The sequence below is a fragment of the Semicossyphus pulcher genome, unplaced genomic scaffold (assembly GCF_022749685.1).
Source record: "Semicossyphus pulcher isolate SPU_LCO1_2020_fin unplaced genomic scaffold, fSemPul1.0.p SCAF_5, whole genome shotgun sequence".
Classification (NCBI taxonomy): Eukaryota; Metazoa; Chordata; class Actinopteri; order Labriformes; family Labridae; genus Semicossyphus; species Semicossyphus pulcher.
The window spans coordinates 31,774,848-31,891,837 of NW_027211726.1; the positions used below are offsets into that span (position 1 = coordinate 31,774,848).

Here is a 116,990-nt window from a genome sequence, read left to right on the forward strand (position 1 = left end):
GTTGACTCAGAAAACAAATCAAATCTGCAGTTATTCACTGCATTTTATATATTTTACGACAAGTTATGATCAATATTTCATTCTAAACGATCACAGCTTGTCAAATACCGACTCATTATACCGACGTTGTTTATGGTCGGTTTCAAGGCGCCCTGTGAAGTCTGTTTTAAGGTCCTCTTCTTCCTCTCTGCGGCCTGAAACTCCGGCGACGTTGTGAAGTTTCACATAAGTCCGATCTGCTGCAGCGTCCAATCAATAACTGATCTCTAATAAGGGGGCATGTCGGCCAGTGAAAGACTTCCGTGGAGGCTGCTCTCGTGTATCCTCGCTTATCGCTCCTCGGAACTCCCTCCTCCCTCCTCTCTCCTCGCTCCTCCGAGCAGCGATAAGAGCTTTGAGACGATCCTCAATATGGCGGCTCCGGAACTACTTCGGTTCGAGCGAGGAGCGAGGAGATATCAAATAAGAGACTTTGGAAGCAGCCTGAGATTCCTGAAGAAAATCTGCTCCCGACCAGGTTAGGTTCACAGACACAGTTACCATAGTAACCAACTCAGAGTTAAAGTTACCTCTCTTTCTGAAACGGCAAACCCGAGGTTTCCCTCATTTAAGGATTAACAAACCCGGGGTTTTCATTAAACCCACTTTCTGAAACGGACCCCAGCTGCTGAACAGGTGAACAACAGCTCATTGTAACTAATCATGTTGTTTGTTTGTATCAGGATGCAGCAGCAGAGACCAGACTCTCCTGGACCCAGCTGTGTGTCCATGAAGAGTGACCGGTCTATGGGTCGACCTATTGACTTTAAAGTTGGACATCCTGCTGATGGAAGGTAAGAATCAAAAAAGTTAATGTTCTGACTCTGCTGAGAAAAGACTCATGTCCTGGTCCAGAGCTTCATAGTGTGTTGTATGACTCAAAAAGGTTGAGGACCCAGATGCAGACTCAGAAAAGAGTTGAATTAACTGAGGCAAATGCAAAAACAAAATCTTAAATCCAACTAAAGACAAAAAAGGAAAACCACTAGGCAGAGCAAAAACTTACTTCAAACAAATCCAGGTAACAGATAATCCACAGGAAAAATACAACAGTAACAAGAGGAGCCACGAGGACACTAGGAGCAGGTATTATGATGGTAGATGTACACAAAGACAAAGACAATAAACCAGCACCGAGACAGGGGAGCACAAAGACTAAATAAACTAGGAGGTGAGGCCGATCAGACGCAGGTGAGACAATCAAGGGGCAGGTGAAAACAATAAGGGCGGGGCACATAATCAAACAAGCGGGGAACACACAAAGGCAGGAAGTGGACCAACACGAGAGACAAGAGGCTCTTCTCATGACTCAGTTTGTACCTCCTCGAGTTTTTAAACTGTCTTTTGCACATTAAGAAAGATCTTCTCTTTAGTGTGAAAGTCTGATCGTCGTACAGAACTTTGAGTTATTCAGCCTCATTGCTGGCCTGCAGAACGGTATCCCTCTTTGTTTCTGGCCTCCAGGTTGACCTCAGCAACTGCTCTACCTTGACTACCTTGTTATCATCCTTCCCGAAATCTACAGCGGCTAAGCTTGGGGGTTAACCTCCTATCCATTCACCTCAAGGCCTTTGCTTAGCCCCTGCCCAGCCCCCAGGTGCTCCGATTGAGGGCTCCTGTTCTGCCCTTGTCCATCCTCCAGGCTGTTCATTAAGATCCACAGCTTTATTTCTCCAAGACCACTTGCTCCTCTTGACTCCACACCCTCTCCACCTGACCTAATTTGTCTAGCCTATCAGCACGTCTGAAATCCATCCCTTGAGGGGTGGGTTTCTGTACTCCCAACCCTGACAGTTCTTGGTTGCCTTCATTCTGTCCTCTGCATCACTGGCAAAACGTGTCTTGGCAGTTTCGGGATATAACCATTAGTGATCATAATCAGTGGTTTGTTCTTGAGCCATCTTTCCATCTTTCAACATTGGACACCCTCCTCCCACTGACCCAGCCCTCATGATCAGACCCCACAGCTCACTCCCTCTATCAGTCAGCTGTGTCATTAATTGTCCTTAAACTTGATGTTTTCTCCACAGAGTTCAGCAGAGCTCAGAGGTTCACAGTGATCAGTCAGCCCAGCAGCATCAGACAGACCTGGACTCCACATTTAAGGTGTGTACAACACACTGTTTACAATGAACTACATTAACTACAGGCTAAATGCCAAACCATCATTCAGTCTCCATGCTGTTCTGTTTGAGCAGCAGGCCTTCAGACTGACTGATGGATCACATGTTGTGTTCTACCAGTTTATATTCATGTTCAGAGTCTGATTCTGTTCCAGCTGCTGGAGGAGAACATCGTCACATTTGTGAAGAACGAGCTGAAGAGAGTCCAGAGGGTTCTGAGTTCAGATTACCCAGCATGCTTAGAGAGTCAGAGGGAGGAGGAGGAGGTGTTGGATGGTGATGATGAAGATCAGAGGAGCAGCAGAGATGCATTTGTGAAGATCACTCTGCACTTCCTGAGGAGAATAAATCAGGAGGAGCTGGCTGACTGTCTGCAGAGCAGTAAGAGGATTTAATCAGGTTTAACATGATGGAAAGAGGAAATGCAGGTTTACATTTCTAAACTTAGTAAATATGATACACACATCTATATCAGATCAGAGCTTGTTTGTCATCCACTAAATGCTTTAATAAAACTGATGCAGAAGGAAAAACTCTAAAGCCACACTTGAATGTTGAGATTTTCTTCAGGATCCACTCTTTGATATCATTTGTTGTTTGTTTATTCAGGAACTGCTGCTGCAGAGTGCCGACAGAAACTGAAGTCTAACCTGAAGGAGAAGTTCCAGTGTGTGTTTGAGGGGATCGCTAAAGCAGGAAACCCAACCCTTCTGAATCAGATCTACACAGAGCTCTACATCACAGAGGGAGGGACTGGAGAGGTCAATGATGAACATGAGGTCAGACAGATCGAATCAGCATCCAGGAAACCAGACAGACCAGAAACAACCATCAGACAAGAAGACATCTTTAAAGCCTCACCTGGAAGAGATGGACCAATCAGAACAGTGATGACAAAGGGAGTGGCTGGCATTGGGAAAACAGTCTTAACACAGAAGTTCACTCTGGACTGGGCTGAAGACAAAGCCAACCAGGACATACAGTTCATGTTTCCCTTCACCTTCAGAGAGCTGAATGTGCTGAAAGAGAAGAAGTTCAGCTTGGTGGAACTTGTTCATCACTTCTTCACTGAAACCAAAGAAGCAGGAATCTGCAGGTTTGAAGAGTTCCAGGTCGTGTTCATCTTTGACGGTCTGGATGAGTGTCGACTTCCTCTGGACTTCCACAACAATGAGATCCTGACTGATGTCACAGAGTCCAGCTCAGTGGATGTGCTGCTGACAAACCTCATCAGAGGGAAACTCCTTCCCTCTGCTCGCCTCTGGATAACCACACGACCTGCAGCAGCCAATCAGATCCCTCCTGAGTGTGTTGACATGGTGACAGAGGTCAGAGGGTTCACTGACCCTCGGAAGGAGGAGTACTTCAGGAAGAGATTCAGAGATGAGGAGCAGGCCAGCAGAATCATCGCCCACATCAAGACATCCCGAAGCCTCCACATCATGTGCCACATCCCAGTCTTCTGCTGGATCACTGCTACAGTTCTGGAGGACGTGTTGAAGACCAGAGAGGGAGGAGAGCTGCCCAAGACCCTGACTGAGATGTACATCCACTTCCTGGTGGTTCAGACCAAACTGAAGAACATCAAGTATGATGGAGGAGCTGAGACAGATCAACACTGGAGTCCAGAGAGCAGGAAGATGATTGAGTCTCTGGGAAAACTGTCTTTTGAGCAGCTGCAGAAAGGAAACCTGATCTTCTATGAGTCAGACCTGACAGAGTGTGGCATCGATATCAGAGCAGCCTCAGTGTACTCAGGAGTGTTCACACAGGTCTTTAAAGAGGAGAGAGGACTGTACCAGGACACGGTGTTCTGCTTCATCCATCTGAGCGTTCAGGAGTTTCTGGCTGCTCTTCATGTCCATCTGAAGTTCATCAACTCTGGTGTCAATCTGCTGTCAGGAGAACAAACAACCTGGCGGCCTAAAGTGTTCAGAGAAACAAAACGTTTCTATCAGAGTGCTGTGGACCAGGCCTTACAGAGTCCAAACGGACACTTGGACTTGTTCCTCCGCTTCCTCCTCGGTCTTTCACTAGAAACCAATCAGAGTCTCCTTAGAGGTCTGCTGACACAGACAGGAAGTGGTTCACACAACAAAAAGAAAACAGTCGAGTACATTGGGACAAAGATCAGTGAGAATCTGTCTGCAGAGAAAAGCATCAATCTGTTCCACTGTCTGAATGAACTGAATGATAGTTCTCTAGTGGAGCAGATCCAACAGTCCCTGAGATCAGGACGTCTCTCCACAGAGGAACTGTCTCCTGCTCAGTGGTCAGCTCTGGTCTTCATCTTACTGTCATCAGAAAAAGATCTGGACGTGTTTGACCTGAAGAAGTACTCTGCTTCAGAGGAGGCTCTTCTGAGGCTGCTGCCAGTGGTCAAAGCCTCCAACAAAGCTCTGTACGTGAACACATCATTCTCCATGTTAAATGTAGTTTTACTTGATTCAGAAAAAACAACTATCTCTTGTAATTGTTTCCTTTTATGTACTGTTGATTCCTCTTCAGGCTGAGTGGCTGTAACCTGTCAGAGAGAAGCTGTGAGGCTCTGTCCTCAGTCCTCAGCTCCCAGTCCTCTTCTCTGAGAGAGCTGGACCTGAGTAACAACAACCTGCAGGATTCAGGAGTGACTCTTCTGTCTGCCGGTCTAAAAACTCCACACTGCAGACTGGAAACTCTCAGGTTAGTGTGCAGCTGTGTGAAAATGATAACCCTCTGAGCTCACATGTTCTGTATATTTGCTCAGTTCTCAGCTCTCAGTCCTGTGAGTCTGAATAACCCTGTAATTAAAATGGCTTTAATATCACACTGAAGGGGTCAGCTGACAAAGGATCTTATCACCAGTATTGTGTTCATGTTCACGGCTCAGTAACTTGACTTTGATATATATGTGACGGGCGGCAGACACGCCCTCACTCAAGGGTGAGGTTGGTTACAATTTATTAATTTTATTTAACTACGGGAAAGCCTGACAACGCCACCCTGGGAATTTCGCCCAGGGAGATATTTAAATCACAAGTTAATAAGGCACTCAGGTTCGTTTTACAAATGGAGCATGAGACGTGGTTCAGGTACAAAAAAATACAAATATACTTTATTTTCAAAAAGGGGTAAAATTGACTTATTTTAAAATAACACCATATACACAAGGATGTGAGGGAAGGGACCCTAGCAGGGCTGGAGCTTACCAGTGGGAGGAAGTGGGACCATGAGGGGGAGAGGAATCCCAGGAGAGGAGCACCCGAGGGTTTGTGACACTCGCGCACACACACGCACACACAATGGTGAAAAAGCAAAACCACGGGTTACGCAGCACACAGGAGGGGGATACCACCACCAGGACACCAGGACCACCACCGTAAGCTTCCAGTCCTGAAAGGAGAAGGGAAATTAGTGAGGCTGGACACCGTACATCAAAACACAACTTCTCAAAGAACAATTTACCAAAATTAAGCTTCCAAGAACAACAACAAAGAAAGAGAATTTACCAAAATTAAGCAGTTGAAAATAACAACTCAAAGAAACAATCTACCAAAAGCAAATGTACGCAAAATTCTAATGTATGACACAACAAAAGAACTTCAGCTGTAGTACTTTCCAAAGTTGGTTTCACACAAACAAGCAAAATTAAACAAACACATACAAGACATTTAAATCGGTGGTTAAACCAAATTCAGAAAATAACTAAAATTAAGTGAGCCAACCCGCCACTATCACTCATTAAAATAAATATAGGCCCGATACAGTCAGGACACACATATGCCAGGAGCAAAGCAACGCAAGGCGAAGCAAGGCAGCTGTGAAGCGTGCTACAATAAAGCCAGCAAAGAGAAGCAAAACAGCGGCAGGCAAAGAGAAGCAAAACAGCAGCAGGCAAAGAGAAGAAAAACAGCGGCAGGCAAAGAGAAGCAAAACAGCGCCAGGCAAAGAGAAGCAAAACAGCGTCAGGCAAAGAGAAGCAAAACAGCGGCAGGCAAAGAGAAGCAAAACAGCGCCTGGCAAAGAGAAGCAGAACAGCGGCAGGCAAAGAGAAGCAGAACAGCGGCAGGCAAAGACAAGCAAAACAGCGGCAGGCAAAGAGAAGCAAAACAGCGGCAGGCAAAGAGAAGCAAAACAGCGCCCGGCAAAGACAAGCAAAACAGCGGCAGGCAAAGAGAAGCAAAACAGCGCCAGGCAAAGAGAAGCAGAACAGCGGCAGGCAAAGAGAAGCAGAACAGCGGCAGGCAAAGAGAAGCAAAACAGCGCCCGGCAAAGAGAAGCAAAACAGCGCCAGGCAAAGAGAAGCAAAACAGCGCCCGGCAAAGAGAAGCAAAACAGCGCCAGGCAAAGAGAAGCAAAACAGCGCCAGGCAAAGAGAAGCAGAACAGCGCCAGGCAAAGAGAAGCAAAACAGCGCCAGGCAAAGAGAAGCAAAACAGCGCCAGGCAAAGCAGCAGTGTTTCTCTGTCGCGTCACACGACCCAGTCAATCTCGATCAGCGCACAAGATCACACACATGGGAGAGAGGAGGAGGGGCGAGCTTCATGCTTGCCTGGCTGCAGTGGCAAACCACGGCCGGCACAGAGCGTCAGGACGGGGATTCCCCGCGAGCTGCTGAGGCGGACAACGCCAAACTGCACCGGTGCTGCAGTGGAGACTGGAAGTGGGGCAACCAGGGAGGGGGCGGAACCTCGGAGCCAAAGAGCAAGAGGGCGAGAAGATGCACAGTGCTTGCCTATATAGAGTGGCCTCATGAGCTGATTGGCTAACAAGAGAGCGCTGGGCAGCACAGTTACATTCAGAGCAGGGATGATGCATCTCATCCTGCTACATATAAATGCTGGTCTAAGACAGTCTGAGTTATGTTCATCTGGACTCCATCATGTGTGGTCCAAAGAGAAGAATCCCAACGACGACTGTAATAAAGCAGAGATGATGATTGGAACATTTATAAACTTATAAAGAGCCTTTCCTTCAGACTGAACAGTCCAGTACAGTAGCTGCATCACTGCTGATGACAAAGCAATCTGTGTTGGTCTCTGGCTCCTTCTTACCTTCACTCCTCCCCGAGTACTTTGCCCACAGACTTGAAGGTGCTGACCCTCTATCCCACAGCTTCATACTCTGCAAACTGCCCCAATGTTCTCTGGAGGTCACAGAGAAACTAAGTCAGCAGAACGTTATCCACAGCAGAGGCCATCATGACGGACCCTCTCTACCCATGCTTTGTCTTCATATCCTGTTAATGAAAGTCAGAAAATAATCTTTTACAAGGTGACAACCGTATGTGGCGCAGGTGTAGCTTAGCCATTAAGACGTGGCCCATGTATAGAGGCACACTACTCGACGCAGAGGCCCTGGGTTCGACTCCGACCTTCGGCCCTTTGCTGCATGTCCTCCTCGGTCTCTCTTCCATCATTCCCGACTCTATCCACTGTCCTGTCCAATGAAGGCAACAAAAGGTTAAGATTTTTTGACCTGAGCGAGTTGACAGGTAAGGGTGACTTAGTTTCCTCACCGTGATCCAGTAAATACTCTGGACATAAGTGAACTTACTTTGAATGTGTGTAGCTACATTTGGTTCTGTGAAGAGTCTTGTATTCCCACACGTCAGGTGAAACTTTATCCAAACAATAAGCCATGGATCACTAAGTCCTTGAAAGAAATAACAATGAAGAAACATAACCTCTTTAAAAATAGCAGTGTTGAAGAGAACAGGGAGGTAAAAAGACTGGTTAGGGCAGAGATTCAAAAAGCTCAATTCAGTTATATGGATAAAATTGAGGACAAATTTAAAGGTAATGATCTAAAAAGTTTCTGGAATGGCATGTCAGTCATGACAGGCACAAAAAAAGGTAATATGAATATTAAAATGGATGGTTTTAAATCAGACAAGGGGCTAGCTGCTCATTTTAATCGTTTTTATCTCAGGTTTGATACAAAAGATTTTAAAGAACAAGCTGATCAGGTAGAATTAGAAACCTCCTCCACTCCACAGCTTGAATTGGGTGTACAAGATGTCAGGAACATACTCCGTAAAACCAAGACCAACAAGAGCCCCGGCCCTGACAATATATCTGGTCATCTTCTCAAACACTGCGCAGATCAATTACCCCCTATTTTTCAGCACATATTAAAGTGTTGCTTAGAGCAACAAAAGGTTCCTACTCTGTGGAAGAAGTCCACAATAGTACCAGTGGCTAAGAAAAAGTTCCCTAAGGGCGTTAGTGATTTTAGACCTGTGGCCCTGACTTCACTAGTTATGAAGGTTTTTGAAAAGCTCATCAAGAGAGAGCTAGTTGGAGTTGTGGAGGACTCATTGGATCCTCTACAGTTTGCCTGTAGGAGTAAAAAAGGGGTTGATGATGCTGTTCTTACCCTTCTTCATTTACTTTTTAAACACCTTGAAGGTCCAGGGACACATGCACACCTGTTATTTTTAGATTTATCTTCTGCTTTTAACACAAGTCAGCCCCACATTTTAGCCAACAAACTGCTAAATGATTTGAATCTGTGTCCTGGCATTGTTGGATGGATTTTAGACTTTCTTGTGGACAGATCCCAGTGTGTCAGGATTAATGGCTCTTTGTCGGACACATTGTTCTCCTCCACTGGTTCGTCACAGGGCTGTGTCCTTTCACCAATCTGGTACATTTTTTACACTGACAGCTGCAGAAGTTCCCAGCCAGGAAGACGCATTCTGAAGTTTGCAGATGATACAGTCATAGTGAGCCTGTTACAAGGAAGGGAAATAGCACGTGGCCCAGTGGTGGACGATTTTATAGAGTGACGTGATAACTCTTTTTTAAAATTAAATGTACGTAAAACTAAAGACGTGCATTGATTTGAGAAGGCAGCCTAATACACCAATTAAAACAGCAATTAAGGGTGAGATGGTTGACCAAGTCCAGTGTTACAAGTCCCTGGGTGTTGTTATCGACAACAAGCTAACATTTAAAGAAAACACAGACGCAGTCTGCAAAAAGCCACAGCAGAGACTGCACTTTCTCCGTCAACTTAACTGGTTTGGGGTGTGCAGCAGACTGATGAATCTGTTCTACTCCTCCATGGTAGAGTCTGTCCTCACCTTTGCCATAATCTCCTGGTTTGGTAACCTGTCATTAGGGGACAGAAACAGGTTACAATGGATCATAAGAGTTGCCAGTAAGATCATTGGCATAAGATTACCTGATCTGTCTTACACCTTCTCCAAGAGAGCAACATCTCAGGCTGGAGACATCTTACAGTGTCCTCGACATCCTCTCCATGGTGAATTTGAGTTCCTGCCCTCCAGCAGGAGATTTGGACTACCAGTGGCAAAGTCCAACAGGATGAGAAATTCTTTTATCACTCAGGCCAAGAAATACTCAATTCAAAAGTGGAACCTGTAGATGAAGTATTTTCCTGTTCACTTCCAGGAACTATTGATGGTCTTCTAATTTTTGTTTTAATGTTGGTGTTAGTGATGGTTTGGAGTTTTACATGTTTCATTTTCACTTGATGTATTCTTAATGAACTCTTATGCGTTTTAATGTTCTTTGTAACCGAGTCTATGTGTTTGTGTTTTCTAAATGTTTTTGTCTCACTTGGCTGCAAAACAAATTTCCCCTCGGGGACAATAAAGTAAAAGTTGAAGTTGAAGCCAGTGAAGAGATCTGAGGATGGGGGTAATGTGAGACCTGGTGAGGAGTCTTGCAGCAGCATTCTGTGTTGACTGCAGGCGATTAAGCGCAGACTTGCTGAGTGACGAGAGGAGTGTGTGGCAGTCGCCGAGGTGAAACTACAGTTGAAACTAAAGTTCTCAGTTTACTTATATTTCTTAGGTGGACATAACATGATCTGGTTACCTGCTTAACATGGCTGTCAAAAGATGATGATTTATCAACTATTACTCCTAAATGACGTGGGCTAAAGCCAACAGCAGAGGAAAGGGGCCCAATGTTGTGATCCTGTGAGCTGATTGGATGGAAAGAGCTCAAGACGGTAGGAATAAGAGAGGAGCTAGCATGAAGTGGATGAGAGTTATGATGCATATTGGACCTAATAGTCATTACTTTATCAACACAGAAGGAAAGGAAGGTATTGCAGTCATCAACAGTGAAACATGGTAATGTGGAGAGCGCTGGTGAAACAATGTTTTAAATAGTTATGAAACGTTGGGATTTCTTTTTGATGAAGAAATCAGGTCAGCAAAATAAGCCGTCCAGGCTTCCTGTACTGCTTCTTTAAAAGAACGCCGGAGATCTTTAAGATGTAGGCGATGCACTTCCACAGACGTTCAGACCTGTGACAGTGTGGTCTCAGGCAGCAGACAGCCTCTGTTATCCACTGACAACTGTTGCAGGTAGCCCGAGTCCTAACCTTTAAAGGTGCCTCTTTGTCCAGTAACGTGGAGCAATGACCATTAAAAGACTGCGTTAAAAACTCAACATTGTGAGGATTTATATTAAAATCACAGCAGGAGTGTGCTGAGAACTGGTCGGCTGTATTTCCTGTAATGAGGAGGCTCTTCTGAGGCTGCTGCCAGTGGTCAAAGCCTCCAACAAAGCTCTGTACGTGAACACATCATTCTCCATGTTAAATGTAGTTTTACTTTATTGAGAAAAAACAACTATTTCTTGTAATTGTTTCCTTTTATGTACTGTTGATTCCTCTTCAGGCTGAGTGGCTGTAAACTGTCAGAGAGAAGCTGTGAGGCTCTGTCCTCAGTCCTCAGCTCCCAGTCCTCTTCTCTGAGAGAGCTGGACCTGAGTAACAACAACCTGCAGGATTCAGGAGTGACTCTTCTGTCTGCCGGTCTAAAAACTCCACACTGCAGACTGGAAACTCTCAGGTTAGTGTGCAGCTGTGTGAAAATGATAACCCTCTGAGCTCACATGTTCTGTATATTTGCTCAGTTCTCAGCTCTCAGTCCTGTGAGTCTGAATAACCCTGTAATTAAAATGGCTTTAATATCACACTGAAGGGGTCAGCTGACAAAGGATCTTGTCACCAGTATTGTGTTCATGTTCACGGCTCAGTAACTTGACTTGGATATATAAATGCTGGTCTAAGACAGTCTGAGTTATGTTCATCTGGACTCCATCATGTGTGGTCCAAAGAGAAGAATCCCAACGACGACTGTAATAAAGCAGAGATGATGATTGGAACATTTATAAACTTCTAAAGAGCCTTTCCTTCAGACTGAACAGTCCAGTACAGTAGCTGCATCACTGCTGATGACAAAGCAATCTGTGTTGATCTCTGGCTCCTTCTTACCTTCACTCCTCCCCGAGTACTTTGCCCACAGACTTGAAGGTGCTGACCCTCTATCCCACAGCTTCATACTCTGCAAACTGCCCCAATGTTCTCTGGAGGTCACAGAGAAACTAAGTCAGCAGAACGTTATCCACAGCAGAGGCCATCATGACGGACCCTCTCTACCCATGCTTTGTCTTCATATCCTGTTAATGAAAGTCAGAAAATAATCTTTCACAAGGTGACAACCGTATGTGGCGCCGGTGTAGCTTAGCCATTAAGACACGGCCCCATGTATAGAGGCACACTACTCGACGCAGAGGCCCTGGGTTCGACTCCGACGTTCGGCCCTTTGCTGCATGTCCTCCCCGGTCTCTCTTCCATCATTCCCGACTCTATCCACTGTCCTGTCCAATGAAGGCAACTAAAGGTTTAGATTTTTTGACCTGAGCGAGTTGACAGGTAAGGGTGAGAGTTATGATGCATATTGGACCTAATAGTCATTACTTTATCAACACAGAAGGAAAGGAAGGTATTGCAGTCATCAACAGTGAAACATGGTAATGTGGAGAGCGCTGGTGAAACAATGTTTTAAATAGTTATGAAACGTTGGGATTTCTTTTTGATGAAGAAATCAGGTCAGCAAAATAAGCCGTCCAGGCTTCCTGTACTGCTTCTTTAAAAGAACGCCGGAGATCTTTAAGATGTAGGCGATGCACTTCCACAGACGTTCAGACCTGTGACAGTGTGGTCTCAGGCAGCAGACAGCCTCTGTTATCCACTGACAACTGTTGCAGGTAGCCCGAGTCCTAACCTTTAAAGGTGCCTCTTTGTCCAGTAACGTGGAGCAATGACCATTAAAAGACTGCATTAAAAACTCAACATTGTGAGGATTTATATTAAAATCACAGCAGGAGTGTGCTGAGAACTGGTCGGCTGTATTTCCTGTAATGAGGAGGCTCTTCTGAGGCTGCTGCCAGTGGTCAAAGCCTCCAACAAAGCTCTGTACGTGAACACGTCATTCTCCATGTTAAATGTAGTTTTACTTTATAGAGAAAAAACAACTATTTCTTGTAATTGTTTCCTTTTATGTGCTGTTGATTCCTCTTCAGGCTGAGTGGCTGTAACCTGTCAGAGAGAAGCTGTGAGGCTCTGTCCTCAGTCCTCAGCTCCCAGTCCTCTTCTCTGAGAGAGCTGGACCTGAGTAACAACAACCTGCAGGATCCAGGAGTGACTCTTCTGTCTGCCGGTCTAAAAACTCCACACTGCAGACTGGAAACTCTCAGGTTAGTGTGCAGCTGTGTGAAAATGATAACCCTCTGAGCTCACATGTTCTGTATATTTGCTCAGTTCTCAGCTCTCAGTCCTGTGAGTCTGAATAACCCTGCACAGCAAATTCGGCCCTTTGGAATAAACTCTCTGAGTTAAAATCAACTCAATTTGAGTGTACATGTGAGACCATCGAATAAACTCTAGGGCATAGTTAAAGTTCCTCTTTTCCGGGAGTTGATCTTTCAACTCTTTTTAGGAGTTAAAACTGAACTCCTCTGGGAGTTAAAACACTACTCCCATTAAGAGGAAAAAGCACTCTCATTGAGAGTTCATTTTAGGTGAACTCTTTCACAGTGTTAACAGTGAAATTGTTTTATTGAACACTTACAGAGTTAATATATAAAATCACAAAAAATGTTTGTTAGATGAAAATTAATACAAAAAACACATAAATTACTTCAATGCCTTTATTTGAACACATCCAGAAAGTGTGTTCACAACTCCTTGCTTCATGAATATTAACTTTTGTAACAAGTTACATTTGGAGTAAAAGCTTTCTTCAGTAACAGTGTAAACATGTAACAGCATACACATTTAAAATAAACAGCTACAACGGCAGCTTAACAGTTAGGAAATTGTGTGGTCAAATGGAAATCACAAATAAAAAATATGTAGTAAAAAAATAAATTTGCATATTTCAGCAAAACTGTAAAAAAATATACCATACCACATCCCTCTGTGCTGCATAAACTTTTCTGAGGAAAGTGCAAGTGTGATCATTTTTAAAACAACCTTAAATGTAAATGTACAGCAGTCTGTTAGGATTCTGAAAGCAAACTTCTCTGTAATGCAGGATTATGTTAACATGAAATAGAATGTTAAACGTGCTGTTAAAGCACGAAAACATGTACAAGAACGTAAAACATGAATTCAATACATTCAGTTTGGCCAACATTTTAGGCATTTTAGGCCAACAGATTAAATAATACAGCCCTCTGACACAACATCAAAATAAAAATCACACCCATAGGACATTTGAGAATCCAAACTTTTGAAATGTCTTAATTTCTCCCTTTCTAGAACCAGTATCTTCCTGGGGATGTTTTCACTAACTTGGAAAGCATGGAAATGGTCATGGAAACAAGTTTCATGTTCATTTAGAACTAAAACACTTTACCATTGTGCACAATGATAGAAGTTATTTTGCTGAAGACTGGTGTGTTTTCTTGTGTCAGTACAAACAAAGAGGCCAACGCGATATTCACACTTTACCCAGTTTGTCAGGTTGACAGTGGCTTGTGAATCAATGTGAAGATATGTAGACACATGCTCTGTACACTCTAGTGTTTCAAGTAAACACATTTTGACTGGACCAGACTCAATTGCTTTTGAAGTCAGGCATTCCCAATGATAGGCTACTGCAAACTGGTGTTTCCTTGCAAGTGATACTGTTAAAAAGTTTTTCACACCATCCTTAAAAAAATGGTGTTTAGCCATAGTCCAGCCATAGCCATAGCCTTAGTCATAGTCCAGATATGAATGAGGGGTGCAATTTTTCGAATGCACCTCGGATAGTGGACCATGAAATGATGTTTTGGAATCAAGTTCTTTGATGGGTACAGTTCTTTGAAGAGCTGGTGATGTTCAATGATAAGGTGCTTTAAATACACGGTCATCCCTTCAGTGATTGAGTATGAGAACACAATGTTTATTATGTTCAGCAACAAGAGCATCAAGCGCCAGTGCAAATCATCCTCTGATACCAGGTCACCAAATATCAAAGGTGATCAAACACAGTGTTTGTGATGCGTTTAACCCTATTCCATGTCCGACACAGTCAAGCTTTACATTTGTTGGCTTGTTTTTCTTTTCCACATAGCCATAATTAAAAGCATAAATCCTATTCAAGAGGCTTTCTTTGGAGATGAAATGTTCAATCAAATATTCAAATAGAAGTTTGACCTCATATTGACCAACCCCTTCCAAAATGTCATGCATGATGTCAACTGCATCATTTTCTGCATTATGGAAATACTGCAAAGTGTTCAGTATGCTCTTTCTGTTGATGCCAAATGAAGAAGTTGGATCATCTACCAAAGAAGAATAATGTTGATCATTGAGAACTGGTGATCTTATGGTCAAACGTGGGTCATCTTCTGAGAAAACTGACGGAGCTGAAGATTTATCAATTAGGCAAAGTCTACAGAAGTCATTTGCACTAAATGGCTCCAAGAATCCAAGAATGCTGTGCATACCCAAATTATCACCAGTAATTTGTGCAAGAGTGCCACGTACAGGAAATTCAGCAAATGGAAGAGCAACCCCAGTTGTCTCTAATATTTTCAAGTCTCTTACTAAGGGTTTCAGAATTTCATCAATGCCGTATTTCTTAGCATCTTGTGCATGAAACAATGATACTAGATGAATATTCATTAAGGCAGAATTCACCTTGGGTGGAAGATTCCTGAGGATGAAGTAAAGACAGCCAACTTTATGAATACCTTTTTTTGACCCTAGTGGGTTTGCACACTCAACATCGTCATAGTACAACTGGATTTGGAAGGCAAACTTGTCACTTGAAAACAAGGGATGACTTTTGAAGTAGCTTCCATCACAGAAGTTCTCGTATTTGTCACTCTGAGTAGATGTTTGCATCATCTCAGAAATAGTTTCATTCTTGAAGATGAACTGGAGTGTTTTGAGTATGGGAATATATATGAATTTGTCAATGATTGGAACTTGCTCATAGGTTCCACTTTTGCTATTTCGTCTGGTATCAAACCTTATACCTAGACGCTTTTCAACTGGTACAATATCCCATTTTTCTGTGAAATATTTCTTCCATTTACTGTCAGAATTCAAGTGGCTAAAAGGGTTGTCAATACCTTTAAATAACTCTTCTATGGCTGATCTTGCAGGACTGCCGGCAGGTAGTAAGTTTAGTACATGGTCCTGAATATTAGACTGTAAGTCTCCCACAAATTCCTCTAAATTCTCGATGGTAGAAAGCACTACAGTATTTGGTACACCGCTTCCTAAAAGCTTGGCAATAATTGATGCACACATATCTTTGCTGCCCGTTGACACTGAAGGGCCTGCTTCAATATTTTGGTGCTGAGATGAAGTGGAAGGTGTTTCATCATTTAGGCACAGAGGATTATTGTGCTCTTGAATGGCATGGTTGGAATGGGTCTCCTCTGTTGCACATGTGTTGACAATATGCGCATGTATCTTTATGAGATGTCTTCTAAACCCAGAATAACTAGAGAATTGCAAGCAACATCCTATTTGACCACATTTTAGCCTCAGATTTTTCCCAGGATAGATTCCATGCATTAGTTTGAGGTGCCTGAATAAAAGTAAGGCTGTACCAAAGGATGACGCACAGAGGAAACATCTCAACATTTTTGCTGCTTGAACTTTTTACGGCTTGTTCAACAACTTTGCTCTCAACTCCTTGACTTTTGGAGTTTCTTCCATTGTGCCAATATCTATGCTGTACAGAGTAGTCTGCAAAAATGTGTACAGGCTGGACAGAGCATCATCATATTTCACACTGAAAACAAAGTGGGACTTGAACAGCTCATCAAATGCGCCCAAGGATGTACCTGACTGACATGGAAGAAGCTTTCTATCCACGACTATGTAGAAGCTGAAAACCTGAGCTTTTGAAGTCCCTGTGGCCAGAAGATATGGCTGGGGGTTTCCTTCTGTGGTGATGAGGTGATCCTCCAGGCTCTGGCAGGACTGAAACACAGTGAAAAGCACTTCCATATAACACATTTCTTTAAAACACACGATACCACAATATTTGGAATTGGATTTGTTGACAAACCTTGTGAAATTTCAGCAGGTGATCTGTTGCCTCTCCGACACTGATCTTCTTGGCCCGTTTCCTTCCAGCTGGTTGCGGAGTGAGAAGATGCAGCAAGACAAGAAGAGAGGCCATGTCGCTGTGCCACTCTGCAATCAGTGAAGAAAACCATTACTTCATGTGTTTCACACCTTGTCAATGTTGAGGTCACCTTTGTTGTCCCCTCTTCATCTAACGTCTTATGACCATGCTGCTCAGGCGTGCTTGTGTGAAACTAGCTTAACACCTCACTGCTCAGACTGGACAAGTTACTACAAACTTTTGATGTGCATCGGTCAACCCAAGATTTTTATCTTAAAAGGACAGGCTCCGGTTTGATCAAGTCTGGAGTAGTTCATCCAGAATATCTAAAAAGATTTTGGAGCAAACATGTCTGTTTTTGGCAACTTATTGCAATACAAATTAATTAAGTCTATTGTAATACTACCTGGATCATCTGCAGTGTCAGATTCTTCATTCATGGCAGATTTGAGCTGTTTTTCAGGAGAGGTGTCTCTCTGAGGGCCCTGGCTTCGTGGATGACCTTGTCTTTAAAACAGGGGGCCCATTTTTCCAAGAACCTGGAGGAAGTCTCTGCTCCAAACATCATCGAGAAGTCCTGCAAAATCTCATATAAAAAGGAGCGGAACTAGTATTACCATCACCTTGTCTACATGTATGTATTTTGACAAACATTTTTTAAATTCGTATTAGTTACCTACCAGTCCCTTTGTGTCTAAGAAACGAGGGAACAGTTGAAGTATGTCCACTGACTGCTGTGGGTCATGGAGCATCTCTTGACGATAGTGGAATGTTTCTCTCATCTTCTGGAAGACTAAATCCCGGTCTGTAGTGTGGTGAAGAAGGGACACTGCCTCCATACGATCATCTCCCGATCGCTTGTCATCTATGGAACCAAATGATCTTGGCGATGTGGGGCCTCCTTTCAGCAGCACTCTGTTAGTGGATGTTGATGTGGTTTTGGATTGAGGTTGGACAGTCTTGACCCTCCACTCAAGAAAGCCAGTATTGCTCTGTATGTCATAGCAATACTGTCATAATGTATCTGTGGATCCTGTATACAACTGAAATCATGTGTATCATTGTTAGTGTGTCAGAGGTACTACATGTTGTTGTTACATTATTACTTTTTATTTTTTGCAGCATTCCTCTCTTGCCTTATTTGCAGCAGCAGTGTTGCTTTTCACCGTAATAACTTTTTACATATTTATCTTCCCTTTAAACAATTTGACGCCGAGCCGGACAGAGTAATCATAAAGAACCGCTAGCTGCACGGCTAACAGAAGCTACAATTAGCAGCGGTTACTTTAGCAAAACTATCAGTTGATCAGGAGCCGTGTCTCAACAAAAGTTGTGAATTCTTTGCTCATGTTTTAAAGTTGTCAGTAGTACATGACCAACAGAGACGCTCCGCTCCAGCAGCGTCTAACATTAGAAAGTCTGAGAAGTAATAAATTCACTGTCTCGTCTCCCCCTCTCTCCCGTTAACAACCGAGCGCCCCCTACAGGCCTGGAGCACTTCCGTTGTGAGGGCTGTATTTGCAGCGTTTTTCTTTTGCATGTGTTTTCTGGGTTTGTGTGTTTTTGACTTTGCATCGTTTCTGTATTTGCAGCGCGTTTGATGTTAATGTATTTGTTTTGGCTTTTGGAGCAGTTTTTTTTATTTGCAGCGCGTTTCTGTCGTTGAATATGTTTTGGACTTTTGCTTGTGTTTTTGAATTTACATCGTTTCTAAATTTGCAGCTCGTTTCTTCTAATCGAAATCGTTTGGGCTGTTGCAGCACGTTTGACCTTGTCGGCCACCGTACTTTTTTGAGTATGGATCCTTCAAAGATGGGAAGAGAGCCACAATCCCAAGGGCATGGAACTCCTTTGTGGCTTTAGTTACAGCTCTCCTGCAAATGCAAAATAATTCATTGTCATATGATTCTTTCCTCCTCACAAAAGTACATTTCATGTTATAAACAAAAAGCCACTTACCCTTCCTTTTCACGTGTGTGAGCTACTATGATGTTCACCATTAATCGCCGAGTAGAATCTTTCAAACTATCCTCATACTCATTGACGACTGTCCTCCCTGCTGGCTTAGTAGTGAGAATCTGCTCCACTATCTGAAGACAGAAGATAACAAGACAGCAAAGATAAGATGTGATTTTTAAACAAAATAACTATCTCCATATATTTATTATACAAATGATAAATTAAGATCATTTTTCATTTCCGTAACCCCAATTTTCTTAATCTTGTTTTAAGAGTCAGGCAAACAAAAAGTGTAAAAGTAAATAATTAAAATACATTTCTTGCATGGGTGCTGTCCATGACAGGTTGAATAATTGGACATCCAGCATCACATGTGTCACTAGCTGGACTGCTTAAGCTTGAGATGGACAATGTATCTGTTAGACTTGGAGATGAAGGCCCTTCACCATCTTGCTGCAGGATTGAAATATCTGAGGATACAGGGCACAAACAATCAAAAATTAAGAACCACAATGCTACCATTTACCATATAATCGGGGCCTGGTCACCACCATCTGAGATGAATACAGACAACAGTCGGAAATTGTCTTTGACAAAGCATCAGGAAGTCTATGATAAATATGTACAGGATGCCATGACAATCTCATGGAGTAAGTTGTGATCACTTAAATAGAAAACCAATTTAAATTGTGGAAGTGGAAACAAATTGTCCTTCAGTCTGTGGCCTCCTAAAGTTCATTATACTGTGACTGAGAAATAGACACCATTTGAACAATTAGCTAAAATAAAAGATTTTGTGTGCTAGCTTAACCCAAAATCCCAACTTGCCCCAACTTCCAGATGACTATTTTGTAAGTCCTATAAACAAATACCAAAATAGTTCCTACCACAAGTGTCACGTATTCTGTCGAGTCTGTACTTTCAGCCATATGCTTGGATGATTCTGCTCGTGGGAGGTCTGAAATATACATGGTACATAGAATGTTGTTTTGGTATCTAATCAATGTTTGTTCAAATATATATATACTAATATATATATTTACTTTATCTTCAAACTGAAAATGAAACTGAAATTTGAAATCACTTTACCATCATCAGTGTAGATGACAAAGCACACTTCTTTGATTGTTGCAAGCTCTGGAAAGACATCCTCATCCACCTCTATGCCCTGCTCATCCGTGACTTTCAGTGGCTTATTTTCTGGTAGGAGAAACTTCTGCTGCACTGAAGCACAACAGTCATGATGCCATCAACAAAGTTATTATTACTTTCCCTTAAATGCCTTCAGACAAACCAAAAAAAACTTAGCTGCAGTGATAAATTCCATGAAGCTGACGTCTTCCAGTTTGACATATTTCTTTGTCCCTCCATGTTTCACCTTTATCAACATCTTGAACACAAGATAGAACTTTATTATTCCCAAAGAAAATTCTCGTGCCAGATTTCTCCAAAAAAATGGCAAAAAAACCCTGAAATAAGTAACAAGTAAAGATTGTTACTGTAACATGAGTCTCTGTTGGGGCTGATGTGATTGTATGTTCAACACAAAGTTAATCCATTAACATGTTCGAGTAAAGCAAACCAGGCATTGTTCTGATATGTATGGTTTTAACAGCGCTACTTTGTCTAAGTAGTTTATACAGTGACATTTGTAGAAGATATACAAGGGTATTTTATCACAGGTTTTAGGTGCTCTTACAAACATTCAGCAAGTTAAAGATGCTGGGCTCACCTGGGCTCCCCAGAGGTGTTAGCCTACCGTACCTTACATCATTGCACTCTACTGTTAGCTTGTTAGCTAGCGCAACTTTAGGTTTAACAACTGATCCGGCTGTGTCTCCCTGCTCTTAATTAAGATAATACAATCTCTAACAGTGGAGACAGGCTCGCGCTGCTGTCTGGGCTGTTGATTCAACATAAATAGGAGGCAAATGTGTAAACGTTCCCTTCTCAGCATTCCCTCAAAGCATGTCCCGTGTCCGTGTCGGATACCCTCCTCAAAGAGGCCGCTGGTTCCGCACACGTAAATCTAACGGAAACAACACATGTTCGTGAATATTTCGATAGAACTAGAAATGCTGTAACGTAACGCTAACTATCTTACAATTGATCAAAAACAGAAGTAACGAGAAGAACGTTAAAACGTTAATTACATGCAGGAAGACGTGGCTAACTTCAGGTTCACAGTGTATTCTGCGCGTTTAACAGGCGCGGTGAAATTAAGTTACTGTCAGCAGCTAACTAGCAAGTTCGTCGTAGCAAATATAAGCAATAACGTTATATTACACTAACAGAAAATCCGTCACACGTTAACATTTAGTTTGAGACGTAAAATTGCACTTTTACCTGTCTCTCGAGGAAGTCAAAGTGATCACTGCTTGACGCGGTAAGAGAGCCGTTAGGAATGAACTCAGGAGAAGTGTTTATTCACTACCCACAACACCCTGTGAATTAACTTCGATATTTCACACCACCGCAGAGTTTCCCTCAACACAAGCTGGGGTCTACATGAGAGAATAAACTCCAAAAATCTAACTCCTTCACTATTTTTTGTCTAACTCCTTATTTTGCAACTCTAAGAATTTGCTGTGTGTAATTAAAGTGGCTTTAATATCACACTGAAGGGGTCAGCTGACAAAGGATCTTGTCACCAGTATTGTGTTCATGTTCACGGCTCAGTAACTTGACTTGGATATATAAATGCTGGTCTAAGACAGTCTGAGTTATGTTCATCTGGACTCCATCATGTGTGGTCCAAAGAGAAGAATCCCAACGACGACTGTAATAAAGCAGAGATGATGATTGGAACATTTATAAACTTATAAAGAGCCTTTCCTTCAGACTGAACAGTCCAGTACAGTAGCTGCATCACTGCTGATGACAAAGCAATCTGTGTTGATCTCTGGCTCCTTCTTACCTTCACTCCTCCCCGAGTACTTTGCCCACAGACTTGAAGGTGCTGACCCTCTATCCCACAGCTTCATACTCTGCAAACTGCCCCAATGTTCTCTGGAGGTCACAGAGAAACTAAGTCAGCAGAACGTTATCCACAGCAGAGGCCATCATGACGGACCCTCTCTACCCATGCTTTGTCTTCATATCCTGTTTATGAAAGTCAGAAAATAATCTTTTACAAGGTGACAACCGTATGTGGCGCCGGTGTAGCTCAGCCATTAAGACGCGCCCCATGTATAGAGGCACACTACTCGACGCAGAGGCCCTGGGTTCGACTCTGACCTTCGGCCCTTTGCTGCATGTCCTCCCCGGTCTCTCTTCCATCATTCCCGACTCTATCCACTGTCCTGTCCAATGAAGGCAACAAAAAAAAGGGCAGCAAGTTCAGATTGTTTGACCTGAGCGAGTTGACAGGTAAGGGTGAGAGTTATGACGCATATTGGACCTAATAGTCATTACTTTATCAACACAGAAGGAAAGGAAGGTATTGCAGTCATCAACAGTGAAACATGGTAATGTGGAGAGCGCTGGTGAAACAATGTTTTAAATAGTTATGAAACGTTGGGATTTCTTTTTGATGAAGAAATCAGGTCAGCAAAATAAGCCGTCCAGGCTTCCTGTACTGCTTCTTTAAAAGAACGCCGGAGATCTTTAAGATGTAGGCGATGCACTTCCACAGACGTTCAGACCTGTGACAGTGTGGTCTCAGGCAGCAGACAGCCTCTGTTATCCACTGACAACTGTTGCAGGTAGCCCGAGTCCTAACCTTTAAAGGTGCCTCTTTGTCCAGTAACGTGGAGCAATGACCATTAAAAGACTGCGTTAAAAACTCAACATTGTGAGGATTTATATTAAAATCACAGCAGGAGTGTGCTGAGAACTGGTCGGCTGTATTTCCTGTAATGAGGAGGCTCTTCTGAGGCTGCTGCCAGTGGTCAAAGCCTCCAACAAAGCTCTGTACGTGAACACATCATTCTCCATGTTAAATGTAGTTTTACTTTATTGAGAAAAAACAACTATCTCTTGTAATTGTTTCCTTTTATGTACTGTTGATTCCTCTTCAGGCTGAGTGGCTGTAACCTGTCAGAGAGAAGCTGTGAGGCTCTGTCCTCAGTCCTCAGCTCCCAGTCCTCTTCTCTGAGAGAGCTGGACCTGAGTAACAACAACCTGCAGGATCCAGGAGTGACTCTTCTGTCTGCCGGTCTAAAAACTCCACACTGCAGACTGGAAACTCTCAGGTTAGTGTGCAGCTGTGTGAAAATGATAACCCTCTGAGCTCACATGTTCTGTATATTTGCTCAGTTCTCAGCTCTCAGTCCTGTGAGTCTGAATAACCCTGCACAGCAAATTCGGCCCTTTGGAATAAACTCTCTGAGTTAAAATCAACTCAATTTGAGTGTACATGTGAGACCATCGAATAAACTCTAGGGCATAGTTAAAGTTCCTCTTTTCCGGGAGTTGATCTTTCAACTCTTTTTAGGAGTTAAAACTGAACTCCTCTGGGAGTTAAAACACTACTCCCATTAAGAGGAAAAAGCACTCTCATTGAGAGTTCATTTTAGGTGAACTCTTTCACAGTGTTAACAGTGAAATTGTTTTATTGAACACTTACAGAGTTAATATATAAAATCACAAAAAATGTTTTTTAGATGAAAATTAATACAAAAAACACATAAATTACTTCAATGCCTTTATTTGAACACATCCAGAAAGTGTGTTCACAACTCCTTGCTTCATGAATATTAACTTTTGTAACAAGTTACATTTGGAGTAAAAGCTTTCTTCAGTAACAGTGTAAACATGTAACAGCATACACATTTAAAATAAACAGCTACAATGGCAGCTTAACAGTTAGGAAATTGTGTGGTCAAATGGAAATCACAAATAAAAAATATGTAGTAAAAAAATAAATTTGCATATTTCAGCAAAACTGGAAAAAAATATACCATACCACATCCCTCTGTGCTGCATAAACTTTTCTGAGGAAAGTGCAAGTGTGATCATTTTTAAAACAACCTTAAATGTAAATGTACAGCAGTCTGTTAGGATTCTGAAAGCAAACTTCTCTGTAATGCAGGATTATGTTAACATGAAATAGAATGTTAAACGTGCTGTTAAAGCACGAAAACATGTACAAGAACGTAAAACATGAATTCAATACATTCAGTTTGGCCAACATTTTAGGCATTTTAGGCCAACAGATTAAATAATACAGCCCTCTGACACAACATCAAAATAAAAATCACACACATAGGACATTTGAGAATCCAAACTTTTGAAATGTCTTAATTTCTCCCTTTCTAGAACCAGTATCTTCCTGGGGATGTTTTCACTAACTTGGAAAGCATGGAAATGGTCATGGAAACAAGTTTCATGTTCATTTAGAACTAAAACACTTTACCATTGTGCAAAATGATAGAAGTTATTTTGCTGAAGACTGGTGTGTTTTCTTGTGTCAGTACAAACAAAGAGGCCAACGCGATATTCACACTTTACCCAGTTTGTCAGGTTGACAGTGGCTTGTGAATCAATGTGAAGATATGTAGACACATGCTCTGTACACTCTAGTGTTTCAAGCGAGTTGACAGGTAAGGGTGACTTAGTTTCCTCACCGTGTCGGGCTCTGTAAGTGAGGGTGAGAATTTTGAACTTGATCCTTTACACAACGGGGAGCCAGTGAAGAGATCTGAGGATGGGGGTAATGTGAGACCTGGTGAGGAGTCTTGCAGCAGCATTCTGTGTTGACTGCAGGCGATTAATCGCAGACTTGCTGAGTGACGAGAGGAGTGTGTGGCAGTCGTCGAGGTGAAACTACAGTTGAAACTAAAGTTCTCAGTTTACTTATATTTCTTAGGTGGACATAACATGATCTGGTTACCTGCTTAACATGGCTGTCAAAAGATGATGATTTATCAACTATTACTCCTAAATGACGTGGGCTAAAGCCAACAGCAGAGGAAAGGGGCCCAATGTTGTGATCCTGTGAGCTGATTGGATGGAAAGAGCTCAAGACGGTAGGAATAAGAGAGGAGCTAGCATGAAGTGGATGAGAGTTATGATGCATATTGGACCTAATAGTCATTACTTTATCAACACAGAAGGAAAGGAAGGTATTGCAGTCATCAACAGTGAAACATGGTAATGTGGAGAGCGCTGGTGAAACAATGTTTTAAATAGTTATGAAACGTTGGGATTTCTTTTTGATGAAGAAATCAGGTCAGCAAAATAAGCCGTCCAGGCTTCCTGTACTGCTTCTTTAAAAGAACGCCGGAGATCTTTAAGATGTAGGCGATGCACTTCCACAGACGTTCAGACCTGTGACAGTGTGGTCTCAGGCAGCAGACAGCCTCTGTTATCCACTGACAACTGTTGCAGGTAGCCCGAGTCCTAACCTTTAAAGGTGCCTCTTTGTCCAGTAACGTGGAGCAATGACCATTAAAAGACTGCGTTAAAAACTCAACATTGTGAGGATTTATATTAAAGTCACAGCAGGAGTGTGCTGAGAACTGGTCGGCTGTATTTCCTGTCATGATGCCGGCATGCAATGTTCTTTTAGGACAGGAAAGGTCATCAATTACACAGAGATCAAAGGAAATACATGAATGATCACTGATCAGTTGGTCTTCACAGCAGATATCATTAATATCTAGTCCCAGAGATGAAGGTCCCAGGTGTGACCCCTCCTGTGAGTGGGGCTTTAAACATGTTGCTTGAAGTTCAAAGATTCAGTGATATTAAGAAATTCAGTGGCTACACAGTTTGTGACATCATCAATGTGCAGGTTAAAATCAGCAGCTAAAAGTGCTCTGTCCAGCTTCATGAGAGAAGTCAGAAAGTGAACTCAGGTAAAAAGTGAGCAGCTGGACCAGGAGGTCGATCAATGAGAACACCACAGTGAGACCTCCACCGCGGCCTGAGCGACGTGGAGTCCCAATAACTGAACAGTCCATGGGGCACAGTTCATTTAAATGAACACATTCTTTTTGTCAGGTTTCAGTGTAGAAGAGAAGAGACAGACTGTCCCTTAAAATAAGTCATTTAATATGTGAGCCTTGTTACCCACAGATCTGCATTAATCAGACACATTTTAATAGAGGAACGGGGCCTTCGGGGGGCATGCAGGTTAAAGGATCACTCGCCCAGCAGGGTGATGCTGACTATGACGAGGGCGTGAGTGCTGGTTAGTGATCCTGACTGGGATGAGCATGATTACAGGAGTGAAGGCAGAGATACAAGTTACAGAGTTAGTAGTGACCCCTCCTAGCCAAGAGTGGTAACTGATGGTGTGTGTGTGTGTGTGTGCGTGTGCGTGCGTGCGTGTGTGTGTGTGTGTGTGTGTGTGTGGGTGTAGTCTGTCAGGCTGTCTGATCACACAGGAAGGCTGTGCTTCTCTGGCCTTGGCTCTGAGCTCCTCCCACCTGAGAGAGCTGGACCTGAGCTACAATCATCCAGGAGAACCAGGAGAGAAGCTGCTGTCTGCTGGACTGGAGGATCCACACTGCAGACTGGAGACACTGAGGTACAGACAGAGAGACAGACAGACAGACAGACAGACAGACAGACAGACAGACAGACAGACAGACATGTTTTGTCCCTCAGCTTGTTTTCCATCTGTATAAATGATTTGGATCTTAAAAGAAGAAATCTAATGTAGGTGTACATTTGAAGAATTGAATTGTGGGTATTTTGTTGTCTGCAGACGATGTTGCTCTACTGGCTGAATCAGAAGATGATTGACAACATTTGTTAAAGACCTGCTGTTACAGGTGGAGGTTGTTGATTCATCAGAGTAAAACACAGATAATTCACTTCAGAACAAAGGGTGTTCCAAGCAGGAGGAAAATGTCGACTCTTGGGACGGTTACATTGGAATACACACCTGAATATAAATATCTGGGATCTTCTCTTGATGAGTTTATGACTCATGAAGCTGGAGTTAAATGATTGGCTGGTTGGGCTGGCAGAGCACTGGGGTCTGTTGTTACCAAGCTGCAGATATGTAAAGATGTTGGGTGTTCCACTTCCTCTCAGCTCTATGATGCATGTGTTTCCCCCACACTGAATGATGCCTCAGGGATATGGGGATTCAAAGACAGTAAAACTTCAGACGTTATACTAAACAGAGCTGAACGCTGTTTTTGAGGCGTTCATAAATGAGCTCCTACTTTGGCTGCTCAGGGCGACGTGTTGGTTTCCTGGATCTATACAGAGAAAATGTGAAATGATACGACTGTGGAATCGTTTACTGAACATGTCAGAACATCGGATCAATAGGAAGGTTTTTCTGTGGACTCAAATGTACAAGTCTCCATGGGCTGCAGAGCTTCATGCTGTTTGTGAGGAAGCTGGCTTACAGTATATATACAGGAATCATTTATCATGCAGCCTGAACACAAGTAGAAAAAGTGATTTGCTAGATTAGAATAAAAATGGTTCAATGATATCTTGTTAAAACCTAAATTAGGAACATATATCCAAATCAAGCACAGTTATGGTGCTGAAGCTTACGTTACAGCAAACTGAACCAGGAGTCAGAGGTGTTTAGGTGCACAGGTGAGAACAGGAATCCTTCCTCTGGCTCTTGAAGTGGGCACATTTAAACACATCCAGGAGGAACACAGGCTGTGTGAGCTTTGTGAGAATGAATCACATTTTCTTTTGTATTGTCCTTTTTATGATGAGATCAGAGCATCTTTGATGAATGAAATGTATGCTGAAAATCCTCAAATGTTTTGGTGCTCTGACGACGACAGGATGGAACGTTTGTTTGGCTTTAATGTTTATAAGTCGGCCATTTTTGTTTGTAGATCCTGGAAGAAACGTCAGGATGGTTTATTTCTTTAATATTATTTCTGTTACGTGTCGACTTCTGGTTTCTGCTGTCTCTCTGCCTTTTTATGGGCCGGACATGTTGTTTATGTCTGACAGTAATAACACAATCAATCGCACACAGACAGACAGACAGAAGCTGTCTCTCTGTCTCTAACTGGTGACCTTGCTGTCTGATGGAGGATGTGAGTGAAGCTGTATGAAGTCGATTCTGATCTGGTTTCTTCCTCCAGGTTGGACCATGGTGGACGGCACAGACTGAAACCTGGTCTGAGGAAATGTGAGTGTGTTTGAACTTTGATTCATGAGAACACAGCTGCTCATGTTGGGCTCCACTTTTTGTAATTGTCTTGACTGAAGATGAATTTCAATCAGGATTGACTTTCTGTTTTTGTCAGTGTGGCTGTAAAGATGTACGAAGTGAACAAAGTGAACAGCAGGATCCAATCAAAAGAATCAATACATTTGATGATCAGTGAAGAGAAGATTCACTGTGTTTCTTCCAGCTCTGATCTTTCTGCTTCATGTGACCTCTGACCTAATAACAGTTTGAGACAGCAGATGGTTCACAGCTTCTTTGTGCTGCACTTTTATTACTGACACTTGATTGTGCTCTTATCCTGGGCTCCACACATCCTGACTGCCATGTTCACTAACTGTTCATTTCATTACAGCTGCAGTGTTGAGTTTCAGTGCTGCCAAATATTCACAGTTAAACATGAAATCTAAGTTTGACTGACTTTCAGAAACTGTCAGTAAAGTTGTTTTTGAATGAACAGATGATAACCTGCAGCTGTGTTGTGTCTCCTTCTCTCCATCAGACGCCTGTGAGCTGGAAGTGGACACAAACACAGTGAACAGAAAACTCAAACTGTCTGACAACAACAGGAAGGTGACACATGTGTGGGAGGATCAGTCATATCCTGATCATCCAGACAGATTTGATTATTGGCTTCAGCTGCTGTGTAGGACTGGTCTGACTGGTCGCTGTTACTGGGAGGTCGAGTGGAGAGGATGGGTTGATGTATCAGTGAGTTACAGAGGAATCAGGAGGAAAGGAGGCAGTGAAGAATGTGTGTTTGGATGTAATGATCAGTCCTGGAGTCTGAGCTGCTCTGATGAAGGTTACTCTGTCTGGCACAATAAGAGAAGCACAAAGACCTCCTCCTCCTCCTCCTCCTCCTCCTCCTCCTCCTCCTCCTCCTCCTCTGGTAGAGTAGCAGTGTATGTGGACTGTCCTGCTGGCACTCTGTCCTTCTACAGAGTCTCCTCTGACACACTGATCCACCTCCACACCTTCAGCACCACCTTCACTGAACCTCTTTATCCTGGGTTCTGCTTCAGGCCAGTAGTTTCCTGGTTGTCTCTGTGTTCTCTGTAGGTCAGAGAAACTCTGCTGACTGAACATCACTGACTCTGTTCACTGACTCAAACTCTTTCATGAGTCTGATTTCATCACTTTGATTTGAATCATTTTATCAGGTTAAAAACTCAAAGATATTTACTTGTAAAAAAGAACTCATGATTTTGATTCATTTGTGTTTCTGTTCTATTTTGAACGACGTCGTCGTTTATTTGAATAAAATCTTGACCTTTGATCCTGAAGGAAATCATTTCATCTCGTCTGTCATCACTTTGAACACATGTGACGTTTGTCTTGTAACAGGTGACCCTTTGTGTGAGACCACATGGACAGAGATGTTGGAACACTTTCATAAAGCTCACATTCACCATATTAACACAGCGGCCATTTTCTTCTGACGTGAAGTTCAGGGTGAGAGGCTCAGATACTGTTAGCATGTTGTGCTGCTGCACATGCATGTAGCCTGGTCCAGTTCATAAGAAACATTAGTAGCTCAAGAAAACCTGCAGACCTCTACTCACAGCTGACACACACTAATAACAGACATGATTATGACAGCAGACGTGCCTTTATGGGGCGCTTCACGTTACCTCTGCCTGAATCTAATGCTTCAAAGAGGACTGTCACGTATAGGGCCATGTTGACCTGAATAAACACTCATAAGATCAGTTTTAAAAAGAGATTAAGAAACACAATTATTCTAAAAGAAATCAGTTCAGCCTCAATGTGACATTTTGTATGTGAACGTGGATAAAACTCAGACTAATTTACATCAACTGAAGCTAAAATAACCATCTACTGTTGTGGTGACACGATGAACGTGAAAGAGTTTTTCTTCTGTTTTACTTGTGTTTTATTTCTGGTGCTTTGTTTCTCATGTCGAAGGTCGTCTGTTGTGTCATCTTGAATGTTTTGTCTTGTTTTCTTTTGTATGGACCGCAGGGAGAACTGTTGTTACTGCGCGTCCATGTTTGCTCGTGACAGCAACAGGCGTTGTTCACCGCCAATCAGACCGTGAAGAGGAGCTGCGTGAAGATACATGTTGGATAGAATGAGACCGGAAGACTCATCAGCACAACTTCAAAATAAAAGTGTTCAACAAGTCAGGAAGCCACAGAGTGCATTTAGGTCAGGACTAAATAGATTAGGCTGTATATGGAATTAAACTGTGACTAACAACTGGATTAAAGAGTTTAGAAAGAGTCCTTAAGTAGAATATCTGACACCAGAGAAGATCAAAGGTGGGAATATGCTCACCTAAATGTTTTGCGCCCACTTGAGCTCCTTCTAGAAATATAGTTTTCAAACCCTGAGCACAAAAACCAGAATAAATTGACCCACAACAACTTGTTTTTAATCTCAGGGGATACCTCTGATCATAAAGCCTTTAGTGACAATGAAGAAGATTTTTAAAGCACAGCTCAAAAATAGCAGCAGACAGATATTATATTGGAAAGGTAGATATAACTTAGAACAAATGACATTTTATTTGTGCATCAATTTAGTTTTGATGAGTTTTTATAAAGAGGTCTAATTTAAGGATCATATAGTTTCACTTTTTAACAGTCATATTGAAACGCTCTTTACCACAGAGGGAGTTATAGAGATAGAGCTTGCAGTGTGTTCCTCATGATGGATCACATGATGGGCTACATGCAATTTAGCATTCAGCTCCTTTAATCAGGTATGAATCCTAGTATGAAGTCCCATTTAGAGCACAGGTAATCCTTACAAGTCAGTATCTGGATCAGGTTGATCCAAACCAGTTTTCTTTGAACAACCGGGATAAAAGTAAGATGGATTACCTGATCCATGATGATGAAAAGAGGATTTCCAAATGAAATGAAACCTTTTGAACAACCTGGGAGCGGATTGGAGGAGAAGAGTCGCAGTTATGTGACACTCAATCAAACTTTTGCCTCAACTTTGTGTCTCTTTAGATTTGACATGAGATTTTTATATTTCTGCTGTTTGCCAGAAAATTTAATGTCAGAATCAACACAATTATAATGTAAGGTGCAGCTCTGTTTCCACTGAACTCTTGTGTAGCTGCACAGGTCCACCTGAGTGTGTGTGTGTGTGTGTGTGTGTGTGTGTGGCAGCTGACTTGTGGGCAGCGTTAGGCGGGAGGACAGAGTACCAGACCTCAGAGAGACTGGAGAGTCAGACCCTGACTCACCCTCCTCGTCTGTTTGGATGCTCCAACAAGACGGGCAGGTTCATCGTAAGTATCTGGTCCAGATGATTAAAACCTCCTCAGTAACAAGAATCATTTTAAACACATTCCTTCAAACACTTCAGTAAGCTGTTATCTTCCTCATGAGGCTGAATGAGTCCTCTTCAGTGTGTTGTTTCTCAGACATCGATGATGCGCAGATGAAGAAAAGAACTTCCGTTGACACCGACTTGTTTGTATATAAGCACAGATTCATTACAAAGAATCAGCATCAGTCAGGCTTCATGAATACCTGGGAGATCACCTCGGCCAAATAGTGTCTCCCCGAAACACAGTCCAACATGCACTTATATATGTTCCAGGTGTGTTTATGTGTCTCTTACCATGTGTTTCACATGAGGACGAAACCCCTTTTCTTTCCCCCAAAAGGCTCCTATTTCATCAACATTAGACGGGGTCCTCTTCTCAGTGACATGTTTTCATAGTATCCTATACCTCGTTTTAGACAGGGCATATGGCATTAGTTTGACTACTCCTGCACAACAACTTTCCAGAGTCACTTGTAAGCAACTCACATCTCAGGTCAGGTACTACATATTTCCCCCCTTCGAGACGACGCAGTCTCGAAAAAGAGAAAATGACGCACTCAGAATGTTTATGACATTCCTCCCGTCCATGCTTGCTACAGCATAACTTTAGCAATAACTTTGAAGTGTGAGAGCGTAAAACCTATCTGGCAGCCATCTCTTCTGTCATATCCATCAAACAATCCAGACAGGAAGATTCTCCCACGGTCCCTCTGCCCCAGGCAACCACATATAGTACTTCAAGTCACTTGAAACGGAGAGTTCTAAAACTTTGTATATTAACAAATTGTATGCAAATGTTTGTGGGAACCTCAGAAATAAAAATGAGAAACTGTCCAGAGTGAGGCTGGTCGACCCATCGCACCTTCCTGTGGACCTTTCCCTACCTAACACCTCTATCCCTAAACACTGGAGAACAAAAAGAGAACACCTGAGGTCCCAATGTATTTGCATTATAATAGAAAACATGATTCTCAAAGCAATCAAAGTAAAGAAACCCCATACCTTTCACTCCTCATACGCCCCTGTTATAAACCCTTAAATGTTACTCATGCAGTTATAGCCAACTCAAAAACTAAACCCAAGCATTATATGTTACTCGGATTGTCACTAACATAAATGTCCGATTTTCATTTCGCGTGCACTAGTGTATAATAAAAAGTACAAAGTATCCATCAATATCACAGATTACAATATAATAAAACATCCAATACTGTAAAAATGTGGAGAAAAACATGTTAACATATCAGACTGTTGCTCCTCAGCAACATCAGCTTCTCGTGTAATGTACTCTCAATGTCATATTTAAATCAGGGTGTGTTGTTGTTGTAGTCCTTGTTCAGGGTCCTCTGTCCATTTTCACTGTCCATGTTTGAATGTTTGAGTCCATTCAGGCTGTGAGGATCTCTGGACAAGCAGTCACCCTCACATTGATCTCCCACATGTTGTCCTGGGAAGAAAGAAAATACCAGCCAGTATCTTGCAAAAACATCAAATGCAGTATATTGTAATTCATTTTCACATGATTCCATTTCCCCCCTTTACCCACACTGATCCCAAAAATAAATGTCGAGATTATAATAAAGTCAGATATTCAAAATGGATATTTCTCAACCATCTCGCCTTCTATCGCCGCTTCCTCCTCATCTTCACTCGGCTCATCCCTACGTAGTAGCGGCATCTGAGCGTTATCTCCTGGCATCACAACACAACCTCATCAGTATCACAGCCTTTGCAAAAGTCAACATCAGCGTACAAAAACAAAACATCACACACAGTGATAGAATTACTGCCACCATAATCTGAACCAATATAGCTCCCATTGGTCCTAATTTGTCTTGCAACCAAGCATTAGCGGACCATCCAGCTCCTTCCGATGGGCCAAACGCATCCCTAATGAGGCGCAACGCATCGATGACGCTAGTTATGTTGTCAGAGCGATCAGGAATCAAAGTGTAACAGGCATCTCCAGTCAGGTTTAAAGCTACACATAGGCCACCTTGTTTGGCCAAAATATAATCAAGAGCCATGTCATGTTTCAGCAACGTCAATCTGTGACTCTTCTGTGTATTTGACAAATATTCAAAACCTCTTATAGTCTCATTTGCAAAACCCTGTAGGGTGTAAGTAATATTATCAATATGATCCGCCAAGAATGTTACACCATACCACGGAAACAATCCTATACCCCATTTAGACCTGTGTGTTGGCAGATTTTAACAATGCGGTTTTTCAACACACCATTCATGTTTTCACAAACACCTTGGCTTAGCGGATGGTAAACGGCTCCTAGTCGCTGTTTAATTCCCAATTTTTGTAAAATCAGTTTTACCGTTTTATCCAAACTCTTTTCCATTATCTGAGGATCTACGATCTGGGAGTCCCCATCTGCTTATAACCTCACAGCACAAAAACTTGGCAACAGACTGAGCGTCTTTCCTCCTGGTTGGACATGCTTCAGGCCATCGTGAAAATCTGTCCACTACAACTAGCATGTATCTTTTGCCTCCATCTGGTTTTATCATGTCAACAAAATCCATGACCAATTCACGCACGGGACCTGTCGGAGTTGGAATGTAACCAGGAGGAACTGTCACACCCCTCCGAACATTATTTTTTAGACAGATTGTACACCTGCCTATGACATGATCAATTTGTTCAAGCAAGTACGGTGCCCAAAAACCAAACTCCTTCGTGATCTTTCTCCTAACTTCCCCCCTCGCAACATGAGCTAACCCATGTGCTTCTTGAACCATCAGACCTAGCAGGTCTGGGGGTGCCACCATCAGTCCCTCATGATTCCGCCACAGACCAGTAGAATCTTGACAGAAGCAGCTTCTTGCACTGAGACCACATCTCTGAATGTAATTTTATCTTCCAAGTCCACCTCATGGGTGACCAGAAGAACCTTGCCCACTCTGTCTGCTCCTGTAACTGCTTTTGCAGCCTTGTCAGCCGCTTTGTTACCTTGTGTGACCCTTGACGTGTCCATTTTGTGTGCGCACTTAGCTATTGCTATTTCTTTAGGTTTCATCATTGCATGCAACAATTTCAGTCTCTGAGCATGATGCTGTATAGTAGAACCATCCGTTTTCTTAAACGCTTGATTTTTCCACCAACTGTATTTGATTAAGTTTTCTAAGTGTCTCCTGGTCCTGCTCTCTCTGAACCTGCTCCTTTTTCCGATATAGCTCAGCTTGATGAGCTATATGGTCTGTGTAAACACCTTTTGTCATGTTTGCCAGGCCAACCACCTCTGCCAGTTTACTCCTCACTGGCAGGGGCAGCCCTTTCTGTAACTTAACTCGCAAAATGGATTGTTCCATTCAGTTTAGATCTGGGTCATTTCCTGTGACATTTCTCCACACCTGATGAACCCTCCACACATAAGCCCTTGGATTTTCCTGTAGTCCCAATGGCTCAATGACAATATTATCAGGGTGTACATTTGTTGGGAATGTATCTTTAAGTGCTCCCCACATCCGACCTCTACTTACAGAAAACAACTCTGGATCATTTACTGCCGTCGCCACGTATCGATTTAGTCCTGCTTTCTGCAGGATTTCGTGCATAGCTGGGACCCCAAGGAGATCAGCCAAAAGTCTCTTGATATCTCCCATGGCAGGCTGCGTCCCACCAAAACCTCTTCCAACTTTGCAATCCAAGGATGTGCTCCATCTTGAAGAATAGGTAACTTTTCAAGGATGTTTGACATATCTGTATTCTGCCATGGCTTGTACTCCAGATTCTTTTGCTTTCTCAATCTCCCTTAAGCTCCGCCTTTCCTCTTCTCCCCGGGCACTAGATGCTGATGGAAAAGAACTTGAAAGACACTCGAGCTCCAAATCTCCATCACTATCTCCGTTTTCACTATCATCAGTGCTGTCTCTTTCTGGACTCAATTTCCTCAATGATTTCTCTCCTCTCCTCTCCGCTTTAGCTAACATCCGTCTGACTACTGGGTCATATCCACCAGCGGCCCCTTCTGAGTCACTCTGACTGTCGCCTCCCACTTGCATCCGTCTATCTCTCTGACCGCCCGAGCTGCCCAAACTTCTCTTTTCCCTCTTACTTTTGGAGCTAGGGTACATTTTTATGGTTGTTTTTCCCGTCTCTATTATTCGCTCCTCATCATCTTGGATGTAATAATTGCCCTTATGGCTAATCACTGGGAGCTGGGGATAAACATCAGTAAACTTCACCTCCTCCTCATAAGGTGGAGGCTTCTTTTCTGGGGCTGTATGTGAGAAGGGTGCATTAACCTTCGCCATCAGCTTTTCTGTTTCCTTTACACTCTTTTCTATTTCTTTTGCACTTCTTTCCCTCCTTTCTTTTGCAGCTTCTAACATTTTCTGTCCCTCATTTTCAAACAACTTCAGAATGCCAAGCTCCATCCGTCTCTTTTCCTTCCGTCTCTGTCCCTTTTTACCTTTCTTTTGTCCTGCGTTATATGTGGACACAAGCACCTGCATTGTTTTAATTACATCTGGGTTAAGAGTCCCTTCCACTGGCCAAGGTTGATCGACGTCAGGCCAACGCTTCTTCCATTTTTCCGACATCTCTGCGATACCTTTAACAAGGGGATTATTCTTCTGCACCACATCAACGGGGGTAATTGCTTTAGAAGCTTTAATGTCCATCTCTGACATTGTAGCGACTCCCTTATATCCTCTTATTGTAAATCAAACAAATCAGTTAAAAGGCTATTTATGAAGCACCGAATTTTCACAATCAATCACAAAATGCAAATTAAATCAAAATAAATTTGTAAACCTCAAAGAAGACCAAAGACTTATTGATCACTTGTTTATCACCCAATGCTCTAATCGCACTCATTCATCTCAAAATGATCAAATCATTTCAATGTTCAAACTCGAAATAGCTCAGGTCAAACTAAATCATGCTCAGACAATGAAACCAACATCCGCAACTCTCAACAGTATTTAGACCAAATCCGCCTTTCCACAAATAATCAATTAAATCAATGAAACTTCCTTTAATTAATTCATGTTGTAGTTGATCAGTTCGTTGCCAAGTTTCCCCTCTAGATAATTGCAATGTGTAATATTCCCATGTGTGACCTCAGGCTGAGAAATGATCTTTTCTGCATTAACATCAAATTAAAAAGAAAACACAATGGGCCTATATGCAAACACACGCTAAATATGTATCAACTATATTGACTATAAATGAGTATATACGCATATAGATAACTGCAGACTCTTGTTAAAAGAGCTTGTGGATAAAATCGCACTAGCCTTGATCAAGCTGGATGCAGGATCCGCGCGCGCTATCATCCACAAGCTCGATCAGCTGTGCTCTCGTCTGCCCTTTGGAGGATCCAAATTCAGACACGTTCCATCCTCAGCTCTCATTCGTCATAATTAAACAGAGGAAGAACAAGAGAAAACAAAACAAGAGTTTAGTGTTTATGATCCATCTAGATTCTTAAAAACAATGCAATCATGGATTCAGTGTAGTTTACACACATTTTCTGCCAACATTTAAGTTGGTCAAATTTATCACAACGGGTGTCCTCCCACAAGAGTTACTCTTTAAACAGCAACTTCTAACAGGCATACATTTATCTTACTTTTCTCAAAACCAAATTCCTTACTTTTCACTTGCATGTCTTCTAAATCTATCATACTTATTTTATTATACAAAGGATTGCCAATTTATGAATCCACTAAATATTTTAGTCGTTTTCAAATCTAATAACGCCTTAAATCTTATTCCTGTTCCTCCTTTTCGCTCTCTCCCAAAGAGAGAAGGGGAGGGGGAGCTCACACTCTCCGTCTCAGAAAAAGCACGCTTATTGGTGTTTTAAATGACGTATCACCCCTTGCTCCGCCTCTCAAAATGTTAGCAAGGACTTCCAGTTTATACTGACCATCGGAGGGTGAACATCCAGCCCAGACTCCCCTCAGAGTCAAATCAAACAGAGTCAAAGATAAAGCACGCACACAAAGGCCCACGCAGTATCCTCTCAAATCAACAAGCAAAACAAGTTTATCCTCTTGTAAACTAAACCTGTCTTCTCCTTCATTTTGAATAAGGCTCTATGCTCATCAAACAGACACATTCTTCTCAAAATGCAGTCACACACACACACACACACACACACACAGGCAGAAAGAAAGAGAGAGAGAGAGAGAGAGAGAGAGAGAGAGAGAGAGAGAGAGAGTGACCAATCAATCAATCTGCTAATCCTATCAGGATTTGTTTCCCAGCTCTGATGGACTTTATCAGGAGATTTTCTTTTCCCTTTTTCTTTGTCTTTTCACTTTTTACACATGCTTGTGTGAACAGAATGTCCTCGCTGGTCCTCCACTCCTCCTTCGACTCAGCAAAGGCTCATATATTTTATCAGATGTATAAACGTCCTCTATTAGGCTCAAAGGTTTTTATCACTGAAGAGGCAAAAAATGTCTCTCCTTATTAGTTACTTCATCTCCTTTAACCCATCAATAACTTATATATGACTACTTGATATGAGAAGCAATCTATTCTATTTATCAATTACACATAAGCAAATACATTACACAGCCTTCTTCTCCCAACTTAAACAATGACATGCCACAGCTCACACACACACATAGGCAGCATACACAGACTAAAAACACTGTGAAGCACACACACACACACACACACACACACACACACACACACACACACACACACACACACACACACACACACACACACACACACACATAGACTCAAGACAGCCGGCAAAACAAAAAACCCTCAAACTGTCTTCCAAAAACACCAAAAGCACTTAATCCTAAAATGTATAGTCGACTCTTTCACAAATTTCCTCTAGACGTCATTTAACTCATTACTTCACAATGTGTGCTCACTGCACGCTCGGCCCGCTCAGCCTTTCCTTTCTTCTCTTGTCTCAACTTTTTTAGGCCTTTCTCTTCTCTTTATTTATCTCTTTCTCTTCTCTTTATTTCTCTTCTCTTTATTTTATCTCTTTCTCTTCTCTTTATTCTTTATCTTCTCTTTATTTATCTCTTTATCTTCTCTTTATTTATCTCTTTCTCTTCTCTTTTTTCTTTATCTTCTCTTTATGTATCTCTTTCTCTTCTCTTTTTTCTTTATCTTCTCTTTATTTATCTCTTTATCTCCTCTTTTTTCTTTATCTTCTCTTTATTCTTTATCTTCTCTTTATTTATCTCTTTCTCTTCTCTTTATTTATCTCTTTCTCTTCTCTTTATTCTCTTATCTTAACCCAGGGCCCTTCTTTCCCTGTTTTTTTTCTCTCTTAAAGCCAACTTTCACTCAGTGCCTAATTTACACGTCTTATCGTTAAGAAGATGTGGGCCCTGGCTTCATTAATCTTGCCTGGTTATTCAGCTCACTTACTGTTACTGGTTCTGCTATTCTACACTTTATCTCGACACTAATTCTTCAATTCTTCAACTTCTTCAACTTCAACTTTTATTTCTTTAACTTCAACTTTTATTTCTGTAACTTCAACTTTTATTTCTTTAACTTTTATTTCTTTAACTTTTGTTTCTGTAACTTCAACTTTTATTTCTTTGCACTTCCCTATTTTGCGTCCTTAACAACGCAATAAACCCCAATTTAGACGGAATATCACTTCAAACATCAACGCATCGCAGCATGTCCGCATCAATGATTCTTTTTACAGTGCATCTAACCAGCTAAAAGCCAACAGCCTCATCAAACCAACGCCCCAATATAAGTGAGAAAATACTCACCTAACCGGTTTATATATTGTGGGAATAGGTGAGTCAAGGCCGTCGGCAGCTGGAGAAGCCTACATCTGGATCCTGTTCGTGACGCCAAATTTCTTGTTTCTCAAACATCGATGATGCGCAGATGAAGAAAGGAGCTTCCGTTGACACCGACTTGTTTGTATAAGCATAGGTACAAAGAATCAGCATCAGTCAGGCTTCATGAATACCTGGGAGAACACCTCAGCCAAATAGTGTCTCCCCGAAACACAGTCCAACATGCACTTATATATGATGGAAGTGAGAGCATGTTTCTCTCATCCTATTGTTTAGACTAGGCGGGGACACCTTGTCCTTCAGGTTAAAAAGCGCTGATACATCTTTAAAAACAGGACATATACCATTGTTTTACTTCTGCCTACTTAACACATTCCAAAGACACGTGCGTAAGCAACTCACATCTCAAGTCAGATACTACAGGATCATTTGGATACAAACATTTCTGATCTTTTTCAATGTTCTTGAATTATTTTGCCAACTAATATAAGTCAATGAAATGCCTGAAAAACTCTCTTCATCTATAGCTAAATCCTTGCTGTTTTAATGTCTCTTATCTTGCCCTCTTTGCGACCTAACACGCCTGATTTCACAGTAGCTTTTTAAAAAAGTTGCAATGCAAGTTGCCGTGTTTCAAGGCCTTTTTTTCCTGCGTCACACATCACACATCCACTGTGAGCAACTGGGACGAATGCTTCAATAAAGCCATCTATTGGCTGAGTGAGCTGTTCGCCCTCTGACATCACTTCCTGTGGATTTCCGTGCCAAGATGTCAAATAAAATGTGTAAAAACTGAATGAAGCTTCAGTAAATAACCATTAAATGCTCATTTCACACTGTGAATGCACATTCAATGCTGTCCTCATGTGCAAAGGGGAACCTACCAGTTATTTGGGCTGCTGCAGCAGTATAAAAGAAATGATAAGAGAACACGACTTGAACTCAGCGCTGACACAAACATCAGTAACAGAGCCTCTGGTTGGTGGAAAGTTAGCAGCACAGCCTCTGATTGGTTAATTGACTCAACACAAGTTTAGAAGTTGCTAAGTGGACGGCTAACAGTTTTGAGCACAGAAACATGGATAAATAAGATTCATTGTTATGGATTCACTTTATAGAGTCTCTTTAAAGACTCTGTAGTTAGAGGCAAGATGAGGTCGCTCATGTAGGAGAGATGATCACACCGGAGCCTCGTTAGAACGCTGCAGCTTTCCTGCTTCACAGCTAAACATAAAGTCAGCTGTAGCGTGCAGCGTTCCAGAGATATAAAAGTACAGTACAAGCTTCCCTCCTATATTTATACAACACTGAAGACCTCAGGGGATCAATATTTGAATATTAAAGAAGTGCTTTGGTGACATAAATGACTTCACGCACGCAGGGAAACAGGAGGTTGTTTGAATTGGCGTGAATTCGCAGGAACGAGACATCACAACTTCCTGGAGGGACTGATTAATATTATATAAATGGGTTTGGAAGCACAGACTGTATGTTTAGAGGGGAACAGGGCAACACTGACAACCATTGCACTAGCATGCTTTCTGCTGTTTGTGTTACACCTGACAATTTCCTTTAATTTATTTTCTCCTTCAATTGTCAAATAAAATGAATCAATCAATCAATCAATCAATCAATCAATCAATCAATCAGCTGACAGTCACATTGGTTTGTATGAGTCCTGGTCTGTACAGATGTCTGCAGTCCTTTTATCTTCTTACAGCTTAAATAACTATTGTTTGATCTTCTCCTCTCTCGTCTATTTTCTCCCTTTATTTGAACATCACAAAACATCAGCAAACAAGTTCTCTGCCTTAAATTTCACATGTATTTCCTCTTTTCACCACAAGAGGTCACTACAGACATTTGAAACCACACAGACTTACCAGTGTGTTGTAACTGTGACTCCTTTGTTTCGCTTGCAGCCAAACAGTACGTGGAGTCTGACCCGAGCGGGCGGGACAAGCAGACCCCTCTGGTGGTGGTGAAACAAGGCCATGAGCCCCCCACCTTCACCGGCTGGTTCCTGGGCTGGGACCCCTCCCACTGGGACTCTGTCACCAGGAGCATGCAGGCCATGCGTCTGTAGACTCAGATCACACAGGACAACTGGAATAAAGCTCTTTATATGATCAGTTAATCCATTCAGTGTCTTTGATAAATGTCTGCGTGTGCTTTTCTTTACCGCACTGTGGCACTCACACTTCCTCTGACGTCTTTCACAGAGGTTCTCAAACTGTCAGGATGTGATGCTGAATGGGGGCACACAAGGAAACGTTGAAGAACCACTGGTCTTTGATTTGCTCTCTCAGATATTTTGTCTCCTTTGCAATCCTTCTTGTAAAATTACTTGTCTGTTGTTTGCATGCAAAATAAATAAAGATTGATATTTCCTGAGATGCTGAGATATTCTTCCAAACAGCTGGTTCTCTCTGGAGAAAATATTTAATATAATTTCATAATGTTAACTCATTAAAAGCAAGTGAAAGACTGCTTTATGTTCCTGTTAGGGTAACACATCCCCTTATATAACTAGTTAGCATTTCAGAGCACTTAACTGACCATATTCACACAGTCGCCATTTTACTGTGACATCATGCTCAGGGTGGGAAGCTCGAGTGTTGTTATAATGTTGTACTAAGGTATTTTATGTTGCAAAACATATAAACAGTGAATCTGACAAATCGTTTCACTGGTTCCCAATGAATCAGCGACTGGATAGACAATGTGAAGTGAAAATCAGGAGGGACATCCTGCTGAAACACAGCCCACAGTCCAAAGACATGCTCGTTAGGTTCAGTGGTGACTCTAAATTGTCCGTAGGTGTGAATGTGAGCGTGAAAGGTTTCCTGTCTCTGTGTGTCAGCCCTGTGATTGACAGGTGACAGGAGTATTTATTACGTCATAAAAACATCTCCACATCATGTAACTTTTATGCAAAAGGGTTTCCTGCTACATCTCGTCTCATTTTCTCACGCCAGCAGGCTTTTTATTTGGCCGAAGGAGACATCATCTGTTGAGCTCAGGAAATGGCTCGTTGTACCTTGAAGGCAACACTTGCACCACAAACTCTAACTAATGAATGAGCACTGGGGTCAAAGTTCAAGGTGTATGTCCCAATTGTATTCATACTTCCTGAGAAACGTAAGTACTTTGTAAACGCAGCTGCTGTACTTACTGTGGGGACATAAAGTTTAATCAAATCTGTCGATACAGTAACTGTAATCTGTCCATGTTCAGACACTCAGCCCTTTGACTGATGTCAGATTATTTAACTGTCATTACCACTCGCTGCCACAGGGGGTCGCTGTTTGACACGTGAAATGTTTCATGGGAACAACACAAACATGTGGATGTTATTTGCTGCGTAATAACTGTAATTACTTTTTCTTTGTTAGCAGAAAAACATGGTGTTTATTAAAGAGAAAATACTCTGTTTTTAAAAATGTCTATTTAAAATTTAGATTAGAGTCATCTTTAGAGTCATCCTTTGTTCATATCTTTTGATTCATTCAGCAGTTTATATTTCTAAAAAGAATAATTAAATAATCACAAAGAAACGACCAAAACCTGTATTTGTAAATAGATTAAGGCCTGTTTGTGTTCATAATGTGGAACAATGTTTGCAGGATGTGTATTCTGATAACAGCGGTCTGTCTGACAGTCGTCTCTGGGGTTAGCTTGTGGCTAAACATGCTAAAAATACAGCAACACTTTAACAACATACTTCGGCTTTGGCAGAAAACACATCAGTATGTTGGTAAAATCTCAGGTTAATGTATTGAACACGGGGAGGCCAGTGGCAGAGGGAATCCCTGGGGGGAGCTCATCTGAGCCTGTCACCCCCCAGGACACAAGTGCCTTCATAAGATGTAAAAAATAAAGAGCACGGTCTAAACCTGCGCTGCATGTTAAGTGTTATGACATTATTTTCGTTGTGATTTGTCACTATGCAAATAAAAATGAATTGATTGATGTAAAAGCCATGGCCATTTGTCCTAACAGATTGTGATGGGGCTCTCTGCCTTGTCGAGCCCCATCCAAGGACAGAACACCTTGCAGCTGTAAGTAGGCTACTCAATACTCCAGAGATGATACCAAATAATAGTGTAAAGTGTTCTAAAACCTAATGCTCATCTAAACAGGAAGAACCTCAGGAAGAAGATGAAGAGACCCTCTGCTGACACAGAGAGGCCTACAGAGGTAACATGTTAAAATGATGTGTTACTGATATCTGGCGTTATCTTCCCATTCACTGCTCTTTAACTTCTTGTGTGGAATATTGTGGCATGTAGCCTACACTGAAGTATGAACAGACATTCTTATCCTTTTAAACAGAGCATGGCTGGGCAGCAGGAGGAGAGGCCATCAGAGTCAACAGCACAGGTGAACACAGTGAGTCACTAAATGAGGTTCATTCTGTATGATTTAATGTCATCCTTATGTATTCCCAGTTACCTGTAAAGGAACTGTACAGGAGACATCTTTAAAAAAAATAAAATAAAAAGACAGTGCTGGAGATCGAAATATTGCAACACAAGTTAGAGGTGGGTGCATAGTCACAGGTGAATTGTGTTATTTTATTTTTTAAATATTGTTCCAGTAATTAACGTCTGCTTTTGTATTTGTAGGAAATAAAGAGGACCAAATAAAATGTGACTCGTTTGTCTTATTTGAGTGCTCTCGGCAGTGGTGGTGGAAAATCTACAAAACATGACTTTGACACAGATTTATCTTTTGATTATTTCATTATAACTTTAAAAGACGTTTGCAAAGGGTCAGAGCATAACAGAGAGGCAACCAAAGAGAGCCTCATGAGAATGACAACGAAAGGAGTGAATACACAGGCATTTTATAGAGATAGGAGTACTCAGTGTCCTTGGGCTTCAGAAAGTAGAAAACTACCCAGGCCTCATCTGAGAAGCACTGTGTAAAGGGGTCAAAGGTCAAACATATGAACAATGGCTAAGCGGTTGGAAGTTAAGAAGTATAACTAAGACTTTAAAGTAAGTATGATCTAAATAAGGTAAGACTGTGTTTATGACGCATGTTCACAGCCGTACTGACTGATCACCTGATCCACTTCACACCAGGTAAGAGGCAGAATTCATCGTCACTCTCTCATAAACAACACTCAGTATACAGGGGAACACAGGTGTTTCTTCAGTGCTCAGGTTAAACAGTGAGAACAAATAGCAAAAAGAAAAGACATCAAACAAGTTGAGACAGTAAAGAGAAGCAGTCTGAAGCTGAGTAAAGACGTCTCTGCTTTCATTCATGTGAGTAAAATGATGTTAATAGAACAAAGAGTTGGGTCTACATCATCACCATCCCTGCTTTGGTCTGAACTGTTCATGTAAACAATGAAGCACTTTCACTTCAATGTACCAGTGGTGAAAGTAACTCAGTACATTTACTCACTTTCAGGACTTCAGTGCAGTTCAGAGGTCAATATTCAGGAGCAGACTGAGCTGCATGGAGGCGTGTCTTTGTGTTCATTGGTCTATTGGCTGCTGTAGCGTCATGTGACTGCTCTCATTTCCTCTGACAGACAGGTTTGTGTGTGAAACCTGAGCTGCTCAGCACTCTGACACATAAAGACAGACTGCTCTCACCTGTCAAAGTCTTTATTCTCATCACATGAACACTTTATTCTCCACATCTCTGACTGTTTTCCTCACACAGGAAGTGAGATTCAAAAAGCTGGATGTTCCACAATAAAAGTGCTTTTGTCTTCATGTTTAATGTCTGAATGTCTTCTGTTGATTGACAGCTGAGGTGTCGACATAACGACGATCTCTGCTGCTTCTGCTGACACAAACACTTTTATTTCTCCTCAGAAATCATAAAACATCAAACTTCCTTCAGTCAAATGGAGGCTGTGACCTTTGAATCCTTGTTGCTATGCAGGTTAAAAGAATGTAGTTTTTCCAGTTTTGAGTTTTTACTTTGACTTCCTCGTTGTGACGCAGATCTGTTCTCCGTGTTGAAGCTTTGGTAAGTGACACTTGTCACTGTTTTAAAGACTCTCAGTTTAATTTAAGTGTAAACAGAGCTGTAAGCTAACGGTTAGCCACCAGGTGTGTTAGCTGCTCTGATTACAGTAGAAGTGCAGACAGCACAATGACTCTCAGTTACCAGGTAGGCTATGCTAACCATGCTAACAATTCTAACAGGACAGTTAAATTACAGATTCACCCCTGGAAAAAAACACTGTCAGTCAAAGCTGGTGTTCTCTGCAATCAACAGAAGCAATAATATTTTAACTTTGCCTTAGCTGTGGAGAAAGTTGTACAAACAGCTTGTGGTTTCACCCGTTCTAAATTCCTACAACACCCAGCATGCATTGCGTCGCTCTCTCTGAAAGGAACGGCCCAGCAAGAGCGTGGTTATATAGGGAAGTTACAGCAGGTCTGCGAAAGAATTCTGCCTGTTTATTATGTTCGTTCCTTCGACCAGAACAGTTGGTAAACATAGGGGGTAATTAACTGGTCTCAGGGTCCGATTCACTAAGCACATCGCCCTGATGATATTCAAGCGCAAACTCGCCCATGAAGTTTCACAGATCTGTGCAGTTTGCTCTTGTTTTGTGTCTGATTGTGGAGAGAAGCTGTCTGCAGCTCCACTCTCTGCTGGGCGGTGCTGCGCTCTCAGCTGCGCACACACTGACGGACCTCGACTGCATGAGGAGACGGGAGAGGAGGGGCAGCTCTTTGAACAGCTTACTGTAAAGCCCAGACTCGACAGGTGTTTACTTACTCTCTGTAACGCAGCTTTATGTTTTTAAAATGAGCGCGCAGCAGCAGCGTATAGTCCATCCATATAATAATCCCCTTCCTGCGTAAAGGCTCCGGACATGTGGACAAAGTGTGCCCGTGTGCCGTGGTTGAGACTCGCACAGCCCCAGACTGATTGGTCCCCCGATTATAATAATAATGACACAATATTATTAACTTGTATTTAGAGACAAGTACAATTTTTGATCACACAAAAGGTGGAATTGTCGCCATGATCAGTGTAAACTCTGAGCCTGACAGCCCTTATGATACTGCACCACAGCTCCCACCACCTGCTCAGCGCTGGCGTCTGTGAACTAGGTGCTTTTTGCCACGAGGGATAGAAAAAGGGACAAATTTGCCCCCAATGTTTGCATAACATGACTCATTGAAATACACGCAAATGGCTCCGAAGCACAGAGACGCTGTTTGCTCTGCAGCGCACTTTGACGTGCATTGGAGTATGAGGCAGAGTCTTTATGTCATTTGCACAGGTTTAGTGGGCACAAAAGCCGTGCAATCCTTTAGTGAATTCCCTCCTTAGAGTCCTCCCAAATATATCGACAAACAAGACAAAAACAGAGCATCATGGTGCTCACCTGCGTTGTACTGTAGTGTAAGGAGAGCAAGAGGAAGAGACGCTGGAGTGAAACAGTCCTTATTTCCAGTCAAGGACATTGATTGCTGCAGGCGATCAAAGGAGGCGGCGTCCTGGATTGAGGAAGTGAAGTTTAGCAGGATCCCTGGAGTCTGCTAGATGACACGTTTTACGTAGTCTGGCGGAGGTTTTCCAGAGAAGCGGTTAACGTCCTCCAAAGGCACAGAGCGAAATTGTATTTTTGTTGTACCATAATGGCATTAACTCCCCATAATAGCATGATAGGACTGAGGTTGAAAATCGGCAAAGTTACACCTTAAAAGACAGCAGTGAGTGAAACTGAGGGAACGTCATCGATTATTATTAACGTGTCAAACATACAAATCATGACAGAATCAGTGTGATGTTCAGGAAGTCTTCACAGTCTGTGCTGCAGTAAAAGCTCAAAGTATTATCAGCTACATGGACTTAAAGTATGAGCAGTAAAAGTACACAGTGTGAGTGTGCTGTAACATGTGATATGATGACATCATTGTCAGTGATGCGTTCAGGTGTACCACGTGTTTTACTGTGAAGCTCATTGTGAACAGTTTCATATGAAGCTGTAATCATTCTTTATTGATCAATGTGCTGCTTCTGCTCAGAGTGCAGCTCTGCCAGCAGGGGGCGCTCTGCTATGGATCAGTGTGAGGACACAGAGGAGGGAGCCCCTCCCTCTAAAAGCTCTCTGCGTGGGGAACATGAAGCTCTGAGGTGAGATGAGGATCTCTAACTGTCCATGACTCTCCTCCATGTCACAGCTCAGCACTCACATCACTGCACCATCATCACTCACACTCACTGTCACACCTGCTGCTGAACAGGTGAACAACAGCTCACTGTAACTAATCATGTTGTTTGTTTGTAACAGGAAGCGAAAGAAGAGACCAGACTCTCCTGGACCCAGCTGTGTGTCCATGAAGAGTGACCGGTCTATGGGTCGACCTATTGACTTTAAAGTTGGACATCCTGCTGATGGAAGGTAAGAATTTATCAAATCAATATGAATATAAAATATTATTCTTTAGATTATTTTATGACCATGTTGCCATTATTTATAGAACAGCTTTAGAGAGACGGGAAATATTGTGAAGAGAGAGTGGGGATGACATGCAGCAAAGGGCTGAGGTGGAGTTGAACCCTGGGCCGCTGCAGTGAGGACTGTAGCCTCTGCACATGGAGCACACACTCCAGCACCTGAGCTACACCACCGCCCTGCTCACACTCCTCTGAATTCTTGCTCCAGAGTTTTTTTAGTTCAGAATTTTCCCTAAAGTCACATATATGGTAACCAGTTAGGCAAAGCAAGCCTGTTTTTAAACTGTCTTTTGTACATTCAGAAAGATCTTCTTTTTGTGTGATTGTCGTAAAGAACTTTGAGTTATTCAGCCTCATAGCTGGCCTGCAGAACGGTATCCCTCTTTGTTTCTTGCCTCCAGGTTGACCTCAACAACTGCTCTGCCTACCTTGGTCACACCTGCTGCTGAACAGGTGAACAACAGCTCACTGTAACTAATCATGTTGTTTGTTTGTATCAGGATGCAGCAGCAGAGACCAGACTCTCCTGGACCCAGCTGTGTGTCCATGAAGAGTGACCGGTCTTACGGTCGCCTTATTGCCTTTAAAGTTGGACATCCTGCTGATGGAAGGTAAGAATCAAAAAATTAATGTTCTGACTCTGCTGAGAAAAGACTCATGTCCTGGTCCAGAGCTTCAAAGTGTGTTCTGTTACTCATCAGTATATTGTTTCAGCGGTGACATCACAGCGTTCACCTGTACAACAGTCACCTGCAGAGTTGGAAAGAGAACTGAAATATTCTCCTCAAGTAAAAATACTCTTACTTTGATGAAATCCTACTTAAGTACAAGTACAAAATTACCAGTCTAAAAATGTACTCAAGTCAAAGTAAAAAGTAGCTTGTTTAAAATGTACTTAAAGTAAAAGTTACTTAGTTACATTTTTTAACAACAACGTACCGGGGGAGCATATGCTTAGTAGTTACACATTGTGACCTATAAGTATATTCATACACAAACATACATACTGTAGGTACACATGCACACCTACACCCCTACAGAGATACATGTAATTATACATATGCACACACACGTACATAAATTGACACATACATACCTACCTATATAGATCTACTGAAATTCACATTGAAATAATAAACCAGAAGAGTCCAAACTGAAGTAGTTAGTAACTGCTGTCCGTCTCCTTTTAAAGGTAGGCAGCGTCACTTGTAGCAGGACGGTCATGTGCTCCATTGTGTCGACATGTTTGACTTTTTGTAACCATTGGTCAAGTGAGGGAGGATTAGGCTTCATACGATTAATAGTAATAGTTTTTCTTGCGATCATCAACAGAATGTGCAGAATATAACGTTGGTCCATAGTTAACAAGTGTTTTAACTGAACAGCCGGTCCAGGGGGGTGTCTGTTTCCAAGATTTACTCAATCTCTTCTTCGACACTTCTCCAAATGTCTTTATTGTCAGGCAGTCCCACAGTATATGGGTATGGTCACCCACCATATCTCAGTTTCTCCAGCATTTATTGGTAGAATTGTTTTTAAAAACACAAGCTATTAGTGGGGTCCTAAAGAACCTCATTTTCACCTTCCAATCAAGTTCTTTCCATAACTGGCTTCCAACCCCTCTGTGACATCCAGGACACTTGTATTCCCAGGCGTCATCTTCCGTTGTTCTTTAATATGTAGTTTTATCTGATGTGTCTGAACATTAGCCTTTTGGGATATTTGTTTTTTCTTTGTTGCTGCGCCGTGTTCAGACAGATACTCTACATCTCCTAGTATGGGCATGGCCCATGACAGAGCCACAGCCCCCTTCAACTGCTTTAAAATGAGATCCAGACTTTCAATGTATCCAGATTATTTTTCTGAGACTGTTCACTGAGAACTGGCAGGGTAGATAGTGATATTCCTGGTAAGGAATTGTGTTCAATAGAAACTCATCCAGTCTCTAGAGCTTTGACTACCCGTGCCACCGCTGCATGAAGCTGCCCAGTAGTAGAGTTCTAGGTTGGGTAGACCCAAACCTCCTTTCTGTTTTGTTGACATCAAGATTTTCAAACGGATTCTTGGTCTCTTGTTTACCAAATAAATGGTCTGAAATAGTAATGGGTTCTATATTGCCTTCACTAGTCCTGTGTGTCTGTTCCACCAAGAACCTGTCCAGCCTACAATAGCTGCTATGAACTTGTGACACGAAAGTAAACTTTTTTCTCTGGGGTGGAAGTGACGCCAGACATCCACCAAGCGTAATACATCCATCATTACCAAAAGAGTAGTACATTTCTTAGACATGGGGCCACTGCCTTTCTGTGTCCTCGATCATTGCTGTAGACCACTGCATCTTTTTAAGTTGACTTTCTTAATTGGGCTGCTTATGTCCTTAACAGTTTAACTAAAGCAGTTTAGGCTATCCATGTATCTGTTGTTTGAAACATTTTAGTGTACTCCCTTCTCAGTTTCTTTCTAGGAAGGCACATAAAGTCAGGTAAAACTAAAGTATGAAGAAATAACAGTGGCCCAGAGTTAATCTCGAGGTGAAATAAACTAGAGGTCGACCGATAGTAGATTTTTTAAAGGTCGATATAATAACGATAGTTTGTACAAGGAAAAGTCTATAGCCGATTAATCGGCCGATATCTCCCTACCCCACGAAAAAAAAAAAAAACTATTTTAAATGAACAATCTTTATCTTTATTACACATCCTTACACATAACTGTTGAACTGAAAGTCTGTGTCAAATAAATAACAAAATAAAAACATAAATCTGGAACACAACATGAATCTCAAAGAGTAATGAATACCTACATAAATAAAATAAGTAGTAAAGAAAATATAATCTGCAGATGAACATCTAACTCAATTTGTTGTGCCCACATCCTTTCCTCAGCAAAACAGTCCCATAGAGGGACTGTGTTTCCTCCAGCTGCCGTCTAATGTAAGAAACAAGAAACATGTCAATCAATTCAATACAGCTATTTACTAAATAGGCTATCAAATAGATAATGTATATATATAGATAGATAGATAGATAGATAGATAGATAACTAATATATATTTCAATCTACATGAATGATTAAAGTTGCACTTTATTAATCCTTTTTAAATTGAAATGATGCTGCAGTTGTTTTCTTAAAGTTGCTGGTTTAATAAAAATCTTTCTGATAAAGTAAAGTTTCACTAAAGTTACAAATGAATGGTTATTATCATCACGGAAGCTTTCTGGCATATTTGGGAGAAAAAAATAGAAACACTAATTCAGCAGAAACAACTCAAGTAGCATCAAAGAAGTTACCATCAGAATCTTATATAGAAAGCGAATGTATCGCCCCTGTGTCAGTCTCTGGCTCTTTCCCTTTAACTTTACCTACACATTGTTGTTCACAACAGTTTGTGTTGACGTCGTGACGTGCTTTACTCCTACAGCAGCCTTATGCAAACGCAGGTTTTTAATAAACCCGTTTTTGCCACTTGGACTTTGATAATAAGTACGGAGAGTTTCCTGAAGTGTGATCTGTTGGATTACATCGTTGGAAACATGTTGGATCTGTGTACATGTCGATGCGCTCCGTGGCGTATATCAGGCCAGATGCTGCGCGTCCCGTTACATTTTTAAATACCACTCTTACAAACTATTAGTGTTTGTGCACATTACCGGAGTGAGGAGGATCATAAAAAGTGTGATTTCATGTCATGAATGGACAGTTGACGTTACGTGGTTGGATTATTTAGAAGAGAGAACGCCACATTGGTAAGTAATCTAAGTAACAGTTAAATGATTTATTTTCCTCCCTGCCTGCCTGTCTTGTATCGTGGAGAGCTGATATTGTTACGTTATATTCCAGAGATAACTTTTGAGGGGAGAAATGAACTGAAACGAGTCAGATATAATATGAATCACGTACCACTTGTCAGCTGTTCCCCGGTACAGCAAAGGTTTAGCCCCCACCCACCCCTCTCACGGTCTCCACGTACGAGTGGCATTTCATGGTTTCCTAACAGTTGTTAACAGTACCCTCGGGAGTTGCTCACGCAAACTTATATTTTCAGCAAAAGTGCCCCTCAAATGATCACATATGATCCCATTAGTTTTTCTCCCCCCAATATGTTTATTGCCATTTTCTTATTATATCATTACAACAAAGCAACGTTCAATAACAATTCGACCGTTGAATACCAAAAATGCCAACATTGCACACTCCTGCATACACACACATATATATATATATAATAACAACAATAATAATAATAACAATAATATAGAAGATAAAATAAATAATAAATACATTTAGATGCTACATTTTACAATTTCTTTTCAGGTGAAGCTTACATTCCAGGTTTCTATTATGTTCATGTGTGGTTCCCAGAGCTGCACAAGGTCTCTCCGCTTGCCTTTAAGTAAGTTAGTCTTTCCAGACCGATAGAGTTCGTAAGTTCCTTTATCCACATTTTCAGTGATGGAGCGTCCATACTCTTCCAACACAGAGCAATAGCTCTCCTGGCATGTAGAAGTCCAAAGTCCAGAAGTTTAGTCCGCTTCTGTGTTTGTATAAAGTCCTCTGGATATATTCCAAGCACACAGAGTTTGACATTTAAGGGGATTCTGGTGTTAAACATCTCTGATAAACATTTTGTACCATCCTTCCAGAAAATTTGAATCTTTGGACATTCCCATAGACAGTGAAAAAGAGTGCCTTTCTCATTTGAACATTTAGTACAGACATCTGGAATAGTATCAGACATGTGGTGGAGTTTGACAGGGGTTATGTACGTTCTCATCGACCATTTATATTGAAGTAATTTAAACCATGTATTTATTGTCTGCTTTTGCACTTTTAAACAAGCCTCATTCCAGTCCGCCTCATCGATATCTTCCTGTATATCAGTTTTCCAAGCATTTAGTTTATCAAGTGTTGAATCTTTTGTGTATGCCACCAATATGCTGTAATATTTAGATAGGTGGCTCTTCCCTCCCAAATTTCCAAGTGTTATCTCCTCAAGTTTTGATAAAGGTGGAATATACATAATCTGTTCATATTTAGATGAAATGAAGCTTTTTAACTGTAAATATTTGAAGAAATGTTTTTGGGGGATTTGATATCTCTCACATAATTGATTAAAAGAAAGTAAAACACCATCTACATAAAGGTCCTTCATTTTCTGAATACCTTTTAAAAACCATGACCCAAATCCTCCATGCTTTCTGCCAGGTGTAAACTGCTTATTACCCCAAATAGGAGTAAATTGCGACAGTACAGGCATATCACCTACATGTCTGTGTGCAGCATGCCAAACTGAAATTGTATTTTTAAGAAAGGGATTTTTTGTTACTTTTTTCAATGTCTTGATATCTGAAGAGTATAGATATACATTTAGTGGAAGATCTGGAATGGACTTTTGCTCAGTGCTTACCCAAGCTGGAGATGCCGTGGTGCAAAAGTAATATGATGCTGAAGTCAGCTGGGCAGCCATGTAGTACCATCTAAGATTGGGGAGTTGAAGCCCTCCCCTCTCATAAGGAAGGTATAATAGTTTAAGGCGGAGTCTAGCCTGTCTGTCATTCCAAATGAATTGACTGAATATTTTGTTAAGTTTATCGTAGAACATGTTTGGTAGTGGCAATGGGAGTGTTTGGAATAATATAAAAATGTAGGTAAAATAGTCATTTTTAATATATTAATTCGTCCGATCATGGAGATAGGCAAGCTGGACCATCGGTTCAATGTTCCTGTCACCTTGTCTACCAGGGGGTCATAATTTGCTGGGATTATTCCATCTCGTTCAGGAGTGATTTTAACACCTGGGTATTTAAAACCTTCAGTAGTTGTCATAAAAGGAGTATTTACTACGGGATTATGTCTTTCCTCTTTATTAAGAAACATTAATACTGATTTTGAATTATTAATTTTATATCCAGAGAACCCTCCAAATGTTTCAATTAATGTCATTAGATTAGGGATGCTATTTTTTAAATTTGTCAGGAAAAATATTATATCATCTGCAAATAAAGAAATGCGATGGTCTATCCCCCCAATTGTAATGCCTGATAGTCCTACGTGTGCTCTTACAGCCATGGCTAGAGGCTCAATTGCTAGTGTGAATAACAGTGGACACAGAGGGCAGCCCTGTCTGGTTGATCGCTGTAAACTAAAGGGCTTTGAGATGTTACTGTTAGTCAGGATTTGTGCAGTTGGGTTTGTGTATCTTAATCGAATCCAGTTGAGATAAAGTTCACCTTGCCCATATCTTGGAAGGACTTCAAAAAGGTAACCCCATTCTATTCTATCAAATGCTTGACATGCATCTACTGATAGCATTGCTGTATCTTTTGCATTCTGTCGCTCATGCAATATATTTAACACCCGTCTGATATTGTGATATCCCTGTCGTTTTTGTATGAAACCTTGTTGATCATCAATTATCATTTAGGGAGATATTTATCTCATCTTTTAGAAAGTGCCTTGCAGAGTATCTTTGTGTCACATCCCATTAAACTAATTCCCCTGTAGGATGAGCATTCCGTTGGGGGCTTGTTTGGTTTTAATATTAGGGTTATTGTTGCTAATCTTAGTGAATGTGGGAGCGTTCCTAAAATAAACGATTCTTCATACATGTCAAGAAGTGGCCTTGAAAGTTGTTTTTTAATGTTTTATAAAACTCTATAGGTAATCCATCCGGTCCGGGTGCTTTACCGATATTTATATCCCCTATAGCTTCACAAAGGTCTGCTGCTGTTGTTAATGGACTATCCAATGTTATTTTTTCATCATCTGATAGAGTCTGAAATTGCAACTGGTCAAGGAAGGTTTTTTGAGCCTCTATATTTCCTGTATATTCAGAGTTGTATAGTAATTTATAATAGTTTTAAAATGGTCATTTATCTCTGATGGTTCTACAGTTAAATTGCCGGATGTTGACTTTATACTATTAATTGTTCTTTCAGCTTGCGTTTTCTTTATTCTCCAGGCCAACAATTTCCCTGCTTCTTCCCCTTGGTCGTAATATGTTTGTTTCATCCACATTAGACTTTTAGCTACTCTGTCAGTTGTTAATTTATCGTAATGAGCTCTCATGATAGACAGATTATGTAACTTTTCAGGGTCATTGTTATTATAAATTTCAGTCTCCGCGTTTTTAATGTGGTTTTCTAGTGCTTGTAATTCTTGGTTGTGTTGTTTGGTTTTAGAACTTGTGTAACTAATAATTTCACCTCTTATGTAAGCTTTAAATGCTCCCATCTAATGCTGGCCGTGGTTTCACCTTTATTTAGTTCTAAATATTTATCAATGCAACTTTCCACAAATTGAACAAAGGTTGGATCTTGTAATAAAAAAACTTGTAACCTCCACCTTCTCGGGCATTGCTCAATCCTACCTAATTGGATCTCCATAGAAACTGCTGCATGATCACTAATTACAATACTATTGTACCAGCATTTTTTGACATTAGACATGAATTCCACAGAGACTAAAAAATAATCAATGCGTGAATGACTTTTATACGAGCTTGAGTAACAGGAGTATTCCCTTCTGTTTGGGTTTTGTGTCCTCCACACTTCAATCATTCCTAGGTCTTTTATATAATTAATCAGAGTTTTCCTGGTTTGTACATGAGTTGTATCTATTTGGGTGGATCTATCTAACACTGGATCTAGGGCACAATTAAAATCTCCTCCCATAATGTAAAGTCCTTCCAAAGCTGACACAGTTAAAAATAGTCTTTCAAAAAACAATGGGTTGTCGTCGTTAGGGCCATAGACATTTATAAGATTTAATTTTAGTGTCAGGATATTACCTTGAACAATAATATATCTTCCGGATGGGTCTTGAATGGTTTTTGAAAGTTGAAATGGTATTGAATTGTGTATGAGAATGACAACTCCCCTTGCATGACTACTAAAACAAGCATGAAATACTTGACCTGGCCATCTTTTAATCAAATAATGTCTGAGGAAACTAAATGTGATTCCTGTAGGAATATTATTTTAGATTTAAGATATTTTACCCTATTTAATACTTGTTTCATTTTGGCTAGTTTTCTCATTCCTCGGACATTCCAGCTTGAAATATTAATGTTCAAACTACTTTTCTGTTTTGTTTTCTCCATAAATCACTATCTCAGCATGGGGTGAAGTTATGGAATTGTAAAAAAAGTAAAAATAATATGATAATGATGAATAAAATGCAAGTACACGCACACACACACACACACACACACACACACACACACACACACAATAGTCTGAACAATCCCTCCCTCAATCTTAGCATTTCCCAAACTGAAATGCACATCTTTCCCCTTAAGTAACTTTGGGGGACGCTGATCCACAATTTGAGGAGCAACTAGTCAGCGTAGCCCAACCCAAGCCCTCAATATCAACCAGTGTCCGTCAACCGTACACTTTCAAAATGGCTTAGTAATTTCTCCCTTTTGAATGATAAAATATCGGTAATACAGTACAACCATATTAACAAAATGTATACCGGACCAAACATCGGCTACAAAATATGTAAATATTAGCAACCCATTATATGCACTACACAGAGTTGTGTTTAAATAAGCACACTTGAAAACAGCAAAAGGTATGTATATACTTACGAAAGAACCTGGTATATATATGTGTGTGTTCGAAACTCAACTCAAAACAGCTCACTTTGAAGTACTTGGACTCCCATCTACACCTCCTGATAGTCACAGCTAATTAGCTGTTTCTCAGTTGGAGTCCTAATATTATGTTGTGGTCTTCAGTACCGCATCATTTTGAGTTCACGGGTCACGTGTAGCTGCTGTTGCTTGTGGAATGTTTTTGGAGAACTTTTCAGCCTCCTGTGGCGTTGAGAAGAGAGGGATCTTACCTCCGTGCAGTACTCTCAGCCTGCATGGGTTATGCTGGAATCCACGGAAGGCGTTTATGTCAACAAACAGCTTCGTTACCGGGTTAAATCCCGTCGGATGCAAACAGTCTCTGCAGAGAGATCCTCTGCAAATGATAACTTGACCCCGTCATGTTTAATATCTTCGCTTTGCCTCTCGATAGACGAACTCCTTCTCCTGGAACTTTAAAAAGCGAACCAGGACCGCTCTGTTTTGGTTGGGCTTCCCCGATGCTAGTGTACGGTGCACCCTCTCCAATGTAAACGATCTGTTAGGGTTCAGCCTTAGCCATCGCGGTAACATGTCGTTAATGAAGTCGAGCAGTGTTTGTTGGCCCTCAGCTCCTTCTCTCATACCAAAAAGCCGGAGGTATGCGTGTATGCGGCTTTTTGACAGCTCCTCCATTGGGGACATAGACAGTGTCAGCGCTGCTGTCGCCTGGGTCTCAGAGCGGTCCCTACTCAGCGGCTCATATTTAAGTCCCGTCCATTATAATGAAACCTGGGATTCTCATCGTAACATTGAAAGTTTTGAACTCCAAGAAGTTAAACTGGGCCTGCAGTGGGGTCACTCAGCCCCGCAGAAGAAAGACTTAGCATCCGTCCTCGATAGCACTGCCGGGTCTCTCCTTCATGTCTCGCCTACGCTGCTTCACCTGCAGCTCAGCTCCCTCTCCGTCTTCTCCCTCTGGTCCACTCAGACCTGAATATCAAGTTCCTGGAGGGGCAACTGAGAGCTTCGGGTAGGTTATTTCCCCAGACTCAGTGGACGTTCTTTAATTGTGCCGGGTAGATGCATTTGGCATTAATGTTTTTCTGCTTTAATTGTTTAATTACACCCCTCACCTGCGTTCTCTTCTTTTGTAACTCTGGGGAATAATCATGGTCAAAGTATGTCTGCCCTGCTCCGTAGAGGATTTGTATTTGGGTCCATCCATCCATCCGTTGTGTGCAGTAGTGGGTAGTAACGTGTTACACTGAATCTGTTTCATGTACTTGAGTAATTTTTTCAAATAATTGTACTTCTAAGAGTACTTGTTTTTCGTAGAATACTTTTTACTGTTACTCTGGTAAATTTGCGATAAAAAATATGTACTTCTACTCTGTTACATTGGGCTACACACGTCTCGCTACTTTTATTGACACCAGGGTTGGAAATGAAGCCCCCGCCAGTCCGAAGTATAACTGTTAAGGATCGGTTAATGACATACGCGGACGTGTCTGTGAAGCGGACAGCGGTACTTCCATCTGACAATGACACCACTGTCTAATCCCTTAGCAGATGCCTGCGACGTCTCTGCTACTGGTTTCTAGTGAATACGCTAACGCAACCAACCTCTACTAAGTTAACCATCATCAGTGTCGTCTGCAAGCACCAATTAGCAACTTATCAAGAGCTAACCACAGAACATAGAGGAGAAGAGGGGCACGGTGAGCCGCCTCATGTTTCTGGTGCACACTGTTTGTCATTGAAGCAAACATTCATGAGACACCATCATTTCTTTCTGGCAGTGATGGAGACAAACACACAGGAGAAGGGCTGAGTAATATTCAGGCCTGCACGTGTTTTTTTTTGGTTTGCAAAGAAACATTTTAGTCGGCTATATCAGTTTAATGACAAGTATGTCAAAGCAAACTATCTGGGTCAAATGACCGCCGACCAAATGACCAAAAACAAATCATATCAGCGATGTTGAAAAACATTTATGGAATATTGTTACGGTTAGAAAAGATGTTTTAAAAATAAGTGAACGTTAGCCAGTTACTGACAGAAGAGTTTGGACAATGCATGGTAAGATTTCATTTAATCTGAATATGATTTAACTTCTGAATGTGCACATCGTCTTATCTTGTGTTACAACATATTGATGTAATGAATTGTATCTAATGAAGTTACTCACTGACTGAGTAGTTTGTTTATGTGATACTTTCTTACTCTTACTTAAGTAGTTATTTCTAAAGCTACTTTTACTCCTACTTGAGTAAATATAATTATAAAGTAAGAGTACTTTTACTTGAGTACCGTTTCTGGTTACTCTACCTACCTCTACCCCAGCCCTCATGGTCAGACCCCACAGCTCACTCCCTCTATCAGTCAGCTGTGTCATTAATTGTCCTTAAACTTGATGTTTTCTCCACAGAGTTCAGCAGAGCTCAGAGGTTCACAGTGATCAGTCAGCCCAGCAGCATCAGACAGACCTGGACTCCACATTTAAGGTGTGTACAACACACTGTTTACAATGAACTACATTAACTACAGGCTAAATGCCAAACCATCATTCAGTCTCCATGCTGTTCTGTTTGAGCAGCAGGCCTTCAGACTGACTGATGGATCACATGTTGTGTTCTACCAGTTTATATTCATGTTCAGAGTCTGATTCTGTTCCAGCTGCTGGAGGAGAACATCGTCACATTTGTGAAGAACGAGCTGAAGAGAGTCCAGAGGGTTCTGAGTTCAGATTACCCAGCATGCTTAGAGAGTCAGAGGGAGGAGGAGGAGGTGTTGGATGGTGATGATGAAGATCAGAGGAGCAGCAGAGATGCATTTGTGAAGATCACTCTGCACTTCCTGAGGAGAATAAATCAGGAGGAGCTGGCTGACTGTCTGCAGAGCAGTAAGAGGATTTAATCAGGTTTAACATGATGGAAAGAGGAAATGCAGGTTTACATTTCTAAACTTAGTAAATATGATACACACATCTATATCAGATCAGAGCTTGTTTGTCATCCACTAAATGCTTTAATAAAACTGATGCCACACTTGAATGTTGAGATTTTCTTCAGGATCCACTCTTTGATATCATTTGTTGTTTGTTTATTCAGGAGCTGCTGCTGCAGAGTGCCGACAGAAACTGAAGTCTAACCTGAAGGAGAAGTTCCAGTGTGTGTTTGAGGGGATCGCTAAAGCAGGAAACCCAACCCTTCTGAATCAGATCTACACAGAGCTCTACATCACAGAGGGAGGGACTGGAGAGGTCAATGATGAACATGAGGTCAGACAGATCGAATCAGCATCCAGGAAACCAGACAGACCAGAAACAACCATCAGACAAGAAGACATCTTTAAAGCCTCACCTGGAAGAGATGGACCAATCAGAACAGTGATGACAAAGGGAGTGGCTGGCATTGGGAAAACAGTCTTAACACAGAAGTTCACTCTGGACTGGGCTGAAGACAAAGCCAACCAGGACATACAGTTCATGTTTCCCTTCACCTTCAGAGAGCTGAATGTGCTGAAAGAGAAGAAGTTCAGCTTGGTGGAACTTGTTCATCACTTCTTCACTGAAACCAAAGAAGCAGGAATCTGCAGGTTTGAAGAGTTCCAGGTTGTGTTCATCTTTGACGGTCTGGATGAGTGTCGACTTCCTCTGGACTTCCACAACAATGAGATCCTGACTGATGTCACAGAGTCCAGCTCAGTGGATGTGCTGCTGACAAACCTCATCAGAGGGAAACTCCTTCCCTCTGCTCGCCTCTGGATAACCACACGACCTGCAGCAGCCAATCAGATCCCTCCTGAGTGTGTTGACATGGTGACAGAGGTCAGAGGGTTCACTGACCCTCAGAAGGAGGAGTACTTCAGGAAGAGATTCAGAGATGAGGAGCAGGCCAGCAGAATCATCTCCCACATCAAGACATCCCGAAGCCTCCACATCATGTGCCACATCCCAGTCTTCTGCTGGATCACTGCTACAGTTCTGGAGGACGTGTTGAAGACCAGAGAGGGAGGAGAGCTGCCCAAGACCCTGACTGAGATGTACATCCACTTCCTGGTGGTTCAGACCAAACTGAAGAACATCAAGTATGATGGAGGAGCTGAGACAGATCAACACTGGAGTCCAGAGAGCAGGAAGATGATTGAGTCTCTGGGAAAACTGTCTTTTGAGCAGCTGCAGAAAGGAAACCTGATCTTCTATGAGTCAGACCTGACAGAGTGTGGCATCGATATCAGAGCAGCCTCAGTGTACTCAGGAGTGTTCACACAGGTCTTTAAAGAGGAGAGAGGACTGTACCAGGACACGGTGTTCTGCTTCGTCCATCTGAGTGTTCAGGAGTTTCTGGCTGCTCTTCATGTCCATCTGACGTTCATCAACTCTGGTGTCAATCTGCTGTCAGGAGAACAAACAACCTGGCGGTCTAAAGTGTTTAGAGAAACAACAGGTTTCTATCAGAGTGCTGTGGACCAGGCCTTACAGAGTCCAAATGGGCACTTGGACTTGTTCCTCCGCTTCCTCCTCGGTCTTTCACTAGAAACCAATCAGAGTCTCCTGAGAGGTCTGCTGACACAGACAGGAAGTGGTTCACAGACCAAAAAGAAAACAGTCAAGTACATTGGGACAAAGATCAGTGAGAATCTGTCTGCAGAGAAAAGCATCAATCTGTTCCACTGTCTGAATGAACTGAATGATAGTTCTCTAGTGGAGCAGATCCAACAGTCCCTGAGATCAGGACGTCTCTCCACAGAGAAACTGTCTCCTGCTCAGTGGTCAGCTCTGGGCTTCATCTTACTGTCATCAGAAAAAGATCTGGACGTGTTTGACCTGAAGAAGTACTCTGCTTCAGAGGAGGCTCTTCTGAGGCTGCTGCCAGTGGTCAAAGCCTCCAACAAAGCTCTGTACGTGAACACATCATTCTCCATGTTAAATGTAGTTTTACTTTATTCAGAAAAAACAACTATCTCTTGTAATTGTTTCCTTTTATATACTGTTGATTCATCTTCAGGCTGAGTGGCTGTAACCTGTCAGAGAGAAGCTGTGAGGCTCTGTCCTCAGTCCTCTGCTCCCAGTCCTCTTCTCTGAGAGAGCTGGACCTGAGTAACAACAACCTGCAGGATCCAGGAGTGACTCTTCTGTCTGCCGGTCTAAAAACTCCACACTGCAGACTGGAAACTCTCAGGTTAGTGTGCAGCTGTGTGAAAATGATAACCCTCTGAGCTCACATGTTCTGTATATTTGCTCAGTTCTCAGCTCTCAGTCCTGTGAGTCTGAATAACCCTGCACAGCAAATTCGGCCCTTTGGAATAAACTCTCTGAGTTAAAATCAACTCAGTTTGAGTGTACATGTGAGACCATCGAATAAACTCTAGGGCATAGTTAAAGTTACTCTTTTCCGGGAGTTGATCTTTGAACTCTTTTTAGGAGTTAAAACTGAACTCCTCTGGGAGTTAAAACACTACTCCCATTAAGAGGAAAAAGCACTCTCATTGAGAGTTCATTTTAGGTGAACTCTTTCACAGTGTTAACAGTGAAATTGTTTTATTGAACACTTACAGAGTTAATATATAAAATCACAAAAAATGTTTTCAGATGAAAATTAATACAAAAAACACATAAATTACTTCAATGCCTTTATTTGAACACATCCAGAAAGTGTTCAGGGGGAAAAAGGAACTTGAACCCAAGAAGCAGAACACAGACACTGAGGCTGGTTTCAAAGCAAAAGAGTGTATTACAAACTCAAAAAAGGTACGAAGGTGAAGGCAGGGCTGAGGTATAAGGGGAGCCAAGGTTCTTTTCCTGAGGGAGTGGGTCAAAAAGGATTCCAGGAGTAGGCTGGTGGTGGGAGCAGGTCCAAGGCACTGTAGGCAGAAGAAACGAGGGTAAGTGACACAGGAATGCAAAATCTGGAGAGCAAAAGGCCGAAGCGTACTGACTGTCAAACTGAGTCTACGATCTGGCAGTGTGGTGGTGAAGAAGCCGGGTATTTGTTGATTAGATGATTAGCAGCTGCCCACTGGCTCCCACACACCTGAACCCACTCCTGTAATTAAGCAGAGACAGACACACAGAAACAGGGAGGGAGAGAGACCTGCTAGGAGGCAGCAGTGGGCGTGACAGAAAGTGTGTTCACAACTCCTTGCTTCATGAATATTAACTTTTGTAACAAGTTACATTTCGAGTAAAAGCTTTCTTCAGTAACAGTGTAAACATGTAACAGCATACACATTTAAAATAAACAGCTACAATGGCAGCTTAACAGTTAGGAAATTGTGTGGTCAAATGGAAATCACAAAATCATAAAGAACCGCTAGCTGCACGGCTAACAGAAGCTACAATTAGCAGCGGTTACTTTAGCAAAGCTATCAGTTGATCAGGAGCCGTGTCTCAACAAAAGTTGTGAATTCTTTGCTCATGTTTTAAAGTTGTCAGTAGTACATGACCAACAGAGACGCTCCGCTCCAGCAGCGTCTAACATTAGAAAGTCTGAGAAGTAATAAATTCACTGTCTCGTCTCCCCCTCTCTCCCGTTAATAACCGAGCGCCCCCTACAGGCCTGGAGCACTTCCGTTGTGAGGGCTGTATTTGCAGCGTTTTTCTTTTGCATGTGTTTTCTGGGTTTGTGTGTTTTTGACTTTGCATCGTTTCTGTATTTGCAGCGCGTTTGATGTTAATGTATTTGTTTTGGCTTTTGGAGCAGTTTTTTTTATTTGCAGCGCGTTTCTGTCGTTGAATTTGTTTTGGACTTTTGCTTGTGTTTTTGAATTTACATCGTTTCTGTATTTGCAGCTCGTTTCTTCTAATCGAAATCGTTTGGGCTGTTGCAGCACGTTTGACCTTGTCGGCCACCGTACTTTTTTGAGCATGGATCCTTCAAAGATGGGAAGAGAGCCACAATCCCAAGGGCATGGAACTCCTTTGTGGCTTTAGTTACAGCTCTCCTGCAAATGCAAAATAATTCATTGTCATATGATTCTTTCCTCCTCACAAAAGTAAATTTCATGTTATAAACAAAAAGCCACTTACCCTTCCTTTTCACGCATGTGAGCTACTATGATGTTCACCATTAATCGCCGAGTAGAATCTTTCAAACTATCCTCATACTCATTGACGACTGTCCTCCCTGCTGGCTTAGTAGTGAGAATCTGCTCCACTATCTGAAGACAGAAGATAACAAGACAGCAAAGATAAGATGTGATTTTTAAACAAAATAACTATCTCCATATATTTATTATACAAATGATAAATTAAGATCATTTTTCATTTCCGTAACCCCAATTTTCTTAATCTTGTTTTAAGAGTCAGGCAAACAAAAAGTGTAAAAGTAAATAATTAAAATACATTTCTTGCATGGGTGCTGTCCATGACAGGTTGAATAATTGGACATCCAGCATCACATGTGTCACTAGCTGGACTGCTTAAGCTTGAGATGGACAATGTATCTGTTAGACTTGGAGATGAAGGCCCTTCACCATCTTGCTGCAGGATTGAAATATCTGAGGATACAGGGCACAAACAATCAAAAATTAAGAACCACAATGCTACCATTTACCATATAATCGGGGCCTGGTCACCACCATCTGAGATGAATACAGACAACAGTCGGAAATTGTCTTTGACAAAGCATCAGGAAGTCTATGATAAATATGTACAGGATGCCATGACAATCTCATGGAGTAAGTTGAGATCACTTAAATAGAAAACCAATTTAAATTGTGGAAGTGGAAACAAATTGTCCTTCAGTCTGTGGCCTCCTAAAGTTCATTATACTGTGACTGAGAAATAGACACCATTTGAACAATTAGCTAGAATAAAAGATTTTGTGTGCTAGCTTAACCCAAAATCCCAACTTGCCCAACTTCCAGATGACTATTTTGTAAGTCCTATAAACAAATACCAAAATAGTTCCTACCACAAGTGTCACGTATTCTGTCGAGTCTGTACTTTCAGCCATATGCTTGGATGATTCTGCTCGTGGGAGGTCTGAAATATACATGGTACATAGAATGTTGTTTTGGTATCTAATCAATGTTTGTTCAAATATATATATACTAATATATATATTTACGTTATCTTCAAAGTGAAAATGAAACTGAAATTTGAAATCACTTTACCATCATCAGTGTAGATGACAAAGCACACTTCTTTGATTGTTGCAAGCTCTGGAAAGACATCCTCATCCACCTCTATGCCCTGCTCATCCGTGACTTTCAGTGGCTTATTTTCTGGTAGGAGAAACTTCTGCTGCACTGAAGCACAACAGTCATGATGCCATCAACAAAGTTATTATTACTTTCCCTTAAATGCCTTCAGACAAACAAAAAAAAACTTACCTGCAGTGATAAATTCCATGAAGCTGACGTCTTCCAGTTTGACATATTTCTTTGTCCCTCCATGTTTCACCTTTATCAACATCTTGAACACAAGATAGAACTTTATTATTCCCAAAGAAAATTCTCGTGCCAGATTTCTCCAAAAAAATGGCAAAAAAACCCTGAAATAAGTAACAAGTAAAGATTGTTACTGTAACATGAGTCTCTGTTGGGGCTGATGTGATTGTATGTTCAACACAAAGTTAATCCATAAACATGTTCGAGTAAAGCAAACCAGGCATTGTTCTGATATGTATGGTTTTAACAGCGCTACTTTGTCTAAGTAGTTTATACAGTGACATTTGTAGAAGATATACAAGGGTATTTTATCACAGGTTTTAGGTGCTCTTACAAACATTCAGCAAGTTAAAGATGCTGGGCTCACCTGGGCTCCCCAGAGGTGTTAGCCTACCGTACCTTACATCATTGCACTCTACTGTTAGCTTGTTAGCTAGCGCAACTTTAGGTTTAACAACTGATCCGGCTGTGTCTCCCTGCTCTTAATTAAGATAATACAATCTCTAACAGTGGAGACAGGCTCGCGCTGCTGTCTGGGCTGTTGATTCAACATAAATAGGAGGCAAATGTGTAAACGCTCCCTTCTCAGCATTCCCTCAAAGCATGTCCCGTGTCCGTGTCGGATACCTTCCTCAAAGAGGCCGCTGGTTCCGCACACGTAAATCTAACGGAAACAACACGTGTTCGTGAATATTTCGATAGAACTAGAAATGCTGTAACGTAACGCTAACTATCTTACAATTGATCAAAAACAGAAGTAACGAGAAGAACGTTAAAACGTTAATTACATGCAGGAAGACGTGGCTAACTTCAGGTTCACAGTGTATTCTGCGCGTTTAACAGGGGCGGTGCAATTAAGTTACTGTCAGCAGCTAACTAGCAAGTTCGTCGTAGCAAATATAAGCAATAACGTTATATTACACTAACAGAAAATCCGTCACACATTAACATTTAGTTTGAGACGTAAAATTGCACTTTTACCTGTCTCTCGAGGAAGTCAAAGTGATCACTGCTTGACGCGGAAAGAGAGCCGTTAGGAATGAACTCAGGAGAAGTGTTTATTCACTACCCACAACACCCTGTGAATTAACTTCGATATTTCACACCACCGAAGAGTTTCCCTCAACACAAGCTGGGGTCTACATGAGAGAATAAACTCCAAAAATCTAACTCCTTCACTATTTTTTGTCTAACTCCTGATTTTGCAACTCTAAGAATTTGCTGTGTGTAATTAAAATGGCTTTAATATCACACTGAAGGGGTCAGCTGACAAAGGATCTTGTCACCAGTATTGTGTTCATGTTCACGGCTCAGTAACTTGACTTGGATATATAAATGCTGGTCTAAGACAGTCTGAGTTATGTTCATCTGGACTCCATCATGTGTGGTCCAAAGAGAAGAATCCCAACGACGACTGTAATAAAGCAGAGATGATGATTGGAACATTTATAAACTTCTAAAGAGCCTTTCCTTCAGACTGAACAGTCCAGTACAGTAGCTGCATCACTGCTGATGACAAAGCAATCTGTGTTGATCTCTGGCTCCTTCTTACCTTCACTCCTCCCCGAGTACTTTGCCCACAGACTTGAAGGTGCTGACCCTCTATCCCACAGCTTCATACTCTGCAAACTGCCCCAATGTTCTCTGGAGGTCACAGAGAAACTAAGTCAGCAGAACGTTATCCACAGCAGAGGCCATCATGACGGACCCTCTCTACCCATGCTTTGTCTTCATATCCTGTTTATGAAAGTCAGAAAATAATCTTTTACAAGGTGACAACCGTATGTGGCGCCGGTGTAGCTCAGCCATTAAGACGCGCCCCATGTATAGAGGCACACTACTCGACGCAGAGGCCCTGGGTTCGACCCCGACCTTCGGCCCTTTGCTTCATGTCCTCCCCGGTCTCTCTTCCATCATTCCCAACTCTATCCAATGTCTTGTCCAATAAAGGCGGGGAAAAAAATGGGCAGCAAGTTCAGATTGTTTGACCTGAGCGAGTTGACAGGTAAGGGTGACCTTAGTTTCCTCACCGTGTCGGGCTCTGTAAGTGAGGGTGAGAATTTTGAACTTGATCCTTTACACAACGGGGAGTCAGTGAAGAGATCTGAGGATGGGGGTAATGTGAGACCTGGTGAGGAGTCTTGGTCTTGGAGTGTGGTCTCAGGCAGCAGACAGCCTCTGTTATCCACTGACAACTGTTGCAGGTAGCCCGAGTCCTAACCTTTAAAGGTGCCTCTTTGTCCAGTAACGTGGAGCAATGACCATTAAAAGACTGCGTTAAAAACTCAACATTGTGAGGATTTATATTAAAATCACAGCAGGAGTGTGCTGAGAACTGGTCGGCTGTATTTCCTGTAATGAGGAGGCTCTTCTGAGGCTGCTGCCAGTGGTCAAAGCCTCCAACAAAGCTCTGTACGTGAACACGTCATTCTCCATGTTAAATGTAGTTTTACTTTATTCAGAAAAAAACAACTATCTCTTGTAATTGTTTCCTTTTATGTACTGTTGATTCCTCTTCAGGCTGAGCGGCTGTAACCTGTCAGAGAGAAGCTGTGAGGCTCTGTCCTCAGTCCTCAGCTCCCAGTCCTCTTCTCTGAGAGAGCTGGACCTGAGTAACAACAACCTGCAGGATTCAGGAGTGACTCTTCTGTCTGCCGGTCTAAAAACTCCACACTGCAGACTGGAAACTCTCAGGTTAGTGTGCAGCTGTGTGAAAATGATAACCCTCTGAGCTCACATGTTCTGTATATTTGCTCAGTTCTCAGCTCTCAGTCCTGTGAGTCTGAATAACCCTGCACAGCAAATTCGGCCCTTTGGAATAAACTCTCTGAGTTAAAATCAACTCAATTTGAGTGTACATGTGAGACCATCAAATAAACTCTAGGGCATAGTTAAAGTTCCTCTTTTCCGGGAGTTGATCTTTCAACTCTTTTTAGGAGTTAAAACTGAACTCCTCTGGGAGTTAAAACACTACTCCCATTAAGAGGAAAAAGCACTCTCATTGAGAGTTCATTTTAGGTGAACTCTTTCACAGTGTTAACAGTGAAATTGTTTTATTGAACACTTACAGAGTTAATATATAAAATCACAAAAAATGTTTGTTAGATGAAAATTAATACAAAAAACACATAAATTACTTCAATGCCTTTATTTGAACACATCCAGAAAGTGTGTTCACAACTCCTTGCTTCATGAATATTAACTTTTGTAACAAGTTACATTTCGAGTAAAAGCTTTCTTCAGTAACAGTGTAAACATGTAACAGCATACACATTTAAAATAAACAGCTACAATGGCAGCTTAACAGTTAGGAAATTGTGTGGTCAAATGGAAATCACAAATAAAAAATATGTAGTAAAAAAATAAATTTGCATATTTCAGCAAAACTGTAAAAAAATATACCATACCACATCCCTCTGTGCTGCATAAACTTTTCTGAGGAAAGTGCAAGTGTGATCATTTTTAAAACAACCTTAAATGTAAATGTACAGCAGTCTGTTAGGATTCTGAAAGCAAACTTCTCTGTAATGCAGGATTATGTTAACATGAAATAGAATGTTAAACGTGCTGTTAAAGCACGAAAACATGTACAAGAACGTAAAACATGAATTCAATACATTCAGTTTGGCCAACATTTTAGGCATTTTAGGCCAACAGATTAAATAATACAGCCCTCTGACACAACATAAAAATAAAAATCACACCCATAGGACATTTGAGAATCCAAACTTTTGAAATGTCTTAATTTCTCCCTTTCTAGAACCAGTATCTTCCTGGGGATGTTTTCACTAACTTGGAAAGCATGGAAATGGTCATGGAAACAAGTTTCATGTTCATTTAGAACTAAAACACTTTACCATTGTGCCAAATGATAGAAGTTATTTTGCTGAAGACTGGTGTGTTTTCTTGTGTCAGTACAAACAAAGAGGCCAACGCGATATTCACACTTTACCCAGTTTGTCAGGTTGACAGTGGCTTGTGAATCAATGTGAAGATATGTAGACACATGCTCTGTACACTCTAGTGTTTCAAGCGAGTTGACAGGTAAGGGTGACTTAGTTTCCTCACCGTGTCGGGCTCTGTAAGTGAGGGTGAGAATTTTGAACTTGATCCTTTACACAACGGGGAGCCAGTGAAGAGATCTGAGGATGGGGGTAATGTGAGACCTGGTGAGGAGTCTTGCAGCACCATTCTGTGTTGACTGCAGGCGATTAATCGCAGACTTGCTGAGTGACGAGAGGAGTGTGTGGCAGTCGTCGAGGTGAAACTACAGTTGAAACTAAAGTTCTCAGTTTACTTATATTTCTTAGGTGGACATAACATGATCTGGTTACCTGCTTAACATGGCTGTCAAAAGATGATGATTTATCAACTATTACTCCTAAATGACGTGGGCTAAAGCCAACAGCAGAGGAAAGGGGCCCAATGTTGTGATCCTGTCAGCTGATTGGATGGAAAGAGCTCAAGACGGTAGGATTAAGAGAGGAGCTAGCATGAAGTGGATGAGAGTTATGATGCATATTGGACCTAATAGTCATTACTTTATCAACACAGAAGGAAAGGAAGGTATTGCAGTCATCAACAGTGAAACATGGTAATGTGGAGAGCGCTGGTGAAACAATGTTTTAAATAGTTATGAAACGTTGGGATTTCTTTTTGATGAAGAAATCAGGTCAGCAAAATAAGCCGTCCAGGCTTCCTGTACTGCTTCTTTAAAAGAACGCCGGAGATCTTTCAGATGTAGGCGATGCACTTCCACAGACGTTCAGACCTGTGACAGTGTGGTCTCAGGCAGCAGACAGCCTCTGTTATCCACTGACAACTGTTGCAGGTAGCCCGAGTCCTAACCTTTAAAGGTGCCTCTTTGTCCAGTAACGTGGAGCAATGACCATTAAAAGACTGCGTTAAAAACTCAACATTGTGAGGATTTATATTAAAATCACAGCAGGAGTGTGCTGAGAACTGGTCGGCTGTATTTCCTGTAATGATGCCGGCATGCAATGTTCTTTTAGGACAGGAAAGGTCATCAATTACACAGAGATCAAAGGAAATACATGAATGATCACTGATCAGTTGGTCTTCACAGCAGATATCATTAATATCTAGTCCCAGAGATGAAGGTCCCAGGTGTGACCCCTCCTGTGAGTGGGGCTTTAAACATGTTGCTTGAAGATCAAAGATTCAGTGATATTAAGAAATTCAGTGGCTACACAGTTTGTGACATCATCAATGTGCAGGTTAAAGTCAGCAGCTAAAAGTGCTCTGTCCAGCTTCATAAAAGAAGTCAGAAAGTGAACTCAGGTAAAAAGTGAGCAGCTGGACCAGGAGGTCGATCAATGAGAACACCACAGTGAGACCTCCACCGCGGCCTGAGCGACGTGGAGTCCCAATAACTGAACAGTCCATGGGGCACAGTTCATTTAAATGAACACATTCTTTTTGTCAGGTTTCAGTGTAGAAGAGAAGAGACAGACTGTCCCTTAAAATAAGTCATTTAATATGTGAGCCTTGTTACCCACAGATCTGCATTAATCAGACACATTTTAATAGAGGAACGGGGCCTTCGGGGGGGCATGCAGGTTAAAGGATCACTCGCCCACCAGGGTGATGCTGACTATGACGAGGGCGTGAGTGCTGGTTAGTGATCCTGACTGGGATGAGCATGATTACAGGAGTGAAGGCAGAGACACAAGTTACAGAGTTAGTAGTGACCCCTCCTAGCCAAGAGGGGGAGCTGATGGTATGTGTGTGTGTGTGTGTGTATGGGTGTAGTCTGTCAGGCTGTCTGATCACACAGGAAGGCTGTGCTTCTCTGGCCTGGGCTCTGAGCTCCTCCCACCTGAGAGAGCTGGACCTGAGCTACAATCATCCAGGAGAACCAGGAGAGAAGCTGCTGTCTGCTGGACTGGAGGATCCACACTGCAGACTGGAGACACTGAGGTACAGACAGACAGACAGACATGTTTTGTCCCACAGCTTGTTTTCCATCTGTATAAATGATTTGGATCTTAAAGAAGAAATCTAATGTAGGTGTACATTTGAAGAATTGAATTGTGGGTATTTTGTTGTCTGCAGACGATGTTGCTCTACTGGCTGAATCAGAAGATGATTGACAACATTTGTTAAAGACCTGCTGTTACAGGTGGAGGTTGTTGATTCATCAGAGTAAAACACAGATAATTCACTTCAGAACAAAGGGTGTTCCAAGCAGGAGGAAAATGTTGACTCTTGGGACGGTTACATTGGAATACACACCTGAATATAAATATCTGGGATCTTCTCTTGATGAGTTTATGACTCATGAAGCTGGAGTTAAATGATTGGCTGGTTGGGCTGGCAGAGCACTGGGGTCTGTTGTTACCAAGCTGCAGATATGTAAAGATGTTGGGTGTTCTACTTCCTCTCAGCTCTATGATGCATGTGTTTCCCCCACACTGAATGATGCCTCAGGGATATGGGGATTCAAAGACAGTAAAACTTCAGACGTTATACTAAACAGAGCTGAACGCTGTTTTTGAGGCGTTCATAAATGTGCTCCTACTTTGGCTGCTCAGGGCGACGTGTTGGTTTCCTGGATCTATACAGAGAAAATGTGAAATGATACGACTGTGGAATCGTTTACTGAACATGTCAGAACATCGGATCAATAGGAAGGTTTTCCTGTGGACTAAATGTACAAGTCTCCATGGGCTGCAGAGCTTCATGCTGTTTGTGAGGAAGCTGGCTTACAGTATATATACAGGAATCATTTATCATGCAGCCTGAACACAAGTAGAAAAAGTGATTTGCTAGATTAGAATAAAAATGGTTCAATGATATCTTGTTAAAACCTAAATTAGGAACATATATCCAAATCAAGCACAGTTATGGTGCTGAAGCTTACGTTACAGCAAACTGAACCAGGAGTCAGAGGTGTTTAGGTGCACAGGTGAGAACAGGAATCCTTCCTCTGGCTCTTGAAGTGGGCACATTTAAACACATCCAGGAGGAACACAGGCTGTGTGAGCTTTGTGAGAATGAATCACATTTTCTTTTGTATTGTCCTTTTTATGATGAGATCAGAGCATCCTTGATGAATGAAATGTATGCTGAAAATCCTCAAATGTGCTCTGACGACGACAGGATGGAACGTTTGTTTGGCTTTAATGTTTATAAGTCGGCCATTTTTGTTTGTAGATCCTGGAAGAAACGTCAGGATGATTTATTTCTTTAATATTATTTCTGTTACGTGTCGACTTCTGGTTTCTGCTGTCTCTCTGCCTTTTTATGGGCCGGACATGTTGTTTATGTCTGACAGTAATAACACAATCAATCACACACAGACAGACAGACAGAAGCTGTCTCTCTGTCTCTAACTGGTGACCTTGCTGTCTGATGGAGGATGTGAGTGAAGCTGTATGAAGTCGATTCTGATCTGGTTTCTTCCTCCAGGTTGGACCATGGTGGACGGCACAGACTGAAACCTGATGAGAGGAAGTGTGAGTGTGTTTGAACTTTGATTCATGAGAACACAGCTGCTCATGTTGGGCTCCACTTTTTGTAATTGTCTTGACTGAAGATGAATTTCAATCAGGATTGACTTTCTGTTTTTGTCAGTGTGGCTGTAAAGATGTACGAAGTGAACAAAGTGAACAGCAGGATCCAATCAAAAGAATCAATACATTTGATGATCAGTGAAGAGAAGATTCACTGTGTTTCTTCCAGCTCTGATCTTTCTGCTTCATGTGACCTCTGACCTAATAACAGTTTGAGACAGCAGATGGTTCACAGCTTCTTGTGCTGCACTTTTATTACTGACACTTGATTGTGCTCTTATCCTGGGCTCCACACATCCTGACTGCCATGTTCACTAACTGTTCATTTCATTACAGCTGCAGTGTTGAGTTTCAGTGCTGCCAAATATTCACAGTTAAACATGAAATCTAAGTTTGACTGACTTTCAGAAACTGTCAGTAAAGTTGTTTTTGAATGAACAGATGATAACCTGCAGCTGTGTTGTGTCTCCTTCTCTCCATCAGACGCCTGTGAGCTGGAAGTGGACACAAACACAGTGAGCAGAAGACTCAAACTGTCTGACAACAACAGGAGGGTGACATTTGTGTTGGAGGAGGATCAGTCATATCCTGATCATCCAGACAGATTTGACTGTCCTCAGCTGCTGTGTAGGACTGGTCTGACTGGTCGCTGTTACTGGGAGGTCGAGTGGAGAGGAAGTGTTAATGTATCAGTGAGTTACAGAGGAATCAGGAGGAAAGGAGGCAGTGATGAATGTGTGTTTGGATGGAATGATCAGTCCTGGAGTCTGAGCTGCTCTGATGAAGGTTACTATGTCTGGCACAATAACAGAAGAACAAAGACCTCCTCCTCCTCCTCCTCCTCCTCCTCCTCCTCCTCCTCCTCCTCCTCCTCCTCCTCCTCTGGTAGAGTAGCAGTGTATGTGGACTGTCCTGCTGGCACTCTGTCCTTCTACAGAGTCTCCTCTGACACACTGATCCACCTCCACACCTTCAGCACCACCTTCACTGAACCTCTTTATCCTGGGTTCAGGTTCTGGTTCAGGTCAGGAGGTTCCTGGTTGTCTCTGTGTTCTCTGTAGGTCAGAGAAACTCTGCTGACTGAACATCACTGACTCTGTTCACTGACTCAAACTCTTTCATGAGTCTGATTTCATCACTTTGATTTGAATCATTTTATCAGGTTAAAAACTCAAAGATATTTACTTGTAAAAAAGAACTCATGATTTTGATTCATTTGTGTTTCTGTTCTATTTTGAACGATGTCGTCGTTTATTTGAATAAAATCTTGACCTTTGATCCTGAAGGAAATCGTTTCATCTCGTCTGTCATCACTTTGAACACATGTGACGTTTGTCTTGTAACAGGTGACCCTTTGTGTGAGACCACATGGACAGAGATGTTGGAACACTTTCATAAAGCTCACATTCACCATATTAACACAGCGGCCATTTTCTTCTGACGTGAAGTTCAGGGTGAGAGGCTCAGATACTGTTAGCATGTTGTGCTGCTGCGTTCAGGTGCTCATTTGTATAAACATAGTGAAGGTGACAGTCTTTGTTATTTCACGGCTTCATTGATCAGCAACTGAAAAGACAACAGACAGTGAAAATCCAAAGGAGCATCAGGACATATATCAAGGTAAAACTCTGTGTGTTATTAAATATGTTGTTTAACCTGAAATGTGTTCAGATGTTCCTCCAACAAGAGAGGTATGGTGAGCGCAGACACAGATAGCTGCTAATTGGATGGGCAGTTACTTATCCAGCAGCCATCTCTTCTGTCATATCCATCAAACAATCCAGACAGGAAGATTCTCCCACGGTCCCTCTGCCCCAGGCAACCACATATAGTACTTCAAGTCACTTGAAACGGAGAGTTCTAAAACTTTGTATATTAACAAATTGTATGCAAATGTTTGTGGGAACCTCAGAAATAAAAATGAGAAACTGTCCAGAGTGAGGCTGGTCGACCCATCGCACCTTCCTGTGGACCTTTCCCTACCTAACACCTCTATCCCTAAACACTGGAGAACAAAAAGAGAACACCTGAGGTCCCAATGTATTTGCATTATAATAGAAAACATGATTCTCAAAGCAATCAAAGTAAAGAAACCCCATACCTTTCACTCCTCATACGCCCCTGTTATAAACCCTTAAATGTTACTCATGCAGTTATAGCCAACTCAAAAACTAAACCCAAGCATTATATGTTACTCGGATTGTCACTAACATAAATGTCCGATTTTCATTTCGCGTGCACTAGTGTATAATAAAAAGTACAAAGTATCCATCAATATCACAGATTACAATATAATAAAACATCCAATACTGTAAAAATGTGGAGAAAAACATGTTAACATATCAGACTGTTGCTCCTCAGCAACATCAGCTTCTCGTGTAATGTACTCTCAATGTCATATTTAAATCAGGGTGTGTTGTTGTTGTAGTCCTTGTTCAGGGTCCTCTGTCCATTTTCACTGTCCATGTTTGAATGTTTGAGTCCATTCAGGCTGTGAGGATCTCTGGACAAGCAGTCACCCTCACATTGATCTCCCACATGTTGTCCTGGGAAGAAAGAAAATACCAGCCAGTATCTTGCAAAAACATCAAATGCAGTATATTGTAATTCATTTTCACATGATTCCATTTCCCCCCTTTACCCACACTGATCCCCATACATCAAACACTCAACAACAAGAAGTTATAAGATAACATCAAAAATAAATGTCGAGATTATAATAAAGTCCGATATTCAAAATGGATATTTCTCAACCATCTCGCCTTCTATCGCCGCTTCCTCCTCATCTTCACTCGGCTCATCCCTACGTAGTAGCGGCATCTGAGCGTTATCTCCTGGCATCACTACACAACCTCATCAGTATCACAGCCTTTGCAAAAGTCAACATCAGCGTACAAAAACAAAACATCACACACAGTGATAGAATTACTGCCACCATAATCTGAACCAATATAGCTCCCATTGGTCCTAATTTGTCTTGCAACCAAGCATTAGCGGACCATCCAGCTCCTTCCGATGGGCCAAACGCATCCCTAATGAGGCGCAACGCATCGATGACGCTAGTTATGTTGTCAGAGCGATCAGGAATCAAAGTGTAACAGGCATCTCCAGTCAGGTTTAAAGCTACACATAGGCCACCTTGTTTGGCCAAAATATAATCAAGAGCCATGTCATGTTTCAGCAACGTCAATCTGTGACTCTTCTGTGTATTTGACAAATATTCAAAACCTCTTATAGTCTCATTTGCAAAACCCTGTAGGGTGTAAGTAATATTATCAATATGATCCGCCAAGAATGTTACACCATACCACGGAAACAATCCTATACCCCATTTAGACCTGTGTGTTGGCAGATTTTAACAATGCGGTTTTTCAAAACACCATTCATGTTTTCACAAACACCTTGGCTTAGCGGATGGTAAACGGCTCCTAGACGCTGTTTAATTCCCAATTTTTGTAAAATCAATTTCACCGTTTTATCCAAACTCTTTTCCATTATCTGAGGATCTACGATCTGGGAGTCCCCATCTGCTTATAACCTCACGACACAAAAACTTGGCAACAGACTGAGCGTCTTTCCTCCTGGTTGGACATGCTTCAGGCCATCGTGAAAATCTGTCCACTACAACTAGCATGTATCTTTTGCCTCCATCTGGTTTTATCATGTCAACAAAATCCATGACCAATTCACGCACGGGACCTGTCGGAGTTGGAATGTAACCAGGAGGAACTGTCACACCCCTCCGAACATTATTTTTTAGACAGATTGTACACCTGCCTATGACATGATCAATTTGTTCAAGCAAGTACGGTGCCCAAAAACCATACTCCTTCGTGATCTTTCTCCTAACTTCCCCCCTCGCAACATGAGCTAACCCATGTGCTTCTTGAACCATCAGACCTAACAGGTCTGGGGGTGCCACCATCAGTCCCTCATGATTCCGCCACAGACCGGTAGAATCTTGAGTGACACCTCGGTCTCGCCATAACTGTTTGTCCATCGCAGAAGCAGCTTCTTGCACTGAGACCACATCTCTGAATGTAATTTTATCTTCCAAGTCCACCTCATGGGTGACCAGAAGAACCTTGCCCACTCTGTCTGCTCCTGTAACTGCTTTTGCAGCCTCGTCAGCTGCTTTGTTACCTTGTGTGACCCTTGACGTGTCCATTTTGTGTGCGCACTTAGCTATTGCTATTTCTTTAGGTTTCATCATTGCATGCAACAATTTCAGTCTCTGAGCATGATGCTGTATAGGAGAACCATCCGTTTTCTTAAACGCTTGATTTTTCCACCAACTGTATTTGATTAAGTTTTCTAAGTGTCTCCTGGTCCTGCTCTCTCTGAACCTGCTCCTTTTTCCGATATAGCTCAGCTTGATGAGCTATATGGTCTGTGTAAACACCTTTTGTCATGTTTCCCAGGCCAACCACCTCTGCCAGTTTACTCCTCACTGGCAGGGGCAGCCCTTTCTGTAACTTAACTCGCAAAATGGATTGTTCCATTCAGTTTAGATCTGGGTCATTTCCTGTGACATTTCTCCACACCTGATGAACCCTCCACACATAAGCCCTTGGATTTTCCTGTAGTCCCAATGGCTCAATGACAATATTATCAGGGTGTACATTTGTTGGGAATGTATCTTTAAGTGCTCCCCACATTCGACCTCTACTTACAGAAAACAACTCTGGATCATTTACTGCCGTCGCCACGTATCGATTTAGTCCTGCTTTCTGCAGGATTTCGTGCATAGCTGGGACCCCAAGGAGATCAGCCAAAAGTCTCTTGATATCTCCCATGGCAGGCTGCGTCCCACCAAAACCTCTTCCAACTTTGCAATCCAAGGATGTGCTCCATCTTGAAGAATAGGTAACTTTTCAAGGATGTTTGACATATCTGTATTCTGCCATGGCTTGTACTCCAGATTCTTTTGCTTTCTCAATCTCCCTTAAGCTCCGCCTTTCCTCTTCTCCCCGGGCACTAGATGCTGATGGAAAAGAACTCGAAAGACACTCGAGCTCCAAATCTCCATCACTATCTCCGTTTTCACTATCATCAGTGCTGTCCCTTTCTGGACTCAATTTCCTCAATGATTTCTCTCCTCTCCTCTCCGCTTTAGCTAACATCCGTCTGACTACTGGGTCATATCTACCAGCGGCCCCTTCTGAGTCACTCTGACTGTCGCCTCCCACTTGCATCCGTCTATCTCTCTGACCGCCCGAGCTGCCCAAACGTCTCTTTTCCCTCTTACTTTTGGAGCTAGGGTACATTTTTATGGTTGTTTTTCCCGTCTCTATTATTCGCTCCTCATCATCTTGGATGTAATAATTGCGCTTATGGCTAATCACTGGGAGCTGGGGATAAACATCAGTAAACTTCACCTCCTCCTCATAAGGTGGAGGCTTCTTTACTGGGGCTGTATGTGAGAAGGGTGCATTAACCTTCGCCATTAGCTTTTCTGTTTCCTTTACACTCTTTTCTATTTCTTTTGCACTTCTTTCCCTCCTTTCTTTTGCAGCTTCTAACATTTTCTGTCCCTCATTTTCAAACAACTTCAGAATGCCAAGCTCTATCCGTCTCTTTTCCTTATGTCTCTGTCCCTTTTTACCTTTCTTTTGTCCTGCGTTATATGTGGACACAAGCACCTGCATTGTTTTAATTACATCTGGGTTAAGAGTCCCTTCCACTGGCCAAGGTTGATCGACGTCAGGCCAACGCTTCTTCCATTTTTCCGACATCTCTGCGATACCTTTAACAAGGGGATTATTCTTCTGCACTACATCAACGGGGGTAATTGCTTTAGAAGCTTTAATGTCCATCTCTGACATTGTAGCGACTCCCTTATATCCTCTTATTGTAAATCAAAACAAATCAGTTAAAAGGCTATTTATGAAGCACCGAATTTTCACAATCAATCAAGAAATGCAAAATAAATCAAGATAAATTTGTAAACCTCAAAGAAGACCAAAGACTTATTGATCACTTGTTTATCACCCAATGCTCTAATCGCACTCATTCATCTCAAAATGATCAAATCATTTCAATGTTCAAACTCGAAATAGCTCAGGTCAAACTAAATCATGCTCAGACAATGAAACCAACATCCGCAACTCTCAACAGTATTTAGACCAAATCCGCCTTTCCACAAATAATCAATTAAATCAATGAAACTTCCTTTAATTAATTCATGTTGTAGTCGATCAGTTCGTTGCCAAGTTTCCCCTCTAGATAATTGCAATGTGTAATATTCCCATGTGTGACCTCAGGCTGAGAAATGATCTTTTCTGCATTAACATCAAATTAAAAAGAAAACACAATGGGCCTATATGCAAACACACGCTAAATATGTATCAACTATATTGACTATAAATGAGTATATACGCATATAGATAACTGCAGACTCTTGTTAAAAGAGCTTGTGGATAAAATCGCACGAGCCTTGATCAAGCTGGATGCAGGATCCGCGCGCGCTATCATCCACAAGCTCGATCAGCTGTGCTCTCGTCTGCCCTTTGGAGGATCCAAATTCAGACACGTTCCATCCTCAGCTCTCATTCGTCATAATTAAACAGAGGAAGAACAAGAGAAAACAAAACAAGAGTTTAGTGTTTATGATCCATCTAGATTCTTAAAAACAATGCAATCATGGATTCAGTGTAGTTTACACACATTTTCTGCCAACATTTAAGTTGGTCAAATTTATCACGACGGGTGTCCTCCCACAAGAGTTACTCTTTAAACAGCAACTTCTAACAGGCATACATTTATCTTACTTTTCTCAAAACCAAATTCCTTACTTTTCACTTGCATGTCTTCTAAATCTATCAAACTTATTTTATTATACAAAGGATTGCCAATTTATGAATCCAAAAAGCAAATATTTTAGTCGTTTTCAAATCTAATAACGCCTTAAATCTTATTCCTGTTCCTCCTTTTCGCTATCTCCCAAAGAGAGAAGGGGAGGGGGAGCTCACACTCTCCGTCTCAGAAAAAGCACGCTTATTGGTGTTTTAAATGACGTATCACCCCTTGCTCCGCCTCTCAAAATGTTAGCAAGGACTTCCAGTTTATACTGACCATTGGAGGGTGAACATCCAGCCCAGACTCCCCTCAGAGTCAAATCAAACAGAGTCAAAGATAAAGCACGCACACAAAGGCCCACGCAGTATCCTCTCAAATCAACAAGCAAAACAAGTTTATCCTCTTGTAAACTAAACCTGTCTTCTCCTTCATTTTGAATAAGGCTCTATGCTCTTCAAACAGACACATTCTTCTCAAAATGCAGTCACACACACACACACACACACACACACACACAGGCAGAGAGAGAGAGAGAGAGAGAGAGAGAGAGAGAGAGTGACCAATCAATCAATCTGCTAATCCTATCAGGATTTGTTTCCCAGCTCTGATGGACTTTATCAGGAGATTTTCTTTTCCCTTTTTCTTTGTCTTTTCACTTTTTACACATGCTTGTGTGAACAGAATGTCCTCGCTGGTCCTCCACTCCTCCTTCGACTCAGCAAAGGCTCATATATTTTATCAGATGTATAAACGTCCTCTATGAGGCGCAAAGGTTGTTATCACTGAAGAGGCAAAAAATGTCTCTCCTTATTAGTTACTTCATCTCCTTTAACCCATCAATAACTTATATATGACTACTTGATATGAGAAGCAATCTATTCTATTTATCAATTCCACATAAGCAAATACATTACACAGCCTTCTTCTCCCAACTTAAACAATGACATGCCACAGCTCACACACACACATAGGCAGCATACACAGACTAAAAACACTGTGAAGCACACACACACACACACACACAAACGCACGCACACACACACACACACACACACACACACACACACACACACACACACACACACACACACACACACACACACACACACACATAGACTCAAGACAGCCGGCAAAACAAAAAACCCTCAAACTGTCTTCCAAAAACACCAAAAGCACTTAATCCTAAAATGTATAGTCGACTCTTTCACAAATTTCCTCTAGACGTCATTTAACTCATTACTTCACAATGTGTGCTCACTGCACGCTCGGCCCGCTCAGCCTTTCCTTTCTTCTCTTGTCTCAACTTTTTTAGGCCTTTCTCTTCTCTTTATTTATCTCTTTCTCTTCTCTTTATTTTATCTCTTTCTCTTCTCTTTATTCTCTTATCTTAACCCAGGGCCCTTCTTTCCCTGTTTTTTTTCTCTCTTAAAGCCAACTTTCACTCAGTGCCTAATTTACACGTCTTATCGTTAAGAAGATGTGGGCCCTGGCTTCATTAATCTTGCATGGTTATTCAGCTCACTTACTGTTACTGGTTCTGCTATTCTACACTTTATCTCGACACTAATTCTTCAATTCTTCAACTTCTTTAACTTCAACTTTTATTTCTTTAGCTTTTGTTTCTGTAACTTCAACTTTTATTTCTTTGCACTTCCCTATTTTGCGTCCTTAACAACGCAATAAACCCCAATTTAGACGGAATATCACTTCAAACATCAACACATCGCAGCATGTCCGCGTCAATGATTCTTTTTACAGTGCATCTAACCAGCTAAAAGCCAACAGCCTCATCAAACCAACGCCCCAATATAAGTGAGAAAATACTCACCTAACCGGTTTATATATTGTGGGAATAGGTGAGTCAAGGCCGTCGGCAGCTGGAGAAGCCTACATCTGGATCCTGTTCGTGACGCCAAATTTCTTGTTTCTCAAACATCGATGATGCGCAGATGAAGAAAGGAGCTTCCGTTGACACCGACTTGTTTGTATAAGCATAGGTTTATTACAAAGAATCAGCATCAGTCAGGCTTCATGAATACCTGGGAGAACACCTCAGCCAAATAGTGTCTCCCCGAAACACAGTCCAACATGCACTTATATATGATGGAAGTGAGAGCATGTTTCTCTCATCCTGTTGTTTAGACTAGGCGGGGACACCTTGTCCTTCAGGTTAAAAAGCGCTGATACATCTTTAAAAACAGGACATATACCATTGTTTTACTTCTGCCTACTTAACACATTCCAAAGACACGTGCGTAAGCAACTCACATCTCAAGTCAGATACTACAGGATCATTTGGATACAAACATTTCTGATCTTTTTCAATGTTCTTGAATTATTTTGCCAACTAATATAAGTCAATGAAATGCCTGAAAAACTCTCTTCATCTATAGCTAAATCCTTGCTGTTTTAATGTCTCTTATCTTGCCCTCTTGTGCTCTCGTCTGTCTACCTCTGATGGATTAGTTTTTGTTTGTTTGTCTTCAAGATTCTGTCAAAGATATTTGTGCTCATTAACACATTGTATATATTTTGTGCTGATCTTCCTTAACTTGCTTTGTAAATGTCTTTGTGTTCAATAACACAATAATAATAGTGCTAATAATTATGATGAAAATAATAGTCATAAATAAAATGTCACTGCTTCCCTCTCATTGCCTCCACATCTAAAACAAGGTTTATTTTAGATACACACATTTTGTAATGATAAACTGACCCAGGACCTGTGTGGTAAAAGAATTAGACCAGAATAAAAAGTGGACCCGAACCTGTACTTTGTAGTTCTGGGTCGGCTCATGAAGTCCTATACTGTGAAGCTTAACAACGTCACACTCCCTGGACTGGGAAAAATGTCTTCTAACTGCAGTTGTGTTCCCTCCTGAACAGATTTGGTAAAGTTCATTGATCAGTCCCTCCAGGATTTTGCAGCATGTTCTGTGATCTTTGCGACCTAACACGCCTGATTTCACAGTAGCTTTTTAAAAAAGTTGCAATGCAAGTTGCCGTGTTTCAAGGCCTTTTTTTCCTGCGTCACACATCACACATCCACTGTGAGCAACTGGGACGAATGCTTCAATAAAGCCATCTATTGGCTGAGTGAGCTGTTCGCCCTCTGACATCACTTCCTGTGGATTTCCGTGCCAAGATGTCAAATAAAATGTGTAAAAACTAAATGAAGCTTCAGTAAATAATCATTAAATGCTCATTTCACACTGTGAATGCACATTCAATGCTGTCCATATGTGCAAAGGGGAACCTACCAGTTATTTGGGCTGCTGCAGCCAAAATACCATTGCACTAGCATGCTTTCGGCTGTTTGTGTTACACCTGACAATTTCCTTTTCTTTATTTTTTCCTTTCACTGTCAAACAAAATGAATCAATTAATCAATTAATCAATCAATCAATCAGCTGACAGTCACATTGGTTTGTATGAGTCCTGGTCTGTACAGATGTCTGCAGTCCTTTTATCTTCTTGCAGTTTATCCCTCCTATTATCCTCAAATAAACTAACACATTTTACCCTTGGTGTCAATCTGACCCCAGGGATTTTTGCCTCCAGAAAATGATTTACATAAAATTGTTGACCAAGTCTTTGTGTCAGGCACTTTGTTTATTTGTTGAATACATAAATAACCCCTCGATAATGAAACTTATCGATGAGTTGACCTGTTCTCTAGCGCCACCATCAGCCCAAACTTTTAAATTAGAATAATATATCTTGAAAAGTTTTCATACAAATCTTCTTGATGTTGGTGACCCCCCCTTTCCTCTCATAAACATATTTATTTACTTATTTGTATCTCCTTTTTTTGGAACATATTTGTGGCTAGTCACTATAAAGTCTCACTCACCCCTCCTCTTTTGTTATCCCGGCTTGGGACCGGCAAATTTGTCATCCCAAGTACAATATTTTCAATGGATGGTGTTATGAAGAGCTCTAATGATGACTTGATGTCTTCAACATGGCTGAATGCATATCTGGTGGGGCCTGGAACCATTTTGATAACATATGTAGCGCTAAGTCTACCCTGCTGTTGAAGTGGGGAAAGGGACCATAGTATCTTTCCCCTTTTGGAAGGGATCGTGTCTGCTGGTGGTTGAGAGACAACAGGAGGGTCAACACTCTCATTCTCATCAGATGAGAAGGCCTCAGAATCAGGGTCCTCCTCAACACAATCCTCTGTCTCAGAATGTCAGAATGCAATGTCCTTGCGGGAATACCCCACCCTCCACACACACACCTTCATGCCCATGGTGCGGGAAAGTTCTCATGAGAACATTGTCTCCCCCTCCCCCATGTCACGTTAGCACCAAAAATGGAAAATTATGGTCCCTCTACTCACTTCAACAACAAGGTAGACGTGCTGCTCAGAGTGTGTCCCACCAGACACACAGTCAGCCATGTTGAAGACATAAAGTCATTATTCGAGCTCTTCATATAACCATCGATTGAAAATATTGTACTTGAGATGATAATTTTAGAGGGGATTATTTTAGAGGGGTATGTGTAGTTGGAAAGACTTGGATGTGATCAACTCACAAGCCTACAGTGGCTTCCTCATTTGGGCAGGAGTTCACAAGTCAAGTTGTTTCCCACATGCCCACACCACGAGAAGTATCAAAGTTCTGGTGGAATAGTTGTTTTCCCCACCCCCCTGTTATGTATCGACTCAGAAGTATCAACTCTGCACCTGCAGGTGGGGATGTTAGGTCACACACACAGACAGACAAGTTGTACACAGCTAAATCAGCTTGGGGTCAAATTGACCCCAGAGGAACACCAATGATTACATGTGTTCAGCACATTGAAAAAATATCATCATGATAATTTTATGCATAATCAGTTGTCCCCATCAAATTAGGAAAAGTCATGAAATATGAAGCAAAAAGAAAAAACTACAGAAACACTTTAACCACATATTTCGGCTTTGGCAGAAAACACATCAGTATGTTGGTAAAATCTCAGGTTAATGTATTGTGTGTAATTACCGGTAACGCTCCACTCTCCCAGGCTCCCTGAACTACCCGCCGGCTCTGTGTACTTGCTGGATAAAAATCATCGCGTTGTTAAAACTTAGAGGGAGTTTGGGAGTGAAAAGCTTCTGATGTGGAGTTTGACATTTGATTCACTGCACAGGTAAGTGACCTGAGATTTATCCAAACGGCCACAGAGTGTAAAACATAGTTCTCAAACACCCCGCAGTTTCCTCTTCTCCATGAGTTAGACCTGTGCTAACTGTAGCTACTTTATGCTAGCTGGAGTCCCCTGAGTCAGAGGGGTGTAAACGGACCGACCTAACACTTGATTAGTGGAGATATTCTGTAAATATTCATAAAGATGATAACTTGGTAACATCTGCAGGCTGAGGACGAGTTAAAGACGTTTAAAATGCTCTGACTGATAATTTGTGTCTGACATGTTTTCTTTTGAAAAAGTGAAATGACCGAGTTAAAACTGTTAAAATGACATTTCCTTCTCCCTCATGTAAAAACCCAGAATCTCTTCATATGTAAATATTTCTCATTTCTAAAGTTTAACTGTGGCGTGTTTGTTGCTGCATCACACTGTAAGTTACATAGTGGACCCTGATTGGCTCCTAGCTAGTTATGACGTCATATATTCTGCAGGTACGTCCAGGTGTTTAACTGAAGCAGTAAATGACACATGTATGAAATATATAAGTGACACAATAAGCAGAAGTGTGTTTCTAGAGATTATTAGTGGGATCAGTTGTAGGTGGTAAACATGGAGGTCGCCCTGCTGTCGTCCTTTCAAAGTACAAACTCCATCTTTAATTGTACCTTGGTAAAGAATAACCTTTTATTGTGTAGCTGCAGTCAGCTACTGAAGCTAGCTCGTTGATGCTGATGCTAATGCTACCTTCATAATGTGTTCATTACAGTGTTCAGGCCCTAATTAATCCTGCCTGATGCTTTCATCAACGTGTGTTCCTCACAATAACAACAAGTGTTTAAGCTAATGATAAGGCCTGCTATATTTCTACAGCTACATTTACAGCTGCTGTGTGTCCCTGCTGCTCTGCATGTTTCACACCTGTGTGTGTTCACTTCATCGCAGAATAAAATAAGAGCTCAAAAGCTGAATCTCCACAGTCATAAGGCCTCTAGCAAACACTGGTTATAATTATAATAGAATAAAATAACACTACTGACGAGGATAACACAGCAGGAAGGATATAATGTCTTTACATCCAGAGGAACAATATAATAACACCGCTGGTGAATCAGCAGGAATAACAGGCTCTTCAATGTCTCACTGTGTTAAAGAAGGATCATCACCATGGCTGTAGCGCCCTCTGGTGGTCGCAGGTAGCTGAGCACTCTTTAGTACACTGCTCTTTTTCAGCCTTCACATCTTCCTCGCTCTTCTCTCCTTCCTCAGCCTCGTGCTAGCTCACCTCTCAGTCAACAATCAATCTGAGGGAAGCTAACGGCTAGCTGAGGCTTCATCTGATTGGTCCAATCTGCACATGCTCAGTGTGAACGAATGTCTTGTGAACATATAAAGATTTTTATGCATTCAGGAAGTCTTTTGCGCTGTGTTTATGACGCATGTTCACATCCCGATGACGATGAAGAGCAGATTTATGTTGCAGCCGTACTGACTGATCACCTGATCCACTTCAAACCAGGTAAGAGGCAGAATTCATCGTCACTCTCTCATAAACAACACTCAGTATACAGGGGAACACAGGTGTTTTTTCAGTGCTCAGGTTAAACAGTGAGAACAAATAGCAAAAAGAAAAGACATCAAACAAGTTGAGACAGTAAAGAGAAGCAGTCTGAAGCTGAGTAAAGACGTCTCTGCTTTCATTCATGTGAGTAAAATGATGTGAATAGAACAAAGAGTTGGGTCTACATCATCACCATCCCTGCTTTGGTCTGAACTGTTCATGTAAACAATGAAGCACTTTCACTTCAATGTACCAGTGGTGAAAGTAACTCAGTACATTTACTCACTTTCAGGACTTCAGTGCAGTTCAGAGGTCAATATTCAGGAACAGACTGAGCTGCATGGAGGCGTGTCTTTGTGTTCATTGGTCTATTGGCTGCTGTAGCGTCATGTGACTGCTCTCATTTCCTCTGACAGACAGGTTTGTGTGTGAAACCTGAGCTGCTCAGCACTCTGACACATAAAGACAGACTGCTCTCACCTGTCAAAGTCTTTATTCTCATCACATGAACACTTTATTCTCCACATCTCTGACTGTTTTCCTCACACAGGAAGTGAGATTCAAAAAGCTGGATGTTCCACAATAAAAGTGCTTTTGTCTTCATGTTTAATGTCTGAATGTCTTCTGTTGATTGACAGCTGAGGTGTCGACATGACGACGATCTCTGCTGCTTCTGATGACACAAACACTTTTATTTCTCCTCAGAAATCATAAAACATCAAACTTCCTTCAGTCAAATGGAGGCTGTGACTTTTGAATCCTTGTTGCTATGCAGGTTAAAAGAATGTAGTTTTTCCAGTTTTGAGTTTTTACTTTGACTTCCTCGTTGTGACGCAGATCTGTTCTCCGTGTTGAAGCTTTGGTAAGTGACACTTTTCACTGTTTTAAAGACTCTCAGTTTAATTTAAGAGTAAAAAGAGCTGTAAGCTAACAGTTAGCCACCAGGTGTGTTAGCTGCTCTGACTACTGTAGAAGTGCAGACAGCACAATGACTCTCAGTTACCATGCAGGCTATGCTAACCATGCTAACAGGACAGTTAAATACAGCAGTGAGGGCCTGTCTCTGAGCTCAGTCTGAGCTGATGAAGAAATCAAACAGTGAGATGTTGACCTGCAGCTCTGACACACGAGAGGAGCTGAAACACGAGTGAAACTGAGGGAACGTCATCGATTATTATTAACGTGTCAAACATACAAATCATGACAGAATCAGTGTGATGTTCAGGAAGTCTTCACAGTCTGTGCTGCAGTAAAAGCTCAAAGTATTATCAGCTACATGGACTTAAAGTATGAGCAGTAAAAGTACACAGTGTGAGTGTGCTGTAACATGTGATATGATGACATCACTGTCAGTGATGCGTTCAGGTGTACCACGTGTTTTACTGTGAAGCTCATTGTGAACAGTTTCATATGAAGCTGTAATCATTCTTTATTGATCAATGTGCTGCTTCTGCTCAGAGTGCAGCTCTGCCAGCAGGGGGCGCTCTGCTATGGATCAGTGTGAGGACACAGAGGAGGGAGCCCCTCCCTCTAAAAGCTCTCTGCGTGGGGAACATGAAGCTCTGAGGTGAGATGAGGATCTCTAACTGTCCATGACTCTCCTCTATGTCACAGCTCAGCACTCACATCACTGCACCATCATCACTCACACTCACTGTCACACCTGCTGCTGAACAGGTGAACAACAGCTCACTGTAACTAATCATGTTGTTTGTTTGTATCAGGATGCAGCAGCAGAGACCAGACTCTCCTGGACCCAGCTGTGTGTCCATGAAGAGTGACCGGTCTATGGGTAAACCTATTAACTTTAAAGTTGGACATCCTGCTGATGGAAGGTAAGAATCAAAAAAGTTAATGTTCTGACTCTGCTGAGGAAAGACTCATGTCCTGGTCCAGAGCTTCATAGTGTGTTGTATGACTCAAAAAGGTTGAGGACCCAGATGCAGACTCAGAAAAGAGTTGAATTAACTGAGGCAAATGCAAAAACAAAATCTTAAATCCAACTAAAGACAAAAAAGGAAAACCACTAGGCAGAGCAAAAACTTACTTCAAACAAATCCAGGTAACAGATAATCCACAGGAAAAATACATCAGTAACAAGAGGAGCCACGAGGACACTAGGAGCAGGTATTATGATGGTAGATGTACACAAAGACAAAGACAATAAACCAGCACCGAGACAGGGGAGCACAAAGACTAAATAAACTAGGAGGTGAGGCCGATCAGACACAGGTGAGACAATCAAGGGGCAGGTGAAAACAATAAGGGCGGGGCACATAATCAAACAAGCGGGAAACACACAAAGGCAGGAAGTGGACCAACACGAGAGACAAGAGGCTCTTCTCGTGTCTCAGTTTGTACCTCCTCGAGTCCTTTCCTCGACTCCTCTCCTCGCATCTTAGTCCCTCCCGACGGATATGCGAGCGGAGGAGGCGAGGAAGAGGCACGAGGAGAGAGGAGTCGAGGCCACAGACATTTAACAACATGAGACATCCCTGCTTCAGAGCCGTCACTTAAAAGCGACGTCAATTAAATATGATGTGTGGCACAGCTGCATCGTCTGTCTGTTTTGTTACAGCCTGCTGTTTTTATGATCTCTGTCAGCAGAACAGTGTTTATGACAAGTTACTTTTAATTCAATTCACAACGTGGCAGAATGTGACGCGAATGTTCGGATGTCATTTATTTTTTAATTTAACACACACACTCACACACGCAACTAAGAGGTAGAATTATTGTAATCCTCAAGCATAACTACGTGGCACCAACAATCGTGCCCACAGATATTAACTGTCCAGTGTTTTATGCAGGCATGTGAGCATACAGCCGTGTGATCCGGCAGCAACAATAAGTCAATAAACATCTATAGCCGATCTTTCTTTGATGGTCAGCACACAGAACTTTAATAAACATGAGATCCTGTCCGGACCTGACGGCGTGTCTGCAGACTTAAATAATGAATGAGTTACCTGCTGTGCCTCGCGCCAAAATGTTATGTTTTGTTTCTGCTCAAAAACAGTCGATACATGAACATCAGGCTGTGGAAACTTCAAATAAAAAGTCCAGGCCTACACCTGTCCTTCTAATGTAGGAGACAGTTTGTCTTCTGGTTTTGATGAAGAAATAGCAACATGTGGACATGCTGTGGGTTAGTCTGGTGCGCACTCTGTTAAATGTGAGACACACCACGGAGAATACCTGCTCAGACGGAACAGGTGTCCCAGGAGCAGAGATATGCAGCACAGCTTTGTTTTGTTTTGTTTTTTAACTGTTTAAATTAACCAGTTAAAATTTATTAACTGACGGTTAATTGTTAACCGGTTGCAGTGCACATCTCTACAACTTATGAATACAAAAGCGACACTTTCATTTGTGTAGTCCTGCTCCCGCCGTGGTTTGTATATTTCAGCTGTTTCACGCCTCTTTTTACATCACGGTGCTGAAAAGACTTTCGCAAAGGATATAGCGGTATATCCTCGCTCATAGCTCCTCCGACAAACCTCCTCGATCCTTGATCCTCGATTCCTCTCTCCTCGAGATGCATTTTATGAATTGAGACATCCTTCAAGATGGCGTGCTGAGATCAATTTCTGGGTCACAGGCAGGAGGACCGAGGAGCGAGGAGACGAGGAGGCACTAAAGAGAGAAATGAGAGAGGCCTCATGTCACAGCTCAGCACTCACATCACTCCACCATCATCACTCACACTCACTGTCACACCTGCTGCTGAACAGGTGAACAACAGCTCACTGTAACTAATCATGTTGTTTGTTTGTATCAGGATGCAGCAGCAGAGACCAGACTCTCCTGGACCCAGCTGTGTGTCCATGAAGAGTGACGGGTCTATGGGTAAACCTATTGACTTTAAAGTTGGACATCCTGCTGATGGAAGGTAAGAATTTATCAAATCAATATGAATATAAAATATTATTCTTTAGATTATTTTATGACCATGTTGCCATTATTTATAGAACAGCTTTAGAGAGACGGGAAATATTGTGAAGAGAGAGTGGGGATGACATGCAGCAAAGGGCTGAGGTGGAGTTGAACCCTGGGCCGCTGCAGTGAGGACTGTAGCCTCTGCACATGGAGCACACACTCCAGCACCTGAGCTACACCACCGCCCTGCTCACACTCCTCTGAATTCTTGCTCCAGAGTTTTTTTAGTTCTGAATTTTCCCTAAAGTCACAAATATGGTAACCAGTTAGGCAAAGCAAGCCTGTTTTTAAACTGTCTTTTGCACATTAAGTGTGAAAGTGTGATTGTCGTACAGAACTTTGAGTTATTCAGCCTCATAGCTGGCCTGCAGAACGGTATCCCTCTTTGTTTCTGGCCTCCAGGTTGACCTCAACAACTGCTCTGCCTACCTTGGTCACACCTGCTGCTGAACAAGTGAACAACAGCTCACTGTAACTAATCATGTTGTTTGTTTGTATCAGGATGCAGCAGCAGAGACCAGACTCTCCTGGACCCAGCTGTGCGTCCATGAAGAGTTACCGGTCTTACGGTCGCCTTATTGACTTTAAAGTTGGACATCCTGCTGATGGAAGGTAAGAATCAAAAAGGTAATTTTCTGACTCTGCTGAGGAAAGACTCATGTCCTGGTCCAGAGCTTCATAGTGTGTTGTATGACTCATTAGTATGTAGGGTCCCATTACATCACCACCGCTTCCTTGATCTGCGCTGATCAAAACAACGTCACAACAAAAACAGAATCAGTGACAACAGGAGACAATACAAAGAAAATAGACATCTGAAACACCAATAAACAATCTAAACATTATGATGGGTAAAATAATATATTTTGTTTTGTGACATCAAAACACACACACACACACACACACACACACACACACACACACACACACACACACACACACACACACACACACACACACACTCGTACACCAGTTGAGCATCTCAAAGCAGTTCTGTTGCAGGCCTCCAGAGCAGCCTCATAGCTGGCCTGCAGAACGGTATCCCTCTTTGTTTCTGGCCTCCAGGTTGACCTCAACAACTGCTCTGCCTACCTTGTTATCATCCTTCCTGACATCTACAGCTGCTAAGCTTGTGGGTTAACCTCCTATCCATTCACCTCAAGGCCTTTGCTTGGCCCCTGCCCAGCCCCCAGGTGCTCCGATTGAGGGCTCCTGTTCTGCCCTTGTCCATCCTCCAGGCTGTTCATTAAGATGAACATCTTTATTTCTTAGCTCCAAGAAATTCCCTTCCCTTCATTCAAACTCCCCTTCATTCTGTCCTCTGCATCACTGGCAAAACATGTCTCGGCAGTTTGGGAATAAAACCAATAGTGATCATAATCAGTGGTTTGCTCTCATGCTATCTTTCCATCCTTTAACATTGGACACCCTCCTCCCACTGACCCAGCCCTCATGGTCAGACCCCACAGCTCACTCCCTCTATCAGTCAGCTGTGTCATTAATTGTCCTTAAACTTGATGTTTTCTCCACAGAGTTCAGCAGAGCTCAGAGGTTCACAGTGATCAGTCAGCCCAGCAGCATCAGACAGACCTGGACTCCACATTTAAGGTGTGTACAACACACTGTTTACAATGAACTACATTAACTACAGGCTAAATGCCAAACCATCATTCAGTCTCCATGCTGTTCTGTTTGAGCAGCAGGCCTTCAGACTGACTGATGGATCACATGTTGTGTTCTACCACTTTATATTCATGTTCAGAGTCTGGTTCTGTTCCAGCTGCTGGAGGAGAACATTGTCACATTTGTGAAGAACGAGCTGAAGAGAGTCCAGAGGGTTCTGAGTTCAGATTACCCAGCATGCTTAGAGAGTCAGAGGGAGGAGGAGGAGGTGTTGGATGGTGATGATGAAGATCAGAGGAGCAGCAGAGATGCATTTGTGAAGATCACTCTGCACTTCCTGAGGAGAATAAATCAGGAGGAGCTGGCTGACTGTCTGCAGAGCAGTAAGAGGATTTAATCAGGTTTAACATGATGGAAAGAGGAAATGCAGGTTTACATTTCTAAACTTAGTAAATATGATACACACATCTATATCAGATCAGAGCTTGTTTGTCATCCACTAAATGCTTTAATAAAACTGATGCAGAAGGAAAAACTCTAAAGCCACACTTGAATGTTGAGATTTTCTTCAGGATCCACTCTTTGATATCATTTGTTGTTTGTTTATTCAGGATCTGTTGCTGCAGAGTGCCGACAGAAACTGAAGTCTAACCTGAAGGAGAAGTTCCAGTGTGTGTTTGAGGGGATCGCTAAAGCAGGAAACCCAACCCTTCTGAATCAGATCTACACAGAGCTCTACATCACAGAGGGAGGGACTGGAGAGGTCAATGATGAACATGAGGTCAGACAGATCGAATCAGCATCCAGGAAACCAGACAGACCAGAAACAACCATCAGACAAGAAGACATCTTTAAAGCCTCACCTGGAAGAGATGGACCAATCAGAACAGTGATGACAAAGGGAGTGGCTGGCATTGGGAAAACTGTCTTAACACAGAAGTTCACTCTGGACTGGGCTGAAGACAAAGCCAACCAGGACATACAGTTCATGTTTCCCTTCACCTTCAGAGAGCTGAATGTGCTGAAAGAGAAGAAGTTCAGCTTGGTGGAACTTGTTCATCTCTTCTTCACTGAAACCAAAGAAGCAGGAATCTGCAGGTTTGAAGAGTTCCAGGTCGTGTTCATCTTTGACGGTCTGGATGAGTGTCGACTTCCTCTGGACTTCCACAACAATGAGATCCTGACTGATGTCACAGAGTCCACCTCAGTGGATGTGCTGCTGACAAACCTCATCAGAGGGAAACTCCTTCCCTCTACTCGCCTCTGGATAACCACACGACCCGCAGCAGCCAATCAGATCCCTCCTGAGTGTGTTGACATGGTGACAGAGGTCAGAGGGTTCACTGACCTTCAGAAGGAGGAGTACTTCAGGAAGAGATTCAGAGATGAGGAGCAGGCCAACAGAATCATCTCCCACATCAAGACATCCCGAAGCCTCCACATCATGTGCCACATCCCAGTCTTCTGCTGGATCACTGCTACAGTTCTGGAGGACGTGTTGAAGACCAGAGAGGGAGGAGAGCTGCCCAAGACCCTGACTGAGATGTACATCCACTTCCTGGTGGTTCAGACCAAACTGAAGAACATCAAGCATGATGGAGGAGCTGAGACAGATCAACACTGGAGTCCAGAGAGCAGGAAGATGATTGAGTCTCTGGGAAAACTGTCTTTTGAGCAGCTGCAGAAAGGAAACCTGATCTTCTATGAGTCAGACCTGACAGAGTGTGGCATCGATATCAGAGCAGCCTCAGTGTACTCAGGAGTGTTCACACAGGTCTTTAAAGAGGAGAGAGGACTGTACCAGGACACGGTGTTCTGCTTCATCCATCTGAGTGTTCAGGAGTTTCTGGCTGCTCTTCATGTCTATCTGAAGTTCATCAACTCCAGGGTCAATCTGCTGTCAGGAGAACAAACAACCTGGCGGTCTAAAGTGTTCAGAGAAACAAAACGTTTCTACCAGAGTGCTGTGGACCAGGCCTTACAGAGTCCAAACGGACACTTGGACTTGTTCCTCCGCTTCCTCCTCGGTCTTTCACTAGAAACCAATCAGAGTCTCCTGAGAGGTCTGCTGACACAGACAGGAAGTGGTTCACACAACAAAAAGAAAACAGTCGAGTACATTGGGACAAAGATCAGTGAGAATCTGTCTGCAGAGAAAAGCATCAATCTGTTCCACTGTCTGAATGAACTGAATGATAGTTCTCTAGTGGAGCAGATCCAACAGTCCCTGAGATCAGGACGTCTCTCCACAGATGAACTGTCTCCTGCTCAGTGGTCAGCTCTGGTCTTCATCTTACTGTCATCAGAAAAAGATCTGGACGTGTTTGACCTGAAGAAGTACTCTGCTTCAGAGGAGGCTCTTCTGAGGCTGCTGCCAGTGGTCAAAGCCTCCAACAAAGCTCTGTACGTGAACACATCATTCTCCATGTTAAATTTAGTTTTACTTTATTCAGAAAAAACAACTATTTCTTGTAATTGTTTCCTTTTATGTACTGTTGATTCCTCTTCAGGCTGAGTGGCTGTAACCTGTCAGAGAGAAGGTGTGAGGCTCTGTCCTCAGTCCTCAGCTCCCAGTCCTCTTCTCTGAGAGAGCTGGACCTGAGTAACAACAACCTGCAGGATTCAGGAGTGACTCTTCTGTCTGCCGGTCTAAAAACTCCACACTGCAGACTGGAAACTCTCAGGTTAGTGTGCAGCTGTGTGAAAATGATAACCCTCTGAGCTCACATGTTCTGTATATTTGCTCAGTTCTCAGCTCTCAGTCCTGTGAGTCTGAATAACCCTGTAATTAAAATGGCTTTAATATCACACTGAAGGGGTCAGCTGACAAAGGATCTTGTCACCAGTGTTGTGTTCATGTTCACGGCTCAGTAACTTGACTTGGATATATAAATGCTGGTCTAAGACAGTCTGAGTTATGTTCATCTGGACTCCATCATGTGTGGTCCAAAGAGAAGAATCCCAACGACGACTGTAATAAAGCAGAGATGATGATTGGAACATTTATAAACTTATAAAGAGCCTTTCCTTCAGACTGAACAGTCCAGTACAGTAGCTGCATCACTGCTGATGACAAAGCAATCTGTGTTGGTCTCTGGCTCCTTCTTACCTTCACTCCTCCCCGAGTACTTTGCCCACAGACTTGAAGGTGCTGACCCTCTATCCCACAGCTTCATACTCTGCAAACTGCCCCAATGTTCTCTGGAGGTCACAGAGAAACTAAGTCAGCAGAACGTTATCCACAGCAGAGGCCATCATGACGGACCCTCTCTACCCATGCTTTGTCTTCATATCCTGTTAATGAAAGTCAGAAAATAATCTTTCACAAGGTGACAACCGTATGTGGCGCCGGTGTAGCTCAGCCATTAAGACGCGCCCCATGTATAGAGGCACACTACTCGACGCAGAGGCCCTGGGTTCGACTCCGACCTTCAGCCCTTTGCTGCATGTCCTCCCCGGTCTCTCTTCCATCATTCCCGACTCTATCCACTGTCCTGTCCAATGAAGGCAACAAAAGGTTTAGATTTTTTGACCTGAGCGAGTTGACAGGTAAGGGTGACTTAGTTTCCTCACCGTGAGCCAGTAAATACTCTGGACATAAGTGAACTTACTTTGAATGTGTGTAGCTACATTTGGTTCTGTGAAGAGTCTTGTATTCCCACACGTCAGGTGAAACTTTATCCAAACAATAAGCCATGGATCACTAAGTCCTTGAAAGAAATAACAATGAAGAAACATAACCTCTTTAAAAATAGCAGTGTTGAAGAGAACAGGGAGGTAAAAAGACTGGTTAGGGCAGAGATTCAAAAAGCTCAATTCAGTTATATGGATAAAATTGAGGACAAATTTAAAGGTAATGATCTAAAAAGTTTCTGGAATGGCATGTCAGTCATGACAGGCACAAAAAAAGGTAATATGAATATTAAAATGGATGGTTTTAAATCAGACAAGGGGCTAGCTGCTCATTTTAATCGTTTTTATCTCAGGTTTGATACAAAAGATTTTAAAGAACAAGCTGATCAGATAGAATTAGAAACCTCCTCCACTCCACAGCTTGAATTGGGTGTACAAGATGTCAGGAACATACTCCGTAAAACCAAGACCAACAAGAGCCCCGGCCCTGACAATATATCTGGTCATCTTCTCAAACACTGCGCAGATCAATTACCCCCTATTTTTCACCACATATTAAAGTGTTGCTTAGAGCAACAAAAGGTTCCTACTCTGTGGAAGAAGTCCACAATAGTACCAGTGGCTAAGAAAAAGTCCCCTAAGGGCATTAGTGATTTTAGACCTGTGGCCCTGACTTCACTAGTTATGAAGGTATTTGAAAAGCTCATCAAGAGAGAGCTAGTTGGAGTTGTGGAGGACTCATTGGATCCTCTACAGTTTGCCTGTAGGAGTAAAAAAGGGGTTGATGATGCTGTTCTTACCCTTCTTCATTTACTTTTTAAACACCTTGAAGGTCCAGGGACACATGCACACCTGTTATTTTTAGATTTATCTTCTGCTTTTAACACAAGTCAGCCCCACATTTTAGCCAACAAACTGCTAAATGATTTGAATCTGTGTCCTGGCATTGTTGGATGGATTTTAGACTTTCTTGTGGACAGATCCCAGTGTGTCAGGATTAATGGCTCTTTGTCGGACACATTGTTCTCCTCCACTGGTTCGCCACAGGGCTGTGTCCTTTCACCAATCTGGTACATTTTTTACACTGACAGCTGCAGAAGTTCCCAGCCAGGAAGACGCATTCTGAAGTTTGCAGATGATACAGTCATAGTGAGCCTGTTACAAGGAAGGGAAATAGCACGTGGCCCAGTGGTGGACGATTTTATAGAGTGGCGTGATAACTCTTTTTTAAAATGAAATGTACGTAAAACTAAAGACGTGCATTGATTTGAGAAGGCAGCCTAATACACCAATTAAAACAGCAATTAAGGGTGAGATGGTTGACCAAGTCCAGTGTTACAAGTCCCTGGGTGTTGTTATCGACAACAAGCTAACATTTAAAGAAAACACAGACGCAGTCTGCAAAAAGCCACAGCAGAGACTGCACTTTCTCCGTCAACTTAACTGGTTTGGGGTGTGCAGCAGACTGATGAATCTGTTCTACTCCTCCATGGTAGAGTCTGTCCTCACCTTTGCCATAATCTCCTGGTTTGGTAACCTGTCATTAGGGGACAGAAACAGGTTACAATGGATCATAAGAGTTGCCAGTAAGATCATTGGCATAAGATTACCTGATCAGTCTTACACCTTCTCCAAGAGAGCAACATCTCAGGCTGGAGACATCTTACAGTGTCCTCGACATCCTCTCCATGGTGAGGATGGGGGTAATGTGAGACCTGGTGAGGAGTCTTGCAGCAGCATTCTGTGTTGACTGCAGGCGATTAAGCGCAGACTTGCTGAGTGACGAGAGGAGTGTGTGGCAGTCGTCGAGGTGAAACTACAGTTGAAACTAAAGTTCTCAGTTTACTTATATTTCTTAGGTGGACATAACATGATCTGGTTACCTGCTTAACATGGCTGTCAAAAGATGATGATTTATCAACTATTACTCCTAAATGACGTGGGCTAAAGCCAACAGCAGAGGAAAGGGGCCCAATGTTGTGATCCTGTGAGCTGATTGGATGGAAAGAGCTCAAGGCGGTAGGAATAAGAGAGGAGCTAGCATGAAGTGGATGAGAGTTATGATGCATATTGGACCTAATAGTCATTACTTTATCAACACAGAAGGAAAGGAAGGTATTGCAGTCATCAACAGTGAAACATGGTAATGTGGAGAGCGCTGGTGAAACAATGTTTTAAATAGTTATGAAACGTTGGGATTTCTTTTTGATGAAGAAATCAGGTCAGCAAAATAAGCCGTCCAGGCTTCCTGTACTGCTTCTTTAAAAGAACGCCGGAGATCTTTAAGATGTAGGCGATGCACTTCCACAGACGTTCAGACCTGTGACAGTGTGGTCTCAGGCAGCAGACAGCCTCTGTTATCCACTGACAACTGTTGCAGGTAGCCCGAGTCCTAACCTTTAAAGGTGCCTCTTTGTCCAGTAACGTGGAGCAATGACCATTAAAAGACTGCGTTAAAAACTCAACATTGTGAGGATTTATATTAAAATCACAGCAGGAGTGTGCTGAGAACTGGTCGGCTGTATTTCCTGTAATGAGGAGGCTCTTCTGAGGCTGCTGCCAGTGGTCAAAGCCTCGAACAAAGCTCTGTACGTGAACACATCACTGTCCATGTTAAATGTAGTTTTACTTTATTGAGAAAAAACAACTATCTCTTGTAATTGTTTCCTTTTATGTACTGTTGATTCCTCTTCAGGCTGAGTGGCTGTAAACTGTCAGAGAGAAGCTGTGAGGCTCTGTCCTCAGTCCTCAGCTCCCAGTCCTCTTCTCTGAGAGAGCTGGACCTGAGTAACAACAACCTGCAGGATTCAGGAGTTAAGCTGCTTTCTGACGGGCTGGAGAGTCCAAACCGTACACTGGAAACTCTCAGGTCAGGATTAAACAGATTTAACAAGTTTATCCAAAAAGATTTCATTGACTTTCTACATTTGATTTGTAATTAACTGAGTGAAGATCCTTTCCAGGCTGAGTGGCTGTAAACTGTCAGAGAGAAGCTGTGAGGCTCTGTCCTCAGTCCTCAGCTCCCAGTCCTCTTCTCTGAGAGAGCTGGACCTGAGTAACAACAACCTGCAGGATCCAGGAGTGACTCTTCTGTCTGCTGGTCTAAAAACTCCACACTGCAGACTGGAAACTCTCAGGTTAGTGTGCAGCTGTGTGAAAATGATAACCCTCTGAGCTCACATGTTCTGTATATTTGCTCAGTTCTCAGCTCTCAGTCCTGTGAGTCTGAATAACCCTGCACAGCAAATTCGGCCCTTTGGAATAAACTCTCTGAGTTAAAATCAACTCAGTTTGAGTGTACATGTGAGACCATCGAATAAACTCTAGGGCATAGTTAAAGTTACTCTTTTCCGGGAGTTGATCTTTCAACTCTTTTTAGGAGTTAAAACTGAACTCCTCTGGGAGTTAAAACACTACTCCCATTAAGAGGAAAAAGCACTCTCATTGAGAGTTCATTTTAGGTGAACTCTTTCACAGTGTTAACAGTGAAATTGTTTTATTGAACACTTACAGAGTTAATATATAAAATCACAAAAAATGTTTGTTAGATGAAAATTAATACAAAAAACACATAAATTACTTCAATGCCTTTATTTGAACACATCCAGAAAGTGTGTTCACAACTCCTTGCTTCATGAATATTAACTTTTGTAACAAGTTACATTTGGAGTAAAAGCTTTCTTCAGTAACAGTGTAAACATGTAACAGCATACACATTTAAAATAAACAGCTACAATGGCAGCTTAACAGTTAGGAAATTGTGTGGTCAAATGGAAATCACAAATAAAAAATATGTAGTAAAAAAATAAATTTGCATATTTCAGCAAAACTGGAAAAAAATATACCATACCACATCCCCTCTGTGCTGCATAAACTTTTCTGAGGAAAGTGCAAGTGTGATCATTTTTAAAACAACCTTAAATGTAAATGTACAGCAGTCTGTTAGGATTCTGAAAGCAAACTTCTCTGTAATGCAGGATTATGTTAACATGAAATAGAATGTTAAACGTGCTGTTAAAGCACGAAAACATGTACAAGAACGTAAAACATGAATTCAATACATTCAGTTTGGCCAACATTTTAGGCATTTTAGGCCAACAGATTAAATAATACAGCCCTCTGACACAACATCAAAATAAAAATCACACCCATAGGACATTTGAGAATCCAAACTTTTGAAATGTCTTAATTTCTCCCTTTCTAGAACCAGTATCTTCCTGGGGATGTTTTCACTAACTTGGAAAGCATGGAAATGGTCATGGAAACAAGTTTCATGTTCATTTAGAACTAAAACACTTTACCATTGTGCACAATGATAGAAGTTATTTTGCTGAAGACTGGTGTGTTTTCTTGTGTCAGTACAAACAAAGAGGCCAACGCGATATTCACACTTTACCCAGTTTGTCAGGTTGACAGTGGCTTGTGAATCAATGTGAAGATATGTAGACACATGCTCTGTACACTCTAGTGTTTCAAGTAAACACATTTTGACTGGACCAGACTCAATTGCTTTTGAAGTCAGGCATTCCCAATGATAGGCTACTGCAAACTGGTGTTTCCTTGCAAGTGATACTGTTAAAAAGTTTTTCACACCATCCTTAAAAAAATGGTGTTTAGCCATAGTCCAGCCATAGCCATAGCCTTAGTCATAGTCCAGATATGAATGAGGGGTCCAATTTTTCGAATGCACCTCGGATAGTGGACCATGAAATGATGTTTTGGAATCAAGTTCTTTGATGGGTACAGTTCTTTGAAGAGCTGGTGATGTTCAATGATAAGGTGCTTTAAATACACGGTCATCCCTTCAGTGATTGAGTATGAGAACACAATGTTTATTATGTTCAGCAACAAGAGCATCAAGCGCCAGTGCAAATCATCCTCTGATACCAGGTCACCAAATATCAAAGGTGATCAAACACAGTGTTTGTGATGCGTTTAACCCTATTCCATGTCCGACACAGTCAAGCTTTACATTTGTTGGCTTGTTTTTCTTTTCCACATAGCCATAATTAAAAGCATAAATCCTATTCAAGAGGCTTTCTTTGGAGATGAAATGTTCAATCAAATATTCAAATAGAAGTTTGACCTCATATTGACCAACCCCTTCCAAAATGTCACGCATGATGTCAACTGCATAATTTTCTGCATTATGGAAATACTGCAAAGTGTTCAGTATGCTCTTTCTGTTGATGCCAAATGAAGAAGTTGGATCATCTACCAAAGAAGAATAATGTTGATCATTGAAAACTGGTGATCTTATGGTCAAACGTGGGTCATCTTCTGAGAAAACTGACTGAGCTGAAGATTTATCAATTAGGCAAAGTCTACAGAAGTCATTTGCACTAAATGACTCCAAGAATCCAAGAATGCTGTGCATACCCAAATTATCACCAGTAATTTGTGCAAGAGTGCCACGTACAGGAAATTCAGCAAATGGAAGAGCAACCCCAGTTGTCTCTAATATTTTCAAGTCTCTTACTAAGGGTTTCAGAATTTCATCAATGCCGTATTTCTTAGCATCTTGTGCATGAAACAATGATACTAGATGAATATTCATTAAGGCAGAATTCACCTTGGGTGGAAGATTCCTGAGGATGAAGTAAAGACAGCCAACTTTATGAATACCTTTTTTTGACCCTAGTGGGTTTGCACACTCAACATCGTCATAGTACAACTGGATTTGGAGGGCAAACTTGTCACTTGAAAACAAGGGATGACTTTTGAAGTAGCTTCCATCACAGAAGTTCTCGTATTTGTCACTCTGAGTAGATGTTTGCATCATCTCAGAAATAGTTTCATTCTTGAAGATGAACTGGAGTGTTTTGAGTATGGGAATATATATGAATTTGTCAATGATTGGAACTTGCTCATAGGTTCCACTTTTGCTATTTCGTCTGGTATCAAACCTTATATCTAGACGCTTTTCAACTGGTACAATATCCCATTTTTCTGTGAAATATTTCTTCCATTTACTGTTAGAATTCAAGTGGCTAAAAGGGTTGTCAATACCTTTAAATAACTCTTCTATGGCTGATCTTGCAGGACTGCCGGCAGGTAGTAAGTTTAGTACATGGTCCTGAATATTAGACTGTAAGTCTCCCACAAAGTCCTCTAAATTCTCGATGGTAGAAAGCACTACAGTATTTGGTACACCGCTTCCTAAAAGCTTGGCAATAATTGATGCACACATATCTTTGCTGCCCGTTGACACTGAAGGGCCTGCTTCAATATTTTGGTGCTGAGATGAAGTGGAAGGTGTTTCATCATTTAGGCACAGAGGATTATTGTGCTCTTGAATGGCATGGTTGGAATGGGTCTCCTCTGTTGCACATGTGTTGACAATATGCGCATGTATCTTTATGAGATGTCTTCTAAACCCAGAATAACTAGAGAATTGCAAGCAACATCCTATTGGACCACATTTTAGCCTCAGATTTTTCCCAGGATAGATTCCATGCATTAGTTTGAGGTGCCTGAATAAAAGTAAGGCTGTCCCAAAGGATGACGCACAGAGGAAACATCTCAACATTTTTGCTGCTTGAACTTTTTACGGCTTGTTCAACAACTTTGCTCTCAACTCCTTGACTTTTGGAGTTTCTTCCATTGTGCCAATATCTATGCTGTACAGAGTAGTCTGCAAAAATGTGTACAGGCTGGACAGAGCATCATCATATTTCACACTGAAAACAAAGTGGGACTTGAACAGCTCATCAAATGCGCCCAAGGATGTACCTGACTGACATGGCAGAAGCTTTCTATCCACGACTATGTAGAAGCTGAAAACCTGAGCTTTTGAAGTCCCTGTGGCCAGAAGATATGGCTGGGGGTTTCCTTCTGTGGATTAAAATCACAGCAGGAGTGTGCTGAGAACTGGTCGGCTGTATTTCCTGTCATGATGCCGGCATGCAATGTTCTTTTAGGACAGGAAAGGTCATCAATTACACAGAGATCAAAGGAAATACATGAATGATCACTGATCAGTTGGTCTTCACAGCAGATATCATTAATATCTAGTCCCAGAGATGAAGGTCCCAGGTGTGACCCCTCCTGTGAGTGGCGCTTTAAACATGTTGCTTGAAGATCAAAGATTCAGTGATATTAAGAAATTCAGTGGCTACACAGTTTGTGACATCATCAATGTGCAGGTTAAAATCAGCAGCTAAAAGTGCTCTGTCCAGCTTCATGAGAGAAGTCAGAAAGTGAACTCAGGTAAAAAGTGAGCAGCTGGACCAGGAGGTCGATCAATGAGAACACCACAGTGAGACCTCCACCGCGGCCTGAGCGACGTGGAGTCCCAATAACTGAACAGTCCATGGGGCACAGTTCATTTAAATGAACACATTCTTTTTGTCAGGTTTCAGTGTAGAAGAGAAGAGACAGACTGTCCCTTAAAATAAGTCATTTAATATGTGAGCCTTGTTACCCACAGATCTGCATTAATCAGACACATTTTAATAGAGGAACGGGGCCTTCGGGGGGGCATGCAGGTTAAAGGATCACTCGCCCACCAGGGTGATGCTGACTATGACGAGGGCGTGAGTGCTGGTTAGTGATCCTGACTGGGATGAGCATGATTACAGGAGTGAAGGCAGAGATACAAGTTACAGAGTTAGTAGTGACCCCTCCTAGTCAAGAGGGGGAGCTGATGGTGTGTGTGTGTGTGTGTGTGTGTGTGTGTGTGTGTGTGTGTGTATGTGTGTGTGTGTGTGTGTGTGTGTGTGTAGTCTCTCAGGCTGTCTGATCACACAGGAAGGCTGTGCCTCTCTGGCCTCGGCTCTGAGCTCCTCCCACCTGAGAGAGCTGGACCTGAGCTACAATCATCCAGGAGAACCAGGAGAGAAGCTGCTGTCTGCTGGACTGGAGGATCCACACTGCAGACTGGAGACACTGAGGTACAGACAGACAGACAGACAGACAGACAGACAGACAGACAGACAGACAGACATGTTTTGTCCCTCAGCTTGTTTTCCATCTGTATAAATGATTTGGATCTTAAATGAAGAAATCTAATGTAGGTATACATTTGAAGAATTGAATTGTGGGTATTTTGTTGTCTGCAGACGATGTTGCTCTACTGGCTGAATCAGAAGATGATTGACAACATTTGTTAAAGACCTGCTGTTACAGGTGGAGGTTGTTGATTCATCAGAGTAAAACACAGATAATTCACTTCAGAACAAAGGGTGTTCCAAGCAGCATATATCCAAATCAAGCACAGTTATGGTGCTGAAGCTTACGTTACAGCAAACTGAACCAGGAGTCAGAGGTGTTTAGGTGCACAGGTGAGAACAGGAATCCTTCCTCTGGCTCTTGAAGTGGGCACATTTAAACACATCCAGGAGGAACACAGGCTGTGTGAGCTTTGTGAGAATGAATCACATTTTCTTTTGTATTGTCCTTTTTATGATGAGATCAGAGCATCCTTGATGAATGAAATGTATGCTGAAAATCCTCAAATGTTTTGGTGCTCTGACGACGACAGGATGGAACGTTTGTTTGGCTTTAATGTTTATAAGTCGGCCATTTTTGTTTGTAGATCCTGGAAGAAACGTCAGGATGGTTTATTTCTTTCATATTATTTCTGTTACGTGTCGACTTCTGGTTTCTGCTGTCTCTCTGCCTTTTTATGGGCCGGACATGTTGTTTATGTCTGACAGTAATAACACAATCAATCACACACAGACAGACAGACAGAAGCTGTCTCTCTGTCTCTAACTGGTGACCTTGCTGTCTGATGGAGGATGTGAGTGAAGCTGTATGAAGTCGATTCTGATCTGGTTTCTTCCTCCAGGTTGGACCATGGTGGACGGCACAGACTGAAACCTGATGAGAGGAAGTGTGAGTGTGTTTGAACTTTGATTCATGAGAACACAGCTGCTCATGTTGGGCTCCACTTTTTGTAATTGTCTTGACTGAAGATGAATTTCAATCAGGATTGACTTTCTGTTTTTGTCAGTGTGGCTGTAAAGATGTACGAAGTGAACAAAGTGAACAGCAGGATCCGATCAAAAGAATCAATACATTTGATGATCAGTGAAGAGAAGATTCACTGTGTTTCTTCCAGCTCTGATCTTTCTGCTTCATGTGACCTCTGACCTAATAACAGTTTGAGACAGCAGATGGTTCACAGCTTCTTTGTGCTGCACTTTTATTACTGACACTTGATTGTGCTCTTATCCTGGGCTCCACACATCCTGACTGCCATGTTCACTAACTGTTCATTTCATTACAGCTGCAGTGTTGAGTTTCAGTGCTGCTAAATATTCACAGTTAAACATGAAATCTAAGTTTGACTGACTTTCAGAAACTGTCAGTAAAGTTGTTTTTGAATGAACAGATGATAACCTGCAGCTGTGTTGTGTCTCCTTCTCTCCATCAGACGCCTGTGAGCTGGAAGTGGACACAAACACAGTGAACAGAAAACTCAAACTGTCTGACAACAACAGGAAGGTGACACATGTGTGGGAGGAGGATCAGTCATATCCTGATCATCCAGACAGATTTGATTCTTGGCCTCAGCTGCTGTGTAGGACTGGTCTGACTGGTCGCTGTTACTGGGAGGTCGAGTGGAGAGGAAGGGTTGATGTATCAGTGAGTTACAGAGGAATCAGGAGGAAAGGAGGCAGTGAAGAATGTGTGTTTGGATGGAATGATCAGTCCTGGAGTCTGATCTGCTTTGATGAAGGTTACTATGTCTGTCACAATAACAGAGAAACAAAGATCTTCTCCTCCTCCTCCTCCTCCTCCTCCTCCTCTGGTAGAGTAGCAGTGTATGTGGACTGTCCTGCTGGCACTCTGTCCTTCTACAGAGTCTCCTCTGACACACTGATCCACCTCCACACCTTCAGCACCACCTTCACTGAACCTCTTTATCCTGGGTTCAGGTTCTGGTTCGTGTCAGTAGGTTCCTGGTTGTCTCTGTGTTCTCTGTAGGTCAGAGAAACTCTGCTGACTGAACATCACTGACTCTGTTCACTGACTCAAACTCTTTCATGAGTCTGATTTCATCACTTTGATTTGAATCATTTTATCAGGTTAAAAACTCAAAGATATTTACTTGTAAAAAAGAACTCATGATTTTGATTCATTTGTGTTTCTGTTCTATTTTGAACGATGTCGTCGTTTATTTGAATAAAATCTTGACCTTTGATCCTGAAGGAAATCATTTCATCTCGTCTGTCATCACTTTGAACACATGTGACGTTTGTCTTGTAACAGGTGACCCTTTGTGTGAGACCACATGGACAGAGATGTTGGAACACTTTCATAAAGCTCACATTCACCATATTAACACAGCGGCCATTTTCTTCTGACGTTAAGTTCAGGGTGAGAGGCTCAGATACTGTTAGCATGTTGTGCTGCTGCACATGCATGTAGCCTGGTCCAGTTCATAAGAAACATTAGTAGCTCAAGAAAACCTGCAGACCTCTACTCACAGCTGACACACACTAATAACAGACATGATTATGACAGCAGACGTGCCTTTATGGGGCGCTTCACGTTACCTCTGCCTGAATCTAATGCTTCAAAGAGGACTGTCACGTATAGGGCCATGTTGACCTGAATAAACACTCATAAGATCAGTTTTAAAAAGAGATTAAGAAACACAATTATTCTAAAAGAAATCAGTTCAGCCTCAATGTGACATTTTGTATGTGAACGTGGATAAAACTCAGACTAATTTACATCAACTGAAGCTAAAATAACCATCTACTGTTGTGGTGACACGATGAATGTGAAAGAGTTTCTCTTCTGTTTTACTTGTGTTTTATTTCTGGTGCTTTGTTTCTCATGTCGAAGGTCGTCTGTTGTGTCATCTTGAATGTTTTGTCTTGTTTTCTTTTGTATGGACCGCAGGGAGAACTGTTGTTACTGCGCGTCCATGTTTGCTCGTGACAGCAACAGGCGTTGTTCACCGCCAATCAGACCGTGAAGAGGAGCTGCGTGAAGATACATGTTGGATAGAATGAGACCGGAAGACTCATCAGCACAACTTCAAAATAAAAGTGTTCAACAAGTCAGGAAGCCACAGAGTGCATTTAGGTCAGGACTAAATAGATTAGGCTGTATATGGAATTAAACTGTGACTAACAACTGGATTAAAGAGTTTAGAAAGAGTCCTTAAGTAGAATATCTGACACCAGAGAAGATCAAAGGTGGGAATATGCTCACCTAAATGTTTTGCGCCCACTTGAGCTCCTTCTAGAAATATAGTTTTCAAACCCTGAGCACAAAAACCAGAATAAATTGACCCACAACAACTTGTTTTTAATCTCAGGGGATACCTCTGATCATAAAGCCTTTAGTGACAATGAAGAAGATTTTTAAAGCACAGCTCAAAAATAGCAGCAGACAGATATTATATTGGAAAGGTAGATATAACTTAGAACAAATGACATTTTATTTGTGCATCAATTTAGTTTTGATGAGTTTTTATAAAGAGGTCTAATTTAAGGATCATATAGTTTCACTTTTTAACAGTCATATTGAAACGCTCTTTACCACAGAGGGAGTTATAGAGATAGAGCTTGCAGTGTGTTCCTCATGATGGATCACATGATGGGCTACATGCAATTTAGCATTCAGCTCCTTTAATCAGGTATGAATCCTAGTATGAAGTCCCATTTAGAGCACAGGTAATCCTTACAAGTCAGTATCTGGATCAGGTTGATCCTAACCAGTTTTCTTTGAACAACCGGGATAAAAGTAAGATGGATTACCTGATCCATGATGATGAAAAGAGGATTTCCAAATGAAATGAAACCTTTTGAACAACCTGGGAGCGGATTGGAGGAGAAGAGTCGCAGTTATGTGACACTCAATCAAACTTGTGCCTCAACTTTGTGTCTCTTTAGATTTGACATGAGATTTTTATATTTCTGCTGTTTGCCAGAAAATTTAATGTCAGAATCAACACAATTATAATGTAAGGTGCAGCTCTGTTTCCACTGAACTCTTGTGTAGCTGCACAGGTCCACCTGAGTGTGTGTGTGTGTGTGTGTGTGTGTGTGTGTGTGTGTGTGTGTGTGTGTGTGTGTGTGTGTGTGTGTGTGTGTGTGTGTGTGTGTGTGTTTGTGTTGCAGCTGACTTGTGGGCAGCGTTAGGCGGGAGGACAGAGTACCAGACCTCAGAGAGACTGGAGAGTCAGACCCTGACTCACCCTCCTCGTCTGTTTGGATGCTCCAACAAGACGGGCAGGTTCATCGTAAGTATCTGGTCCAGATGATTAAAACCTCCTCAGTAACAAGAATCATTTTAAACACATTCCTTCAAACACTTCAGTAAGCTGTTATCTTCCTCATGAGGCTGAATGAGTCCTCTTCAGTGTGTTGTTTCTCAGACATCGATGATGCGCAGATGAAGAAAAGAACTTCCGTTGACACCGACTTGTTTGTATATAAGCACAGATTCATTACAAAGAATCAGCATCAGTCAGGCTTCATGAATAACTGGGAGATCACCTCAGCCAAATAGTGTCTCCCCGAAACACAGTCCAACATGCACTTATATATGTTCCAGGTGTGTTTATGTGTCTCTTACCATGTGTTTCACATGAGGACGAAACCCCTTTTCTTTCCCCCAAAAGGCTCCTATTTCATCAACATTAGACGGGGTCCTCTTCTCATTGACATGTTTTCATAGTATCCTATAGCTCGTTTTAGACAGGGCATATGGCATTAGTTTGACTACTCCTGCACAACAACTTTCCAGAGTCACTTGTAAGCAACTCACATCTCAGGTCAGGTACTACATATTTCCCCCCTTCGAGACGACACAGTCTCGAAAAAGAGAAAATGACGCACTCAGAATGTTTATGACATTCCTCCCGTCCATGCTCGCTACAGCATAACTTTAGCAATAACTTTGAAGTGTGAGAGCGTAAAACCTATCTGGCAGCCATCTCTTCTGTCATATCCATCAAACAATCCAGACAGGAAGATTCTCCCACGGTCCCTCTGCCCCAGGCAACCACATATAGTACTTCAAGTCACTTGAAACGGAGAGTTCTAAAACTTTGTATATTAACAAATTGTATGCAAATGTTTGTGGGAACCTCAGAAATAAAAATGAGAAACTGTCCAGAGTGAGGCTGGTCGACCCATCGCACCTTCCTGTGGACCTTTCCCTACCTAACACCTCTATCCCTAAACACTGGAGAACAAAAAGAGAACACCTGAGGTCCCAATGTATTTGCATTATAATAGAAAACATGATTCTCAAAGCAATCAAAGTAAAGAAACCCCATACCTTTCACTCCTCATACGCCCCTGTTATAAACCCTTAAATGTTACTCATGCAGTTATAGCCAACTCAAAAACTAAACCCAAGCATTATATGTTACTCGGATTGTCACTAACATAAATGTCCAATTTTCATTTCGCGTGCACTACACTCAAAAAAATAACTCATTGGATGAACTCAATTAAATTGTGGACAGAATTTCCATCCAATAAATATATGTTGCCCCAACTCAATACAAGTACATATATGCAATATAATGTATTTGAGTCAACTTAACTCACTTTTTAAAAGTTGGTCCAACTCAAACTAAAAACATCTATGCAATATAATTTAATTGAGTTACATCTACTCATTTGTGTCAAAGAGAGCTAAAGTAAAGTAACTACATTAATGTAGTTAAAATGACTTGTGTTTGTTCAACCTAAAAATTTATAATTAATTGGAAATGAAAGAGATTAATAATTAATCCCCCCCCAATAGGACACACATGAGACCATACCTGGTGGAGGTGCTTTTATTTAAAAGCAGTCGAAACTCAACAGGATCAACAGTGCAGTTAACAAATTACTTTTTAGAACCAAGACCTCAAAATGTAATCCGTAAGGTCAAAAACATTCCTTATTAAACTTCAGTGCCCTGATACACACATTAACTTTTGTAGTTAAATACAGGAAGATAGATTTAAAAGAACACTTTAGCAAGGGTGTTACCTTGGAAATAGGCAGTACAGCCACAACATTTTCAAAACTTCCCAAGCCCAATTATCCTAAATGCCCCACAGTTGCAAACAGTGATACTATGGAGGTTGGCGCTTTGCATCATTCGCAAAATAGGATGTCATTCGGCAGTTTTGATACCACAATTGGCACAATTAAATGCATAACAAATCCTTAATTTTTTAACAAATTGCAATACTAACTGAAGTACAGTTAAAATATTAAAAACTCAACAATAAAAGTGCATAAACATTTTTGGTAAACACTGCCTATTTTACAAATGCAGTTTTAAATTCCACAGGCTTAAGACAACTGGCTCCAAGCAGCAAAACATCAGGGGGGAGCAATTACAGTTCAGTAAGTTCAGTGCAGACCAGGTTCAGAGTCTGTTCAGTTCAGACTCAGTTCAGTGCAGACCAGGTTCAGAGTCTGTTCAGTTCAGATTCAGTTCAGTGCAGACCAGGTTCAGTTCACATTCAGTTCAGTGCAGACCAGGTTCAGAGTCTGTTCAGTTCAGATTCAGTTCAGTGCAGACCAGGTTCAGTTCACATTCAGTTCAGTGCACACCAGGTTCAGAGTCTGTTCAGTTCAGACTCAGTTCAGTGCACACCAGGTTCAGAGTCTGTTCAGTTCAGACTCAGTTCAGTTCAGACTCAGTTCAGTGCAGACCAGGTTCAGTTCACATTCAGTTCAGTGCACACCAGGTTCAGTTCACATTCAGATTCAGACTCAGTTCAGTGCAGACCAGGTTCAGTTCAGATTCAGATTCAGACTCAGTTCAGTGCACACCAGGTTCAGTTCAGATTCAGATTCAGACTCAGTTCAGTGCAGACCAGGTTCAGTTCACATTCAGTTCAGTGCAGACCTGGTTTGGCTTAATGTGGCCCAAGTTCTGTTGAGTCAAAGCTCAGTTCAGACAACAACAAAACAAAAACAAGTCCCCGGTCCCAGTGTTATTTGTCACCTGTGCCTCCTTTTACATGAACAGCTTGATTTTCAGCTGCTGTATTTTGGTGTTGAGCCTGTGTCCATCCAGATTCATAAGGATTTTCTGGACAAACTCAAAAGTGTATTTCAGGTTGTCTGGGAAAGTAAGATCCAGCGCATAAATTAGCCCAAAGAGCAAGATGAAAGCCATTATGGGACTTCCCACATTGGTGAGGACTTTGACGCCTTCAATGACGACCCCCACGTCATCTGGCTCCCCGAACTCATCTCTTCGGACTATGTGAATGCCCATAACTGTGGTGACAATGTCATTCTCTGCATCCTCAGCAGCAGATGGCTGAAAAACAGAAACATTCAACACTCATGTTACATACAAAGCACTATTTATTTGCAGAGAGCCAAGTTGCAAATAACAAACCTCCCACAAACATTGGAATAATGATAAATACAGTGAATATTGCAGAGGTCCATGCTGTAGAGTTTTGTTTTAATTTTGGTGATTGTGGCTTAAAGCTGATGAGAATCAACAATCTAGTTTCTCAAAAAATTTTAATACTGCATAAGACCAATATAATACAGAAATGTTGACCGTCTGAAAAGTATGTTCATTTATGCACTTTACACTTGGCTGGGTTCCTTTACCATGAATGACTGTATCAATGTGGTGTGAGGAGATCAGTGATCAGTCTGACCAGCACTCCTGAGCTGTTATGGAAGCTCAGGTTGATTTAAAGCTATAGTTGGTAATCATGGAGAGCTAGCAAGAGAGCTAGCAAGATTTGAAAGTGGCACCTCCTCTAAGCTCCACCCCCTCCTCCCCACTCCGTCAGTGCTCCGTCCAAAGCCACGCCCCCACAAACTTGAACACGCATCTGACAGTGGGACTCAGCAGGGCAGAGGAGAGCCGACTTAGCCATTTCAGCATCGATCAAACTACCAGACCGAGAGCACGAGAAAAACGGCCGCACTTCGGTCATTTTCTCGTGCTCACGGCACAGAGCCGTCTGGGGAGGAGAAAAAAAGTCAAAGAGAGGGGGGAAAAAATCAAAGTGAACTTGTTCTCCTGTAACTCAGTATTTCTGCAGAGGAGTGCGCTGAATACTTCCGGCAACGGTGAAACGCGATTAGTGTGCACGCGCGGAGGAGGGAGGGACAGAGGGGGGCGTAGGCAGAACTAGACATGAAGGCATCTGATTGGTTTTTTGCGTTCGGGCCGAATGGCTTGGATTGGTCAGAGTTTTGTCTGTCCTGCAGCTGCCACAGAGGTCTGATTATTTTCGTTCCTTTTTCTGAATACATAATGTATTGACTACTCTCAGGATAGAAGGACCATTTCACCCAGTATAACAAAAAGTGTTTCTGAACAAGATTACCAACTATAGCTTTAATAGTGACTTTCAGCTAATCTTTACTGTATATAAAGTTTGTTATAACCACTCCTAAGTATTTCACTTCCTTTTTAACTGGAATCTATAAATAAATCTATCGTGGATGGCCATATATAAAACTTTAAGAATTAGAAATCTTGCATCTTCTTGATCACCAAGAAAAAAAAAAATTTCATCACGTTCTGTGAACAACGCATGCTGCTCAGGTAGCCAGTGTGTCCCAGACCTAAGACGGTGGTATCATTTGCCAGCTCACTCATGTACAGATGATTTCCTTGATCACAGACTGACCTCCTTCATGCCACGCCACATTGATGCAGTCATTCATGCAAAAGGATATCCAATGAATACATTTACATAGCTTTCCTTTTTTTGATTGGTTCAGTCTTGAAGAGGTCTTCATTAGGATCCTCTTTACATGATGTGGTATTTTAAGTAATTTTTGGCCAGTTTTTTGGCAATTACAGATGCAAATATATTTTTTATCACATTTAAAGCAGAAATTTTGTGTGCATTAGAAATGCATTTGTTAACCTTTTGTGCATGTTGATTTATTTTTTCTTTTCATTTATATATACTGAGAAATATTTTATGAGCACTGAAACAATTTAAGTGTCATTTACATATAAATCACAAAATACATGCAAATATTTCATTTGTTAATATTGCAGCTCATCTGATTCCATAATAGTGTGTTATCAGGGGAAGTGACTGGGAACACTGCTCTGTAATACATGGGAAACAGTGAAACTTACCAGGTATTCCTTGAAGAGAGAGTTTGGATCCTCATTGAGGTATATGATCAGGCTTTTGAGGACACACTCCCTCCTGATATCGACGTCGTCACACTAAAACACAGGCCATAAAACAGGAGAACATTTAGCCAAATATGGGTGCAATGGTGGAACAGGAAAGTAGAGTGGAAAAGCAGAGGGTCTTATCTGTCAAGGTACCACTATGAAGGATACCAACACCCTACAAATGCCCTCAACACACTTACACTTGGTTTACAAGGTGGTTGGCTGTTTGTGTGTGTAGATCAATGATTAAGCACATCGATTGCAATTTTGTTGTATGCTTGTTCATATAATGGCAACAAAGTTTGTATCTTAATATTTATCAAATATGTTTATATGAGCAACTATGTACAATAAAACCTTAAAATAGCTTCCCAACACCATGAAATAGTGTTTGCATTTTAACTAACCTCATCTTTGATCGCCAGGATCATCTTTATCTTCTGTCCTGTCACTCCTCCTTTGCTCTTGAAAATTTGGAAGAGCTTCTCTGAGAAGTGGTCCAGCTGGGCCAAGAACTTTGCTTGCAGAGGCTTTGTGGTGATCCGCATGAACTCTTCATTCACCTTGAAAATATTTTGAGAAAAAAAAAAGCCATGTATTGATTGTTATAATTACCCCCCCCCCACACACACATGTACTTACTCCACTTTCCTGGAACAGGGCAGGCCATCTGTCTTTGAAGTCTCCAATCATTGGCCTCTGCTCCACAATCTCCAGGCGTCTGAGGCTGAAGGTCTTCTCCATTTTGGCTTTTATCCCCACTTCATTGTCACGCTTTTTCAGTTCTGATAATAAAGTGATTCTCTCACTTTCCAAGCTTTCAGCCGTTTCACCTTTTGGATGCAGAGGGATGTAGTTTACTTCAGCCTTTCTTGCTTTTTTGATGTTTGCTGCAGCTTTGCCCTGCCCTTCTCTTTTGTGTTTCAACGAATTCACGCGGATTTCAGGATGTCCCAGTCACCCCAGTTTTGTGCGATAATTTTGCACTTTATACTTCAGTGATTGTTTCCAACCCCAACAACCTGTCTTGGTTCCCAGCTGTCCCAAACAAGGATGAGCCCTTGTTAAAGCTTCTGCAACTTCCTCACATTGATAGTCTTTAGGGTATTTTGTATACTTCATTATCTCTTGAGCTAGGCCATCAAGAATGACTGTTTTCAGTTTTGGACCAGGGTTGAAGTATGTCCCGTTTTTCTCAAACTCTTCATTTTTTTGCTGAAGTTCATATTCTGCCTCGTATGTGAACTTGGGGACCACAAAAATCAGAGGCCAGGAGGACAATCCTGAGAGATGAACTTCTGGGGATGAATGTGGCGTCGATGTGTACAGGGTGTCATCATTGCAGGATGAGGCAATGGATGAAGTTACTGTTTGAGGATCTGTGACAGTGAAACTTGAGGTTTCATCAGTTAAGTCTACTGGATACAAGGTGATGCGCTGCTCTTCAGGAGCCAGGATTGGGGTGTATATTACTTTTAGTGTGCTTTTGTTTTGAATTTCAGAAACTGAACTTAGGTTAATGTACGCATTGAAATCAGTATCCATATATTGTAACCGAAAATCTTCTTCCAGTTGAAAGTATGTCTTTATTGTTGCATGCAGTTCTTCAAGTGTGGCTGGAATTCCAGTCACCAATGGCAGTTTCCTCGAGTCAGACTCATCAGTAAAGATGATCCGCAGAATAGCAGAAGCTGCCATTATGGACCTTTAATCTAGAGGAGAAACAAGGGAGAAGAAACCAATAAATGTGTGTTATATTTCAGATGAGAATAAAAATAGGGTAGCACTTCACATCCAATAGGTTTCATCTAATTTAAATGGTATTAAGTTGATAGTAGCCTCATTATTATTAACCTCATTATGTTGTCATAATATCAGTATCACCTAATTATGAAATTTGAATCCAAATATTGTTCCAGAAGTTCCCTTTTGTTACAGTGCAACACTGTACAACATATGTTTAATCTTGTGACTTCTTACCTGGAATTTATTGTGATAGTTTTAGTGTAATAACCATGAGTCAGTTTTGCAAAATATCTGTTTGTAGTTAATTTCATGGAAATATTAGATTAAACCAAACATCCAGAGGTGCAGAGATTACCTGGAAACACTTGTGGTAGTAATATTTAACTGATATAAACATTTTATTGTTAGCATGTTAGCAAAAGAATTACTGTACCAAATAGTTTCATCTTGTGTCCATCTTTAAATTTGTTTTCTTATCATTACCCTTACTTTTAGGGCCATTATTGTCCTGTTAAATACATTTTAGTGTAATTACTCAGATGTACCTATTGTTATTACCAAGCAATTACCTAGATATTACGTTGGAAATTGCATGTTATTACCCATTCATCTTTGTTTTTACACTATCACCCACTTTGACCATCTTATTACCATACTATAAACTGCTACCTAAAAGTTTTGTATTCAAATTCTATTTCCTAAGACCCTGACGTACAGTGCTCAGACAGTTAAGTTTAAACAGTGGCACCAACCTTTGACAATGATGAACCTTTTCAACATTAGCATGCGCAACCCCCCGACCATATACTCCACAAGGGGATATGGGTCCTTCAGGTTACACAGCTGAATGAGGCCAACATCTGTAGTGGTTGAGGCAGTAAGTTCAAATGCACCAAAATGTTCCCTATACCAGGCACATTCATCTTTCACAAGAAAACACAACTGCTCCTTCAGAATGCACAGTTGAATGATCTTGTGAAATGCAGGGAGTCCATCTGCAGATCCATGCACAATATGCATCCCCTCACTGTAACTTATACCATTGCAAGACACATTCTTTGCCAAATGCACCTCAGTCATATCTGGGTATCTCTGCTTGAGTACAGACACAACTCCCTCATTAAGAACATCAACAGGCACAAGTGAGGCATCTGTGACCTCCAAGGAGGATCTCTTGAGAATGGAGGAATGTGTATGATACGCAAGCATAAACTGGTGTTTAATAGCTAGTGAACGAGCCATGTTCTTAAAGCAGTTTGAATGACGTGCAACCTGTTTAAAGAAGCTATGTTTAGCCTCAAATCTCATAGTCCACAGTGAAATTAGAGGTCCAAAACATCGAATCATTTGAGGATAGTGTTCTAGGTAGTGATGTTTTGGAAGGAGTTTAACTTGTGGGAAGAGATCAAGGTAGCGCAGTCTGTGGTCATAGATTTTGGCCTCTAGATATGCAACAGTCTCCTCTGTGTGAACGGGGGCCACGACCAGCTCAACAATCTCTTTCAGATCCAGAAGTACCTGCCATGCTGGCTCATTTCCTGGCACAATTTGTCCAATAATGAAGGGAAGCAGTCTCAGTATGTTCCAATTTTCGTGTCCATTGCCACCTATAGTGTTGCGTGATGTGAAAGACTGTGGTATGGCATGGGGGCGATTAGTTTTGTCCCGCCATTTGTAAGGAAATGTCTGGATCAATGTGTTGAGGCGACTGAGAGTGAAATATGTTTTGGCGATCAACAAACCAATACAGCGTGCAAGTTCGACTGGCACGACACCTTCAAAGAGATCGTGTAAAATGTCAGGTGGATAACCAGTGCTAACATGAAAATGTGAGAGGTGCTTAGTTAAAACACACTGTCTTTTGACACCACAACAGACAGTTTCATTTTCCTGAGCAGACTGGACATGAAAATCATGGACGCCTCTTGTTCTAAGTACGAAAGCACCTGACTTAACATCTTTGGTCTGAAATTCAGATTTGTCTCCTGTACAAAACCTGCATACTGACCCGCTGGAAAAACTCTCAACAAATCCACCTATCCCATGGGCTGCGAGATTGTCAGCTATTACACACTGGATAGAACCCTTAATAAACTGACCCAGCTGAGAAATAAAGACACCGTGCTGCTCCAATATCTTCAACTCTTGCAAGAGAGGCTCAAACACCTTGTCATAGCCATAGACTTTCAAATCATCAGATTTGCACAGAAGAGCCAGATTTATAGAAGTTAGCCTTGACGTGGAACCTGGTGGCAAATTCCCCAAAACCCAATAGACACCGCACAATTTGTGCTTCTTCCGAGATGTGCCAAGTGGATTACAAATCTCAAAATCATCAATGTAAAGGTTTAATGCTATTCTCAAACCATCAGACAGAAAATGATTTTGTTTGTAGTACTCACCATCTCTTAGAGTTCTGTATTCTTGGACACAAGCTAATAGCTGGTCTTGAGTTTTCTGAATTTTGAGATGTTCAAGCACATCTTCATGAGACAACAACTGTTGCAAAGACTGTAAAAGAGGGATGAACTGAAATGTCCTATTTGTCTGAGAATCTAATATGTACTCAACTGGCTGTATAACACCAAAATGAGCAATATAATACTGTGAACATTTATATGAAGTAGCTAGAGGGCCATCCTTTGCAATCGCTATGGCCAACGGATTAGATTTGCACAAAACAGCTGCAAGCTCATCAGCTACTGACTCTTCAACAGGCAGTTTATGACTTTGAAATACATCAAAAATAGTAGCTTTTGTGACAGGTAAAGCTACTGTACTTAATATGAAGTGAAGCTCGGAAAGGACCTCATCAATAACTGCCTTAGGAATGTGAATAATATTTTCTAATTTCAACAGAATGCAAGCAATTTTGTCCTCAATAACATTTGGCACTTGTAATGCTGCAGCCTCACCAGAACTTTTCGTATTCAGGGTTTATGTCCTCAGACCCTGTTGGCACATCTACTGAATTGTCTGACTGATCTAACTGAGTGCTTGTATTGAGGACATTAGCTTTAAAGTCTTTTAGTGAGTGTTGGTTGTGTTTTCTGTTTTTGTGTGTGTTGAATGTACTATAAATGTTTGTTTGAAATGTGCATTCTTGAAACACACATGGAACGGTTTCATAATGCTTGAGATGTCCATTTATGTGTTGAAAAAAATCTCTCTCTGATGATAGTCCTCTAAATGAGCACACATGACATTTGAATGTACACCCTTCTACTGCCTTTAAAGATTGCAGCTTAGCATGAATTTTATAAGTGTGATGTATTAGTTTACTCCATGTATTAAATGTACATGGGCAATCAGTGTATGGACATGGATATCTATAACTACCCCGAAGATGCCCATGTGCCTGCCTAAAATGCTGCAACAATAAGTACCTGGTAGCTAGCTCCAAACTGCACTCCTTACACGTCCACATACATCAACCTGTAAATAAAAAAAGACCATTAGCCATATCACATTGAACAAATGACAGTGATAAAAAATAAGCTGGTGTCATCAATTACCAAGTAGCCTATTACTTACTATCACTCAGAGATTGCCGAAGGTAGCTTGGTAACACTGCAAAAGCCACAAAACATGAGGTAACTGCAAAAGATGAGAAAAATATATTAGAGGTATGAATACACATGCACAAATACTTGAAAGGTCTTGCCCTACAGCAGACACTCTCAAACTTCTTAATGCCACAGCCCAATTGAAATCTGAAAATCCTCTGAGGCCCACCCAAACCTTTAAGCACAAGTCTGATCAACACAAGAGCCTAATCATACCAATGAAGAGATATGTCAGTGTTCCAGTGTCACATTTCACCA

The 116,990-nt window shown here is 41.7% G+C and overlaps 3 protein-coding genes, 1 long non-coding RNA gene and 1 pseudogene across 4 annotated transcripts in view; 3 read left to right on the plus strand and 2 right to left on the minus strand.

Moving 5' to 3' along the window:
* Positions 1-723: 723 nt before the first annotated feature.
* LOC138609454 (NACHT, LRR and PYD domains-containing protein 12-like) lies at positions 724-28,778 on the plus strand (annotated as a pseudogene).
* An 18,161-nt stretch (positions 28,779-46,939) lies between these two features.
* LOC138609455 (NLR family CARD domain-containing protein 3-like) lies at positions 46,940-72,807 on the plus strand. Its single transcript, XM_069682091.1, has 8 exons — positions 46,940-47,070; positions 47,627-47,737; positions 58,136-58,211; positions 58,384-58,609; positions 58,818-60,609; positions 60,717-60,890; positions 66,622-66,787; positions 72,089-72,807. The coding sequence occupies exons 1-8, from the start codon at positions 46,940-46,942 to the stop codon at positions 72,695-72,697; spliced, it is 3,285 nt and encodes a 1,094-aa protein (XP_069538192.1). The 3' UTR covers positions 72,698-72,807.
* Positions 72,808-86,856: 14,049 nt separating this feature from the next.
* On the plus strand, positions 86,857-104,369 carry LOC138609456 (NLR family CARD domain-containing protein 3-like). Its single transcript, XM_069682092.1, has 9 exons — positions 86,857-86,966; positions 88,913-89,023; positions 89,572-89,682; positions 90,603-90,678; positions 90,851-91,076; positions 91,305-93,096; positions 93,204-93,377; positions 97,290-97,461; positions 103,666-104,369. Exons 1-9 carry the CDS (start codon positions 86,857-86,859, stop codon positions 104,257-104,259), a joined length of 3,366 nt encoding a protein of 1,121 aa, XP_069538193.1. The 3' UTR covers positions 104,260-104,369.
* Positions 104,370-109,107: 4,738 nt separating this feature from the next.
* On the minus strand, positions 109,108-112,455 carry LOC138609509 (uncharacterized). Its single transcript, XM_069682142.1, has 4 exons — positions 112,063-112,455; positions 111,828-111,983; positions 111,376-111,468; positions 109,108-109,569 (listed from the first exon to the last, which is right to left on the minus strand). The coding sequence occupies exons 1-4, from the start codon at positions 112,162-112,164 to the stop codon at positions 109,261-109,263; spliced, it is 660 nt and encodes a 219-aa protein (XP_069538243.1). The 5' UTR covers positions 112,165-112,455; the 3' UTR covers positions 109,108-109,260.
* Positions 112,456-116,523: 4,068 nt separating this feature from the next.
* LOC138609520 (uncharacterized) overlaps positions 116,524-116,990 on the minus strand; it is a 2,039-nt gene continuing 1,572 nt past the window's right edge. The window contains exons 2-3 of the long non-coding RNA XR_011309478.1: positions 116,701-116,763; positions 116,524-116,601 (exon numbers count right to left, since the gene is read on the minus strand). This is a non-coding gene — a long non-coding RNA (uncharacterized lncRNA). The remainder of the gene's footprint in view (positions 116,602-116,700; positions 116,764-116,990) is intronic.

Excerpts from the sequence above, each read along its gene's own strand:
- LOC138609455 (XM_069682091.1), top strand. The coding sequence starts at position 46,940 with ATGTTGTTTGTTTGTAACAGGAAGCGAAAGAAGAGACCAGACTCTCCT. Across the intron at positions 47,071-47,626 it reads GGACATCCTGCTGATGGAAG|GATGCAGCAGCAGAGACCAG; the intron begins GTAAGAATTTAT and ends TGTTTGTATCAG. Across the intron at positions 60,610-60,716 it reads AAAGCCTCCAACAAAGCTCT|GCTGAGTGGCTGTAACCTGT; the intron begins GTACGTGAACAC and ends ATTCATCTTCAG.
- LOC138609456 (XM_069682092.1), top strand. The coding sequence starts at position 86,857 with ATGCAGCAGCAGAGACCAGACTCTCCTGGACCCAGCTGTGTGTCCATG. Across the intron at positions 89,024-89,571 it reads GGACATCCTGCTGATGGAAG|GATGCAGCAGCAGAGACCAG; the intron begins GTAAGAATTTAT and ends TGTTTGTATCAG. Across the intron at positions 93,378-97,289 it reads TGCAGACTGGAAACTCTCAG|GCTGAGTGGCTGTAAACTGT; the intron begins GTTAGTGTGCAG and ends GATCCTTTCCAG.
- LOC138609509 (XM_069682142.1), bottom strand. The coding sequence starts at position 112,164 with ATGGAGAAGACCTTCAGCCTCAGACGCCTGGAGATTGTGGAGCAGAGG. Across the intron at positions 111,469-111,827 it reads TCCTGGCGATCAAAGATGAG|TGTGACGACGTCGATATCAG; the intron begins GTTAGTTAAAAT and ends CCTGTGTTTTAG. Across the intron at positions 109,570-111,375 it reads CTCTCTTCAAGGAATACCTG|CCATCTGCTGCTGAGGATGC; the intron begins GTAAGTTTCACT and ends TCTGTTTTTCAG.